The following is a 106,226-nucleotide window of genomic DNA, read 5'->3' as shown; positions in this document are numbered from 1 at the left end:
CCCTCACAGAGCGGCTGTACAGAGTGAGGTTGGGGAGGGCAGAGCCCCCAGTCCCACCAGCCATGCTTCCCTCCTCTTGCCGGGTGCCTGCTGCTTTGCCGTGGCCAATTGCCTTCACCCCAGCTCCGATAAACGCTTAAAAGCTCAAATCACACCACTCCGGGCTATGAAAAGGAAAAGGGACCCGATAGCCGCTAATAGCCGAGCAGGCCCTGCGGCAAAAGCGTGCAGTGTAGGGAAAGTGGTTTGCATTGATCAGCGGCTCCCAGCCCAGCCGCTCCCCTCCCGCTGCCCGGCTGCTCCAGCCCCGGCGCTGCGGAAAACGGGATCAAACCCCACGGGAATCTCCAGAAAGGCAGAGCCCAGTAAGGGCAGGAGCAGGAAGGTTGGTGGGGTTGGTGTGAGATCCCACCGAATGGCCATGCTTCTGCTCCACACTGTCCTGTCCTGGCACAGTCACCAGGGCAATGCATCCCTGGGTGACAAACAGCAATGCCAGGGCCACACAGACTGGAGCGATGCTGAGCCCTGGGAAATGAGTGGCCTGGACAGCCTGGAAGGAAGCTGTGGTGGGTGCTGGGTGTGCAGGGCACCACCAGTGAAATCCCACCTGTGAAGGGTAGAAGCAGCTTGTAGGAGACCACAGGAACCCTCAGCTGTAGGATGAGGTGCAAGGCAGGAGGTTCATCACTACAACACTGACTGGAGAAGAACTTCAGTGCCTTTCCTGAGCGCATTCCTCCATGCCATGTCCTACAGCCATCTGGGAAAGGTTGAGGGTAGCCAATTTCCATGGGAGCGTTGCAGCTCCCTGGCAGCCTCCCAGTCAGCACTGAAGCACTTGGAGGTCAGCAGCAAAGAAAGGACATCAGTTTGAGAGATGGGGTCTTTGTTCCAGTCAGAAAAACTCTTGGGAGTCAGCAAAAGCAGATCAGAGCAAGTTCCCATGCCCACCTAGGGGTGGAGAGGGTTTGTATTTGTGCAGGAAGCCCACTGCACTGAGCCCCTTCCTGCAAATGGCTGCCACACACCAGAAGCAGGCTCAGGGAAGGGGATGGGATCTGGAAGGGTTTGGCCCTGTGTCCAGCTTCAGCCTGGAAAGGAGATGGTGAAGCAGGGCTGAGCCATGTGTCTGGAGGGTGGACAGGGACCATGGTTGCTGCTTCTACCAGTGAAAGAATTGGGGGGCATCAAATGAGACTTGTGGGGACAAGCTGGAGGATGAAGCTCTGGGTGGTGTGCTAATAACTGCCTGCTGCAGCACGGGGATGGGGCTATGCATGCTTCAGGAGCTAAACATTTCCACAGCTTCCAGAGAAGCTCCTGCAGATTCAGAGTGGGAATGTGCATTCTCTGTGCTTCCTCCAGTGGCACCAGATCTGTTGGGTGGATGATGGGTTAGGAAAATCGGAGCAGCACCATAGATGCTTGGCCTGCATCCTGATAATCGAGTTTTGGCTGTTATTTGAGATGTGAGCTGGATGGACAACTGAGGTGCTGTGGCTCAGCTGCCCTAGTGGCTGTGTGCCCTTTCTGCATCCCTTTCCCTGGAGACCAGGCTGGCATTTTTTAAATACTGGAGCACCAGGGACTGCAGATCTCTTTCGTGGGCATCTCTCTCTTCTTCCTTCCCTTTGTCTCCCCTTCTCTTTCTCCTCCCCTCGCCTCCCTCCATCGGAGCGTGCCCCTCTCCCCTCGGCGGTCCCGGGGAGGAGAGCGGGAATGCTGCAATTCCCAGGCACAGGTGCGCGGTGCTGCCCCCAGGCACGGCCCCCGCCGCCGCAGCTGACAGCCCACTGGAAATAATGCGTTGTGGCAGAGAGAGACTCAGCAGACCACGAAGATCTGCTGGTGCGGGAACTGCTCAGCAACCAGGAGCCACAACGCCTGTCTGCCGGCTCCGCGGGACCTGAGCCGGCTCTGGGGATGCCGGAGCCCGCCTGCCTCACACGCAGGGCATTTCCCCATCTCTACATTCTTCCTTTTTGCTCTTTCCCCTTCTCCTCCCTTGCTGCTCCTCTCCGCAGCGTTAAGGATGTGGAAGCAGCCGAGCTGCCTGTCCCTTCATGGGACATCTCTCTGCCATCCTCTGCACCACCGGGCACCGGAGGGGAACAAGCGGCTCTCGCAGCAACCTTGGAGGAGGAGGATCAGGTGTGCAGGAATGGAACAACCAGTTCCAGTCTTCCAGCAAAGATTTAATCTGCCTCTGGCACATAAACAGCAAATGTTTGTTCAACTGACCTGCAAACAGGCGACGTGCATCGCAGCGGGGCCGAGGCGCCCGGCTCCCCGCTCCGCCACTCTTGGTTTCTCACCCTCTGGCAGGGTGACAAGGGGCAGGGCACCAGGGACAGGCAGGTCCAGGATGCTCAGGGCACTCCAGGCTCAGTGGCTGGAGCCAGGGAGTGATGCTCGGAGGGGCCCATCCTGCCCAGCTGCTGCTACATCCCCTCTGCTCCCGCGGGCAGCGCAGCGTGTGTGCAGCTCTCACAGCTCACAGGCGTGACGCACACACGGCGTGGCTGAGGGTTGAAGGACAGGCGTGTCCCCGCGGGCACTGGGGAGTGCTGAGGTGAACCTGCAGGCAGGAGGCCCCAAGCTCTGCCCGCACATCCCACTGTGATGGGAGAAACCAGCCTGGGCTGCTGCAGGTCAGGGCTGCACTCCCAGGGCTCCCCTTGCATCCCAGGGGATGTGGGTTCATTACAAGGGGACGTTTTTGCCTATTTTCTGCCTGAGCAGGTCTTAGTGGCAGGGTCAAGCACCAGCTCAGCCCATATCGTGGGCATGCAGGAGTTGTCCCCCAGCCCTGCCTGCAACTCAGCCTGCTCCTGGGAAAGTCATTGTGTGGCTCATTCCTTGTCCCCATGGCAGGTGGGATATACTCCCTTGTTTGATGTCAAACCTCAGAAAGAAATTGGAAAGGGTTCTATGCAGGTAATTCTATCACACAAACATGCTCCCAGGGGAAGGGGATGCCCCTAGGTGCCCCTGGTGAGGAGAGTGGGTACCAGAACATGGGAGCATCCTTCAGCCCAGCACAGCCACTGCCCAGGCATGGGGCTGGTGGGGCTGTCCCCCCAGGACTGTCCCCCCCAGGGCCACTGGTACTGCAGGCTGCAGCCAGAGCATCCCTGTGTACCTGGAGCAAGATGATTAGGGAAAAAAGCACAGGGTCGTGGGGCTGCAGGGCAAGAGGCCAGCCCCAAGGTGTGGGCTCACCAAGGGGAGCAGCAGCAATTCCATCCAGCCATGGGAGGTGAGCGCTACCATGGGGCCATGTGGCAATCCATCCTCTGGTGTGGTGCTGCTGCAGGACTCCTTCCCTGCCCCTTGGGATCCCACTCTGATCCCAGCCCCTTGGCCCTGCTGTGCTGATCCCCCTGCCCTGGGAGCTGCAATAGTCCCCCCAGCCCCAGACTGTGTGCAGAAGGATGTGGGTTATGGCTAGGCACACTCCAGGCTGCTGGGGAGCAGGGCCTGTTGTAGGGGCTGTCAGGTTCTTGAGCCACTGCCGGGGCCTGGCCCCAGGCAACTCCCAGTCCCAGCTGCCGAGAGTTCCAGAGACACATGCTATTTCCCTTCCCATCCTCCAAATCTTGTCTCCTTCTTCCCAGAAGCCAGGGAGCAGATTTTTTCCCCAAATGGCTCCAGCTGCCACATTGGTGCCAATCTGGAGCTGCTTCTGACCTTTTCCTTTCTGGGTGCTGCATTCCCACACCAGCCTGGCTGCAGGGTCTCTGGGGCAGAGCTCTATCCTGGGACCTGGTACGTGGGGGGAGGGTTTGGCCCCTGAGAAATGAGCCCCACACACACAGAAGGAGCCCTTAAATTTGCTGCTCTCACCAGGAGAAGCTGGCAAGTCCCTTCCAGAGCAAAACAGTGTCTGGAGGGGTGACACAGGCATTTGCATCAGTGTTGGGTGTCCCTTGACTGCTTGGCCATCTGTGAAGGAGCCCAGTTTCCTGACTAGTGCCTCTGCAGTCTGACTCCTCTGTGAGATGAGGAGTGGGGGAGCTGTGCCTCCTGCCCATCTCAGAGCTGGTATCGGCCAGGTTGTGGGACAGGCATGACACTGCTGTCCCCAGGGAGGTTGTGGTGGGAAGCACAGAGGGGGCAGCCCAGTGTCAGTGCCCTGTGAGGGATATTGGCTGGGCATTTTGATCTTGGCACCACCTGAAAGTGGGGGAGGTGTAGTTTAGCCTGGGCTGGTTTTCCAGGCCAGATTATCCCTGTTCTGTCACAGGACAGTGTCAGTCCCATGGGGCCAGGGAGGCTGCACTGCTTTTCCAGCAGTAACACCAGTTTTCAGACAGGCAGTCTGCAGCCTCTCCCATCCAGTCCATCAATCCCACTGCCCTCTTTGCTCCTGGATCACACATTCACATGCAGGGCTGCAGGTATCAAATTTAGCCCAGCTCTGCAGCAGTTTTGGTGCCAGAGCTTTGGAACACCTTGGTAGGCTCTGGCACTGCTGTACCCCAGGAGATGGCAAAGCCAAATGAGTCCATGACCAGCACGGTATTGGGGCTGTGACTCTTCTCTTTTATCCCCTGCCCTCAGCAGGGAAATGGTCCCTGAGCTGGGCCGGGACTGCCCCAGAGAGGCTCTGGCTGGCCAGGCAGGTCACCTGGGCACCTCAATGTCAGTTTGAGGTGGTTTAGCTCCAACGCCTTTAATAGTGTTTGTTTTCCTTTTCCTCTGGGGTGGTTTCAGAGAAGAGGGTTGATAATGGGATCAGTATATACAGGCATACCTGCAGGGTTTGGGCAAAAATTCCATCAAAAATTCCATCCAGCCTGGATTTAAATCTCAAACCTGGGAGCTCCATACTGAGGCTCCCCTGTCTGGGGCCAGGAGGTGCCCACAGAGCAGAGCCATCTCCCCGGGACCTGCAGGCACAGCTCACCACCTCCATGCTGTCCCTCTTCCAGGGCACATTGTGCTTCCCAGAGAGGCGTGGGAAGATTCACCTGCCGTGCCCCTCCATTCCCACCAGGAGCCATCTCCAGGCAGCCTCCACCATGTCCAAGGACGACGGGGGCTGCAAGCTGACCTCGGTCTACAAGCACAAGGAGAGGAAGCCGAAGAAGCCTCACTACATCCCGAGGCCGTGGGGCAAACCCTACAATTACAAATGCTTCCAGTGTCCCTTCACCTGCATGGAGAAGTCCCACCTGTACAACCACATGAAGTACAGCCTGTGCAAGAACTCCCTGTCCCTCCTCATCGAGTCTGACTGGCCCTACAAAAAGGGCAACCTGCTGCACCCGGAGCTGCGGCTGCTGCACACGGAGAGCTCCCGGCTGCGGGGCCGGCGGGACGAGCAGGACACCTGTGACCCCACGGCCACCCCCGGAGCCTCCGCCCGCGCCAGGCAGGTCCCCGGCAGGGATGGCCACGAGGAGAAGCCGATGGCTGGGGTGGAGATCCTGCCTGCTGAAGGGGCTGCTGAGGAAGGGGGCCAGTTCCAGGAGGAGGAGGAAGATGTTGCTGGCCTGCTGAGGGAGATGGATGCGGGGGAGAAGAAAGAGCGAAATGAAGAGCCAGGTTGCCAAGGTGACCCAGCTGAAGCAGAAGTGAACACTTTGGTCTTCGGCTTCAAGAACAAGAGGGACAACAAGCCTTGCAAGGAGGTGGAGCCCGATTTCATCATCACAGATGTCTTCTCTCTCAAGAACCATGTCATGAAGAGCAGGGAAATGGCCTCCCCTGACCTAGATGCAAAGCCAAAGCATTGCAAAGTGCCAAAGAAATGCCTGGCCAGTGGTGGGATCTTGATGGAGCAGTGGAAACTGGTGGCAAATGGGCAAAGGAGGAACACACCTGAGGTCTCCCCACCTTGTACCGACAGCAACATTATCCCGTGCTACCCCCCTCCAGCCTACAGTGACTACCACGAACCTCAGGGCCTGAACCTCTCACTGCTGGGTATTAACTACCCTTTGAACCCCAGTCTCTTCTCCTACCTGAGCCCCACCATGGCCAACAGCACGACAACACACCCTCACTTGGCTCAGCTGCCCTTCCTGGCCTCCACAGCCCAGCTGATGCACCCCCATGCCTCTCACTTCCAGCCTCTGCAGAGCCCCGAGCGCTCAGCCTTCCTGCCCCGCTTCTACTACCCCCTGCTCTTCGAGCACACCTTCGGCTCCGCGGAGAGCAAGATGTCCTCCAGCAAGCCAGACCCCCAGCAGCTGGTGGGCTCAGTGATGCCCACACCACCCCAATCCAAACCTTCCAGTGAACCAAACAAACCCGGGCTGCTGAAAGTTCCCGTGCTGAAGACAAGTTTTCCTTGGGCCAAAGGTGTCCGGGAGGAGCCAGGCTCTGAGCTCAGCCACACTGCCATGGTGGGGCAGGAAGAAGAAGAGAAATGGCTGTCCCAGGAGAAGGAGGGCAACCCAGCTTTGGGCCTCAGCAACCTACGCAAGAAGTCAGCCACTGACATCTACCAAACCGTGGTGGGGATGAAGGATGGGGCTTTCACTCACAGCAGTGTCAGGAAGACAGAGTTGCCAGTGATGACCTGTCTGGAGACCAGCAGCCCTCCAAGAAACCCGCTGAAGAGGAAGTTCCCTGCCAATGGGCTGGATTTGATAGGACCCGAAAGGATGATGCCTGCGAAGCTCAGCTACCAGAGCAGGTAAGGTGCCTGAGATCTCTCTGCCTCCTCCTCACTTCAGGTTGTCACTGTTTATCTCCATATCCTCTTGTTTCTCTGTTCCCCCCTCTAATCCATGGGATGAGTCCCAGGGAGCTGAGCGCTCTTCAGGCTGGTGGTCCACACCAGTGCCCACCCAAGCAGAGCTCCCTGCCCTCCAGGGCCTCAAAGCCCCCAAGTGCAGCCAAGCACCTGAGCTGTGTCACACTTGCTGTCCCTTGCCTTCCCCTGATCTATATGGAGCCAGAGGTGATGTGGTGTCTGTGTGGGGAGGACCTGTGCTCCCCAGGCACCAGGAAAGCACCTCTTGTGTCCCCAAATATCCCAGGTTTGCTGGGGCAATCATTGTCTATTTTTAAACATACACATTTGCATTCCTTTGATTCACCCTCTGGTTTCAAAGCCCAGAAGGAGGGTCACGTTCCCAAACATTTCCTTTTACCTGGGGCTAGAAATGTGCACAGCTCCTTTAAACAGAATTTCAGTTCCTCCCCTGGTTGTGCAAGTCCAGCTGTGGCTCCAAGAAAAATGTCACAGTAAACCCACAGTTCTGACACCCAGAGGAGCTTTCTGTGGAGAAGATCTCTGGTTTTCTATCTTCACGTGCCCTTTCCATGCCCTCAGGCTAGCTGGACAAATTCCCTGCAATTGGGCCTTCAGGACTGTGGGACAGTCATTTCCATCGACATTCTCCAGTGCACCAAGAAGAGGGGGAATCCAGGCTGGGCTAGCTGAGGTGGGATCAGCACCACCTCCCCAGGCTGGCCTCTCCCTTTGTCAGTGCCATGAAATATGAAATTGTGTGTGTCAGGATCCACCTTCCTCTGGGAGAGCAGCACCAGGAGCAGGTCCAGCCAGGCTCTGCCTGCTCAGACCAAAGCCCTTCCTGGAAGGGTCCCACACTGGCAGCAGCCAGTGGAGGAAACCTGGCTAATCTGGTTATGCTGGCCCTGGCCATAAGCACGAGGATTTTCCTGTCTTTTCCCCTACTGATTGTATCCACTTCTTCTCTGCAGTGGTCCAAGGGCCAACCCTGGCCACATCCCCAAGGCCCTGGACCACTGGTACTCAGATGTCTTCACAGGCCAGCCTGAGGAACCAGAGAGGGGCAATGACACTGAAGTCCTTCCCTCTGTGGGTGCTGCCCTGGACCATGGCCTCTGCAAGCAGAGCCAACCCCAAGAGACTTCTGCCATGACAGGCCCTGAGGCCACAACCGTGCTTATTGGGGACCTGTCCAAAACCTTGGAGGAGTACCAAGAGGTGGAGAAGAAACTGTCTGATCTGGCAAAGGAGGACACCCCTGGGCAAAAAGAGCTGAGGGACCAGCTGGTCAAAATCCGAAGAGAGCTCTACCACATCCACCAGGCACTGGAGAAAGCCACTAAACCCCACGAGGGACCGCTGGACCTGTCGGTGAAGAGATCCTCTGAAGGTCTGGAGAAGGTCCAGCAGGCCAAGAAGGAGCCCTGCAACCTGAGCCTGGGAAGCGAGAAGCTTCACGGCAAAGACCAAGGGCCCCTCAGCAAATGTCCGGCCCCCGGGGAGGCTGGAGATGGGGAGGGGCTGCCCAACTGCCTCCTGGAGGCCGAGAACAAAACCATCGACCTGCTGATCAAGATGAGCCGCTCCGAGAGCCTGCGGGCGGCCTCCTCTGAGGCTCCTTTGGGCGCCGTGATCAAGGCCGAGGTGCTGCCCCTCACGGTGCCCCTGGAGCTGCGCCACGTCATGGAGCCCTACTACAGCCGGCCCACCAAGTGCGAGGCAGACTCCAGCGTCCTGCTCTGCTCTGATGGCCGCTCCAGCAGCACGCAGGGCCCGCAGCTCCCGGCCGGCGCCGAGGACGGGCCCCTGGGCTGCCGGGCCATGCAGCGCTCCCTGTCCTGCGGCCTCCCCGCCGACACCGACGCCGTGTGTGTCCACAGCCCTCTGCATGCTGACCCCTAAGCTCACCTCGCTCCAAAGCTCCTGGATCTCACTGACCACCTCATGCTTCACCTTCCCAGTGTCCCACCTCTCCACTCCTCCTCTTCGTCGTGGATGAAAGCTCCACCATTGCCTGGCTGGGACCACGTAGTGTGGGGTTCCAGCGGCTCCCCCGGCTGAATCCGCCATGTGTAAAAACCCAGTCCCTGTGCTCCCCAATGTGTCACGGACAGTGCTTCTGGGCTCTGCATGCTCCCAGCCTCAGCACCCCAGTCCTGGAACTCCCTCAGAAAGGGGCAGGCACCGAGAGAAAACTGCTAAAAACACCAAGAGAAAACTGCCAAAAGCACCAAGCTTTCATCAAAAGGCTCACCCAGCCCATCAGGGACACTCAGGGACATTTGCCACCCAGTTTCCACAATCTGTAAACAGGTGAGGGACTACAGAGGGCCAAGCCTTGGTTCAGGTTGTGCTCAAACAGATCATGGCTGTCACCTTGTACAGAGCAAAGACACAGTGGCTTTCTCTCACGGAGGCTGGAGGATCGCAGCCAGGAACCAGATGGCCGGCTGGATTGCCCCAGAGGCCAAGAGTTTTCTGCACTGTGGAGAACAAGTACATCCTGCCAGTCACAATGACAAGTGTGACACAGGAGCCACCAGCTCCACACCTGGCTCCTGAGTTCTCTTGCCCAGGCCATTTGCCAATGCTGGGCTGTGGGGACTTGTTCCTTTACACTGACCATCCAGTGTCCTGGTCCTCCTTTTGCCTTCACACAGAAAGGACTTTCCCTCCCTCTCTCCCCATGCAGACGTGATGCATGTTCCTGCCCAAGGCCCCAGTCCTGCAGAGCTCAGCTCCCAGGAGCTCCTGCCCACTAGTCCTAATCCCTCAAACAGAATGAGGGTGAGAAGGATGCTGCTGTGAACCACAGAGCTCAAGGAGCACAAACCCCCAAAACAACTGTGAAGGGACAAACTTGGCCTGCTCCAAGCTGGAACAATGCTGAGCAACCACCCTGAGACAGAGCACTGGAGATCCAACCATCCAGGCTGCTTGTGGGATCAGCACTGGCCTTCCCAAAACATTCTCCCTGTGTTCACTGGGAGCTTCTGACTCTGTTGGGCAGACTGAGACTCACTGCAGGGCAGTCACATGTCCCTGTCCCCACCACCCTTGTAAGATACATCTGGTCTGGCTCAGGATGCCCTCATGTTTGGGCCAGGAACTCTTGGAGTCCCTCCCTGTAGTGCTCTCGTGGAGAAGCAATTCCTCTCCCATCCACACTTTGTGTTCAGGACATGGTGGGGTGTTCTGTTAGCACCCAGGTCCTCCCCCAGCTTGGTGGCTTGTTCCTTGAAATGGGAAATGCTGGGATGGGGGCCAGGAAGGCAGGACAAAGAAGACAGTGGCAAAGCCACAAATAAAGGACATACACAGCACATCCCAGGAGCTTTGCACACTCTGAGCCCAAAGAGTGTGGGCCATTGCAGTGGCTGAAGAAGGCAAGGCCCCGTGTGGGACCTGGGATTCCCAGGTGCTTTGATGGACCCTGACAATAGGAAGAGTTGGCCCTTCTCACCTGATTGCTCTCTGGACAAAGCTTCCACATCATCAAAGGAGTTTATTTCTCACTGCAAGAATTTCCTTAGGGCACAGGGCCCTTGTGGGGTTATTGGTCTCTTCTCTCTGGAGGAAAGCGTGGGGTGGGGGAAAGGGGGATATTCAGAGAGATGCTCTGCTCTGCAGCGTAGCCCTTTTGAGCCATCTTCAGATCTTCCTGATGGGCCATGTCCTGCTGCTTCCCAGCATGGCCTTGGTCCCACAAGAGAAGGTGAGAAGACCCCACCAGAACTGATCCCAGAACCTGGGTGGAAGTTCCTCAATCCCAGAGCCCAGGGAGGTGGCATTGCCAGCCTTTCTGGGTGTGGATTGTGCTGTCATCTCTGGATGCCAGATCACCATCAGCACAGCAGACCCTCCACATCAAGCACCTTGCTCACATTACCCTCCACCAACAGCCTCCCAGTCTCTCTCCAGCCTCTTCTGCCATCCTGAGCCCCTCTGTCACCCCATGCCCTGCTGTCACCTCCTCTCCCCAGCCCCCTCACTACCCTGGCAGCCCACACCCCCCCTGCCAGCACCTCCCTGTTCCCTTATCTCAGGGCTCCCTATTCTCCCTCCTCACCATCTCTTCTTCCATGCCTGGACCTTCACCCCAGTCACTGCAGGAAGCCCACAGGCACAGCCAGGAAGTTGGAATCCCATTTTCCCATGACATCCTTCCCTGCCTTTACCTCCTCTGAGGAGCAACAACTCATGTAGGTCTCTCTGCCTACCTGGAAACCACATCTCCTCCCAGTTCCAAGCATCATCCCATATTTTTTAGCAGATCCCCATCTGAACATGGGCACCTTGGAGATCCAGGACACCAGAGGGGGAGCTGAGCTCTGGGACCATCAGCCCTGAGCTTCAGCAGGAGATCCACGTCCAGATCACCAGGCCATGCTGCCTTTCACCCATTTCTAGCTGAGATGTTACCTGCACACTGTCACCTCTCTGTCCCCAGACCCTGACTCCATCCTGCTGCCAGAGCTGGGATGCTGCCTCGCTCTGTGGGGCCCATGATGTGAGCTGAGCACCTCCCATGAGCAGAGCAGCCCTCCCTGTGTCACTCCATGTGTCCCTCACCTCTGCAGAAAGCTGGGGGGGCAAGTGGAAGCTGGGGGCCAATCACACACTATTTATTGTTCACAGTTTTACGAATGTACAAAACAAAAACCAAACCATTAAAGGGAAAACCTCTGAGTGGAAGTTGCTGCTGGCTGCTCTGTTCTTTCCTGGGAGTTCTGCCTGCTCTGGCTGGATGCTGCAGCAGTCTCATGCCACAGTTCCTATCACAGAGGCTCTGTTTTTGAGGTGCCAGGTGAGCCACCAGCAGGATGTGGCCAGATGTTGACACTGGCTGAGTGTGGTCTGTGTTTATGTGGGTGGGCTTTGACTTTTTCATTCTGCTGGATCAATACCAGGATCCCCCTGGCTTGTCCTGTGCTGGGGACAGGGGCTGCCCACTGTGTCTGACAGCAGAAGTCAGGCTGAGATATGTCCTTACAGAAGCCATAAGTGTCCTATTTCATAGAATCCCAGAATTGCAGAATGGTTTGAGTCAGAAGGAACCTCAAACCTCATCTCTTTCCACCCTCTGCCATTAACAGGGACACCTTCCACTATCCCAGATTGCTCCAAGCTCTGTTCAACCTGGCCTTGGACACTTCCTGGGATGGCACAATCCGTGCCCAGCTTCTCTGGGCAACCTGTACCAGAGCTTCACCACCCTCACAGGGAAGAATTTCTTTGTAATCAGTAATCTAAACCTGCTGTCTTTCAGTTTGAAGTCATTCCCCATATCCTACCAACCCACTTCTTGCTCCTGCAGAAGTCTGTACACACACATGGCCTTTTCTTTCCATCTCCTTCACAATCCACCGTGGCTGGACTTTGGGACCACAACACCAGACTCTGAGTTCTGGTGCAGGGAAGAGCAGAGAGAGGGTGCCTGGTCATACCCCATGTCCCCAGTTCCACCCTGACCATCAGCCTTTGCATCTCGTCCCCAGGGGAGCTGGTAGCACCCCCACAGAGGGGATGCCTCCCCTCTCTGCCCTGCCAAGGCTGTCCAAGGCAGTCCCCTCCCCAGGGACTTTTGCCTGCAGGCCACCAGGGAGGTGGCTGAGCTGGTGGCACCATTCCAGTTGAAAAAATGAAAGCATTTACCCTTACATTTAAATAATGGATGGGAGTTGAACTACAGGTGTGGCTTATCCAGGCTGCAATCTGCACCCCCAGGGCCCTCAGCCCACTGCAGCACAGGAGCCATTACACGGCTATTTGGTCACCCTAGAGGCATCTGATAGCAGCCATTACCCACCCTTTACAGCAGACCCACGATAGCCATCGTTCCTGGCCATGCTTGGCCACACTCCCCCTGCTTACATGTCCCCCCATTTTCCTGCCACCCAAGCCCACTCCCAATCAACAGATGGAGGACCCAGCCAAATCTCTCCCCTGCATGATGAGGCAGCCCCCCTGCTCCTTGGCCTGGGGGATATGGGGTCACAGCAGGTCCCTGGCAAGCTCAGGGCCCAGCAGCTCCTGGTCAATGGAGCTGCACAACTTTTATGGGTTTCTAACCCCAGGTGGGTACAGCTGCTCCTGCTCAAGAATTCCTTCTCCTCCAGCTTCAAGAGCAATGGAGCTCAGGGATTGGGAGGGAGGGAAGTTTCCTAATAAACAAACCCTGAGGGAAGGCTTATCTCAGGCAAGGCAGTGGAAGGAACCAGATTCCAAGTTCCTTGTAAAAGAGGAGGTTGTTATGCTCCCCATCCCATTGGCACAAGGACATGGCCCCGGGGAAGCTGGGAGTGGAGGACACAGAGGGTGGCTTTGCTGCATCCCCAGCCAGTTTTCCAGCCACACTGGTGTGACTGTGGACTGTGGCTGGATGCCCTGCCAGGGTCAAGAGGAAGGGGAGAGAGTACAGGGGAAAACCAGACACCCTGGGACACAGGGATGGGACCAGAGCACCTGGGGAAGGGTGGCAGGACATCATGTCAGGCTGCTCAGTGTGAGCAGAACAGCCCTGCACATGAGGTGGGAACATGCCAGAGACCCTTGAAAATGCTGTGTCCCCAGATTTCCCCGAGATGTCTCCAGGTGGGAACATGCCAGAGACCCCTGAAAATGCTGTGTCCCCAGATTTCCCCAGCTTGGTGGTAAAGGGACCGTGACAAAATCTGGGGGTGGATCCCATGCTGGAAGAGGACATTTGCTGCAGAGATACAGTCAGCAGGAGTCCCAGGACTCATCCACCTGCATGGAGGATGGATGGGGCTGTGCTGGGCATCAACTCTTCCCACTGCACTCCAGCCTGGCAGGGAAACCATGGTCCAAGGGATGGAACTGCAAACTCCCTTGGGTTTGCCCACAGTAAAAGATGTGGTAGACCCAATGGCATCTCTAGAGCTGGATGCTGCCAAGCATCAGCAGGGTGCTGGGTGTGACACCAAGAAATGGGGACACGTTTGTTGCTGGGGGAGTTCATCCCTTGCACACAGCGACGTGCAGCTGGGTGGGGGGGATCCAAGTGATCTGGGACCACACAAATCCAGAGCCGGGGCTGAGATGAGCAGGAGGGTGAGTGCTGAGGTGCCCCACCCCGCTGTGCCAGGGCCCCACCTGCAGCAGCCTGGGGAGCTGGGCACTCACTCAGAACTGTGGGCTACGAGGTGGAACCAGCTGGGGACAAGAAGTGGTTCCTACCCAGCACAACCAGTTTTCTCTTACCCCAACGTGGGCAGGCCGGAGCTCGGAGCAGTGGAAAGTTACCAAACGTGGGCTCAAGAAGGGCCAAGGTCGGCCAGGAGATTCCTGAGCAGACATGTGAAGCTGCAAAGCCAACCTGGAGCAGAATTGCTCCATCTCAGGCAGGAGGGAGGCAATGACCTGGCCTTGCACTGGTGACAGGGCAACTTTAACTGTGAGACAAGGGCAGGGAAAGCTCCCAGGCTGAGATGACTCTGGGGCTGGGGAGACAAATCAGGAATTGACCCCAAAGGGGTCTCATCACTCCCGAGGGCCTGTCCCAACCCACCTTGCACTTCCCACCAAGGGAAAGGCTGGGAAGGTTTCCTTTCTGCCAAATGACTGCATGCTGGGGTGGAGGTAGTTTCCCTATCAACTTAAGTAAGGACTGGTGTTGTTCTTGGGAGCTCCAAGTGTTCTGGAAGGTACTAACAGTGCCAGGAGAACACCATTCCCTTTGTCTCCTCATCACACATCTTCCCAGCATTGTTCCTCCTTGGAAGCTTTAGCACAGCAGGAGCAAGCAGGGGAGGCTGTGACTCCCCTCGAGGCACAAATGTTGCCCCCAGGGCTGGTAGCACACCAGGGAAGCAGCACAGATGTGCTGAGACCTGGCAAGGCTGATCTGCCAGGGCAATGCAGATCAGAGGGACAGCCCAGCCTGGGCGTCCTCCTGCTCTCACCCAGACTGCAGCTCCTGGGGAAGAACAGCAAGTCCTCCTGATCCTCCTGGGAGCTTCTCTGTGGGAGGAAGAGGAGCAGAGGCAGCCAGAAGCATCACTCCACACGTTGCCTGTGGCTTATCTTGGATCCTGTGCTCCCAGCTGATTGTGGAAGCAGCACTACTGTTCCTCACCACTCTCCCCACCATAACCACTGTGGTGGCACCTGTGCCTCGAGCCACCTCGCTGTGCCCTGGTGACTGTCCCCTGGCTCTGACAGGAACACTGCTGCACTGATGCTGTATTTTGGGACCCACATGAACTCTTCAACCTCCATCAGCCACAAACACTGAAGTGCAGAGCAGTTCCTGAGACTGCAGCTCCAGATCTGCTCCGGCAGCAGCCGTGTTCTCCATCCCCCCACAGTGTGTAACCAGTGTGGAGGAGTAGCTATCCCACCTCCTCAGCTTTACATGAGGAAAAACAGTACAAAAGGCTACAAAATTTCCCTGCTTGGTTTTCCCATCTGCTATTGCAATTGGAGGTTTCCTTTCCCTGCTCTAGATGCCTCGGAATGGATCGTTTCCCTGGGTATTTGCCCAGGGCAGAACCTTTCCAGCTTTGGAGCTGGATCAAAGGCCCATGGAGGGAAGCAGTGAGGGTTTAAGCACTTAAAAGAGCTGGGGTGGGTGAGAGCAGTGCTCGGGCTCTCACCAGGGCCGATGCTTCCAAAGGCAGCCCAGCTGAGCAGAGAGGTTTCCCTCAGGCTTTGCAGGCTAAGGCAGGGTGAGATCCTGGCTGCTGCTGCTGCTGTTTGATCAGCTCCTGCCTTCTTGCCCTCTTCCCTGCCTGGAAGGGGCCATGCCCACTGGGACTGGGCAGCACAGGAGATGCCAAGAGGTGCCAGGGCACGGTGGCTGAGTGCTCCCCACTGCTGCCTGGGGTGCAAGAGAAGATGCTGAGGGTTGAATGGTCGAGAGAGAAGGAGCAAACTTCCTGCAAGGCAGAAGCTTCCTGAAGCCCCAGGAGCACCTGCACAGCTGGGTACAGTGTCTGGGCAGCTCTGGCTCCCCCACCCCAGGCAGCAGCTGCTGCAAAACCAAAACACACACATCATTTTCCCAGATCCAAGGCTCAGGGAGTAAAAGCACTCAGCCACTGTTATTTCCTCTCTGATTTTAGGTACAGAGTACCCAAGGATGTTTACAATTTGTGGTTTGGGTGGGAAGTGAGAACAGAAAGTGGAGGTGCAGGAGCTTCTTTGCCCACCTGCAGCCAATGACAAGCCTGTGGCACACCAGCAGTGCCAGCCTGGACCCTTCCTCTCCAGAGGAGGAGTTGGAGCAATCCCTCGTGGAAGACCAATTGGCTCAGTATCATCCATGAGGGAATGTTTCCAGCACATCACTTTGCTCCAGTAATAGCCATGCCCCTGGGATTCTACAGAGCTCCTGGACAGGCTGAGCATGGAGCTGTGTTTGCAGAAAGCTTTTGTTCATTTCCCACATCCTGCACAGCCTTGGGCTGCTGGTCCCTGCCAGGACAGGAAGATGTTTCTCTTTCCTCCCACCTGCTTCCAGATCAGGTGGATAGGCCAGGATGGGGTGGAGGGAGACAGCCTGATAGGACCATTACCCAGCTCCCATGGCCGTGGGGACAGCCTTGTGCTCTGGCTGGGTGGAGAAGGGGGTGGTGGCAATGGAGAGGCTGCCACCAGCCCAGGGATTCATCCACAGGGCTGCTCCTGGCATGAAAGGGGCTTTGTGGCAGTGCACCACTGTGCTTCACAGCTTCTGGCCCTTCCCAGCAGTCTTAACAGGGAGCTTGATGTCCCAAAGAGGATTAACTCCCTAATCCTCTTGTGAGCCTTGTGAGCAAGAGAGGCTGCAGAGGAGGAGGGAGCAAGGGAGAAGCTGAGGTGTCAGCTGAGCCCTTATCAGACTCTGAAGAATCTTTTCCATTGGTTAGCTAACCAGCAGCAGGGATTCTGGGGTGTCCATGCTGGCCAGAGGACAGGGCCAGGTCAGTTTTAGGGAGGGACCAGAGTAGTTACAGCTTTCCTTTCTGGAGGGATTTCTGTGATGCTTGAAGAGGAGCTGAATTCTTGCTCTCACCTCCACAGAACCAAGTTGAGGAAGCCCCCGCCCAGTCTCAGTCTGTGTGGGGGATCAGATTCCAAGAGCTGTGTCCCCCAGTGTCCCCAAGTCCCTGCATGTCCCCAACTGGACACTGCAAGCATTCCATGAACAGTGTGGGGGTGCAGCCAGGACAGAGGCTCTGCTCAGGCTGGGATCGTGTTTTCTGTGTGCAGATGTGCAGGGGGTGCTCCAGCTTCCCACGGAAACCTCTCGCACAGTCCTGGGATCCGACTTTCCCCTGCACACACACGGACACACACAGGGTGCACTCCAGCTCTTGGATGATCAGTGCCAGTCACTCCCGGTTGTTCGGACAGACGGGGCCGCCTGGTGTCCGCACAGAGCAATGGCCAGCAGTGACAGCAATGACAGCAATGACCAGCAATGACAGCAATGCCCAGCAATGGCCAGCAATGACAGCAATGACCAACAATGACAGCAATGGCAGCAATGGCAGCAATGACAACAATGACAGCAATGACAGCAATGGCCAGCAATGACAACAATGACAGCAATGGCCAGCAATGATCAGCAATGACCAGCAATGACAGCAATGACAGCAATGGTCAAAAATGACAGCAATGACCAGCAGTGACCAGCAATGACAGCAATGACCAGCAATGACAGCAATGGCAGCAATGGCAGCAATGACAACAATGACAGCAATGACAGCAATGGCCAGCAATGACAACAATGACAGCAATGGTCAGCAATGACCAGCAATGACCAGCAATGGCCAGCAATGACCAGCAATGACAGCAATGACAGCAATGACCAGCAATGGCCAGCAATGGCCAGCAATGACCAGCAATGGCCAGCCTGTGTCCAGCCCAACACCCACCCCTTGCCACCCCGCTCCGTCCCCTCATCGTCCCTGCAGTCCCAGCAAACTCCCCCAGCCCTTGGCTGCTGACAGGGGTGTGGAGCAGGCTGGGGACTGCTGGGGTCCTCAGGGACTGCTGGGATCCGTGGGGCCAGAGTGCTCTGATGTCCAGCAGGGACCAGAGCCACAGGAAGGCTTTGCAGCCCCACATGTGACACTGGACTGACACTGAGGATTTTCAGTGTCACACTCTCCCCAGTCACAGACCTGTGCTCTAGGGGGGAAATATTCTCAGTGGATGGGTTTGGGTTGTTTTCCCACAAGTCTGTGACTTGGTAGCAATGACCTTGACTCCAGCTGTGGGATCTTCCGCTGACTCCCTTGTAGCGTGTCAGGCAGGCACCATGCCTGTCTCCCTGGGCACAGGGACTGGCAGACACTGAGGGCTTGTGTGTTCCTGGTGGACACACAACCAAGAGCTGCTGCCCCTGCATCGGAGGAGGAAGAGCCACAAGGGTGAATTTTGCCACTTATACCTGCAAGGAATGTGCTCCAGGAAAGCCTGAACTGAACATGACCTCTCTTTCCCTCAGTCCATCTCTGGCAGCAGCAGGCTGACCATGCCTGTGTCCTTGACCCTGCAGTCCCAGAGCTGGCGTGGGTATGGGCTGTGCCAGGGCTCTGCCATGACACAGGCCTCTCCTGGGGTCTGGGGTGCCTTCTGAACAGGTTGTGACAGAGCCACGGTCCTGGAAAGGTGAACGGGAGCCCCAGGGCCAGGCTGTGTTTGTTTATCCTGGTGATGGAGCACACAACAGCAAAACAAAAGGTCAGACCCTGTTGCCCTGGGAGATGGTTTTTGAAGCTGCCTCCCGTCCTGCTGGGACTTGGATGGAGCGGCCCCAGCACTTGTCTTGTCAAGTTATTTTTGTAATTTTGGCTGGTAAAAGGTCTGAGGCAGGCAGTGTGAGGTTCAGGGATACATTGATCCAGGGCCAGAAGGGCCCTAAATACCTGCTGAGAAGAGCACCCAGCCCTGGGACTGGGGAGGCAGATCCCCATCCCACAGCTCCTGCAGCCAGAAGGACCCAACCTGCTCCCTTAGTCCTAAGCAAGGCACATGCAGCCCCTCCAAGCATCCCAAACGTGGCTGAGTCTGACCAAAACTTCACTCACATTTGGCCCATCTGAATAGTGAACAGACACAAACTTCTTCACAACTTTGCCAGGTTTAAGGTGGTTTGTGAGCTCCAGGTTTGAGCTCACTGTGGGCAAAGGTGGGGAGGGCACTCTCAGGAAGCACTGTCAGGAATCACTGCTAGGAAGGGAGAGCAGGTTCTGAGCAGCCCCTTGCAGACTGTTCCTTGCTAACTCTGCTTTTACTCCTGACCCTCTTTGTTGGGGCAGAACTAATAAATGCCACCATCAACTCCAAGCATGCTTTTGTGCAGTTGTGGGGAGCCTGGGTTGAGCAGAGTGGAGATGGAAAGGGAGGCTGTTTCAACAGTCCTGGCTGATCTGCCTCTTCTAGAATTGCTTCTCCAACACTCACCAGTCTCCTTTTTGTAAGTGGGGAGACTGAGACACACAGCTGCCCTGTGCCCAGGCTGGGGCACACGGGGAGGCAGGGGTGAAGCTGTGAGCAGCCCTGATTCACCCTGTGAGCTTCCCTGTCCCACCCCAGCAGCTACCAAGGGAGAGGAGCAGCAAATCAGCCCTTTTGCCTCTACATAAAAGCCCCAAATCCCCCAGGCAGCTGAGTGCCTCCCTCTGGCACCAGCAGGGAGGTGGGACACAGACTGCTCCTGGGAGAAAGGCACCTTGTGTCTGGGCAGGAGACCAGCAGGGAGTGCAAACCACGTGGAACAGCCCTTGTCTTGCTGCTTCTGGTTGTCAGCACAAGGAGTTCCTGTGTTTACCCAGACTTCAGGGCAATCAGCTGTTACTAACAACACAACACCCCTTGGTCCCACTGCCCCGAGCCCAGTGAGGAGCAGGACAGAGCCGGAGGGAGGCCAGCGCTGCCGGGGAGGACAGGCAGCCCCAGGACAGCAGGATTGAGGTACAGGATCTGTGCTGCTGAGCTGCTATCCACAGGTGGCTGGCCTGAGCTGTGTGGGGGACAGTGTCAGAGCCCTCCTCTTGGGTTTGGACCCCAGGCAGTTCAAGCTAGGCTCAGGATACATCATCAAGGGTCTGATGGCACCTTTGGGTGCCCAGTGCCCAGCAGGTGGGATGGATGCTCCTGATGAGGGGTGTGTGGCAGCTGGCACATCGCCTCCCTGGCAGTGACTCAGTTTCCCCATCTGTAAAATCCAGCTTCTTGGACTAAGAACTCTGTCCAGCTCTGAATGAGGACCCTGACAAGCAGTCCTAGGAAAGGAGGGCTTGTTTCCACCAAGCAGATCTCTGCTGCTGGAGACACAAGGCATAACCACCTTGGGGAAGAAAAAGCTGTTCCCAGGCCCAAAACTAGCAGAAATTGGATTTCCATCTGTATTTTCTCATTCCCACCATTTCATATTTGCATTTGGTACTCTGTGATTATGCAGGGATGGCTTTTAGATAGTTGCAGTACTTGCACATGAGAGGGACCATTTGGCATCGTGTGCCTTAGCTTTCTTCAGCTGTGGTCTGGGGAAATGTCACTTTTGTGAGCAGCATAAGGCACATGATCCAGGCAATCCTGGGACATGGGGCAATAAAAGTAGAGTGATGGCTTGCAAACAACTCAAAACAGTCAAGTGTGCCCATTATAATTTTAATTATAATAACATTTAAAGCAAAATAAAGCTATGCCGCTCCAGGAGCTTTAATGAGGTCATACTTCTCTTAACATTTCACTTGCCAGCTCCTGGCTGTGTGTTGTAAGCCATGCTCCAGCCAGGCCTGGGGAGAACATAGCAAAGCTGGGCTCCCATCACTGCCTAGTTTTAAAACTGAGGGAGAGAGTGCAAAAGGAAAATTTGGGTTCTTATGGTGGCTCTCTTGTCTGAAAAAAATGGTGAAGATTGAATGTATGTTTCAAGCAGAATCTCCCCTTCCTGACAAGTTGTTGGCTACCTCAGAAATAACTGGATCAGCAGGTGCTAATCTCTGCTCCCTGAGACAGGGACAGGACCCAAAGGAGCAGCTGGAGCTGTGCCAGGGCAGGTTTAGGTTGGATATCAGGGAAAGGTTCTTCCCCCAGAGGGTGCCGGCACTGCCCAGGCTCCCCAGGGAATGGGCACAGCCCCGGGGCTGCCAGAGCTCCAGGAGTGCTTGGACAGCGCTGCCAGGGATGCCCAGGGTGGGATTGTTGGGGTGTCTGTGCAGGGTCAGGGGTTTGACTCCATTATTCTTGTGGGCCCCTTCCAGCTCAGGATATTCTGTGATTCTGTTAAACTACTTGGATGGGATGGGGCTGCCCTGAGCAAAGATATGCACTGGCCATGTTTGAGATCTGACATGTGGGAGTCAAGGAATAGTCACCCTGAGTGACTCAAGTGTTACCACGGATTGAGCTAGGTTTGGAGAGGTGAGGCTCACAGAAAATAGGGGTAACAAGTGTTTAAGACCTGAGAGAAGTCACTGTCTCAGGAACTGGGAAGTCTGAGGTCCCATTCAATAAGTTCACACACAGGGCTCACCTTTACACATGAATCTTCAGGCCACATCTGACACCAGTTTGAGCTGTTGGAGCTGTTGGACTTTTTTGGCTGTTCCTCCAGCTGCAGGTCCAGTTTGCTAACCTTTCAATTTCTATGCCATGGTCCTTGTTTGTCTTTATTCCATAATTAGCTGGCAATAAAGTGACGTGGTCTCTGTGGTATGAATGAATCCAGACTAGCACCAACACTTTGACCCTGGGTAGATAGCAAGCACCATAGCACAGCCCCAGAAATGGCAGCAGGCAGGGACAGTCATGGTCCTAACTGCTTCCCCCAAACAGGGACAAAAGATTTGTCATGGACTACACGCTGGAGACCAGCCAGCTAAAGCAGAAGCTTCTGAAAACCATCTACAGCCTCCAGCTGAAGTCATTTACCACACTGCAATCAGCCAGCCCACTGCTGCACAGCCAGCGTGGCATGGGCATGGTGACGCAGCACCAGGTCCACCAGCTGGCAGATAAGGCCAAAAGCCTGTGTGGAGATCTGGACAACATCAAGAACCTCCTCCACTACTGCCAGGATGACTTGGTCCGGAAGATCCCCAACCCCACCGGCAGCCGCTACGGGGGTGTCAGTGGGATCCATTGCTCCCTGGATGGCTCCATCTACGTGACAGCTGAGAGTGCTCCCTGGGTCCATGTGCTCAGCAGCACAGGCCACACACTGCAGTCCCTGCCCTGCCAGCAAACGGGCAAGGGAGGCAGCATTTTCTTGCCCGAAGATGTGACTGTGACCAGGATGGGAATGGTGGCTGTAGCTGACATGGTGAATGAAGCCATCTGGGTCTTCAACCCTCACACCAGCCTCTCCAAGGGGGAATGGATAAAGATCAGGAAGGTTGGTTCCCCCAGGGGTATTGGAGTAGACTCCATGGGCAAAATCCTGGTAGCAGACTATGCACAAGGCCAAGTGCACAGCTTTGCTCTGGACCATGCCTTCAGGACACTCAATGCCCACGCTGTCCCGAATCTGCAGGGACCTCGCTACGTCAGCCCGGTGCCCAGTGGAGGCTTTGTGGTGAGCGAGGAGTGTGGAGACGTCAAGGTGTTCATGAGCAGCTGTAAGCTCCTCTGCTCCCTCAGCAGCAAATATGGACACCAGTTTGGCAACCCTGCTGGGGTCTGCGTGGACATGGACGGCAGCATCCTGGTGGCAGACGAGCAGCGCCGTACAGTCCACCTGTTCCCAGAGCATGGAGCTCCCGTCTGCCTGGTGTCCACAGGGCTGCGGAGGCCCACTGGCATGGCTTGCTCCTCCTCTGGGCACCTCTTTGTGGCAGACACAGGGGAGAACTGTGTCAAAGTCTTTAAGTACTGTGTGAGGCCCCCGTACAGACCCACCAAGGCTGGGGCATCACGTGCTGACCCCAACCAAACACACAGGTGGAGAGGAGGGCTGGTTCCCCTGCAGCCCCGCTGAGCTGTGCATCTGTTGGTGCGCTGAGAGCTCCACTGCTCTCACAGGTTCATGGAATCATGGAATGGATTGGGTTGGGAGAGACTGTAAAGACCATTTCATGACACTATCCCTGGTTGCTTCGAGCCCTGTCCAACCTGGTCTTGGACATTTCCAGGGATGCAACATTGCCCCAGACCTGACTGCCTGATGGCCCTCAGCTTCTCCAGGACTAGACCAGCTCTGGATCCACCAGAGTATGTAAAGGATGACCCAGCTACTCAGCATTGGCCTTGCATTGGTGCCTTGGCAAACTTGTTATCACCACACCCTTGATTTCTAGTGTGTTTTCCAAAGCTGATATAAATATTTCTCCTCTCTCCATGTGATTTTGATGTGCTATGGTCCCATCTTCCTGATGCCAGAGCTTGACCAGAGGGATAAGGCCATGCTAGAAGTCCATGATGTATCACAGAATCATGGAATCACACAATGGTTTGGATTGGGCCCTTAAAAATCACCTAGATCTACACCCTACCATAACTAGAGACACCTTCCACTAGATCAGGTTGCCTCAAGCCCTGTCCAGCCTGGCATGATTGAGCCAACTGGTCTGTCCTAACTCATTCCCAGGCTGTTAGAGAGGGTTTTGCAATCAGAGAACAGCACACTGGGTCTGCAGCAGACTTCAGGAAAAGGGTAGGATGAAGGTAACTCCTTCTGTGCTGCATTCCTGACCTCTACAGGGAAGCAACAACCACTACACAGAGTATGTTTCATATGGAATCGTGGAACTCCTCACACTGGCCCACATCCTGGGGTGGGAGTTGCCCTGTTGTCCTCTGGAGAGGAGGGCTCAGAGCCAGGATAAAGGCAGAGTCTGCTGTCTTTATCGCAGGGGCCAGGGGAAGGCGGGCAGGGTGTGCCGGCACAGGGACAGGCGTTTTCCTCTCCCCGCTCCAGCCCTCGGTGCAGGCACGGAACTTAATGACTCCATGGTCTCTGCTGATGTCCCAGACCCAAGTCACCACCTTTCATCCCAAATGATCCCTGGAGAAGGCCTTGTTCCCTCCTGGCCCTGGAACAGGCTCTGAACACAGCAGACACCCCGTGGGGCTCTCCAGGACCCCTCTCCCTGCAGAGTGAGGCAAGCAGGGCTGCATGGTCTGCAGGAACGGCGAGATCAGCCTGGTCAGTCCCAGGAGGCTGTGTTCCCTCCCAGAAGAACTAGTCTCCCCCATCTTATTTCCAAATCTGTGGCATCCAACAACTAAAATAAAACCCCAAACCTTTAATGTAGCCCACCCCCACTTCTGCACCTGCTCTCTCTTTCCATGTGGGACCTGCTCATGCTGCCCAGCATCTTCCCAAGCTCACCGGCCCCAGCCCACTGTTGGATCACAGGACAGAGCTCTTGGGCACCTGTGGGCACCCGCGGGTCTCCGCTGGGCCAGGGCCACTGAGATGGTCAGGATGGGGGTCAAGAGGGTCCCAGCAGCACAGCCGAGTCCCTCGCCACTGGGATGGGGACAACGGCGTTCCCTGAGGAAAGGTGAGCCCTTGGTCTTTGGGGATGAGGGACAATGGGGTCCCACATGGAAACGTGCCTGGCCTGTGGGATGAGCGACAGCAGGGTCCTGTGGGAACAGCGGAGCCCCTCGATTTTGAGAACAGAGGACAGCGATGTCCTGTGAGGACAGGTGAGCCCCCGGCCTGTGGGGATGGAGCCAGGAGTGTCCCGTGAGCACAGCCGAGCCCCTGGCCCCGCTCCAGGCGGGCGGTGGCCGGGCAGGCGGGGGCACTGCCGCTCCTTATCTCGCGGCTCAGGCGGCCCCGCCGCTCTCGGGGCCCGCGGGAAGGCGCCGGGACGAGCCCGGGGAGCGGCGCTGCCGGGAGCGGGGCCGGCGGGGCCCGGCAGGCCGGGAGCGGGGAGCGGGGAGCCGGGGCACGGCGGAACGCGGGCGGCGGGTGGCGGCGCCGGCCGGGCCCGTCCCGCTGCACGGCCCGGCGGCAGCGGCGTCTCCGAGCAACCGCGGGCGGAAGCGGCGGAGCGGAGCGGGCGGTAGGAGCGGGGCGGGCCGGGCCGGGCCGGGCGCGGGGCCTGCGCGGGCACCGGGGAGCCCCCGCCGGGCTCCTCGCAACACTGAGGGGCTGGAGCGTGTCTAGGGGAGGGAACAGAGCTGGGGAGGGGCTGGAGCACTAGGAGCGGCTTAGGGAGCTGGGAAGGGGCTCAGCCTGGAGAAAAGGAGGCTCAGGGGGGACCTTGTGGCTCTGCACAGCTCCTGACAGGAGGGGACAGCCGGGGGACTCGGGCTCTGCTCCCAGGGAGCAGGGACAGGACAAGGGGAAATGGCCTCAAGTTGTGCCAGGAGAGGTTTAATTTGTGTATAGATAGGATAGATGGGGAAATTTCTTCACGCAAAGCATGCTGAGGCACTGTCACAGGCTGCCCAGGGCAGTGGTGGAATGCCAGCCCTGGAAGTGCTCAAAAAGCCGTGTGCATGTGACTCTTGAGGGCATGGTGTGGTGGTGGTGGTGCTGGCGGAATGGCTGGATTTGGTGGTCTTAGAGGGCTTTTCCAAGCTTTATAATTCCATGGTTCTATGATTCTTTAGATCCTGGCCCTAACCCCCCTGCAAGGATCGTGGGATGCTCAGGTGTGTGTCTGCCATGGCATCAGTCCCCCTTGGCACCCTGTGGCCACAGGACAGCCTCTGGGGTGGCACTGTGGCCACATCCCACCGTTCACCTTTGCTTTTCTAACCAAAGTTCTGGAATTAATCAGCCCTGGGGTCCTGTATTCATTTGTTGCATTAACGCATTTTAGGTGGTGTTTATTTTGTTTGTTTTGGTGACCTGAGATGCATTGGTGCTCTCAGGGAAAGGTGGATGTTTTCAGCAGAAATAGGTGTATCTCAAAGATCTTAGGCACTTGATGAACAGGGACTGCATGAGCATTGGTAAGATTTTTCTGTTAAAATTAGCAGCAGTGAAGCAGTTGACTGTGATGACATTTGATATTTCAGTCTGTTGAAATGAATGAGGTGGATGAATGACAAGTCGTGGATTTGGGAATATGAGAACATTAACATAACAATAGTTGATCAGCCAGGTTTTCAACTATCAAGATATTTTGTACAGCCTGAAAATCATATCAGAATCTTCTCTGCCATGTTTCAAGCAGCCAAAGGGCAGATCATTTGACCTGAGCTATAGCCAGAGGAGTTGCGTGCATAAAACTATGTTAATTTTAAAAGTTGGAGAAGATGTAAGAGGAGGAATTCACAAACTAGAGAAGATAAGGATGGCAAGTGTTTCTGCTCCATGAGAAGCTTTCCCAGAGGATTGTGGCTATCTTTAAAAACAATCTCAGTGAAAAATAAGTGTGTATATGAAGAGTCAGTTGACAATTCCTCTCTGAAGTGTCCAGTGGATTTAAGGACAGCCGTGCGTAGACACTGAGAGTCTCTTGTAGCGATATTCACAACAACTCTCCCTCTTTCAATAGGAAAAACATCATGGGGCTGTCTTTGATATTTTTTCTTGGCCTGAATATTCCCTTTTACTGCAAAATTGCAAAGCATATCCCAAGACTTCCCTCTCCTGAGGGATTTTGTTGGCAGTGTGGTGCTGGAAGCACAGTGTTTGCAGGTCCTGAATGCACCCAGCACTGGCTTTTCCTGCTCCAGAGATGCTCCAACCCCCAGCAAGATCTGGAGGCCACAGAGGGACTTCATTTCTCCCTCTTTGACCCGAGGATAACCTCAGAGACCTGGAGTCTGTGAGGAAGCAGGATCTCAGAAGAATCATAGATCATAGAATGGTTTGACATGGAGAGGACCTTACAGACCATCTTGTTCCACCCTTACCATGGGCAGGGACACCTCCCACTGTCCCAGGTTGCTCCAAGCCCCGTCCAGCCTGGCCTTGGGCACTGCCAGGGATGGGGAGTCCACAACTCCCCTGATTATCCCACTGTAAGTGATTAACCCCAGAGGTTAATCACTGCCTATAACTGCTCCTCCATCCCTCCGTGCTGTAGGAAATTCCAGGTGCTGGGCTTTACTGGCTCAGCTCTCCTCTCTGAAAGGAGAGGAAAAAGCCACCAGGCCCTTCCCGCTGTGCATCCTCTGTCCCTGCTGTAAATCCCCTCTGTGTTCCCTTTCCAACTGACTGGTCCCTGCAGAGGAGCAGCCTCAGGGGCCTGTGGAGTTCCACATCCCTCACCCAGCTCTGAAGGACAGGAAAGGACAGCGGGGCCGGATGCTGCTGTTCTGCGCCAGCGCCCTCCTTACTGCAATTACAGTCCTGTTAGAAACCTCCACCTTATTTAAAGAGACACTGTCAACTGCCTCAAAGCTCCTTTCTGCAAAAGGCTCCCAAGGCCACTGAGATGTGTTCTTAATGAGGAGGAGAAAAGCACTAAAGATAAACAGCTCTGATAAAGTAGAGGTGCTTCTCATTTTTTAGGTTGTTGAATCTAATGAATTAAAACTACTTCAATTAATCACTGTAGCCCCTTCTGCCAAAGTTATCGTCTCAGTTTCCAGATGAGAGGAGTGAGGCAAGAGGAGCTGAGTGATGGGATCAAGGTTGCTCTGTGAGTTTGCTGCAGAGGGCTGGGTTGTAAGGTGGTAAAGGAGACTGAACCAGTGTTTGATTGTTGGTAGCAGCAGGAAATACTCCCCAGAGGCACCATGGTGAGCTGTGATGTAGTCCCTTCTCTAGGAGGTGCTCCAGCACATGCAATATGGGATCCAAGGTCTAAGGCTGGGTGAATGCCAGGTCTTGGCTGGTCTGATGGGCTGTGCTTATCTGTGTACCACCATGAAAGGCATTTCCAGGGCTGGAAGAAGGGCTTTACTAAAAAACTCCAGGCTCACCTTCTCTCACTTCAAAGACTGCAGATCATCAGGAACCCCCTGAACGTGTGTATGGCTGTTGGCTGTCACTGATGGATTATTCATGTGGTTGGGCTTAGTGTTTTCAAACATGCCTAGTTCTCTTTGGTGGCTTTGGCCAGCTCAGATTTTCCTTGCATTTACTCACCATCCTCAGGTTGAATTTTTGTGTTTATTGGCAGGTGTACATCCCTGCAGGGTCACTGCCATGGTACTGAAGGTGTTCTTTCCATCGTGCTGCTCCTCAGCAGACAGCGGCATTTTGATCGGCCGCTGGATCGCCGAGCAGAACTCTGCTGTCATCCTTGCTGTGGTGCACTTCCCCTTCATCCCTGTGCAGGTGAAGCAGTACCTTGGGGAAGTCCAGCGTGTGACTAAAGTCAGCGTTTCTGTGCTTGGCTCATGGAGCAATAGCAAACAGGAGAAAGAGGAGAGTCTCAGTGAGTTCTTGGAAGACCTTGGGACCATATTCTGCCATGAGCCATGGATCCAGATAAGCAAAGAGGGAGACAGCAAATTCTGGAGCTGTTCTATCCTTCAGAAGCACTCTAAGAACCCCCAGGAGGAGGAAATCATCTTGGTGTACTATGACCAGCGCAAGGTCATGCTTTCCCGTCTGCACCCCCCTTTGGACACAGCTGGCCAGGGGGCAGAGGATGCCTCAAAGCTCTCAGCCATCTTTGACACAGTGGCCAGGAGCCAGGTGCTGTTCATGACAGACAGGTACGACGAGGGGCCCATCAAGCTGACCCACTGGCAGTCGGATGGGGTGGAGGCCAGCATCATCGTGGAGCTGCTGAAGCAGGCCTCTGTGCCTGCCTGCATGCTGCTGACACTCCTGCTCTCTCTGCTCTCTGGGATCTGCAGGAGCAGGTAGGTGATGTGGCATCACCCAGCTTGTTCTGCCTGGAAATGTAATTCTTGGTTAGGCATTGCAGGACTACTGCTCAACCCCAGTCAGAAATGCGATACAAGATTGTTCTGTTGGAAACAGGCTGCTGCAGGAGGTCCTGTTGGAGCTCCACTCCAACAGGAAAACGCAAGGCCAGAGGCTCCCTCAGAGCTCTTCATGGAGCTGGGAGGTTTTCTGGGGAGGCATGAATGTCCTCCCCATTTGCAGCAGGGATAGTTCAGCCCTGCTTCAGTTTCATGACAGCTGAAACAGTGCACTTCCAGCTATTCTGTGGCTGACAGAATGACGTGAGGCTGTCCTTAGTCTCCATAGCTGGGGAGTCCCTTCTCCCTGTTTGCTGTGACTCCCTCTGCAGCTGTGAAACATCAGCAAATACTGTTTCTAAATCCAAATACTGTTTCTAAATCCATCCTCTCTCCAAGAGACTGTGGTGCTGCAACCTTGGCACTTTACAGAAGTTTAGAGGGATTGCTGCTCAGCCTGAATCCTTGGTGAAATCCTGTTCTCACAACTGTGAGCTTGAATAGGATGCTCCAAATGTAATACGTGACAAGTGCTTGAACTGAAAGTGCTTGGACTGAAAGCTGATTCTGAGCAGATTTGCAGGGAAGAAACTTAAAATCATGGAATCATTTGCCTTGGAAAGGCCCTCTAAGATCATCAAGTCCAATTAAGCCAGCACTGCCAAGGCCACCACTAACCCATGTTTCCAAGTGCCACATGTTTTTTAAATATTTGCAGGGATAGTGATTCCACCACTGCAGCTGCCTGGTGAGGTTGTGGCAGAGAGGAGAGTGGAGTTCTGGTTCTAAGCTGCAAGAAGACACTGTAATTGATGAAATTTTGATAACAGCTACTACTATATTCATGGATAAATCTTTTTAAGTACAGCCTAAAGGAATGGAGGTATTTAACAGGTTTCCAATTGTGTGATACAGTTGTAAAAGAATTACAGTGAAACTCTTCCCATGCAAAAATTTTCTGAGCAGTTGGGTTACACAAAAGAAAACTGTCCAGTTTTGGATTATTGGAAGAGATTGAGATTCAAACCTGATATCACCAAGGACCCCTGTGTCCTGGGACTGCTCTGTAAATACTGTGTGTTACGGGTTCTTAATGGTGATTAAGTCACAACTTTGTGGTTGGGCAGAAGATTTGGAGTCAACTCCAAAGGTCCTTTTTCTGCCTGTGTGCCATCACCACAGACAGGATGATTCTTTTCAGGTCTCACTTGGTCCCACCTCAACTGGTGCCAGGATTCAGGCCAGGCTTGGGGTCAGGTTAAGCTCAAGCCTTGCTGGCATCCAGTCTCAGTCTGCAATTGAAACATAAGTTGGGAGCTCAAGCTCAGTGGCAGGTTGGGCCCAGATAGCTGCTACCCAGCTTCTCAGGAATTCTGACTTAGCTTTTCCTAGGGCCAAGATGGATGTTTTGAGGTAGAGCAGCAGCCAGCTGTACCTGGCAGCAGGCAGAATGCAAGGCTTGGTGTGCACAAACCAACCCTGAGCCTGTCCTCAACCTTGGGAGGCAGAGCTTTCTCTCTCCTTTGTTTTATTCACCCCCAGTATCAACTTTATATTTACTTATCTCCTATGTGTTTTAAAACATCAGCCTTGGAGAACAGAGATTAGTACCTGGCTTTATAATAAGTCTCCTGCTTGACCTTCTAAGTCATTTGAAGGAATTTGGTTCCATTTTGTACCACATGCTGTGTGGTACAACCTCCTTCATGCCAACATACTCGAGGCAGGGAGAGTTCAAGATGTCACATGCAGGTATCCTTCCAGTCCCCTCCTCCCCATGCTGGGACAAGACATCCCATAAAATAAGATTTACTGGGTTTTTTTTCTCCTTCAGGTCACAGGACTTTTTTCTGTCTGGTTTTTTTTTTGTGATGTTAAGGGATAGTCAGCTTTGAAAGGCTAAAGCAAGAGATCAGCAATGTCCTCTCAGGCTGAGGAGCTTTGGGGATTTTTGGCTATGCCCCTGTTGGGTATTTGCAGGGCAGCAGTGTTGGAAATCTCAGGGAGTGAGTCACTGCCATCCCTCCAAGCTCACCCCGTGTTCCCAAGTCCTGCACATCCTGAGTTAAGGCATTTCTGCAGCACCACCGTGTGCTGAGGGGTGGCCATTGCGATTCTGCTTCCGAGGAACTTGGGGGCAGCATTCCCATTATCCCTGAAGGTCTCTGTTCTTGGGGACGTTAGGATGTTTTAGTCTTGAGGCAGTAAATTCCATGTGCTCGTTTTTAATAAAGTCTGTTTATAAACACCTCCAATTCCTCATGCAAAGGGAGGCACTGCTCCTGCAGTTTCTAGCAAGGAGCAAGAAAACACACAGGGGGTCTGGTTAATGGAGCTTAATATTTGCATGTGATCCAGATTCGGAAAGATTGCTTTTCATCTGATATCTGAAAATTCCCCTCTCACCCTTGGGAAAAAAATGAATTGGAAAATCAAGGCTTACTCATGGAGGCTGTGTTAATTTATTGCAAAAATTCCATATATTTGGAAATACCCCAAAGATCTCCTGCTGCTTAGATAATGCAATGACACAACATGACTAGATTTTTGTTGGGTTTTTTTATCTGGTTGGTTTTCCATTGAGGTCCTGAAAATGGTTCTATATAGTGTGTTGTAAACAAGTGGGAGTATTTCTGGCAATGCACAGTCAATGTGCAAAGGGGTAGGAGACCACGCAAGGAATATTTGTTTGCTCTCTTCCTCAGTCCTCACAGAGAGGAGGGTTCCCATAGCACATCTTACAGCTGCTCTATTGAGTTTTTTGCAGTATGTTTGTATTTTTATTTCAATAATGTGTGTGTATGTGAAACTGTGTGAGTGGAATAGGGATTGTGCTTGTGGTGGTGAGTGAAAAGAGAGTCAGTTGTAGCACAGACAGGGACATCCCTGGGATGTGTTTTTGGGCCCATTGAGGAGCTGAACCACTGCAGGCTGCACAATGTTTTGGTGCTCTGAGGTTGCTTTGGAAGTCATTCCCATTTGTGCAAGGCATTCCTCAGGCAGACAACAGCAGCCTGTCCTTTCTCTCCATCCTTCTGGGGGTGTCAGACTGGGGGTGAGCCAGGGGCTGGCTGCCTCCAGCTTGAGGAGCAGCCATGGATGGTGAGAGACACCCACTGCTGGGAGAGGGTGGGGCTCTCACCCCGCGAGTGTGTGGTGTAGCACAGGCCCCAGAGCTGCTGCTTTCTGCCTGAGCTGACACGGTCTGGCAGCTGGTGTTTGACCCATAATTCTTCACCTTCAGCCATCTGTACATAATCCCACAGGTAGAGCGTTCCTCCTTCCCCTTCTTTACATTTCAAGTGCAATTCTCTGCTCTAGTCAAGTTTTGCCACACCAGAGTTTGTAACCACTGAGCTGGGGCATAATTGGAAGGGAAAACTCATCTGCTCTGGTGTCTTGGTGAATCTGTGAGGCCAGGTGTGTGTGATCCGTGGCCAGAGCAGTCACCCCCTCTCCCTCCCCTGCACTGCTCTTTTCTCCACCGCCCCAGCTCCCTCCTCCTGACAAGTCAGCTGAGGAACAGTGCATTCATTTGTCTCCAAGGTGGGAGGCTGTAGCAGAGCTGAGTAACTTGGAGACCTCAAATTAAGAATGATTCACAGTACACTGCGTGTGCTTCAAACCCAATGTGTCTGAAATTTGAATGGGGAGGGAGGAGGAAGAGGGGGACTTCAACACTCTGGTCCTTCAGCTGACAAATGATGCACAAAGTAGGGTTCAAAGGGCTCAGGAGGGTGTGGGGAGGAAAGGGACAGCAGCCCCAGGGGACTGAGCAGGGTTTGGAGGAGCTGTACCTTTGTGATTGGTGTGAATTGTATAAATAGCAGTGGGCAGCCCAGTGTGCCCATCCTGGCCTGTTGTGGAGGCATCTGCTGCTGGGCATGGGCTGGCAGGCTCTGGGTGAAATCCATGCAAGGCACGCACACTTTGCAGGGACATCCATCTCCAGGCCCTGCTCAGGAATGGTCCAGGCAGCTGTGCCATTTCCAGAGTGAAGCAGGATACCAGGAATAATGGTATTGTGGGAAATGAATGTAACCTGAAAAACTGTGCCAGAGCAGCACAGGAGAGTAGATAAAGTGACTAAAAGTGACCATGGATTCCTGGACCTTTAACAAAAACCAGTAAAACACTGTGAAATAGTGCAACAACTGCACTGGCTGGTGTACTCCTGTGTACAGAAGTGATCCAAATTATGGCCACATCAGAATTTATCCCCCAAACCAAACCTGGTGCCATGTGTTGCTGGGGTTTCTGTGACCAGCCTGCTCCCAGTGCTGTGTCACTTCAGCCTGCACAAATCACCAACTATCCTTGCTTTATAGGTTGTGTGGTAATAAAAGTAACTCCCCAAAATAATTGAGCATCATTTTGTACTTTTCTTCTGAGTCATAAGAAAAGAACCTTGTGACTGTTTCCTCCCCTACAGGCCTAATGTGGATGTTAACTTTGAAACCTAATTAAATGCTAAAAGTTGGTTATCTACATAATGCTGGTCACTGCAAGGCAGTGGAGAGAGGGTAGAAGACCCCAAAAAAAGAATTTGGAAGTAATAAAGAAAAAAAAATGAGCGGGATCAAGTGGAAGAAAAAAGAAAAGCAGGGGGGAAGGGACATAAACTGCATGGAGGGCACAGCTGTTTGTTATACCAGGCTCACACCACATAGAGAGTTGTGATCACCTCTCCTCTGGAGCCAGGCTGGGAGAGCTGGAGGGGTTCACCTGGAGAGCTGAAGGCTCTGGGGGGACCTTAGAGTCACTTCCAGTGCCTAAAGGGGCTCCAGGAGATGTGAGGGAGGGAGAGGGACTGGGGACTGAAGAGGGAGAGGTACTGGGAGGGAGAGAGGACAAGGGATGGAGGGACAGCACAAGGGGGAATGGCTCCCCACTGCCAGAGGGCAGGGCTGGATGGGATATTGGGAATGAGGATTTGTTCCCTGTGAGGGTGGGCAGGCCCTGGCACAGGGTGCCCAGAGCAGCTGGGGCTGCCCCTGGATCCCTGGCAGTGCCCAAGGCCAGGCTGGGCAGGGCTGGGAGCAGCCTGGGACAGTGGGAGGTGTCCTGGACATGGCAGGGGGTGGGATGGGATGAGCTTTAAGGTCCCTTCCAACCCAACCCATTCCAGGATCAGTGATGAGTAACACTGGGGTTTGTGCATCAGTTACACCATGTTGAATTGTTGCACTGAACACAACTTGACTCTGCTCTCCTGGAGACTGGAGCACTGTGCAAGCCCAGTGATGTATCCAAAGCAGAGGCTGGGATCAGGATTGCCTTGTGGCTTCCTAGGAAGAGTGAGACATGGTTTGACAGAGTGCAAATGAGAGCTTGGGTTGTCTGCCTGTCTTGGTCTGGGAAGGCTGCCTTAATTCTTTTAACCTTTCAGAGAGTCATTAACATCTAATCACCAGCTCTGGTTGCCCAACCTTAACTTCACACTGAGTGTTTTTGCATGGATGTTGGATGCTGGCCTGCCTGCACCAGGGCAAAGGCAAGAGGAGACATTCCCATGTGTTTTGCAGGGTGCTGAAGTTTTGGCCTTTGTCTTTCTTGTGGAGCAAACTCTCAACCTGTGAGCAGCTGGGACACCGCCTGCAGCACCTCCAGGTCATCAGCAGCAACAAGAAGGCTCAAAACCAAAATCAGCTGATGAGGTATGGAGTACATGTAAAGTTAGATGTGTCTTGGCTCTATCCCTATCTCCTGTGGGGAACCCAAACCATGTATCCCATGCCTGGACAGTACTAGGCCCTCACTGCACCCTATCATGTTCCTCTATTCCCTGCTAGTTTGCATATCTTTACTCTACACTCTATTCATATGCATATATATTTATATTTTTATGTGTTAATCATGTCTTTTGCCAGATACCTGCCTTTTTCCCTAGCTCAGGAAAGGCAGCTGGGATATTGCACCCCAAAAGCTTGTGCTGCACCCATGTGTGAGTGCTTTGCTGTCTACTCCCACAGGCTCATTGCTTTCACATGTGCTGCTGTCAACCACAGCCGTCCATCAGTGTTCAGTGGCATTTTCCATAAGAGCAGAAAGGTTTAAATGCTCCCCTCTTTCACCCACTCTTTTGGGAAAGCTTCTTGTGCAGAAACTGCAGACCAGAGACTCCACTTACACTGTTAGAACAGTAACAAAGTGTAAGGGAAAAAGCAAACATGCAGCACAGTGAGAGGAGCAGAGCAGAGATCTGAGACAGATATTGGATGCCCTACAGCTCTTCCACAGCCAGTCTTGTTCTGTGTGATTCTCTGATCCTGCAGTAATAGACTCCCAGGGAACACTTAAAATAGATTAACAGATTTGAAGGCCAAAAGTAACTGTGATTGTTCTGTCTGATTCCTGAGTAACTCACGTCATGGAATTCCATTCAGAAACTCTAGTGAGGAAGGGGCAGCCCAGCAGCCTTTCTGGGTTTGTGCATGAGCCCAAACCCGCTATTTATTGCCTTGTCTGGGAAAGCCATCTGATCTCAGTGTGGATGTGCCAAGTGCTGCTGCCCTTGGTACAGGTAATTGGTAAATCCCCCCTGAGTGTGTATATACCTTTCTGTCTAACATTCCTCTTTGTAGCTTCAATCCCATCTTTGCTCCCTACTAAGAAAGGTTTTGTGGTGTGGCAGGCTGTGAATGGCTCTGAGTTTAGAATCATGGAATCACAGAATATCCTGAGTGGGAAGGGACCCTCAGGGATCATCCAGCCCCTGGCCCTGCACAGACACCCCAACAATCCCACCATGTGCATCCCTGTCCAAGCTCTCCTGGAGCTCTGGCAGCCTCGGGGCTGTGCCCATTCCCTGGGGAGCCTGGGCAGTGCCAGCACCCTCTGGGGGAAGAACCTTTTCCTGATCTCCAACCTAAACCTGCCCTGGCACAGCTCCAGCTGTTCCTTTGGGTCCTGTCACAGTTTGGAGCTGCTACTCAGGAGAGAGCTGTAAACAGCTGGGAGATCTCACCCCAGTCTTCCCTTCTCCAGGCTGAACAAACCTCTCCTGTGCTTGGCTACAGGAGCGCCAATGAAAGTGAAAAGATTCCAAAATTGTTCCTCTTCAGTGAGTTGTTCTTGTGTCCCTGGGACATTAAAGGTGCTACATAAGCAAAGCCAACAACTGTCATTGAAACATTAAACACTGTCCTTCCTTTAACTCTGTTTCTCTCTGCCCTGCCTGCAGGAAAGCCAACATCTTTGTGTCTCTGCTGATTGATGTGGCCCTGGGGATACTGCTGATGTCGTGGCTGTACAGGAAGAACCGCATTGGTCACCTTGCTGACACCCTCATCCCTGTGGCTGACGTAAGTCTGGCCAAATCTGATCCCCTTTCACCTGCTCTGGGTTGGTTGGTAAGGAGGCAATGCCTCTCACACAAGCTTTCAGAGAGACCTGTCTGAAGTCATGCAAATTAGGTCTCCTCAAGAACAGTGAAATCTTCAAATCAGGCCTGTTGGGGCTGCTCGAAAGAAACTCAGCTCTGCTTTGCATGTGCTGTGAATAGTAATTAGATGTTTATGGGAGGGCTCCTCAAACTTCTAAAGGAACAATTATGGCTTGGAAAGAGCTCTGCAGCTGCAGGTTGGGTGGTTATGGAGCCATAGTCTTTTATTTTATTTTATTTTTTTCTGGAGTCGACAGAAAGTGTCCTCAGGTTGTTGCTATATGGGGTGTTTGGGGTGAAAAAAAAGCTGTAACCTGGGTTGAGTCTGATAAACTGCTGGAAAGTCAAATATGATAAGTAGTGCAGCTGTGCTTGTGGAAGGAGTTTCATGGGGAAGTCCAAAGGCTTTGCTGGTCAGGGTACAAACACCTGAAATCCTGCCTAAGAGCTCTGGGATATGGCCAGACTAGGAAAACCTGCTGTGTGCTGTGATTTTCTTCAACGTAACTCCTCTTGCCCACTGAAATCCCCCAACATCAGCAGAAATTCACAGATAGCTGGTGTGACCCACACTGTCCTGCTCTTCTGGTGGTTCACTTTGGATGCAGAGCTCCAGTATATCTGTTTAGGAACATATAATGTACTTCAGAGGCTGGAGACCAGACCACTAATCTGAGGTCAGCTCTCTTTTAAGAGCTTCTGTGTCTTGGGATTACATGTGCAGCCAATTTTGAGCCCTGCCATGCAGCTGCACAGCCTAATCCTTTCTCTGCCCACTTTTCTTTCATTTGTACATGACTCTTTCCATTGGGTTCTTACTAGCAGCTGGAAAATGTCTTCTCTCTGCTCTTTCTCCAGCTTCTTGGTTGAGAAGAATTTGATTTTGATCAGAAAATTCCAGCAGTGGTTTATTTTTCCTACTTATGCTGCATTTCCTGGGAAGACCTCACATTTCCTTTGACGACAATCTTTTTGGTCCATGTTGAGCTCCTTAATTATTGCAAGGTCTCTGATCATTCTTGTACTTGCTGGACTTGCAGAAAGCATGCATGGATTGTGCAGCATAGCTGTGGATCATGACTATTGCTGGTTTTCTTATCTTTCATAGTCAGACTTTCAAGGACAGCATGTGTGCTGTAGGCAGTACTCAGTAGTGGTGGTGGGTAGGGAGAAGCACATTTGTTGCAGGGCACTTGGTCTTGTGTTTGAGCTGTACACTGCAAATATTCTTCTAAGCCTTATTCTTACATCTTTTCCCTTACAGTTATTTCAGCTGGAGAAGTTTAAGTTCTCTAGAGCTTTTCCTTTGGGATTACTGGAAGCGCCCAGCTCTCAGAAATCTGATTTCTTAACAAGTCTGCAGGGAAGTGGCTTTGGCTGCATTCCTGGTTGCACAGGCGGCTCTGGGAGGGATTCCATCTGCCCAGTGTCTTTGCCAGATGGACACTCTCCGTGCCCAAGGTGTGTCCAACCCCAGCACCTGTCCTGGACAGGCTTTCTTGTGAGAGTTGCTTGTTTGTTCCTCTTTCAGTAATTTAGCTCATCTGTCACTCAACTTTTGCCTGATAGTGACAGCTGTCTTCAGCAAGTCTCCTCCTCCGTGTGTGGACTCTGGCACCAGGCTATCACCAGGAGCTGTTTGCTTTCATTCCTGGAAGTGCTGACTCCTCCATGGCTGGGGGGGCTGATAGCCAGCCAGTGCCTTTCTTCCCTGTTTTTCCTGGCTTATCAGTTCAGGCCATTCACAACTCTCCTTTTTTCCAGCCTTAGTTTCTTCTTTCAGGCATATGAGATTGTGGACATAAAATCGTTTGGAGTCTTTTTACTCCCTTTGCTGGGCATTGATTTATATACATTATATGCAGGCCTTAAAAAATGCAGATCTGAGTGATCCCAAAATATACCAATGACTTCAGCATGTGGTGTGCAAGCCAGCACCACTTCTTTTCCAGTATGACAGCAAAATCTTCCCTCAGCCATTCAGCAGTGGGTTTCCTCTCTGCTGCTGAGTGTCCATCTGGTCTGCATTATTCCCATCACTGGGCTTTCTCAAGTGCTTGTGTGTTGCCAAGTTCAGTAACTCAGCATTCCCTGTGTGCAGAGAGCCCCTGTTCCTTCCCTAACACCCTTCTGCTGTGAGCTGTGCCCAGATATGCTGATAGCATTGACCCTACACTTCTGTTTCTGTTGGTAAATACAACATTGGGTATCTCATTTGCCCAGAGGGTGCTGGCACTGCCCAGGCTCCCCAGGGAATGGGCACAGCCCCGGGGCTGCCAGAGCTCCAGGAGAGCTTGGACAGCGCTGCCAGGGATGGACAGGGTGGGATTGTTGGGGTGTCTGTGCAGGACCAGGAGCTGAATCCCTGATAGGTCCCTTCACACTCAGGATATTCTGTGTTGCTGTTATAATAAGATTGTTATGCATAATAAGGCTATATACATAACTATGTATATATAACTATATATATATAACTATACATAACTATAAGATTGTCTATATAAGTCTATATACATAACCTCACTTTAACCTTATTGATTTTAATATTGACAGAGTACCCTTATATAACACATAACCATACTGGTTTGATTGATTGATTTTAACATTGACAAAATCCCAGCTGTGTGGGCTCTGGGTACAGTGCTTGGGTTTTTTCCAGCCAACATTTCTCTGGAAGGAAGCAGTGCAGGTGGGTGATTTTGAGTCTCAGCACTGCCAGGGTCACAAGCTCAGCCTGCTGCCAGGAGTTCAAGCTGTGTTCCCTGGCCATCCCTTGTTATCCTCTGATAAAATGGATCTCAAATCAGCACTTGGGTGGCAATTGTTGATGCTGCACAAGACATCTCTGAGTGCAGCTCCCACTTTTCCAGCGTGGTGAGCTGTACTGTGCTGGCTGTAATAACAAGCTGCTTTTGTCACTCAGTGAGGCAGATGTGATTCAGAGACACCCAGGGAGTAACTGGCAAGGAGCTGTTAGGAAAGACTGATTTTTGAAGCAGGCTTTCAAATCCAAAAATGGAAAACTTGAATAATCTTCTCTCTGTAGGTGCCCTCACAACTCCTACCTTCCTCCTACTCTTGATCCCACCAGGCTTCCCAATAGTTGTCCTTGCTTTTGCCTTCCACAAGACAGCCTTCTTTCAGAAATACCTGACTCAAAGATTTGCACTGGTTTTAAACAGAACTGCTCATAAACCATCTCCTTTTTTTTTCCTCTTTATCTCTTTTATCCTTGCTGATGTCTCTTTTTCCTAAGTTGCAATCTGTTTGAAACAGTTACATATTTATCATAGATTGTGCCTGCAGAAGCTTTTCTGGGGCTTGGAGATAATTGGATGTATGCTCCTAGTCAGTCTTGTTCCACTGATCCATAAACAAAGCCAGCAGAGAGAGTGCTTCCTGAAAAATATTTTTAGATGTTAATTTATAAAATAGTGTGTCTTAGAGCCCTAACCACCTGCCACAGACACAGGGCAGGTGTGTCTGACAGGGACAGCTTTGCCTCTGCATGCTCTGACTTGCACCAGATGGAACCTTTAAAGCTGGAAGAGATCTTTAGGGTCACCAAGTCCAACCATCAGCCCAGCACCCCTATGTTCACCCTAACCCCTGGCCACAAGGGCCCCCAGGGATGGGGACTCCACCACTGCCCCAGGCAGCTCTGTCACTGCCTGACCACCCTTTCAGTGAAGAAATTGTCTCAATATCCAATGTAAACCTCTCCTGGCACAACTTAAAGCCATTTCCCCTTGTTCTGTTCCCTGGGAGCAGAGCCCGACCCCCCGGCTGTCCCCTCTGTCAGGAACAGATCCAGAAGGTCCCTCCTGAGCCTCCTTTTCTCCAGGCTGAGCCCCTTCCCAGGTCCCTCAGCCCCTCCTGGTGCTCCTGACCCTTCCCCAGCTCTGTTCCCTGGAGCATCACAGTGCCCTGTGTGTCCTTCTCCAGCCATGTCACATCAGCATTTACCTCTGCACATGGAAACTAGGAAGAAGAGCATGACAGGAAAGAGAATATTTCCACAGTGAGCTCATCCAACCCTGGTTAGCACCAGTCTCTCTCCAGTTTGGTCATATCCCAGTACCCTGTTATGAAACACTTCCAAACCACTGTATCTGATTTATTAATATGCCCACATTCAGTATTCATGACTGCAGGGGGAGAATCGGACTCACCGTCACCTTTCCTCATTCTGCTTGCTATTGATCAGTCCTAAAATATCTGTCTGGAAAACAACCTGCAAGGTTATGCTCCAGGACTCTTGTTTTGCCCAGCTCAATACCAGCAATGTAGGGCACCTTCCCAGGGCTACGTGCCCCTGCCAGGCTTTAGCAGCACCTCTGGGACTGGCAGCCTCCAGAAATACTCCCTGCTAAAACTCAGCCTTGCTGAAGGACTGCTTTCAAGCATTTAAATATTTCATTAAAATCCCCAAATGCTTTTTCTAAGTTACCAATCCAACACTTTAAATATTAAAACCAGTCTATTTATAAAGCAGCAAACGCTTCTCAGCCACAGAGGTGAGCTCCATGGGATCCAATCAGTCCTGACTTGCAGTGAGACAGATGGAAAAGGAAGGGAATAGAAAGGAAAGCCTTTTGGAGAAGTTGAAAATGAAGCCATTAATTTTGCTACTGCATTAAAAGTAAATGTTTACAAACTCATTTTGCCAGCATCTATTGGTTAATAAAGAAAATGGAACCATTCCTTGGAAATATTTTTTTCCACAGGGAAGTTATACACGTGAATGATAAGGAAAGTAGGCTACAGTGCATCACTTTAGGGAGTGTGGCTTGGTGGTTCTGCACGTGGGCAGTTCTCAGTGCCCTTCACTGTGTGGGCTGTTAGTGGGATTTTTGGAGAAAGGGGGCTTTTCCTCACAATCTCTGTCCATGTGGGACAGTGTAAGGGGTCACTTCTTCCAGATATTTTCCCCACCTGTTTGCTGAAGGTTGTCAGCTCCCTCAGCTCACAGCTTGGTAACTGGTGCTCAGCAATGGTTTCAGCTCAGGGGAGCAGGGCAGGTGTGAAGTTGTTCTGAGGAGAAAAATCACCCAACTGCAAGGGGAGTGTGGAGTAGTGGAGTGGAGAGATAAAACCAATAAATAACACCAGCCTGGGCTGAAATCACCAGAAAAAGTGAATAACAGCCCTCAGTGAAGAGTCTGGAGCACACATTTGAGGTAGGGAAGAACAGGCCCAGAGCTGGGGTTTGGTTTTTTCTGCAGCAGTGATGTGACAGCACATGGACCTGGAGCAGGTCCAGGGAAGGGAACAAAGCTGGGAAGGGATTGGAGCACCAGGAGAGGCTGGGAAGGGGCTCAGCCTTGAGAAAAGGAGGCTCAGGGGGGATCTTCTGGCTCTGCACAGCTCCTGACATGAGAGGGCAGCCAGGGAACAAGGGACATGAGGAAACAGCTTCAAGGTGCATCAGGGAAGGTTTAAGTTGGATATTGGGAGAATTCCTTCATGAAGAGGGTGGTCAGGCACTGTCACAGGCTGCCCAGGATGTGGTGGAGTCACTGGAAGTGTTCAAAAGCCATGTGGGTGTGGCACTTGGGGATGTGAATTAGTGCTGCACCTGGCAGTTCATAGGACTTGATGTTAGGGGGTTTTTCCAACCACAATGATTTTCTGATTCAGTGATGTGGGGAGCACCTCCATTCATGTTTTCCCTCAGTGATTCCAAGGCTGCTTTGTTGCTGGGCTGCCATGAGTACCCATGAAGCCTGCAGACAATGGTAGGCAAGATCAGGGATATTGTCTAGGACACCACCAAGTATCAAGAGAGTGTGTGCATGAAACGCATTTATGTAATTGTGTTTTCTACCCTGCTCTAAACAAACATAGATTGTTTATAAAAATTAACTCTCTTTTGCCCGTTAGTGTACTGCCACCTTCCCCCCTTTTAAAATCATAACAGAGCCTGCTCCAAACTCAGCTCTGACTTTTCACCTGACTGTCCCCAGAAGTGGATTTGTGCACCAGCATTTGTCATCCATGTCCAGAACCCTCATTACCCCAAGAAATCCCACTGTGCAAGCGTTCCAGAGGTGGCCAGAGGTGACACAGTTCCATGGTCCCAGCACAGAGACCACTGAAGCAATTGAGGTTCCTCTCAGCTTTGTGTTTGATTCAGTAAGGAGTTAATAAAAGTGCATTTTTGATTTAGGTAGCTGTCTGTAAAGCAGCTGTTTGGATTTTTTCACATTGGTTTGAAGGTAGTGGTGGAATACTTGAGGGGGCAGCAGTTAGAGTGCACTGGCCCTGTTCAGTGTGATTGCAGTCTGTTCTCTCCATGGCCTGGCTTGCTTGTGCTTGCAGCACGTGGCTGAAGAGCTGCAGGACCTGCTCCAGTGGCTGATGGGAGCCCCAGCTGGACTGAAAATGAACCGAGCCTTGGATCAAGTCTTGGGCCGCTTCTTCCTTTATCACATCCATCTGTGGATCAGTAAGTGAAATTGTTGAACTTTCCAGCCTCCCTTTTCATCTCTTGCCTCTGAGTGTTTAATGTTTGCCTAGAGGTGAGTAATGAATCAAAATGCACTTCTGCAAGTACAGACTTGTCTGGGAGTCTTCCTGCTGTGGGAACTGAAGCCAAAGTTGGATTCCCACACAAGGAATTCATGCATATTAAATAAAGTGCTGGTATTGATGCTCTGCAAGAAGTGTGGATGCTGCTGGGGCTTAGTTCCTTGGTGTCACTGGTGGTGAGTGTCCAGGGGAAGGCACTGCTGTGAGGGTTTTGTGCTCTTTGCCATGTGAGAGGCAGCTCTTGGGATAGGATGAGAAATGTGCAAGCCTGCAAATGCCAGCCCTGTGCTATCTCAAACTTCAGCTTAGTGCAATTTTATTATTTCAGTTTCTTCCTTGAAAAAAACCACTCTTGTTATCCTTGATGGAGGAGTACAGGCATGATGGACATGAACTCCACAGTTATTTTACTGATTTGCTTTGCTCACCAGTCAAGTATGGTCTTGTTTCTGTGACTTTGCTTCACTTTGGTGATGAGACTGTTTGTCCATACTGCTTTATTTTACAAAAGCCATATGAGGTGGCTTTTGTGGGAAGAGCAGAAAAACAGGAAGGGTTGCAGTAAAGGTTGATGTGTGCAGTTAAAAATGTACTTAAGAACCTGGACACAAATGTAGGAAATCAAATGTTACATCCCAGATTGGGTAGGGATTGAAACAACCTGGTCTGGTGCAAGGTGTGCCTGCCCATGGCAGGGGGGTGACACTAAATTATCTTTAAGATAATTGCAACCCAAACCATGCCATGCTAATTCCATGAAATCCCATGTGGAGAAAGGTGACTGCTGTGTTCAAGCTGTGCACTCTCCTCCCCATCCTCCCAGTGGGCAGAAACTTGGGCAGGAGAGTTTTTGTTGGCCCTCCTAAAGAGAAGATGGCATCTAAAGGAGTTTTCCAGCTGCCCTTCCGTGGTGTCATGGCTCTGATTTCTGGAGCAGCGTTCTAGGGCGAGGGGAATCAGCCTTCTGAGAGGGCCAGGAGGGAGATGACCCAGTCAAACACTGACTCTGTGCCATGTCCACCAGGCTACATCCACCTGCTGTCCCCATTCATTGAGATGATCCTGTGGTACGTGGGGCTGTCGGCCTGCCTGGGGCTGACCGTGGCTCTCTGCATCCTGTCCGACATCATCGCGCTCCTCACCTTCCACATCTACTGCTTCTACGTCTACGGGGCCAGGTGAGTCCCCTCCCTCTCTGGGCTGTGTTTGGAAAGCCCTCAGGCTGTGTGGAGCATTCAGTCCTGGTGTAGTTCTCCTGAATTCACTTTTTAACCCACAGTAATTTCTTGCAGTCTTTTTTAAGCCTGTAGAAGTGATGGACACAGCAGTGCAAGCAAGCCATGTTTCATTTCTCCTCCATTTAGATATTTATCTGTTGTGGTAGTGACCTGGAAAAATGAAACTGCATGACAGGCAGAGGACAAGAAAGCAGCTCGCCCCATCCCTTTGAGCCAGCTCATAGTGCTCTCCTCCATTGCACCCTGCTAGAGATTTGGAGGGGAACTGGAGAGGAGGAGGAGGAGAGGGGAACCCCTGCAGTTTAGGAGAACCCCCAGAATCCCTGTCTGCCCTGCTTCAGAGGTCCTTGCCTGCACTGTGGGGCACAGGTGGCAGGTTTGGGGTTACAGGGGGTCTGTGACACTATCCTGGTGTCACTGTCTGGAGGGTCCTGTGGCCTGAGAGCTGGGCAGAGACTCTGAATGAGCAGGGGGAGTGCAAGGGGCTTTGGGGCACATCTAGGGCTTCCTGTGCAAGAGGTGCCCATCACTGTGCTCTGTTCCTGCTCTCCTCTTACTTGTGCTGCACCAAGGAGTCCCACAGGCCACAGGAGATGGGATAGAAGAGATAAAGGACTTTTTGCCTTATTAACTACAGAATGGCCATTTTCCCTCCTCAGACTTTACATAGGAAACAAGGACAAGAAATATTAAATCTTTAGATATGGGTGGTTTAGGGAATGGTTGGAAATATTGAGACCTGATTTATGAACCAGGTCTGTTGTGAGCATAGGTCATACACCCAGAATCAGTAATGTCAGGAGTAGGAGGTCTCTTCCCAACACCTCTAATCACTGGAATTTCTGTGTGGGTCAGGGAGGAATGGCCTTGCTCATCCTGGTTGTCCAGAGTGGTAGTAGGAAGCAGGAAAAGAAGCATTTTGTCAGCTGATTGCTCTTCCCTGGAGTTGCAGGGAGCCAGCCTACCTGTCTTGTGTTTGTCAGAAGTACAGAGTGTACAGCTGTGTGCTGTCCCTATGGAGAGTCAGGAAGAGTCAGCAGTCACCCACAGCCAGCACAGCCCCTTCAATTCCTGCAGCTGGCAGGAGGAAGGATTTGCTGGTTCAGGTGCTGGTGATGCCTGAGATCCCCTGTGGAGCAAACACAGAGTGAAACGAGGGCAGGCAGAGGGCAGGTGGGGCAGGTGCCTCTGCAGCAGCACCCGCTGGGTGTCATGTCAGGGGTGCAGGGAGAGCCTGGCCTTAGTCAGAGCCATGGGCAGGTGTGTGCCAGAGCCTGGAGGAGCTGTCCTGGGCTCCCTCCTGCCTGGGGATTAGTGCACCAAGCTGTGCCTGCCCATCTGGAGGCACCCTGCCAATTCCTTGAAGCAGTTGGTGTTCCTCAAACCAGATTCTTCTCTTGGATGAGACTCCTTACCTCTGCTTTCACATTGCTGCTATGGAATCTGAGCAGCCTCCACACCTTAGCTAGCCTGGTTTGCCAGTCTGGCTTTTGCAGCTCAGGCTTTCTCAGACTCTGTTCTGCCCCACACATTGTCTGTGTACCCTTTATGTCCCTGTGTGTTGGCACTGCTGCCCACGGCACTTTGTGCCTCCTCTCCATCCCAAGGGCTCTTTCTTCCTTGCTGTTATTCCATAAAGAGGTGTCTGTTTCCCACCCTTTGTCACCCCAAGTGTCCCTCACTGTTGTCATTTTCTGCAAAGGAAGTAGCTCCAAGTCTCATAGCACCAAATTCTGAAAGCCCAAGGAAGGGATGCAGGAGGGGCCACCAGGCATTTCACTGGTCTCTTCCCACTCTTAAGGATTTTTAGAGCTGTGAGCTACTGGGGAAGCTTCAGGGGCTCCACTCCTTTCCCTTGTATCTCTGCTACAGAGGCACAATTGCATTGCATTGACTCAGGTGTGGGGGTAACACCTTGGCCAGCCCTGTCTGGAAGGGTCTGAAGGCAGGGGAAGGGACAGATCTGAACTGGGGAGACACAGGTGACCTTGGGGAAATAGACCTGCTGGTTCTTCTCATAGAATCATGGAATGGTTTGGGTGGGAAGGAGCCTTAAAGCTCATCTTCTGCTGTGGCAGGGACACCTTCCACTACCCCAGGTTGCTCCAAGTCCCATCCATCCTGGTCTTGGCCACTTCTGGGGGTCCAGGGGCAGCCACAGCTTCTGTGGGCACCCTGTGCCAGGGCCTCAGCACCCTTTTGCTGCAGGGAAAGTGTTGCCATGAGGCTGGTGGTTGCTGCAGCTCCATGGCCTGGACATTGGGCCCTGCAGTGGCCCAGAGCTGGCTGCAGCAGCCCCGTGCCAGGGAGCAGCCCAGACAGGCTTGAGGGTTTATCTGCAGCATTCCCAGAGTATTCCTTCTGCCCCCCCTGGCTCTGCAGGTGGGTGAGTGGGCGTGGGGCTGTGCTGGTGACAGCTGGGTGCTGCTGGAGCTGGGAGCTGCCAGCTGTGCTGCAGAGTCTTCTCTTTGCTCAGGCTCTACTGCCTGAAGATCTACGGCCTGTCCTCTCTGTGGCGCCTGTTCCGGGGCAAGAAGTGGAACGTGCTGCGGCAGCGGGTGGATTCCTGCTCCTACGACCTGGACCAGGTAGTGCCACAGCCCTGGGGACACCCCAGGGCACTGCCCTCGGTGATGCCCTCCCTCCTGCTCTGACTGATACTGGGACACAGACACAGGAGCCTTTGTGGTGCCCAGAACAAGGACATATCCCAGCGCTCTGAGCCCACGGCTCTTCTGCTGCCTTACAGCACTCCTTGACTGCCTGCAGCACCCCTTCATTGCCATGGACTCCTTCCCTGCCCTCCAACACCACCTTCCTAAAACCTTCAGATTTTTATGGATTCCCACACCCTTCCCTATACCACTTCCATTCCCTGCACCCCTCCCCTTCCCTGCAGTGCCTCTTCCCTGCCCTGTACTCCTTCCTTGCACCCCTTCCCTACCCTGCACTCTATCCCTGCTCTCCAGCATCCCATCCCATCCCACCCCATCCCATCCCATCCCATCCCATCCCATCCCATCCCGTCCCGTCCTGTCCCGTCCCGTCCCATTCCATCCCATCCCATCCCATCCCATCCCACCCATCCCATCCATCCCATCCCATCCCATCCCACCCCACCCCATCCCATCCCATCGCATCCCGTCCCACCCGATCCCACCCCATCCCACCCAATCCCACCCAATCCCACCCCATCCCATCCCATCCCATCCATCCCATCCCATCCCACCCCATCCCACCCAATCCCACCCCATCCCATCCCATCCCATCCCATCCCACCCCATCCCACCCCATCCCATCCCCACCCTGCAGGCCGAGCTGTGCTGGGCGCTGCCGATGCCGGAGCTCTGAGCCTGGTGTGGCAGTGGGGGAGGGCTGAGGCAGTGGGAGATGTGGTGCCCAGCAGTGTTGCCACAGTAACAGCCGTGGCAGCGTTTCTATTAAAAGGCCCCGTTTCATTCACGTTGTGCTGGAGCCTGGCCCACACACTCTGGCTCAGGCAGAGGCAGTTCTTTGTGAAGTGCTGTAAGCTCTTTTTAATTTCTGAAATGCCATGCAAAAGTCCAACAGAGCCTGAACTGCTGCAGGCCAGCAGCTGCAAACATCACTGAAATAATACAATAATATTTGGAAACTTGCGGGGTCAGCTCCTCTTTCTATTACAACAGATAACCTTGAGCTTCTTGCACCACAGCTGAGAGCTGGTTTTCTGTTTCTTTGGTGATTAAAAGCCTCCGTGCCAGGTTTGCATCATCTCCTCCCTGAGTACTTTGAGGAGAATTGGTTTGGCACTTGAGGCTTCATCCTGCTGCTCTGGAGACCAGAGGGAATTGTGTTGCTGGCCGGGTAGGAAGAGACATTCAAAGCAGACCTAAAAGACTCTTGGAGGTTTAAACAACTGCAGTGGAGTGATAGGAGAAAGGGGAAACAACTGCTGTGAGGAGAATGGATTGGGTTGTGATTTATTCCTGGTTACATCCCTAAAGCTGTGATGCTGATCCACCTCTGTGCTGTGGCTGCTGGGTTGTTTTCTTTCATGACATCCCGCAGCCGTGGTCCCTTTTTGCAGAGGTTGCAGTGCCCTGTGCTCCTGTGGCCTCTCTGATCTGGAAGTGGTGACTGGAAATAGAAGAGTCAGGTTCCTGTTTGGTACAAATCTGAATTCTCCCACTTGGAATTATTTAGACCTACGCCAACCTACGCTGGCCCAGAATAAAAATAACTTTTTCTGTGGGCAGTGGAGCTAATGACACCTCCTTCCTTAGGGATTTTTCTCCTGCATCCTCTAAATATTGCTCCCTGACTCCAGCTTCTCTCCCACCTTCCCAGTGAGCAAGAAACAGAATTCCTGTGGCTGGAAGCTCAGCCAGTTGCTGCTGGGAATGTTTATCACAAATAATTCTGTCAGGTTTGCACCAGGTGCCTGCACTGCTAAAAGAAGGAGGAACAAAAGTACTTCTCAGTTCTTTCCAGAATTCCCAAACAAATTACCACTTCTTTGTTATTTTCCACATTTCTCTGATAAAATCTGGTCAGTGGCTCTAAAACTTTTGGGGACAGAGAGTGGAAAAAATGCAAGATCACTTAAGTCTAGTTTCCTAAGGAAGCTGGCCTGAAATGGGAAATCTTGAATGTTGTCTGTAAAGGAAAAGTGCTGTCAGGATCCAACTTTTATCTTTCCAAATGTACTCCCATAATAAGAAGTGTTGAAGAAGGCCCAGTGAGAGGAGAAATACTGAAAATATTCAAGGTAACAGCATTATTCACATAGGCAAGATAAAAACACATTAAGGAGTCCTGCAAACTTCTATTGCTTCAGAGTCTCCTATTTTTTATTTGTAATGTATTTTATTTTACCATTGCTCTGCTCATGATTGTGTTTCCTTTTTCCCTAGTTATTTATTGGCACTTTGCTGTTCACAATCCTGCTGTTCCTTCTGCCTACGACTGCACTGTATTATTTGGTGTTTACCCTGGTAAGATTTAACCCTTGAAACAAGTCAAACACTCTCTTCTAAGGTAGTAAAAAATGGTTTCCTAGACATTTATGGTCATCCATAAAGAAAATAAAAATATGGTTGTCTTAGGAAGGATTCTCTCACATCAGCTCATGTTTGTATTTTTCCAAAGGAAATTCCCAGCAAATCCTGTCTGCAAGACAAACTGTTCTCTTTACTTTCTCTCAGAAGTTGATGTTTCTGTCCACATCTGTGGTGATGGCCTCTCTAGTCTGATCCAGAACTTTTTTTTCCAGGGAATTAACTTGCTGTATTAAATGTTTTCAGCCAAGCTTTCCTCAGAGGTTTGAAACTTCTTTATTTTTTTCCTTCCCCCAACATGACCAGTCCTCTCCACAGTCTGCCCAGAGCCAAATTTTCCACAGACAGTGGCCATCACATGCTTTCAGCATCTTTTTTGAGCCCTCTCTTTTCAGATGAGCTTGGCAGCAGAAAATAACTGCATTGTGACAAAAGGAGGTGCTTTATGCAGGGACAGAAAACACAGAGCAGGAAGCTCATTTCTGCCTTGCTTAAGCTCTACGTGGGGTTTCTCCAGGCTGAAATAAGCAGTTGCAGCTCACTGTTGGAGAGAGGAAAATTTACATTCACTGGTACACAGTGATGGAATTGACTCAAAGTGGGAGAATTTGGGCTTCCTTTCCAGCTGTGGCTGTTGAAAGTGGAATAGTTCTCATGTCCTTGGTGGTCACAGCTTCTCCAGCTGTAGGAGCTTCGTTCCAGTTACCCCTTAAACCCAGACTGGTGAGGACCCTCACACAGGGTCTGGATGCTCAGCACTTCCAGACACCACACCCACTTTGGGAGGCCTTAGCTTAGCACACAGCAGTGTTAGATCCAAGCTCAGCTCAGGAATTTACAAGTGTTTAATCTCCTGTTTCCTGAGATGTTCTGTCAAACTGGTTTTTGCAGCTCCGCTTGCTGGTGGTGATTGTGCAGGGCCTCATACACTTGCTGGTGGACCTGATTGACTCCCTGCCTCTTTATTCCCTCATCCTTCGCCTCTGCAGATCCTACAGGCTCGCAGGTGAGTCCCTCAGCTCTGCCCCTGCAGCACTTCAAGCGTTTTGCATTATGTGCTTGATTTTGGTGCACTGGGTCACTCCTGGATTGAGGATGCAGTGGGGGTAGGGAAGAACCAAACGCTTGAGTTGTGCAGATGTCCCTGCTGTGAACCAGTTCCTGCAAGGAGCAGGATGAGGGTGTCAATGGAAAGAAATCTGAACCTGAAGCAGAATCTGGAGCACCTTTAGAAAGTCCTTGGCCACTAAAAATTGCATCCAAACAAGCACCATATAAACAAGGTCATCTTTTATTGCAGTTCCAGACTACCAGGGCAGGTAAAACTTTTGTGAGTCAAACATGGCATGGAGCTGTGCCAGGGCAGGTTTAGGTTGGATATCAGGAAAGGCTCTTTCCCCAGAGGGTGCTGGCACTGCCCAGGCTCCCCAGGGAATGGGCACAGCCCCGGGGCTGCCAGAGCTCCAGGAGAGCTTGGCCAGCGCTGCCAGGGATGCCCAGGGTGGGATTGTTGGGGGGTCTGTGCAGGGCCAGGGGCTGGGCTGGATGATCCTTGTCCCTTCCAAATCAGGATATTCCATGGTTCTGTAAAACAAGCTCATAACTTTGGGTGTTTGGCCTCTGAAACAAGCCAGATCACAAAAATACTTGGAATATCAGCTGTTCCAAAGGGTTGGATCTGCAGTGGTTGCAAATCAATGGAGCTCTTTCAGTTCTATGCTGACTTTGACTGGCTGAAGCCCTGATGTTTGGATGAATTTCAAAGCTCTGGGCAGAGTTCAGATAATCATTCCCTTTTTGAGACTAATCTGTCACCATTTTGAAACCAGTCATTGTTTTTTCACTTTGGATAACCATAAACCAGGGCTGGCACCAGAGTAAGGACTCATTTTGGAATGCCTTTGACTGTCCACAGCTATGGTTGATCTAGTTACAGTCAAGCACATCTAAATTATTATCTCCCATCCTTTTAAAGAGCATGCAGCAGGAATTTAGCATAGAAGAAAGAGCTTGATCATCAGTAAACCAAGGCCAGTCATCAAAGGCAGAGGAAGCTCGAGGCAACCTCAGCAGCTTTGTCTGCTGGAGCACTGCCAGGCTCAGCCTTGGGAAGGTAGAGCTGAGCTCTGTTACCAACTCTGGTGCTTTTCCATGGGAGCCTTCAGCAGGTTCCTGTGAATTTCCTGGCAGAAGCCTCTTAAACCCTTCAGGGCTGTCTTTGGGGAACAGGAGATGCTGCTGAAGAAACCTGACCCAGTAATGGGCAGGATGAAGGGCAGGAGGAAATCCTGGTGCCACTGAGAGGTTTCACACCGTGAATTCCTTTAGGTTATGTAAGGCCACAGGTTACTTCTCCTCATTCCTGTTCAGCCAGGTCTCTGCTGCTGGAAGCAAGCCTCCACCTGAGCAGGGATTGACTTCTCAGCTGTGTTCCTTAACTGGCACTGCTGCCTGTGAGAGGAAGAGGCATCTCTGAGCAGTTCTGCAGCCTGTGTCCCTGCCCCAGCACAAAACTGTGGCATGGCAACAGGAACAGATGGAGTAGTTGAATCCAACTGAAAGGACTTGAGAGAGTACACATCACATGGTGTGCTCACTGCTGAGGTGCTGCCTCCCTTGTCAGACTCAGAACTTGGAGAAGACATCCTTTGGCAGGTGTTAGGGCAGCTGATTTTACAGGCACCATCAAGATGGTTCTACCAACATGAATGGATAGTTTTTGCTGGTGGAAAGGGGGTTGAGTTCATTGTGGCATGTGGCCTCCAAGTTCTTTGATTCAGTGTCTGAACTGACAAAATACTTCACTGATGAAGGCCAGGCCAGGGGTAGGTGAATGATCCATCCACACACAGAAACTAAATGCATTCTTTTCTTTCTGTGCATCCAAAGTGAAATATTTATGACTTCCAAAAGCCTTTCTTATCTAGATCACAGATGATGTCCTCTGTGCACCCAGTGCCAGCTCAAGGGGTGCCAGCTTGGTTGGGATGTGGATTCACAGCATGAAGAAAGGAACAGCAGGGGTTTCAGGGCTCTCAGAGTGCCCACACACAGGTTACCAGCATTGTTTGATTGTGAACAGGCCAGCTTGTTTTTCCTGTACTTCCCTTTCCCAACACTGGAATTGTTGGGACAGGTTTTGTCACAGTCCTGTAGGACCTGCCACAATTGCTGGAGTACAAACCCTCACTTGAGTGTGCTGCCATGTGAAACAAAGCAAATGAATCCATGTCCTGAGCTCTCCTGTGCCATTGCTGAGGCCTTTGTACAGGAAAAGCAGAGCCCTGAGCTCTGGAGCTGGCTGGAAGTCAGGGAATAGTTCAGGTTCTTCTGTGCTGGAGTGATCTGCAGGAGCCTGAGCCTTCCCCTTTTCCTGTGAGGAGGGAACTGCTCAGAGTCCTGAGCTCTGCAGTCACCTGCAGGTCATTCTAAAATGAATTTATAACCTTTTTGTGCTCGTGTTTTCTTACAAGTTTAAGACTCTTAAGCAATTAAATTATCTAATTAAGAAAGCGTTGGCTTGTATCTTGAGAAGGGAGCTGTGTGGCCAGGACCTAGAGAAGCAGCATTTGCTGGGATAATGGATTACTGTTCTGGGGTCAGACTCCAGAGTGCCTAAGCACATATCTGAACCTTCAGTGCCTGCTTGTTTCTGTCTCTCTCTGACAAAGTTTGCCAGAAAAGTAGTTCCTGGAATGGCTTAGACACTTCCTCATAGCCAAAGCTCTGTGAATCACATTGAGCACTTTGGTCATGTAGCACATTTGCTTGTTGAGGCCCAGGGTACTCAAACATCTATTTCAAGCCACTGGGGAAACCCCTCTATCAATATAATCCAGCAAAATGCAGATAAATCCCTCCTGTCCTGGACAGAAAAAGTTTTATGATTTGGGGAGAGAGTTTAAACCAGAGCTGTGTGCTAGAGAAAAGCATTCTATCCCAGGAGTGAACTGTATGATTTTAATTAATTCAAAGCTTTAGGAAAAAGAGAAAACATTTTGGTTTTTCAGTGTTCAAGAGTCATAGAGATACTGCAGCAATGGCACTTACACTTACAGTGGTGAGCAGTTATTCTGTTTGTGCTCCTGTCAGTGTTTGATCTGTGCCTTAGTCTTGGCTCATCTTTTTACCTGCAGGAAAGAATAACAGAGCATGCTTGGCTGGAACAGGTTTGCAGAGATGGATTGGTGATTTTATTTCTGTGAAGTTATTTGACATCTCTGTAAGAAAAATGCCTCTCTGGTCCAAGCTGTTACCTTTGAAACATTGTATTAAATCTGTGTGTGCGCTGTGTCACCCTTGGAATCCAAAACCTTTCCTATTTATCTTTACAGTATCGGCAATGAGGCAAATCCAAGAGAAAATAGGAAAGTGGCAGGTTGGATGGGGTTAGCCTCTTAAAAACATGTGGGTGCTGGGATTAATGGGCAGGGATTGCTTTGAAATGTTTCAGTGCCTCCAGGTCAGCCACTTCCCTCCCTCAGCCTGAACCAGGGACAGATTTGCACTGTCCACATGAGCACAAATTAAAGGTGGGCTCTCTACCTGCTGCTAACATGGAGTTCCCATTCTGATGGAGGTTTGGGGAAAGTGGAAGGTTTTTCCAGTCCCTCTGTCATCCTCAGGTCTGGCTGGCTCATTTCTAGGCTTTGTGCTTGCCCTAGGACTGAGTTTTCAAGCTGGAGGTGGGAGGGGTTACTTTTAATGGAGCTGTGACATTAGGCTTAAAGAATTGTAGAGACATCCATGCTTCCTATTGAAAATGGGGAATGTTCCCAAATCCAGGAAGGTTGAAGACAGTTTCTAGGGAATCATTGCTCAGCCCACAGCACTGGGCAGCAAATTCATGGTCTGTGCTCCAGGCATTGAACCATGGAATACCCTGAGTGGGAAAGGACCACAGGGATCCTTGAGTCCAACTCCTGGCCCTGCACAGGACACCCCAACAATCCCCCCATGGGTTTGCTTTCCTTGTTTTGTGTCTTTGCAGCTGGAGTGAAGTTCAGAGTCCTTGAGCAGCAGGATGGAAAACCTCTGCGTCTCCTGATGCAGGTAAGGGCCCTGTGCCTTCCCCCAGAGTGACCCCAGCCCCTCTGTGCTGCTGCCACTGAAAGGCTCCACTTCAACATTATCAGCTCGAAAATGCTGAAACAAGGGGAATAACCTCGTGTTGCTGTGGCTGGCTGCTGCTTTCCGTGCTTGTGTCCTGTTTGGAGGAAATGTGTGTCCTGGATGGTGTGAAGTGAAATGTAGAAAGAGAGAAGGAGAAACACAGAGCTGTATTACTGCTGGGACTAAGACCTCATGCCATTATCACCTCGTGGCTCTGTGCAGCTTCATGTCATAATTGCTGACACTGGGAGAAGCAAAAGAAGGCAGTTAACCCTCCAGAATGAAGCAGCAGGAAAAGCTCTTCCCCTCCAGTGGTGCTGGAAAGCTTTGGCTGCTCCATGAGGCAGCAGGATGAGAGCCTGGGCAAGATGAGAGAGGAAAGGGCTTCCTGCTTTTCTCCAGGGTTGCCCTGGTGAGGAGTATGGGCACAGCTCACCTGTGCTTTTGTAACCCCCCATTCCATGCTCTGGCATCAAAGATACTAAAGGAAATTATCTTCTGAAAGAAATGAGGTGTTGGCAGCAGGGAAGTTCTCCTTACACTTTCAGGAGTGAAATTTCCATCTCCTGACCCAGCAGGAACACAGCCATGTCCCAGAGAGGCTTTTTTTGCTCTCTGCATCCTAAAGAGGAGAGGCTGCCAGTAGTGTATAACACTTATAAAAGCACTTGGACACTGAGGGAGTGTGTGGGAAGGATTTAACTGCAGCTTCTCAGTCCTTTTGCTTTTTCCATCACTGTCCCACCCAATTTCAGCAAAGGTCAGGCTAGCAGGGAACCAGCAAACCAGCTAGTAGCAATTCCAGAAGGAATCCCTTCTACAGATGTCCTCTAGGGCAAAACCAACATTCTCTAAGCAAGCTGTCTTCCCAGCTCCTGCCTTCAGTGGGATTGTGGTGTCAGAACCAAAACCTGCCATCCTCCATGGCCAGGAGACTGCAGAGAAAGGAAACCAGACAGCAGAGATGAGGCATAGGAGGTGCTGAGCAGAGGCTTTGGCATCTGTGTGTGAGAGATGAGGTGGATGGAGTCTCCAGACAAAAAAGACCACGACTTAAAGAGCAAAGGCAATGAGTCATATGACTGTGATGAATTTTCTTTGGACCACTGCAGGAAGATCCATTTTCTATCTGGAATATAGCACAAGTCATCACCTCAAGAGGTGCAAGTGCTGCTGTAGATGTCTGTCCCAACCTTCTGTTCCAATAGTAATGAGCAGACAGTCAGAAAAGGCAATTTTTTTTCTCTCTTTGTGCTGGTGGAAATGAAAAATGGGCTTGTGTCAGAAATCCTGCTGAATAACCCACTTTATGATAGGCCTTTGTAGAGGGTAGTCTAAAAAACCTATTTTTAAGTGAAATTTTTATTTATTGTACACAGTGATGTGCCTTTCTTGAGAATCTGCAGTGGCTTTGCCCCCTCTCTGTGTGGAAGCCCTTTTGGAGCAGTGCCTGGTGGAATTCATGCTGGATGCATGGACCTACACCCAAAATAATTGCAGCTGTAGGTGATAGTCTGAGCTGTCCTGTGGGGCACTGGGGATGGATTAGAAATCAATAATGCTGGCTTTGAGCATTCCCAACCAGCTCCGGGCTCAGCCAAGGGATTATTTTTGATTTTTCAGATAGTGCCTCTGGAATGCAAAGTGCAGACCCTGGAGGGGGGCAGAGGATGGGGGATGATATTTCCATTTCAAATCCTACTTAATATTCTTCAGGAACTCTTACATAGGTCAGTATTTTCATTAGTGTTTAAAGTCATTTCTTTTGGTGCACAAGAAGGAATATTTCTGGCTTTATGGCTCAACAGAACTGATAGCCCAGGGAGAAAACTGGCTTTAAGCTGAAGGGAGGCAGGTCTGGAGTAGATATTAGGAAAAAATTGTTCCCTGGTAGGGTGGGCAGGCCCTGGCACAGGGTGCCCAGAGCAGCTGTGGCTGCCCCTGGATCCCTGGCAGTGCCCAAGGAGGGGCTTGGAGCCACCTGGGACAGTGGGAGGTGTCCCTGCCATGGCAGGGGTGGCACTGGATGGGCTTTAAGGTTCCTTCCAACCCAAACAGTCTGAGATTCTGAGATTGTAGATCACAATGAGTTTGATCCATTCATGTACCTTCTGCTGAAAGTCTCATCTTCTCCAGCAATTGCTTTGGAAAGGGTTAAACAGCAGAGGAAGGGAGAAGGGAACAGCTTCATTAGGATGGATATTCTAGCAGGGTTTATTATAGCTTTGACCTACAGAACATTCATAAGGGGAACAAATATTGCCTCTTCACTAATAATGAGTTTTGCCTGTTTGCCTGCATTGGTACCAGGAGAGGCAGGGATGTGAATTGCTCTGGGTGTAAGGAACCCTGGCTATTACAGTGGCCAGTGCTGCCCCTGGGTATCACCACTGCACCCAGAGATGCTTCTCAACAAGAAATGTTGTCAGACCTCCCAGCCCACACAGTTCATAGCCAGAGCAGCACACTCTGTGTCTCTCCCTTGTGGAGCAGCAGTTCCTGTCCTCCTCCCCCAGCATGTTTGCACTTCAGACACTCTGCTTTGCCTACAGCTGAGGAAATGGGCAGAAATTGCTACTTGGGTTTTACTTGTTACTTGGGCAGAAATTGTTACTTGGGTTTTACAGCTGTTAGTGCTAGGGACAGGTTTCTTTGGCCTTTTTTTCCCCCCCGCTGTTTATTCTATTTTATAATTTTCCCTGCAAGCAGCTGCCCTGACCTTTTGTCTAAACTTCCTAGAGATGCTTCTGTGTACAGGCATTTCCCCTTCTGCTTGAGCAATCTTGTACTTTGAAACTAATTTGACAAAGATCTCCAGGGTTAGTTCTAAGGAACTCTTAGCTCAACCCTGCTTTCCAAGGGCTCCATCTCTGTAGGCACTGGGGCTTCATCCCTCACCACTCTATGAGCTCCAAGCAGCTGAAGCAAGCTGGTGGCACAGGCAAACTCCCAGAAACCCAGATGCTTTTTAGTGGACAAAAAAAATACTCAGCTTTGACCAAGTAGTGACTCTGTGCATGGGTTTGCTGTCTCTCTTTCCTTTTGTGGCTGGATCCTTTCCCAGAGCTGTTGGTTGGTTCCAGCAGAGCTGAACCCTTCTGCTAGAGAGGGATGTCCTTCCATTTCTCTCCACTGACCAAGCTCTGTAAGTCCCCACCCTGGGCATCTCTCATGGTCTATGCTCTAAGCCCCACCACTTCTGTGCCATCTGTTTTGGTCCTTTGGTGGCTGTGCATCCTTTTCATGCCACACTGGATCCATTCTGTGGATTTCAGCTGCCTCCCTACCCTGAGTGCTTCACTGGGATGAGCATTTCCAAGGTCTGACATGCTTCTGTCACCCCTTGCACAGTAAATGTGTCTGTTCACATCCCTGTCTTCAAAAGGTCAGTGCAGCAAGTGGGGGCCATGGGCACAGACTTGGGGTGGTGGTTGAAGTCAAATTAAAAAAGATTAACTCAGCCAAGGAGACTTAATTGAAAATGGTAATGAGGAGCTCTGTGGTGTGATCCTGTTGTGCTGACACTTGGTTCCACTGGGTGGTTTCAGTGATACCAGGTTTGACTTCACACACAGCTGTGGGCTGAGGGCTCATAACAGGTACAGCCAAATTCCAGAGGAGTTCCTGGAGTCCCAGTGCATCCCAGTGCAGTACTAGATGTAGATTTAAATTAGATATTAGGAAACATTTCTTCATGGGAAGGGTGGTGAGACAATGGCACAGCTGCCCAGGGCAGTGGTGGAATCACCATCCCTGAGATGTTCACAAGCAGTGTGGATGTGGCATTTGGGGACATGGGCTAGTGGTGGCTTTGGCAGTGCTGGCTTAAGGGTTGGACTCAATGATCTTAAAGGTCTTTTCCAAACTACAAAATGCCATGACTCTGTGATTCTGCTGCTGTCTGCTGTCTCTCCAGCTGCTGTCCCCTCCACTGGTGTGTAACACACTCCACTCTCATTCCTCTCATGCTGGCTCTTGTCTGCCCCTCTGCTTGGGAATGATTCTAATATCACCCCTTGCCAAGCTCAATTTGTTAATGTGGGGGATGTTGGAGAAGGATAAACAGCCTCAGCAAGGCAGGGAGGGGTTCTGTGCTGTGTGAGGAGCAGCCCTGATGCTCCCCTTGCTGCTGTCCCTCTTTCTCCACACAGATCAACCCCCTCTCCTATGGAGGTGTGGTCCAGACCTACAGACTGCCCACCTACAGCTGCTATCCCAGGGACTCCTGGGCATCTCTCTGCAAGAAACTCTTCCTTGGAGAGCTCATCTACCCCTGGAAACACAAAGGAGACAAGCAGAACTAAAGACAGTAGAAGAACTTGGGAACTTGACCTGAAATCTTAACAACTCCTAATGCTTTGGGACCAAAGGCTGCTCAGAGCCAGCAAATGCTCCATCCCTTTAAGCAGATTTTGGTAACATAGGAAGGGCTGAATTTTTAAAGGCAAGTATTTTTAAACATTATTTTTCAACTTTCTCCTCCCCTGCACTGTGTTTGTATATTATGCTAATGATTATTTTGGAAGCAAAAGGTGAAACCCATCAGTGCCTCATGAAACCAGCACTCGGTGTCATGGAGGGAGCAGCTCCCAAATGGTCTGGGGATGAATTTCTCCTTCCATGTCAGCTCACAGAGCCATAGCAAATCAGCCCCTCAGGTGGTTTGGAGCCACAATGCTGTGATGCCTTCAGCCAGAGCATGTTTTGGACATTTTATGCTTCAGACCTCAAGCCAGCTGATCAAAACTATGTGGAGAATCAGCTCGTGGAGTCCTACACTGAAAACTGAACAGCTGGGTGTCTGAGCTCATGGGATATTTATTAACTTCTTTTGAGGAGGGCCTGCATTCACCCTCACTGCAGCACCAGAGGTGTTGGAGAGTGAGGCTGGAGGCCCAGAAGCACCGACTGTTTTATCATGATTCTGTGATTTCTCTTGAGAGAGTGCTTTGGATACATTTCCAAAGCACAGGAGTGCTTGGCTTTCCATGTTCTGGTCTCATTTTGATGTGTCTCCTATTCTCTCTCTTGGAAAGGGTGCCTGTGCCCTGGGGGATGTCCCACTGGGCATCAGTGGTTGTGTCAAATTTAAATACAGTCCTTACCCAAAATACACTTCCTGCAGCTCTGCTCATTCCTCTGCCCCAGCTCAGACAAGGCCTTTGAGGTTTCTTAGGGCCATGTGAGGGAGGCAGGACTACTTGGGCACTACATGGTGCCCTGTCACCCTGAGCCAGGGCAAATCCCTGGGAAAGCCAGTGTGGCAAAGCCCCCTCACCATCTGCCATTACAGGCTCTGTTGGGACATCCCTGCCTGCAGAAACTGCAGAGAACAAGCTGTTCTGGGCTTAAAACTCCTGTGCAGCATCTTCTTGTCCTGGAATGATCACTACCTGAGGAATTCTCTGCACTCCAGGTGTGAATAACTGCAGACTGTGATGCATTCAGGGGATGAATGGTGTAAATAACATTTTCACTCCAGCTGAAGTCAGAGTCATGAGCCCCATCCTCACCTGGCACTGAGCGGAGCAGGTTTACACCTCACCTCCCTCTCATCTTTCCTGTGGAGCTCCTAAATGATATCCTCTGGTTCCTCCCACGCCTGCACAGTTCAGTTTGCTGACTGCTGTGAGAAACTTTGTTATTTTTGGTCTTGTGAAAGTAATGTTTCTAATATCCTGGCTTTTAAAATCTGCCTGTGGGACCAGACAGTTCATGCTGGTCCTAATCAAGGTACAAATCCTTAGGTACAAATGCCATGATAGCCCCAGTGACAGCCCAGAGCCACAAAAATCAGCAGCTGTGACCTTCCTACTGGGACCCTGCCAGATGTATCAGATGTTCCAGTGCTGGGTTTGTTTACTGAAGGCTGATACTGACTCTGGCGTGGGGAAATACCAAACCAAGAACATGAGCTCTGGGTCTCAGCTCATCTCCCACATGACAGGAGGCCACAGGGCTTCCCAGCTGGATTGCGAGCTTTGGGTGCAGGATAAACACATTCAGAGCAGTCCAAGCCCCATGTGGGCAGCTGATCTGCCTTCCTGGATGAGAACAGTGCCCACCACCTTTGTCTCTAGCTCGCCATTCTGCATTAGGGGTTGCTGCAAGAGTCTGTCACCTTTGGCTCCAGCCCTTATCCATGCCTGGGCCTCAAACCAGGAAAGCTCAAACTCCCCATTTACCATCTCAGCAAGCTAAATATGAGGAGTGTTCCTGCACTGATGAGTGCTGCAGGTGACAGAACACTCCCCTGCAAACCAAGGCAAAGCTCCTCCACAAACCTGAAACCCTGAGTCTTCTGCAAGGGAGAACCTTGAGCAGCCCAGCTGGGCAGTGGCAGCTCCTTGTGCTTGCAGTTCTCCTGTGGCACCCGGAGTGGTGCCTGAGCTGCCTCTCTGCTCCTTGCACTGGCTGTTCTCCTTGCCTGCAGTGGTATCTGAGCATCTCAGTTGCTCCTGCTGGATGTTTGCCACGTCTCTCCTCTTCCTTTCCAGTCCCTGCTGGAAGAGTCTTCCCCCACCCTTTCCGACTGTGTGCAGGGACATTACAGCAGTGCAGCAGACATCCTGCTCAGGAGCACCTGACCTTATGTCATCTCTCTAATTAGAGTCAGGATCAGCCTCATCTTCCACAGCAGCACAGACTGGCCCAGTGCTGGCATTTCCTCAGGGAAGAGGCTGCTGGTAAGGCCCTGGCTCTGATTTGTCCTCAGATCCATGTTATCCAGAGCAGCTCTTGGATGAGAAGTAGTTAAAAATTCCAGTTCTCCCATTCCTACCACGCACCCCTTATAGCAGGCAGCAAACAGGCTTTGCCAGCCATCAGTCAAAGACTCTAATCTTACAGACTTCTTTTAATACTGCATTTCCTTATTATTATTTCTCCCACCTTTTGGTTCCCAGTGCTGCCACAAACCCCCTCTTTACATAGGCAGGGGGTTTGTGAAGGAAAATGTGATTCACTGTGTGAAAAACTCTATCCTAGAGAGAAATTCTGCCTTGGAGAAATACTTTCTTCCCCTAACCAGGACGGCGTATGATGATGCTGAAAGGAAACCTCAGTAATTACTGCACTGAAAGCTCTGGTTATGGGTTTGGGAGTCTTCCCTGATGCTGCAACTGGACTGTGCCCTGTTCAGGCCCACACAAAGACTCTTGCACAAATACACAACCCATATATTGACTTCCAGTAGTGTAAGGAAAATCTACCTTTCACCCTGCAGAGAATGAGCTGCTTTCCTTCTGCCCTGTGCTGCCTCTTCCTGCTGCTCCAACACCATCTTCTTGCTTAACTCTATCCCTCAATGATTTAGCCTTTGTGCTCAGACCTGCTGGTCACACCATCCCAGGGAGCTGCTGGAGGTTGTGATCATCTGCTCCAGCCCCTGCTCATGCAGGGCCACCCAGGACTGTGTCCAGATGGCTTTGGGCTATCTCCAAGGATGGCAGCTCCAACAACCTGTGCCAGTGCCTGATGACCCCCTCAGTGAAAGGTGTGGCTGGTGACCCCCACAGTGAAAGGTGTGACTGGTGACCCCCTCAGTGAAAGGTGTGGCTGGTGACCCCCTCAGTGAAAGGTGTGGCTGGTGACCCCCACAGTGAAAGGTGTGCCTGGTGACCCCCTCAGTGAAAGGCTGTTCCCTCTCCCAGCAGGGTTTGAGGTGTTTCAGTTCATGACTCTCATCCTGGTGTTGTGCAGAGCTCGGTGACACCGTGACTCAGATTGCCTCAGGAATGTGAGCATTGGCAGTGCTGTGCCATCTCTGCTCCTGTTCCCCCTCTTCAGGCATTGCTAGCAGCCCCTTTGCCTTTTGGGGGATAAAGCCTTGGTTAGGGGGTGCCTGTGCATTGACTCAGATCCCTTTCCTGCTCCTTGGTCCTTTTTTGGGATTGGGAGCAGAGAGCCCTTTCTGCTGCCACACTCCTGCCTGTGCTGAGCTCACAGGGGGAGCAGCACCCCCAAACCTGGCAGTGTCCAGGTCTGCAGGGTCAGGGAGCAGCCCAGAGTGTGGAGCCCTGGGCTGTGCAGGGGGAGTGTGCTGTGCACACACAGGGGATGGCTCTGGGTCTCAGCTCATCTCCCACACGACAGGAGGCCACAGGGCTTCCCAGCTGGATTGCGAGCTTTGGGTGCAGGATAAACACATTCAGAGCAGTCCAAGCCCCATGTGGGCAGCTGATCTGCCTTCCTGGATGAGAACAGTGCCCACCACCTTTGTCTCTAGCTCGCCATTCTGCATTAGGGGTTGCTGCAAGAGTCTGTCACCTTTGGCTCCAGCCCTTATCCACGCCTGAGCCTCAAAGCAGGAAAGCTCAAACTCCCCATTTACCATCTCAGCAAGCTAAATAAGAGGAGTGTTCCTGCACTGATGAGTGCTGCAGGTGACAGAACACTCCCCTGCATCCCAGGGCAGGTACTGGGGAGCAGTGGAGGTGTCTGGGGGAAGCTGCAGAACCCAGGCCCAGCTCGGGGCAGGGACAGGCTGCAGCTCCTCTGCCATCCACTGTTATTGAACATCTGGCACTGGGGAAGTTCGTGAGAACTTCACAGTTCTTGTAATCAATCCCCCTCACAGTGTTTTCTGGTTTTGAGTAAAGTATTATAAAAGAGCACTGACTCATTGAGAGTTTCATTAGAAGTGTGTGAGTGTTTGTGATGAGGTTTGGCAGGGAAGTTCAAAGCCACTGTGCATTTTCCTTCCCTCACGTGAGGCACCAGGCGTTCAGCAGGAGCAGAGTGCTCCCACAGCAGTGACACAGGGCTTGTTCTAAATGTCACCACCAGCCCCAGCTGAAGGTGACTTCCTTCCTCCTGCAGCCCTGATGTGAAACACAGCCTGGTGATGTGAAACACACACAGTCCTGTGCACCAGTCCAGGAACGAGCCCTGCCTGGCTTCAGGCTCATCAGAGCTCCAGTTGTGCAGGCAGGAGTGGTGGCACAGCAGGACAGTGCCAGTGCCAGCTGCAGCAGGGCTGAGGAATGCTGCACATTCCAGTGCTTGTGTGCAAGTTTAGGGATGGAGAGCTTTGTTATACTGATAGGTTTTATTGGTTAATTCAACCTTTTAATCAGAATTTAAATGGATTTTGATAACTCCAGAATAAAGATGTTGGGAGGAACACCCAGCCCTTAACTCTAGCTTGCCTTGCTGCAGAGCACAGTGTGCTGTGAGCAGCACAGGGACAGGCAGGGCAGCTGCTGCAGCCTCAGCTGATCCAGGCTGTTCATGCCCATCCCAGGGCCTGGCTGGGCAGCTCCCACACCTCTGCTCTCACACACTGGGGTATTTCAGCATTTGTCCACCTATAATTGTTCTGCCAAGGCCAAACCACAAAGCTTGTGCAAGGAGGATCCAATGATGCCACCTCAGGCCTGGGAGATGGTTGAAGTGATGCTCCCCCAGCTCTGGGTGTTCTGTGATTCAGAGGGGGATCCTTGGTGTCCCATGGGCCTGCCCTGCCCATGGGGTGTGCTCAGTGTGAGGGGCAGGACAGGGGACAATCCTCTGCACAATCTGAGCAGCAGCCCAAGCTGGGCCTGGGAGTGGTGGATCCTTCTGGCCACTCCTTCCCTCCTCACACCAGAGCACTCACTCCCTTGAATTCCACCCCTTTCTCCTTTTCCCTCTCCCAGCTGAATGCATGGCTGTGACAAACTCCCCACATTGCAGCAAACCCCTGCCAGGAGCCTCTGCCAGGATTTTCCCTCTCCCTCTGCCTCCCACCTCTTGCCACAATTCCCACCTGGCTGGGCTCTGTTTGGTTCCCACCATCCCACCAAGACAGGAGAAATCCCTGGAAGGAGTGAGGGTTTGGCTGCCCTGTGGAGCAGCAGGACTGAGACCCAGAGGCTGAGAAAAGAGAGATAAAATAGAGGAGATTGCTGCTCATCCTCTCCTGTCCATTTGCACTGCTTTGGATCCATTGGGCTGTTGGACAGAAATGAGGCTTTTCTCTCCTCCTGGAGAAAAAAAACATCCCCATGTCCCCCTCTCCCCTTGCCCTGCTCTGCCCACCAGGCTGTGCCCTGGATGGGTGTTTCTGCACAGGCTTCACCTTGCAAGCCCCTTTACCCTGGCAATGCAGTGGCAGGGATGGCAGTGGCTGCAGGAGGACATCAGAAATCTATCTGCTCTTTGGAGTGGCTTTAGCTGTTCCTTCGGTGTGCTTCAGCTGCTCCTTGGGTGTGCTTTGGCTGCTCCTTGGGGTGGCTTTAGCTGCTCTTTGGGGTTTCTTTGGCTGCTCCTTGGGGTGGCTTTAGCTGCTCTTTGGGGTTTCTTTGGCTGCTCTTTGGGGTGGCTTTAGCTGCTCCTTTCCCCTGTCCCTGCTCTCACTGTGCTTGGCAGCAGCCGTGGCAGCTGGTAGAGGGCACAGAGGGGGGCTGGGTTTGGGCCCTGCCAGTGGAGAAGCCAAACTGAGCAGCTGAGGGTGAGGATCCCCTTGGCCCACAGGACACAAACCCCTCACCAGAACAGGCCCCAAAGGGAGCCAGGGCTCTAGGGCAGCACAGGAGCCCTCAGGCTGTGGGAGAGGAGACGGAGCCAGACAGAGACCCCCAAAGAGGGGACAGCCCCCCCTCCCTGTAAGAGGGAACAGCTCTGGAGAGAGCCCAGGGAGGCCACAGAGATGCTCCAAGGGCTGGAGCCAGGCTGGCAGAGCTGGGGGTGCTCACCTGGAGAGGAGAAGCTCCAGGGACACCTCAGAGCCCCTGGCAGGGCCTGAAGGGGCTCCAGGAGAGCTGCAGAGGGACTGGGGACAAGGGATGGAGGGACAGGACACAGGGAATGGCTCCCACTGCCAGAGGGCAGGGATGGATGGGATATTGGGAATTGTTCCCTGTGAGGGTGGGCAGGCCCTGGCACAGGGTGCCCAGAGCAGCTGTGGCTGCCCCTGCATCCCTGGCAGTGCCCAAGGCCAGGCTGGGCAGGGCTTGGAGTGACCTGGGACAGTGGGAGGTGTCCCTGCCATGGCAGGGGTGGCACTGGGTGGTCTCTGAGGTCCCTCCAACACAAACCATTCTGTGGTTCTATAAAAACATCCCCCTCGAATCCATCTCCTCTCCCTCTCCATCCATGAGTGACCCCCTGGCATGAGCAGCCTGCAGAGCTCCCCCAGGAGCTGCAGGATCCTCACAGGCTCAGGGCACGTGGGTCATGGGCATGGCATTCCCTGGGAGCAGCAGGCTGGGAACAGGGATGGTGAAATGCCCAGCTCTGGATGCTCTGTTCAGCACAGGGATTTGTCAGCAGTGATGGCAGGGACGGGTTCCTCCACACCTTCCATCGGGAATCCCCTGGGATTGGGTTTGGGAGTGGTTCCTCAGCCCAGTGCCAAGGGATTCCAGGGGAGAACATCCAGGTACAGCCGGGTACAGCACCCACAGCCCCATTCCCTGGGGACACGCTGCATGTCCCCATGGCTGCCCCTGCCCCACCGACAATGGGGTGCACACACCTCCCACCCCAAACCCCGCTGCCTGCCATAACATGGATGATCACCCACCTGGATGCCCCAAACTGTGGGTGCCCCTCTTTCTGCATGCCCACCCCATATCTGGAGGAGGACACCTGTATGCCCTCCCTCCCACGTACCCACCCACCTGGACATCTCTCACTCCTGGATGTCCCAAATCCTGGGCGCCGCCTCTTCTTGGATGTCCCACACATCTGGATGTGCCCGCATCTATGTGCCCCTCCCATTTGGATGCTCAGCTCACATGTGGATGCCTCCCCAACCTAGATGACACCTGGGTGCCCCGCACACACTCGGATGTTCCCTAATCCCGCTCCCCCAGTCCCCCTCCCCAATCCCAGTTCCCCAATCCCGGTTCCCAGTCCCGCTCCCCCAATCCCAGTTCCCCCAATCCCTCTCCCCCAATCCCGCTCTCCCAATCCCGGTTCCCTCCGTCCCGTTTCCCCAATCCCGGTTCCCCCCCAATCCCGGTTCCCCAGTCCCGGTTTCCCCCCAATCCCGGTTCCCCCAATTCCGCTTCCCCCAATCCCACTTCCCCAATCCCGGTTCCCCCAGTCCTAGTTCCCCCAGTCCCGGTTTCCCCCCAATCCCGGTTCCCCCAGTCCCGGTTTCCCCCCAATCCCGGTTTCCCCCCAATCCCGGTTCCCCCAGTCCCGGTTTCCCCCCAGTCCCGGTTTCCCCCAGTCCCGGTTTCCCCCCAATCCCGGTTTCCCCCCAATCCCGGTTCCCCAGTCCCGCTCCCCCAGTCCCTCCCGCGTCGAGCACTACCCCGCCCGACTCGCTATCCCATCACGCTCCGCTTCCCGCAAGGCACGCCGGGAGCTGTAGTCCTCAGCCGCCCAGCCGTCCGCTGGCCCTGCCCCTTGAGCTCTCAGGGGCGCGTCGGGGCGGGGCGCTTCTGATTGACGTGTGTCTGAGCCTATGGTGGCGGCGAACATTTGTGGGAGGCGGGGCAATTTCTGATTGACGTACGGTTTAGCCTATGGGAGCGGCGAGAGCGGGGCCGAGGCGCCGCCTGGGCTCGGGCGGACACGGCGGCTCCGTGAGGCGGGGGCGGCCCTGCCCGGCTGAGGTGGGTGGCGGGACCGGAGCTCGGGCTGACCTGGCGCGGTGCTGCGGCCCGGCGGGGCGGAGCGGAGCGGGCTCGGGGCCCGGTGGGGCGGCGGCGCTTTGTGCGAGTGGGAGGGCGGAGCGGAGCCGTGTCAGCGGCGGGGGCGCTGCGGGGCCGGGCCGGGCCGGGCCCTTCCTCCGCCTTCTCCTCCTCCTCCTCCTCCGCCGCAGGTCCCAGCGCGGCCCCGGCGGAAGATGCGCGGCCGGCGGTGAGCGGCGGCGGGGCAGAGGCCGCAGCCCGAGGCTGGCGGGCGGAGGATGCGGGCCGGGCCGCCCCGCCGATGAGAGGCAGGATGGGCACCCAGGGCAGCCCGGTGAAGAGCTACGATTACCTGCTCAAGTTCCTGCTGGTGGGGGACAGCGACGTGGGCAAGGGGGAGATCCTGGAGAGCCTGCAGGACGGCGCCTCCGAGTCCCCCTACGCCTACAGCAACGGTAAGGGGGACTGGGGGGCACCGGGCCGCGGGACCTCATCGCTGTCACACCCCTGCCGCTGTCACCTCCCCCGCCATTGCTGTCACCGCATCCCGCGGGGACCCCGAGGGCCGTCACCCCAGCGCCGAGCTGGCGGCCAGGGAGGGGTTGTTTTGCTTTTTCCTTTGTTTTTTTTTTTCATTAACTGGGAGCGCAGCGCGTGGCAGGCAGCTCAGAGGCCTCCTCAGCGCCTTGAAATGCCCCAAATCTGGAGGAGAATGCGGGCAGAGGGGCTGGTGTCTGATGTAATCCCTGGATGCGCAGCCGGACCCTTCCCGAGCGGTCCCAGGGCTGCCCTCCCTGCTTCTCCCCGGCTCCCACAAGGACCGAGCCGTTCCCAGAGGAAGCCGGGGCTGTAACAAAAGAACTGGAGCCTGATTCCCAGCCCGGAGCCGCTCTGCCTCGGTGGCTGTACCGGGAGCGGCCGCGTTGGCTGATCCACCTCCTGCCAGCGTCGAGGTTCCTAATGGAGCCCATGACAGACCATTAACTACGCTATCACAAGACCGTAATTAAGAGCCAAGGAGCAGCGCTGTGCATTTCCTGCAGTTACGGTGTAGCGCGGCCTGGCGGGGTGCGGGTCCTGCTGTGGGTGTCAATCTGTCATCCTTCCCCTCCTCCGTGCACAATAACATCCCCAAGGGCTCGGACCCTGTATCATCGCTGCAGCCCAGGGCAGGAGCAGGTAGTACCGAGTTTTGCCTGTACAGGAACCCGAGGGAATCGGGAGCTCCTTGGTGCTCAGCGCTGGCCAAATTTGGAGCGTGCAGAGTGGTGTGGCTCCGACCACACTCGGTCCTCCTCAGCTCCCCAGGAGCTGATGCAAATGCACACCTGCTCCACGGAGATTTACGGGGAGGTGGTGACTCAGAAGTGGAGCTGCCTGTGAAATGGGAGCAGCTCTTCAGGAAGGAGAAGGCTTTGCTATCGTTCATCTCCTCGGGTGTCTGGCTGGGCTGGTGTGGTTTGCCTTTGAGGAGGTGCTGGGCACTTCAGAGCTTCCCTGAAGAGAGTTTGTGTTTCTGGAGAACCTGCCTCACCCGGGAGCTGTGGAACTGCTCCGTGGGGTTGGTGTTTACTATGTAGAGTGTAACGGGGTGGCTCTTTTAAGTGAAGTGTTGCAGCTGGAATTGTCTTCTGATTGAAGTGGGTTTGAAGCAGACAGGGTAGGAATAAGGAGTGAGTTAAGTGGGGTCTTTGGTTTGCACCCAAAGAACGGGGATTTTGGCTATGGCTGTAGACCTTTTGTCTCAGAACCCACTGTTTTGTAGCAACTAAATGCCAGCATCTTTTTGTTGGAAAAAGAAATCTCAGTGAATAGTATCAGAACCTTCCCTTGTCCTCTGTGGGCAATTGAGCCCATTCCTAATTAGAGAATTAGGTCACACACTGTTGTTTCACAGTAATATATGCTCTGACAGGCTCTGCTTCTGTTGATTCTGGGAGGCGACGCACCTTTAGGATAATCAGCTGGAGTGGCTTTGATATCCAAGTGAATTTGATCCTGCTGATGCTGCTGACAGCCTTGGCAGTGGAACTCCCTGTGCCTCTGGCACAGCTGGGACGTGCTGACAGGGCATGCTGCTCCCTTCCCTGACAGACACCATCCCCTGGGCTCTTGGGTTTTGGGAACAGCTCGAGCCTGGCGTCCTCTTTGGCACGTCCCTAATGCCATCCCAAAACAGCAGTGCCAGAGTGTTATGTGGAGGTTGTCTTTGTAAATCTGCTTGTAAGCACGTTGTCCTTGTCCTCATCCCCTCCCAGATCCCACATCCCAATTTTAAAATGAGTGTTGTGTCATCTCCCACTGTTTTGGTCAGTGCAGAAAGTACAACTGGTGTGTGCTTTGAGCTGCTCTTGTGGTGGGGATGTCTCATGTGGAGCTCAGGTCCCTGACCTTGGCAGGATGGGAGAGAGAGCATTTGCCTTCTCTGTCTGGTTGGGGTCTGCTGCTTTTGCTCTTGTGGAAACAGTTGTGAGCAGCCAGGTTTTGTGATGCAGCATGGAATGGATTGTCCTTTCCAGCTCGGGAAGGCACACCCTCAGAAGTGAAGCTCTGTAAATGTAGCTCTGTGTTTTGGCTGCTCTGTATTTTAGCTGCTCTTACCCAGCCTATTAGAAAATGGATCCAGGGATTCCTCTCTGCTCCGTGGGCACTGAGTATTGGATCAGCACACAGCTGAGTGATGAAAAGCCCTTTCTCTGTTGGATTTTAGGTGCTGTAAGCAGCCTCTGCCTGCCTGTGTCCAGTATCTGAGAGCCTGGGGTGCAGTGGGAGCTGTGTCTGTCACACAGCACCATAGGGGCTTCTGTCCATCCTTTTTCAGGATCCCTGAACAGCAATGTCACTTCTCAGCACAGCCTTGGAGCTTGGCACCTCAGTCTAAATCAGGCACATCTTGTATTGGCCCCTGCAGTTCCTGTGGTGCATAGCAAGGCCTCAGCAATGTCCTTTCTTTAGATTGCTGGCAAAATAAAGCTCCTCTGTGGGAGCAGAGGTGGTTGTTACTCCTGGTGCAGGAGATGTGAGCACCATTGCTGCACCAAGCTGTGAGGCCAGTGAGTATGGAACTTCTAGTGACAAAAAGGTGGCATTTTGAGGAGGAAACTGACGTCCAGGTGTCACTTGTGTGTTCCTTACTAGGGTCATGCTGAGCTATGGAGAGTGTATCAGTCTCCAGGAGCATCACCAAGCATGCTCCCTGCATATTGTAACTGGTTTGGACTTAGCTTTTGCCTTTTCTTGGCCATCCACAGAAGATCCTGAATTAAGCCTCTCTTCCAAACTATTGTTTGGACAGGGAGAACATTAATGCTCTTCTGGGCTTGCAACGTTGTCCTTCTTCCCAGCTTTCACCCTCCCTTTCCCAAATGTGTAGTTGTGGAGGCAGGATGCTGTTCTGAGAGGTTCTGCTGCTCTGGACAGCTGGAGGATCTCACCTGGGAACCTGAAATCCTGCATTTTCCCTGAATGCCCTCTGTGCTGTCAGCGCTGGCTCCTTCTCCCCAGGTGCAGGAAGGGGCTGCTCTGTGCTGTGAGCCACAGGGTTACACCAGACTAAACTGCTTTACTTGAGGGTGAGTGCCCTGCACAGCTCACACAGCTGTCCTCATCCATCCCCAAGCCCTGAAGCAGGACAGAAATGTGCTGGTCCTGGGGTGGTTTGGGCCATGGATGTGGTGGAGCTGCAGGTGAAGCAGGGACAGTGTGCATGCCATGGAGGCTGCTCCTCACCTGAGGGACCCGTGGTGGCTTTGTCACCACCGTGTCACACATCCACTCTCGAGTAGCTGGTTATTCATGTGCTGGAATGAGCTCACCCAGCAGGTTTGTTGGCTTGCAGGAGCAGCCAGCCCTGAGCTGAGCCCTGGTGAGTCAGGGCAGCTCTCAGTGCCCGGCAGGAGAGGGCTGGGGCTGCCCTGGGAGACCGGGCTGGTGCCCCAGAACAGGGCCAGGGCTGGGCTCACCACACACTGAGGGTGATGTGCCCCTCCTCACATGATGGAGGGCTTTTTCTGCCGCTGCCTTCCCCCTCACCTGCTGCTGTTCCCACAGGAAAGCAGAAATGTGTGTTAGGGAGAGAGTAGAGCGTGTTTTGGAGCAGATGGCTTTGACTGGAAAGGGGGTGGATTTTTATTTTTATTTTCCCTGTCCTCAGCTTGTATTAAGAAAGTGATGAGGATGCAGCCAATGTCCTCACTCTGATCTTGCAGTGAGCACACAAAAGCTGAAATGAGAGCCCTGCCCTGCACAGAGTTGGTGCTGACACCAGCCCTAGTGCAGGAGTCCCAGTACCTCCTTTCAACCTTGTCCCTTGGCTGGGCTTTAGTACCTTTATTCAGGCACCATCCTTTGGTGCTCTCTATCCTACTGCTATCCAGACCCAGGCAATGTCAGGGAAGAGGCACCTGAGGTGCTGCTGACAGATTTTATGGTTCGGGTGGAAACTGGATCTTTCCCAAGAACTCTTCCCCAACAGTAGAGGTGCAGGAATTCAGCTCCTGGGCAGCAACAAGCCCACCAGGGCTTGGGTTCCCTGCCAGGAGCAAGGGCTGGGGCAGTGCAGCTTCCTGCCCTTTTCCTGGCCAGGAGGAACGGGAGAGGCAGCTGAAGACACTGCCCAGCCCTTGGAGGTGGTCGGTCCCTTCCAGCCGCCACTGTTTGCCTGGGGGCTGCTGTTAATTACCAGGTTGTTTATTTGAGTGATCCACAGCTTTGGATGTCTTCTCCCTCTGGTTGTTTTTGTGCAACTGTCTGAATCTGGAGATCTCTAAGATGTTTCTTTCAAGTCTTCCTTTACAGCAGCTCCTCTCCTGATCTGTCCTGTGACCCCTCAGGCACCAGCGTGCAGCCAGAACCTCCCCTGGTAGTTCCATGCCGAGCAGGAGATAACCTGTCCTACAGCAGCCTGCCCAGGCAGAGGGTGAAGAGACACTTTGTGTGATCCTCCCTGCTGCCATGGAGGGCATGTGAAGGGATGTTTCCCAGTGCTTCTGCTCCTTGCCTGCTGGGTTTCCAAGACTGACCATGGAGATGGTTCTTGCTTCTGATCTGCAGCCTCTGTGGTGCTGCCGTGTTTGGCTGCAGGTCCTGCTACACTGGCTTGCTTTTCACAGCCTTAAAAAGTGTGCAGCTGAGCAGCTCTGCTCTAAACTTGAACTTGTGTAAGCACAGGACATCTCTTCATACTGGCTGACCCTCCTGAGCAGACAGGAATTGCTGGCTGACCCCGTGTGCAGTGAAACCTCAGCCAGGGCCAGCACTGATGTAGTGGCACCTGCTGGGCATAGGCATGAGAGCTGCAGGTGCTGAGCCTGGGTTTCTGACAGCAGCTGAGTGCTCATCCTGGTGCTGCTGCGCTGTCAGGGCTCTCTGGCATCAGCAGGGAGGGAAGCCTTGGTTCTGGTGCTGCTTTGCAGCCTCCTCCTCCTCACCTGGCCTGCTCCCACCCGGTGTGTCCTGCTCTGCTGGAGCAGCCCTGTCCCTGGCCGTGGCTGCCCCACTGCTTCAGCTGTTGCACACCCATGGAAACTGCTCTTTGTTTTCTGGCAGGACTGTATTCTTTGGAATAATGCTTGGAATAATGTTTCAGTTTGAGGCTTTAGCTCTCTGGTGCAAGGAGGATTGAGGCAAAGTGTTCCAAGTGCAGCCCAGCCATCACGTTCCTGTAGTGGCTGCACAACTGATGTGCAGGAAATGTTTCAGCTGGACTGTGCTGGTTGTGCTGCTGGAAACCTCTCTGGATGGCTTGCAGAGTGCAGAGTGGTTGTTGCAGCAATTCCTGCTGTCTGCCAGCACTTGCATCAGTGTCCTTCAGGGATGTTCACTTCCCTGTCATCAGAGACGCAGAGCTGATCTCATCTGAGCAGGCAACTCAGAAACAGCTCCAGCATCTCTTGTTTCTCCATTGTTTACTGCATAACCTTTGTGTGAAAAATTAGTTCCAAAGATAAGTGCTGAACCTCCAGCCCTGCTTGTTGTGGGACTGACCAGCTGTGATTTAAACTTAAATTCCAAAACAAAGCCAACAAACAAAAAAATCCCCATCAAGCCAAAACCCAACCCCCAAAGTGAGTGGCAGGTTTGGTGTGTCTCTCTAGTCAGGATTAGATGTGCACAGCAGTGTAGGTTGTTATGTGTGCAGAACCTCTGAGGAGGGTTGTGTTTTTGTGGAGATTTTATAAAGCTGGGGAGGGACCTACTCTGCAAAGTTCTGGGTTGCACTGCAGAGTTCTCACCACCCCTAATCCCTCTATAAAAGCTGTGCTTTTATGGCTGTAAACGTGTTCCAGAGCCCTGAGTGCACAAAGGTGATGGGAGCTGAGCAGTACAAAGCTGAAATGGGTGGAATGTTCTTCTGATAACTGGGATTAAAAGTTTTGCTGTGGTTTTTGTTTGTAAAAAGCAGGCAGGTTTTGCTCTCTCCAGATTCCACACCAAAATTGTCCTCACCTCTCCTGGTGTGGAGGTTTTTGGTTGGTTCAGTATTTAAGCTGCATAGGAAAAAGCTGCACGGAAGTTAGTCTCCTCCTCCTCCTCCTCCTCCTCCAGCTTTTGTTTCCAGCTGTTCCCTGGCATGTTTTCCTCTGCAGCCTCGATCTCTCAGAACAGCAGAGCATCTTTCCATTGCACTTGAGAATAGCTAGGCTCTGAGCTGAGGCTTTGGGCTGTGCTTTTATCACCCTGCTGGTTAAAATCTGGATTTCTCTTCCTTTACCCCTCGCTGTCCCCTGGCACTCCAGAGGAGCATTATGTCATATCAATTCCTGTGTGATTGCAGGCACTGGAGGAGGGAGGAAGCTCCAATGTGAAAACCTTCCGCTTTGTTTTGCTAAAGGCTTTGCTGTAAGGTGAGACTCACCTGAAAGAAAATTACCCTGGGGCACACAGGGTGGTGGCTCAAGGCAAGAAACATCCATCAAAGAGTCTGTTTGCTTCTGCAAAAGTTGTAGTAAAGAGTAAGGTTGCAACATAGCTTGGAGATTGTTTGTTCCTATAGAGCTTCTGTTTGCTAAAAGGATTTTTACATAGCCACAGCTTTTGAGATTTTCTTCCTCTTTTCTGCTTCATCTTTGTTTCATTTCCATTGGTCCATTCTAGATATTGTTAGATCATTTTAAAACTTTGACACCTGTTCTTCTATAAATATAACACCTGAAATTCTTAATGTCCCGCATGTTCTGTGCAGGATTGGGCACTGAATTGGGACAAAAGTCTTTGTGCAATTCAAACATAATATTTGCTGCTTAAACCATCAGTGGTTAAGGAGGAGACAGGCAGAAAGAGCACACTGAAAGGCTGTAATTAAATAGCAGTTTAACAGAAGGTTCTGAGCATCTTTGGGGTAACCTTTTAAATAAAATGCAGAGTTCAAAAAAATCCTTTTTTTTTTTAGGGATTTTAACTTGTTTCCAGCCAGGCTGCTGGGTTCCTGGCACCATTTGGGGCTTTGTTGTACCATTTGCCTCTCTGTGCAGGTGATTGGCCCTGCTCCCTGCTCAGTCCTGGGCACAGAAATTACCCTGCCTTGTTTCCTTTGGTACCAGCTGTAGCAGCACCTGTAACAGGCCTTTTGCCCATGGTTCTGGAGTGGAGGCCAAGTGGGCTGGATACAGAACTAGATGGAAAAAAACCAAACCAAGCAATCAACAAAGAAAGTGCAGCAACCCACTCCTCATCCCATTTTGCCCATCATTTATTTAATCTTAAATCCTCTCTTGTCCCAAGAGTTGTTGTTTTTCCTACATTGTCAAGCTGCCTGAGTAACTCATTGGTAAAATCCATCCAGGAAACTGCAGGCCTGTGCTGTGGCACAGAGATGAAACTCTGCAGGGTAGATCTTACCTGTGCTGCTCACCCTGCCAGCAAATGTGTTTGCTGTGGAACACCTCTGTGGGTGAGACACACTTGTGTTCTTGTAGGACTCATCTGTATTAAAAGGCTGAAATTCACTACTTTCTTCTATTTTTTTTTAAATGTCAAATGCTGGCTTTTCCCTGGTGGCAGCAAAAGTGTTCCAGAGTGGCTGCCAGGGTAGCTGGAGTGAGATCTTTGACCTGTAGGTCAGGAGGGGACCTGGGAGGCTCCAATTTGGGCTTGGAAAACCTGGTTTCAGGCTGGAGAGAGCTGCTGTGAGGCAGCAGAGTTTATACAGGTGTGTGGTGAGGTGCTTGCTGTGCCAACAGGGCCAGTCCATCCTTCAGGGACAAGGAGGGAGAGCTGAGCACACCTGCCATGCACTGTAAGTCAGGCCCCTGGAGATTTGTTGTCATTGGAAAGAGCCCATGGAAAGGTGAAACCAGTGTTAGCAGCCATCCTGGTGCTCCCAACATGCAGCAGCCCTTTCCTGGCTGTGGTTGGTGCAGCCAGACCCAACTTGGGAGCCAGAGAAATTCCTGGGGAGTGGAATCTCTGTGGCTGTTCTGGGAGCTCTGCAAGTGTCTGCTCAACCTGTCTACACCCAGCTTGAGGGCTGCAGCTCTCTCTGGGTGTTTGGGTGAGGAGCATGGCTCTGGAAATGCTGTTTTGTTGCTGGCAAAACCCAGAAATGCCAGTGAGGTGTGGTTGGGTATTACAGCGACTTGAGGTGGTCGCTGGGGTGAGAGAAAGACGAGAATCTTATTTCTTGATTAGAAGGTTGGATTTATTGATATATGATGTATAATACATTATAACTATACTAAATAGAATAAAGAGAGAAGTTGTAGATGCTTGCTAACTTAAGAATAGAAAGAAAGAATTTAAAAACAAGAGAATTCTCTGTTTCTGTGTTCTAGAGAGTTTGCTCTGTGATTGGCTCTTAATGGTACACATGGAATACGAACTAATCACAGGTGCATCTTATTGCATTCTACAGCAGCTGATAACAATTGTTTACATTCTCTTCTGGGGCTTCTGCTTCTCAGAAGATGCCGAATCCCAAAGAAAGGATTTCTGTGAAAAAATGTCTGCGACAGTTGGGGATGCCAGGGATCAGAGGCAGCCCCTGCAGGATCCCTGAGCAGGTGTGTGCACCTGAGGCTGGCACCATGCTCTGCACCCTGCAGGCTGCCCAGGCACAGTGTGGGGCTGCCACGAGGCTCTGATGCTGCAGGGCAGCATTCCCCTGCACAGTATCCACAGAAGGGTAACTGTGGAGAGATAGGATATTCAAAGTATTTTGGACAAACGCTTGGATTTTTTCGAGTGTTGGGGATTTTTTTGTCTCCCAGCATATCTTGATGTTTGTACGGTCATCCAGCAACAATGCAGACTGTTATGGTGCCCTCTGATTTCCCTCACAGGCTGCCTTTGTTTCTGCCTGCAGCTGTGTGGTTTTTATGGAGATCTGAATTGCAAGGCATGAAGAAACTCTTTTGTTTGTTGTCGCTTCTGTGCATAAAATCATTCTTGATTTTCTTCTAAAGCACAAATCCACTTCACATCCCTGGTTCTGGACTGACTTTGGACTGTTTCTGGGATTTCCCGGGTGTCTGCTGAAATTGTTGGAGCTTTAGGAACAGATTTGCTCCTGGCTTCAAATGCCATTTTCTGATGCAATTGTCCCCCTTAAGTGTGCCCAGAACAAAGTTCCTCTGTGTGAGGACCATATAGCTGCTGGAACGGTGCTGGGCTTGCAGCAAACAGTGAGCAAGTGAAATCTGCAAATCCGCCCTTCTTCGAGGTCTCCAAATCAATGTTTTCCTTTTGGCTGGTTACAAAACCAAACAAGCAATTATTTGCCGGAGATCCCCACCTCCAAACCCTCTCAGCTGGAGATGAAGATGCCTGGGAACTGATGTGAGCAGCCTTCCTGTGAAAGGCTTCCAGGCTAAATGGAAATCCCTCTCAGCTGAAATGAAGCGCTGTGAATGGAAGATGGAGTATGTTTTTCAGGAAAAAATCTACAAATTTAGGTAACTACAGATAATTGAAATCCCTCTCAGCTGAAATGAAGCAGCTGTGAATGGAAGATGGAGTATGTTTTTCAGGAGAAAATGTACAAATCTGGGTAACTACAGATAATTGAAGGGCGTTTGTTCTGTCTCAGTTTCAACAGGTGTCTGTACGGGGTGCTTGGCAGCTCGTTGGGTTTCTTGATCCCGTTCCCAAAGCTCAGCTAGGGTGCAGGACAGGATCACAGAGGTAAATCACATATTTGCTGACCTTCAGTCCCAGCTCTGCAGGCACAGCTGGGCTGTTCTGCTGTGATGCTGTTGGGAAACTTCTTTCATCCTGCTCAAAACAGGGTGGTGATACTGTGAAGTAAACTGACACAGACCTGGGATGAATCCACCTATGTTTGGTTGACCCCTGTTGTTGGTGATGATAATTTGTTTCTCTCTTTAAAGAGTAGGTAATTGAATGCATGACTCAAAAGGATGAGCTCATGTGTTGTTTGGAAGGGATTTTTCCCGTGGCTCACATCTCTGAGCTGACTAGTTCAATTGCTGCTGTTAATGTGCTGCTGTACACACTTTTTAAGGTTGGGTGACTTCATCAGTTGCTATTTGAATAGCTTGAATTCTCTTTTTTTCATCTGTTATGTTGATGCCACATTTGCAACATCTGTTATGTTGTGCCTCATACCGAATTTTTTCTGAACAATTTAGTATCACTTACAGATGACAGAGACAGTAACTACTCCTCTAAGCTGGGGTGGAAGATAATGCACTTGTGGTATCTTCTTACAGATGTTTCTGTCTGTTTTTAAAGTGCTTGTGAAACTGGAGGATCCTAAACCTGCCTCTGTGGGTGCATGCATAACCTGGGTGCTGGCCCAGCAGCTCCTTCTGCCTGGGAGTGGGTTTGGTGTTGGATTAGTACACTTGGTTAGACCTGTTTGCTCTGAACATGCTTTCAGCAGCTCCTGGCCACCTGTGGTTTCCATGCCAGTCTGCCTTGTTTGACTAGAAGTGAAGCAACAAGTCCTCCTCTATCAGCTTTTACCCACAACCAACAATTCTGTTAGGTGAATTCTGCCTTTTCACTCATAGGCTGGTGAGGGCTTGTAAAAAAACCCAGAACAACAAAACCATAAAATAAGACATTTTAATCCACAAGGAGCCTTTGGACACTGCTGGGGTATCACTGGCATTTGGGATAAATTAATTTCTGCATTAATGGCCTTGGGCTGGACTTAGCAGAGTGCAGAGGGCTCCAGTTCCAGCACTGGAGAAGGGGCAGCCTCTGCACTGTGTGCAGTACAGATTGGTTTTCCCTTTTTGAATCCAGCAGGAAGGTTGGCACAGGCCCTTTGGAGGGAGAGGGAGGGACCTTTCAGCAGCTCATGTCTTGCATACACACCAGTAAGATGACAGCTAGTCTATGTGACAGAAAACATGCTGGCATGTCCCCAAAGGTGTGCCAGGGGGAGCCTGAGTGACACCCAGCCAGGCTGTGCCAGCCCTGCAAGAGGGCTCAGAGGAGGGGACACCCTCACCAGACCCCTCCTGGGGACCCCTGGCTGGAAGGGACAGAGCTCTCATGCATGGTTTATGTTCTCACAAAAATTCACAATTGCTGTGGTGTTCTTGGCATCCACAGCGTTGACAAAGCTGTTGATAAGGTTTTAAAACCAAATTTACCCATCCCTGCTTGGTCACAGCTCCTGGAGTCCTTGGTGCTGAGAAGCTTCACCAGAGATTCATCCTTGATATTTTCCTTTTGCAAACACACAGTAAAGGATTTGCAGTCCATTGACCCACTCTGAAGTGTTCCTGGGTGCTTATCTACCTTTGTGGCAGTGAGAACATGCCTTAAGCCCAGCTGCACACTGAGTGATTGTGGCTTTGATCCTTCCCTGTGTGGTAAGGAGGGATTGTCACGACACAGGTTACAAATTCCTGGCTGGATACTGTTGGTGTTTTATAATCATGGCATGTGTGAATCTGTCAGCTCCCTGCTCCCAGAGCTCTGTGTCCCTTTCTCTCGAGGCTCCTCTCTGCTGCCACACAGCATGACCAGCCCTTCACAGCTGCTCACTCGAGTTCACTGTGAAATCTCAGCAAGTTAAATATTTGATGTGTATTCTCTATGTTTTCATTCCAGCCCTCTGCTGTCCCCTCTGCCCAGCAGCCACTGGTCAGTGTGGCACTAAACCTACAAACCTTTAGTGAGGCCTTTTGAGCGCCCCAGACCTTGTACAGAGCTGATGACCTGTGAGCAAACAGAGGAGTCCAGGGTGTTTGGGGGGAAATGCAGCTTTTTCAGTTACACATCTGTGGTGTGGTGGCTTCAGCTGCACTAATGACAGTCACAAACCAAAGTCCATCACCAGGCTGGCTGGGTGAGGCTCTGTGGTGACACACTGAGTCTTTCTGTGGCTTCTGGGCCAGCCTTGAGATTTCTCAGTCAAGCAGAGCATTTCTGCAGGGCTGCAAGGGGCCAGGCACAGCTCACCTTTAGCCCTCTTCTGAGTGCTCAGATGCCATCAAGAGTTGCAGAATGCAGCCACTCTGACTTAATTATGTCTGTAGATAAAGGAACAATCCACTGAATTGCAGCATTAGTCAGGTAACAAAAGTCCACTCAGTTTATCTTATTTCTTATTTATATGATGCATTGAGTAAAGGTTTGGCCTTGGCTCATCATCACTGCATACCTCCAGTTTTGCCTGTTGACCTTATGTATCTCTTTGCAAGCAGGTTGGTTATCTTCTTTTGAATTATAAATAAATGAAACCAAATTTAATCTTTAAAAGGAGGAAAAAAGCTGAGGTTGCATCATATAGCACATGTCTGCAAGCTGGGGGAACTGAGTTTTAATGAAGTTAAAATAATGTGCACTGGGGTTTTTTGTGGGTGGACTAACAGCGAGGTGGATTCCAAGCTCCCACAAGCAGAAACATTCATGTAAGAAATGAGGTGGAAAAAGCATCTTTGACCAATCTGACTCACACAAACTGGAAATGACTGCAAGTGACAAGGAGTCTCTCTCAGAAGGAAAGCAAGCTTTAAGTCTTAAAACTATATCAATGTTTCTCTTGAGTACATTAATTTATTTTTACTACTTTTAATTTTTTTTCCTTTGGAAAGAGATTTTTGAGCATCACCTGGAATGTCTTCTGGCTCAGATTTATGAATAAATTATGTTCTTCTTAGACACACTGCAGATACCCACTGGAGATGGTGCTGGCAGCTTTTGGGGAAGGTCTCAGGAAATCCTGCTGCTGGCTTGGTTAATGTGGGCTGAGCCCTTCGTCCCTGGTTGTACCTTTGTGATGTCTGTGTTAGCTGGGCCCTGGATCATTGGAGCATCCTTGGAGGAGGACACTTGATGTGGACCAGTGACCACAGCAGCAGTGTTGGCTCTGGCATTACCCTGGGAGCTGGAATCTCCCTCCCCCAGGGCAGTGGGATCACCTTGGGAAGCTGAAGGAGGAAAGAGGCACTTGCTGCTCTGGGGTTTTGCTCAAACCTGCCTTGTTAAGGGGAGGTGCCCTCCTGGCCTCCACCCAGGTGTTAGGGCAGAGCCACCTGATGACTTACACCTGCAAACTTGTCTCCTCTTCTCTGAAACAAAGACCCACACAAAACCCAGAGGCCACCATGTTTCAGTAGTAAAAATTTACAGAGCTTTGTTCACTTGAGCTGTTTAAAGCGATTTTCCTAAGAGATCAACCTCTTTAAAGGGAGAGCATGAAATGCACATCTCCCTTGTGTTTCTCCCTTTTCCAGTGTGACTTCCAGACCCATGTACCTGCTTGGCTGCTGCCTCCTCCTTTGTGTTTTTGCTGCTCATGCAGGTGCAGAGCAGAAGCTTGGCAGGGTAGACATACACGTGTGTCCCAGCCCTGAATTCCCAGGGGAGAGGGAACAGCCTGATATAAAGGGGTATCAAGTGTTGGGAAAGAGTTACCATTTCTCTTGGAGGGGTTTTACTTTCCCTGTTCACATCAAGTGTCATCTTTTGGGTGAAAGCTTTAAGTCAGCTCAGGTTGGGTGTGGAGTTTTCAGGTGATACTGATGCCAAGTGTGTTGTGCTTGGCATGAGTAATTTGGAAGAGATCAGAGTTTCCTATAACACATCCTGTGGATTCCCATGGGAAAATGACTTGCTTTCTTAGGTTTTCCTTAGAGCAACTGGAAAAGAAAGAAAGGTTTGGGATTCCCCTGAACCTTGCCCAGAAGCATGAAACTCAGCTCCGTGGAGGGGAATTGGGTGTCTGATGTCAGCCTTGGTACAGCAGATCCCTCTGTGCCAGGCTGGCAGGTACAGCCTTGGTACAGCAGATCCCTCTGTGCCAGACTGGCAGGTACAGCCTTGGTACAGCAGATCCCTCTGTGCCAGGCTGGCAGGTACAGGATTGGTACAGCAGATCCTTCTGTGCCAGGCTGGCAGGTACAGGATTGGTACAGCAGATCCCTCTGTGCCAGGTCATCTCTCTGCTGCAGGAATGGGGCTGGGATGGCATCAGCATAACAGGAGTCTAAAGCAGGGCTGGAAAAATAACACAGGAGTCGGCCTGAATGCTAAATCCCAGAGAACAGCCCAGACTTGTTCTCTGAGTCTCATTTGCTTTGTTGCATCATGGTAATATCGGCCCAGAAAGAGATCAGTTGATATAAAGTAGGCTTTAAACAAGAGTGGTTTCTTTTCCCCCAGCGCTGCTGCTGCAGGGCTGGGCAGGGCTGGATCTCTGGGCTGTGTGTGCTGCAGGACAGCCCGTGCTGGGGCCGTGTGTGCTGCAGGAGCAGCCCAATGTGGAGCTGTGTGTGCTGCAGGACAGCCCGTGGTTGGGCTGGTCCCTCTCTGTCAGGGGAGTGGCATCAGAGCCACTCAGTGTCCATCCTGAAATCAGCTGTGCTTGGCTGTGAGCAGAGGTGATGCTCAGGTAGGGGAAGCCCTGTCACCTGTAGAAAAGAAGTTCTGAAAACTTCCCTTGTGTCTGAGCTGCCTGAAATGTAAAGCTGGAGGGGCAGCCCTGGTATGGCCATGGCCATGCACTGCCAGCAGCCTCAGAGCAGAGGTGGCATCTAGTGGCTGCTGTGACCCTCTGTCCCCAGATCCCTGGGACAAGGGGGGAGCCAGGGCTGAGCTTGAGCTGTAGGCTGGGCCTGGGAAAAGGAGCTTGGCTGCTCAGCTTCCCTGTGAGCTGTAAATGGGGGAGTGCCTTGAGCTGCAGCTCAGGACATGGTTGTGGGTTACTGGGACTGAAAGGGGCCAGTACTGGTGTTCAGCACAGTGCAGAGTCCCATGATTTTGAGGGCACCTCCAAACTGATGCAGATTTTTTCTCACCAGGAGAGCCATGGGAGAGCTGTGCTTGTGAACTGCAGCATACTCAGTGCTAACCAGCTAAAATAACAGACCAAAACCAGGGAGTGCCTTTGAGCTGTCCCGATGCGCTGAGTGTTGATGGAAAAGGAAGCTGAAATTTTCTCCAAAACATTGCAGTTGTGCAGAGTTTTGTCTTTCATTAATGAGCTTGTAGGCAGAGTTTGCTCCAAAACCTTTAGTCTCAGTTTGGGTGTTTGTACATTTAAAAGTGCAGCACATTTCTCAGCCCATAACCAGATACCAGCTTGCTTTTAACTGGAGTGTGTGTGACCTCCTTGGGCCAGCATATGTAACACCCAAAGACTGATGTCCCTCTGGATTAAAGTATGTGGTGTAATTTCAGATGAACATGGATTATTTAAAGCATTTCTCTGGTGACCAAGTCATGAGTTTTGAGGACAGGGAGCCCATCTTCCTCTGGGGATGTAGGCTGGGCAGTTAGTGGGCGAGGAGCACAATGACGACATCTGCGGATTTGACATTTCCATTAACAGGTTTCCTTCTCTTCTCAGTTTAGCTGATCCTCTCTCACTTTTAAAAGCTGTAGTCAAGCGATTTGTTTCAGCTCAGCAGTGGCATTTTTGGAAGCATGTGGCCTTGGTGCCCTGAAAACTGTCCCTGTTCCCACCCATGGTGCTTTCACACAGCTGCTCCAGCTGTGCCCTGCTGGCACTGGGGGTGATTGGGACTCACTTCTGACAGGGAGCTCTTGTGCCTAAGGAGGGGCCAGAGTCTGTCGGGATTTTGCATCTGAATCAGAGCAATGGGCTGAATTAGCCTATTCCCTAACAGCCCAGCAGGTCCTGGTTCAGGAGCTGGCAGGGGATGATGTCTGGATGCTCCCTTCTGGTAGCAGAGCAGCCTTACTCCCACTACTCCTCACCATCCCTGGGGATGAGGGAGATTTATGTCTGCCTGGAAATAAATACAGATCATTCATTTGTCTCTGGAGGAAGATAAAATGTAAACTGCCTATTTTCTGTGATGCAGCACTGGAAATAGTTGGAATTTAAGATAATTATCTTTATTGCTTTTTATAGCACCCTATGAAGGCTGAAATCTAATTTGTTTTTCACTAACAGGGAACTCCTGCGGATGACTCAGAAAAATCCATTTGCTTTATTGACAAACTTGTCTGTTTGGTTGTCAGGGCAGTGTTCTCCTTGCAGGAAAAGGGAAATGCAGGTCATAACACATAACACAGTGTGGGGTTTTAATAGACATTCAAAGTTTGATATCTGTTGGCAAGAAGAAAAACTGAAGTTGATGTAATTAGAGTGAAGTGACTCTGCTTTATTAAAAGGTTGTAAATTAGTTGATGCTTCAGTGGGTGTGCAGTAATGGTGCTCTCTGCTTTGTTTATGCAATTTCACTACACTTGAAGCTCATTATCAAGAGCTTGCAGAGAAGCTGCTTTTCCTGGGCACCTGGTGCCCCTCAGCTTTGGGCAGGAGGTGGGAGGTGCAGTTGTGCCTCTTGCCCTGTGCCTGGGGCTCAGGGAATGCTGTGTTCCATGTGGGTTGGGCCTGTTGCTTGCAAGGGCAGTTGTTTCTTTTCCAACTTTTCAGTCTGTCTGTGTGACAGGCTCCCAGCTTTAACAAAATTCTGATGTATCTGAAGGTAGTGGACACCCCTTGTGTGGGTGAGTTGCATGCCAGCACAGCTGGTTGTTGTGGTTTGTGGGGTTTCTGCTGCTCCATTGCTGGGGCTTTGTGAAAAGTGAAAGCAGATATCTGTGCTGCTTCTCAGCCCTTCACAAGGGGGGAGTGTGTCCTGCCTTACCTGCCCCCTGGGATCCACACCCCAGAGCTGCTCAGAGGGAGGGACAGCAATCTTTGGACAGCCTTCCTGTAAGCTCTCCCAAAGTGCCCTGCTGCTGCAGGCAGTGGAGGTTGAGAAATGCTGGGACTGCAGGCTGATGTAGCAGAGATGTATCCAAATTGTTTCTGTCTGTTCACCCCCTAGAAGTCTAATTTATCGCTGCCATGTGGGATTATCCTACAAATCACTGAATCTCAGGGAATTATGGAGTAACTTGGGTTAGAAGGAACCCTGAAGCTCACCTTGTTCCATCCCCTGTGCCATTGTCAAGGACACCTTCCTAGGTTGCTCTAAGCCCCATCCAACTTCTCCTACAGCTCAAGTTCTGAGAGGTTTAAAACCACAATGAAGAAGTCAGAAGCAATGTAGGGGCTGAGTGTGTTTTCATAGAGCTCCACAGAGCTGCCTTTGCCATGGAGCAGAAGTCTGGTCCTGTCAGGTCTCTGTAGCTCCCCTCAAAGAGGCAGCAGAACAAGGACAAAACATCCCTTTAGGAAACATGAAATGAGAGCTCCATGTGGGCAGAGCAAGGTTCGAAGATGTTCTCAGAGTTTGCTCAGCTTTTCATTGCTTTTCTTTCAGGAATTGATTACAAGACCACTACTATCCTGTTGGACGGCAGAAGGGTCAAGCTGGAACTCTGGTGAGTGTTCTGAGCCTCTGTAACCCAAACCCTGGGAGCTCAGGCCAGGTGAGCAGGGACACAGGGCCAGGGGATGCTGTACCAGGCTGTGGAGAGCGTGGACCATCCCTGGGGTGTGGTGGGACTTCCTGGCTGTTCTTCCCTGAAAGTTACTCTGGCAAACAAGATTCCTTGCTGTCAGTCAAGTAGCACAAACACCATGCTGTTCTTTGCTGGAATAGTCTGAATTCAGTCATTGTCTGTCATAACTGACCATTTTCACTGTTACTCTGCACTTGAGACCCCACCTGTAGTTCTCTTGTCCAGAGCTCCTGTCACAAGAAGCACATGGATATGTTAGAACAGGTTCAGAGAAGGCCATGAAGGTGCCCCAAGGGCTGGAGCCCCTCTGCTCTGGAGCCAGGCTGGGAGAGCTGAAGGAGAGGAGAAGGCACCAGGGAGAGCTCAGAGCCCCTGCCAGGGCCTGAAGGGGCTCCAGGAGAGCTGCAGAGGGACTGGGGACAAGGGATGGAGGGACAGGACACAGGGAATGGCTCCCACTGCCAGAGGGCAGGGATGGATGGGATATTGGGAATTGGGAATTGTTCCCTGTGAGGGTGGGCAGGCCCTGGCACAGGGTGCCCAGAGCAGCTGTGGCTGCCCCTGGATCCCTGGCAGTGCCCAAGGCCAGGCTGGGCAGGGCTGGGAGCAGCCTGGGATGGTGGGAGGTGTCCCTGCCATGGCAGGGTAGAGCTGGTTGGTGTATAACATTCCTTCCAACCAAACCATTCCATCATTCTATGTTCCTGTACTGCTCTCAGTCACTGAGGGACTGGTATTGTTTTGGAAGCAATACTGGATTTTCCTGATATCCAAGGATGAGAAACAGAAACAAGAGAAGGAAAGTAGAAAAATAAAACAGGTGAAACCCTTGGTCCCTCAGCAGCTGGATATTCCTCAATGCCTTGAGTAGAAAATTCAAACAAGCAGTGAGGAGGCATCACCGCGTCAGGGTGGGGTGAGCCCCTGGGGAGCAGGACTGACTGGAGTGCCCAGAGCCTGGGACACAGATGGAGAGCCCTGCCTGGGAGGGGTAACCCCTGCCTTATCTGTCAGCACCTGAGGGACAGCTGGAGCCCTTCTGGCTGAGCTTTGTCTGACTTGCTGAGGAGCTGACACAGCAGTCTGAGGAGATGAAAGAGGAAGGGAAGGACAGGATAGGTTGTCTGTCCCTACCCTGGTTTTCACCCAGATCTGGGAATTAGGGAATGACACAGTCCTAAAACATGGAGTTAAATATCCCCTTAGAAATGCTTGGGTCAAGTAACAGGGATATTAGTAACATGTGTGAATTGTTAAATAGGAATGAACTCCATGTTCTAAGCCTCAGTGACTGACTCTGGCAGTGTGTAGTTTGGTGGTTTAATTACAGCCCTGCTCTTTGAAGCTGAATGTCCTCATTTTTCTTACAAAAAAGAACAGAAGCAGCTAATTTATCTCTTCTAGCCTCGATGTTTTTATGTGTCACTTGCATTCTTGCCTCTCTTGTAAGATACCTATTTTAACATTTCAGCCCCAGGTGTGTAGTAACTTAGTGTTTCCCTTTTGAAACCATCTTTTTATAATGTAATTCTTGAGCTGGAGAGCAGCACAGAAACTGAAAAGCTGATAACACTGATTGATGATGCCTTAGAGTAATCTTTTACCATTACTTACCCAGTATTTGATTGTTGAGGGAGAAGGACGTGTAATCACAGGCTGTTAGATTGATGTCCAGGATCCTATAAAGCTTTACTTCTGAAAAAATGACTGTCCTGCACATGAGGTCAGTATGTTTTTCCTAGAGCTGCAAATCTGGGGCTGAGGGATTCCTCAGCCTTCTCAGTGGTCATTAAAGTGTCTTTTAGCCTGGCCCAGGGAATAGATTTGAGAAACACCATAATGTGTCTCTGATTAGCCTGACACTTTTCAGTATATCCTGGTTAAATCAGAGTGCTGGACTCTGGTGTCTTATTCCAGAAGGGCACTGTGAGGTGCTGGCAGTGTTGTCACACTTATTTGCACCTTGTCCAGACAAGACAAGTTACAGTGACTGAAAGGCCCCTTATTGTCACAGTGGTCTAGAAACATTGTACCCCACTCCTGATCCTCAGCTTTCTATAGGGTATATAGACCAGGTCTGTCAGGGATCTGGGTATAAAGAGAATTCCAAGAGAATTCCCTTTATTTTGGTTAAAATGTAGTGGAAAAACAGGTGAAGCCTAGTGCAAGGCAGTTTCTCCTCCTGTGAGTGTTCATATTTAGGTTGGCTGTTCTCCATGGCTGGGAGACCTCTGCAGACTCACTCTGACTTTGAACTCCTGAGGACTGAAGAGAACCAGGCAGAAAATCCTTTGCCCAAGGCAGTAAAATGACTTATACCCTCACACATCATCCAGTAGTGCTGCAGCCAAGGTTTGGGCTTGTGTCTTCTCCATGGGAAGCACAATGACAGTGACAACCTGTACCCAAAGGTGGAGATGTATCCACCAGTTCTTCCCCAGAAGAACCCACCATGCAGAGGACTTTGGGTACCCTGCCTGTCCTAAAGATCTGACAAGATCAACCCTGATTTTTATTTATTTCTTTATGGCCAGTAGGAGATGTGCAGTATGGGAGTCAGTTCTCCACCTCTCATAGCTGTAACTTTTCTGTGTTTTAGGGACACCTCAGGGCAAGGAAGATTTTGCACTATTTTCAGATCCTACTCCAGGGGAGCCCAGGTAAGTGCTGCTCTCAGGGCTTTGATGGGACACATGTGCTTGAACTTTGGGATGTGTAAGTCTTTCCTGCCTTAATAAAGAGCTCTGAAGAGGAATGCACTGATCACCAAAAGGATCTCTGTAGATGACAAGAGACACTCAGTGTTGTCATGTTGCCTGGGATTCTGTTCTTATGAAGTGGTGGGAGAGAAGGGAGTGAATGGCAGACTTTGCTAAACTCCTACAGAAAAGGTCTGTGCAGACAATATTCACTCTTAATTTCCAGAGGAGGGCTGAGAGGTCGTCAGGGAGGATGAGGCAATTCTCACTCCTGATCTGCCTCAGCTTTAATGTGGGAGCTCCTACTTTCTGAGGTTTTTAAAATTTGTTTAAAATATGGCATTGGCTTTCCCAGTGGAGTTCTTCCAGTCTGTGTTGCTTTCGAGTCAGTTCCAAAAATAGGGGTGGCTCCTACTTGTGTGTTTGAGGCAGACTTGAAACTAGAGCAGCTCAACTGGAACGTAAAGTATGTGTGTTTCTCAAAACATGAGGCAGAGTGTTACATTTTGAGTTTCTCCTTTGGGCCCTGCTCCAGAATAACATCAAGATCCTCACCAGCACAAAAATCTTGTGGTCCTCTGGAAAATTGCATTTAATAAATTGCTGTTTAATAGTGCTTTCTGACAGTTCTGCTGTTGTCCTTTTAGTAGCATGGCAGGGTCCCTCCAGGATAAAGTTTACCTAAGTTAAATGAATTCCTTTATTTTCCTTATTGTTTTCAAGTTGTAAAGCTTTGGAGAAAATTCCTCTTTTGTTAGGCACTAGGAGTCAGAAGCTGTCTGTCAGCCTCCTAAGCAGGCCAGTATCCTGGGAGATTCCCAGCCTTTGGGAAACACTGTACTTCTACTCAAGCTCTTACCACTTTTGGCTTTTTGCTCCTTGTATCTGTAGATCTTTGCTTTGCTAACTGGCAGAATCTGTGTTGTTCTCTTTCTCTGACTTCCTGCAAATTCACTTGTGCTGCAGACACAGGAGCACCTCACCTGGAGTGTGCTGTTGAGCTCTCCCCATGTCCTGTTTATTCATGTTAGTGCACATCTCTGGTGGTCTGGACGCTTTGAGGCAGCTCCTTTGAAGCAGAGGCCAATTTCCTGGTGCTCCTGGTGGAGTTCTGCGGTGGGAGAGTGCAGGATCTCCTGTTCACATGTTCAGTCCTGTGTCTGAGTTTCTTTCAGCATCTACATTTCATTTTCTTTCAGCCTTTACTACTTTTCAGAAAAATCTGTAACCCCCATCACATAATCACTGTTTGCTTTGGAAGGGACCTTAAGGCTCATCTCATTCCAACCCTCTCCCATCTGCAGGGACACCCTCCACTAGACCAGTGTGCTCCAAACCCCATCCAGCCTGGCCTTGAGCCCTTCCAGGGATCAGGAATCCACAACCTGCTCATGGAACCTGTGGGCTTGAGGCCATGTTGCTTCCCTCACCAGTTAGAGGTGAACAGAACTGGTCAGTGTGGTTTTCTGGTGACCACAGAACTTAGCTTTAGTCAGGCTCTTTCTAAGACCTTGCTGTGTCAGATCAAACAGGGAATGGAAAGCAGCAGCTGCTGTGTCCAGGAATGTCACCTGGGAGCTTTTAGCCCTGTGTGCAGCCACTGCACTGTGGTCACTCCCCTTGGTGTGACCTGGAGCTCCTCAGAGCAAGTGTCTGCAGAGACACTGCACCCTCAGAGCCTGAGCCCACACACCAGACCTTGCACCTGCTGCTGCCACAGGGCAAACTGGGGCACAGGGCAGAGCTGAAATGGGCAGTGATGAGAACACTCCAGTTGGATGGGGAGGGACACACGTCTGTCTGGAACCTGCCTGGAGCTGTGAGGCACTGGCACAGCACCTCCCTGTGATTCCTGCAGCCTGTTCTCCCCGGACACTGCGCTTGGGTGCCACGAGGTGTCATGTACCTGGCTGCCCACAGGCTTGAAAGGGATTCATTTTCTCTTCCTTCCTCAAAGTGAAGCTCTTGACCTTCTTCAGCTGTATTTATCAGTATTGCTGCAGGAACTCTCACCTGAACATCAGCAAGGTTTGCCTCATCCTTGCCTCATCTCACTCCCAAGGAGTGAGTCTGAGAGACAGTGAACCTCATCAGCCCGGCAGGGGGACCTCTAGTGGGAGTGCTTTATAGAACCATGGAATCACTAAGGCTGAAAAAGCCCTCTGAGATCATCGAGGCAAACCGGGAACCCAGCACTGCCAAGGCCCAGCTAAACCACGTCTCTCAGCACCACATTCTGCGTGGATTTTTTAACATTTCCAGGGATGTTGATTCCACCAGTGCACTGAACAGCCTGTGCTAATGCCTGACCACACTTTTAATGAAGAAATTACCCCAAAATGCAATCTAAACTTCCCCTAGCACAACTTGAGGTTGCTTCTTCTCACCCTGTCACTTGTTACCTGGGAGAAGAGACCAATCCCCACCTGACTCCCACCTGCTTTCAGGAAGCTGTAGACAGCAATTCACTGCTGAATGCTGGGGAATGGAGCTCCCTTGCACAGCAAGGTGTAGCTCACACCTTTGCCTCAAGACTGCCCTCTGCTTGTGCAACAAATGCCTTTTCCAAAGTGCTGTTGTGATGCCTTAATCCTGGTCTGCCCAAGCAGTCAATGCTTAAAAGCAGCAAACCAGCCCTAAGGAGCCTAGGATGAGGAGAGGTAATTCCTAAGGGAAGTCTCTCCAGGCCATCTGGAAGTGCCCAGGAGATGAGCACAGAGAAAATGCCTCTTGAAAATGACTGGAGTCCTTGTACAGTCTTCTCCAGGTGGCTTGGAGTAAAACTCAGATTGTTTTCAGCCACAAGTGGTTGGCTCCCATGTGATGTTCCAGTGCTGTTCCTGTATTAACAGAAATACAGATGCCATGTCTCTTAAATAACTCACCACAACTTTCAGTGGATGAAGAAAATATCCAAATTTATACTTTGAATGGTTAACCAAAGCAAGAGGACTGTTTGTTTTGAATAACAAATGCCTATGTGACTGCAAGGATGGACTTCCAACACCTCCAGTTATTTTCAGTATGCAGAAGCTGACTTCTTCTGGCATGGCCTTAGCATAACTACAGCATAACCTATGTGGTCTTGGCAGAGAAACACAGAAATGCTTCTGAGTTCTGTGATTTAGAATTATGGAGTGGTTTGGGTTGGAAGGGACCTTAAAGCCCATCCCATCCCACCCCTGCCATGGCAGGGACACCTCCCACTGTCCCAGGCTGCTCCCAGCCCTGCCCAGCCTGGCCTTGGGTACTGCCAGGGATGCAGGGGCAGCCACAGCTGCTCTGGGCACCCTGTGCCAGGGCCTGCCCACCCTCACAGGGAACAATTCCTCATTCCCAATATCCCATCCATCCCTGCCCTCTGGCAGTGGGAGCCATTCCCTGTGTCCTGTCCCTCCATCCCTTGTCCCCAGTCCCTCTCCAGCTCTCCTGGAGCCCCTTCAGGCCCTGCCAGGGGCTCTGAGGTGTCCCTGGAGCTTCTCCTCTCCAGGTGAGCACCCCCAGCTCTGCCAGCCTGGCTCAGAGCAGAGGGGCTCCAGCCCTTGGGGCACCTCCATGGGCTCCTCTGGACTGTTACAAGATGCCCACATCCCTCTCATGCTGGAGGCCCCAGGGCTGGGTGCAGTACTCCAGGTGTGATCTCCAGGATACATTCAGGGCTGTTTGCTTTCCTTTCTACTGCCTTGGAATCATCAGACTTGAAGACTTCTCCTGTAGGAAGGCTGATGCAAATCCCCTTGGAGGCAAGAGAAACAGCTTATTGAAACTACAGCACAACGGCTCAGGAAGAACAAATCCAGCAGAGGAAAGAGGTGCCAGCATGGGAAAAGCTCTGTTTGAATTCAGTGTGATATTTGTACAGGAACAGATTGGTGTAAACTGGCCTTGAGCACCTTCATGCTGACAATTAGTGGAAGGTTCTCACTGAGTAGAGGACTAAAGAGCTCAAGGGGAGCTTGAAGAATGAGGTTCCAGAGAGGACTTGTACAGGTTGGCTGTGAGAGCAGGAGGCTGGCTCAGCAACCTGGCAGCCCTTACCCAGGTCTGAATAGCCAGTGCTTGAGAGAATACTTGGTATGAAAAATACTTCCAAGCCAGGGAAGCATGCCTGACTTTCCCACACACTCTGTATTGTTTCTCAAGTGTAGTGATAAAAAAAACCTGAATTTTCTGAAGTAGACCCTGGAGAGGTTGCAACATGGAAAAACAGTCTCCAGACAGCAAGCAGACCTTCTTGGGAGTTCTTTTTTCCCTCGTGGCACAGCCTGGTGCAGTGCTCAGGCTGAACTTCTGGCTGCTCCCTCCCCAGGGAAAGGACTCCAATACCTTGATGCCTTCCCCAGTTTCACCTCCACCCCACTGGCCTGGCTCCTGAGCCATGTGACTTTCACATTCAGCAGGAGCTCCTTCCTCCTGAAATTGTCTGCAGTGAAACATCCTTGCTGCCCCTGATGAGCTGGCTCTGAGCAAGAACCAGCCCCTTCTTCAGCATGACTGCCTCAGGGTTTGCTGTGAGGATCACAGGGCTCTTGCCTTCCTCCCTGCCCTGCTTTAGCAGATCTTTCTTGTCAGGGACAGAGCTCTTGGGCTCCAGGTGGAGGCTTGTACAGCAAGATGTAGCTCACACCTTTGCCTCATTGTGCCTGGGAGCCCTCTCCTTTTCTCTTCCTTCCCTAGGTGTTGAGTTTCCACTTCATCCCCTTCTCTGTTGGGTTCTGATGGGCCAGCAGGTCCTGAGCACATCACTTCAGGGTCTCCTTCTGGGGCAAAAGAGGAGCATTTGTGTCTGGGATAGCAGAGCACTGGCCTCCAGGCACAGCTGGGGCAGGGGGAGTGCAGCCAGTCATGGTGACTGCAGGGCCAGGGAGGAGGCAGAGAGGGAAACCAAGCAGTGCTGTGCCCTGCAGAGCCAGCTTGGGCAGGGGAACTTGCTGTGCTGCACAAGGATTTTATGTTAATTGTCACAGCATGGGGTACAGTGAAAAGTATGTTTAAGCACACCTTTAGTGTGCTTAAAAGTGCTGCAGAAACCTTTTTTGCTCTTGGACTCCTGTTTTTTTTCTGCTTGGCTTCCAGGTCTCAGTCATTGCAGCAGAGCTGGCTGGCTGATCTCAGCTGTTTGAGTGACTGTTCTGGCTGCTGTGAGCAAATGCAAACTATTCCAAGAGTGATCACAGAGGGGAGAAAGAGCTGTGGTGGTGCTTCCTGATCCAGCCAGGAAGAAGCAGTGTCAGGATCATTCCTGATGTCCTCATATGCCAGTGATTTAAACTGTTTCTGAAAGTGTGGCTTGCCAAACCCTTCCCAGACAGTGTGATAAAATGTTCCCATCTTGCAGCAAAGCTGCAGCCCTAAAGAAATGATGAATATTGTTGAGTTCAGCTTAGGCAGGTGGTTTGAGGAGCTGCTGTTTATCCTGTTCAGGGCTTCTTAGTATGCAGGAAGGTGGTGGATTTTTGGCAGCTCAGCAGACTCAGGTGTAGATTGAGCCCTCCCTTATGGCTCTTTTGGTTACTGCAAATACCTCACCTGCCTTGGGTCATTCAGACAGGATTGCCCAGCTGCTGGAGGAGCCTGCCCTGCCTGCAGAATACTTATCAAGAGCTCAGTGATAAATACCCCCAATGCTGGAAAGAGGTTTGGCAGCAGGGTGTCCATGAGCCAGTGTCTGATGTGCCAGCTGGAAAGCCACGATAAATGGAGATGTGAAAGAGCAGGCAGGAGACAGAGTGTTCTGGTTCCTGTCAGCACTGGACCTTCTGGTTAAGGTTTATTTCATACTGTGGGACAGAAAATTCACTCTGAGGGGCTCTTCAGCCTTCTTCAGCAGCAGCTTTTTTCCATCAGTGGAGAATATCAGCAAATGACACTTTCCTGGCCACCCTGTCCCCTGCCTGCCTTGGGCTGAGGTCCTTGGCAGTTGTGCAAGTGTTCCTAGCAGCTTCTTGTGTGCTGGAAGCCCCTAAAGCCATCTGAGAAGCCTTTTTGGACAAGCCTGCTTTGCATTGAGAGTGTGCAAGCTGATTTTCTCTTACCTTTAAAAGCTTTTTGCTTATAAACCTGGTCCAAACCTGCTGCAAGCAGGCAGAGATGATATTTCCCCACCATCACCTCAGTTACATGGACAGATCTTTGTGTAAGCTCCTGCTGGAAGCAAATTTGGGGTTTGGCAGAGTAAATGTCCACATGTGCTGCTGGATACAATAACTGGTGCTCTGTCTGTATTCCTTGTTCACTATGGGAGGCACTCATGTGGAAATTTCTGTCGCTGGCTGCTGAGGGTTGTGCCAATCCCAGTAGTGTGGAACAAAACCAGAGTGGCAATGAACTCTGAAAATCCAACTGTGAAAAGACCCCACATGGATCTGGGGATGAGTCCAGTCAGCTTCTGCCTACACAGAAGCTGTAGGCAGACTGAGGAGGAAAAGAAGGAAGGCTTTTGGAGGCTTGTGAGGGCTCCAGGTCTCCTTGGTCTGAGAAGCTGAGCGTGGAGCTTTTCACTCCATACTGTGGGAACCTGGGGCACATAATGGTACAAAAGGGCTTTGTGAAACTAAAAATTGAAAGCTGTGGAGATAATAGGGTGTTGACAACCATCTAAGCACTTAGAGAACAAATTAGGCTGCAAATGGGAAACTGTTCATTTGTTGAGTTGAGGAAATTAAAATTCTATGCATGTTATTCCAAAGGAGACTTTAAAAAAGCCTGACAGATCTTACTTGGAACTGTCTGCAGAGCTGGAGCCAGCCCCCTCCCTGTGCAGGGCTGAGTGCTGTTCTCTCTGGGGCAGCAATGGCAGTGACAGTGCATTTGGGATGCATGCTCTGGAAATGTGGTGTGTGCAGCATGCCAGTGCTCCTTGGGAGCTGTGTGAGGTTCTCTGAAGCACCAGGAGCTGGCCAGGGGTTGAGCAGCCTTCTTGCTGCCCCTGCTGAGCTGCAGCACAGCTGGGCTCCATACCCAGCTGGGCAGGATGGGGATGGAGCAAGGCAAGGGCAACTTGGCCTTTGAGAAGCTTTCCTGGACAGTCTGCACTCCAAATGTGGGTGCTGGAGCCATGGAGGCTCTAAATGTGGATATTGGAGCCATGGTGTGGCTTGGAGGCTCAACTGGCAGACAAAGGGTCACATTTTGCATTTAAAAATCATGGTCTTGACCTTCTACCCTGCTGAGAAATTAGGGGTGTGTTTTTGCTCAAGTTTTATCCTTATTCCTATTCAAAGAAGATCCAGGCAGAAGCTGCCAGCAAGTTTAAAAACTCTCCTCCTCAGGCATATTCCTGGCAGAAATAATCGTTACAAACTAGGTCTTGGGTCTGTTTTTCTTGGCTGAAGGAACTTGTCAATCCAGAAATGAAGCAAGTAGACTTTATTTATCTTGCTGGCCATTTGTGTTGGAAGGGGCTCATCAAACCCTTTGCTTTGTTATTTCCTGGCTGTCATTAATTCTCACACACAGCCGTGGAAGCTGGAAATCAAAACAAATAGAGGAAAAATTAAAAGAAAGCTCAGAGTCTTTTTTTTAATATGCAATTAAAATGTGATGTATCCTGCTAGTAGGTATTTCCAGATTGGGTCCTTGAGAAGCAGTATCTTTGGTTTTGTGGCATTTTTTAATTACAGAAAATCATTACTTCCTTCTTATTTTTCCTCTCTAAATCTTGGAGAAACTGATCCTTTTGTCCTCCAAAACAAAAACAACCTCCATTTCTTTTGATTATGAAGCTTTTGGACTGTCCTAGAAATGAGACTACAAAAAATTACAGGTAGGAGCTCCAGACTTTCCTTGAAGGAAACTGAAGATGTTTCCCCCACCCCACAGATATTTCTGCCATTATGTAAACTCACTTCAGGTCCTACAGAACAGCCTCAAAGCCAGACTTTCAATGGCTTGCTCTTTGTGTTGGACTGTCAAACACGGAGCCAGCCCATCTGGCTTGCCTTCTGTGCCCTCTGCCCTTCTATTTTTGTGCATTTGAGCCTTTCTGTGGGGGTACAATTGCAGATGTGGAGATGCTGGAGGGCCAGTGAGGACAGAAAAAACAAACCCCACCTGGAGAGAGACTGCCTGGGCTGGAAGCAGTGGGCAGGGAGGCTGGGGGTGCAGCTCAAGAATCAGAATTATTCTGCAAGGAAGCATCTGAATTGTTATAAAATTATCAAATTGTTCAGGCTTTGAGAGCTGCTTATTTCAGAGGAGCTGAGGGAAAGGCAGACAAGGTCGAGGCACACCCAGAGCGTTCCGGGAACGGCTGCTGTTCCATGAGGGGGGAGCAGTGCTAGTGCCAGCTCCAGATGTGACTTTATTGTGAGAATTCAGGTGCCTTTGTGGCCCAGATGCCAGTTTATCATTCCTGTGTGCTTCACATTTCATGTTAATGGGGTTTTTTTTGGTAAATTTGAAGTATATCATACACAGATCTTCTGCACAGGCTGCTCTCAGTTCAGCACAGGGGCTGGCAGCAGCAGGGACTGTACAGGGGGGTTTGGGAGGACTGGGTAGCTTGTGCTTCCCATCTGTGTAGCACACCTTTCATTTCAGTGGGCAAAGGTACAGGAGGGTGCTCCAGGTCCCTGACTCGTCCCAGGGCTGATTCTGGGAGTGTCTCAGCTCTCTCCTTCCCTCTGCTCAATGCACAGAGAGGACTGGGCTGAAAGCTGACACCTTCCTTTGCCAATTTAAGATCTCTGCCTATGCTGGGGCTTTGCTATAGGGGATGGCTGTTCCTGGAGGATGCCCCTGATTCAGGGAAGGCTGATTCTGCAGAGCCTGGTGCTCAATGGTCTGGTTTGGTTTGCCCTTAGCCTTGCTGCTGCTGGGTTCCTTTTCATCCAGCACTTCCTTCCCTCCTCTCTCAGCACAGCATCATCTCCTCCTCCCTAGTTCCCATTCCAGCCTTCTTGTACTGTGATTCTGCCAAGTCAGCTCTGAGTGCCTGTTGTCACTTGGAATGTCCTTTATTGCAAAGAAGAGTGACAAGAAGTCAGAAAAATAATGGGAGGGTTGCAGAAAGGCTCTGCTGAGGACAATTCTATAAATGCTGTCTGTGCCCAACTGGTGCCAAGCAGCAGCTCCTGACTTGTGTGCCTGCGGGGCCAGGCACAGCCTACTTTCCTTGTGTCTGTCCTCAGAAATACTCAGATTCAAGAGAAGCTCATTTGCTGGGAGATGCTGTGGACCTGAGTGATGGCCAACAGTCAGGCCATGCTCCTGGGTCCTGCCAGCCCAGCTTGGGGTGAGATGGAGACTCCTCAGAGCTGTCCCTTGTCTCTCCTGCCTTGAGTCGTGCCTGTGCTGCTGCCAGCACCACGTGCTGCACCTCAGGAGGTGACTGGGAAGCAAGTCATGGATGAGATGTTCGGGGACAGTGGATGTCAAGGTGAGGATGCTGTAGGTACCTCTGGCCTGCTCTCTGCCAGCGTGGCAGCGACAATAGAAACACCTTCAGTGAAGTCTGGATGGATCCCAGTCCTGAGAGCTCAGTCTGTGGAGATACTGTGGTGCTTATCAGCATTATTCATCTTCCTCCTTGTCAGCAAAGGGCTCACAGTGACACAGGTTCTGGTGAAGAGGGATGTGCTTGAAAATTCCTTCCTGTCCTGCTGCCACCTCCCCACTGACTGCAGCTGTCAGTAAGGGGATAGAAAAAAAGGTGTATTTCTGCCTCAGCAAGTTTGTATCAGAATTGTGATAGGACAAGGGTGTGTTTTGCTCCTCCAGATACAGCCACCAAGGCAGTTCCTCCTCCTCTGTAGAGACTGCAGCTTTGGAAATTATTTGGCAGATACCAGAGCCAAAACAGGAGTAAAACGTTCCCTAATGACCTGGGACTGCATTAGCACAGCCCTGTTGTCTCAATTTTTGCACTGTCAGCACACAAATGGTGTGGCTGGAGCAATGTTCTGTCCCTTTGCTTCTTGGTTTCTGCATGTGAGGGTCTGTCAGGGGTGTCCTGCCCTGCTATGGAACTTCCTGATTGCTTCTGATTGTCTTCCACCAGGGAATTCTCTTGGTGTATGACATCACTAATCGCTGGTCCTTTGATGGGATAGACCGATGGATAAAGGAAATAGATGAGGTGAGTGAATGGAGGAACCCATGCAATGATCCACAGCAGAGACATGGGGAGGGATCACCCAAGGTGTTACCTGACATGGGGACAGCTCTGCTGTGGAGGGGACACGATGGCAGTGCAGTCATAAGTGGAGCAAAGCAATAAATGTCTGCCCTCCATCTCTTTGTAAATCTGGAGTAGTAGGAGATGGCTCAGGAATGGTCAAGAAAAGACAGGAAAGTTCCCTCAGAAATGAATAGACTGGGAAAGTTCCCTCAGAAATGGGAGGTGACAAATGAGTTGTCCCCACCACAGAGAGGTGCTGCTGGCCAGTCCCTCAGCCACAGAGCAGCTTCTGTTTGTTTTCCCCTCACTGCTATTGCAGCTAAGCAAAATGCTGGGTGTAGCCCTATTGGAATATGAATCCCAATATTACCAGGTAGATTGTGCCTGGGCCAGTCTGACCCTTGCTGCTGAGCCAAAGGCGGCAGCTGTGGTGTTTCACCTCAGAGACACCTTTGGCTTGCTGGAGATTGCAGCTGGGCACTGAACAAGTCCAGACTTGTTAGGAACTCAGTTTACCTCAGGAGGAAGGCTTCAGGCGATGGTGAAGAGGAAAAGGAGATGGATTCTGCTGGAGGGTTTAAATCCAGAGGTTTATTCCATGGTTACAGAGGTCTGAACGTGAGCAACTGCTCCAACAGAATCCTGATCGCATGGTCTGATTCACCTTTTAAGCTCCGGGATAGGGGGAGGGGAGGTACAGGTGAGCACCAACCAGGTGAGAGGGGCAGGGTCTCAAGGGACAGAGGGACACCCAGACAGGCCAATGACCCCCAGGCCTGAGGGGCATCCTTTGAACTTGACCAACCACACGACACCTTGCTGGAATGTTAAGCCTGATTGACAGGACTCACTCAGCAAGGGGGAAGGGAGAGGGGTATAGGCACACCTGGGAAGGGACCTGGAAGTCTAAAAGAGGCTATTACAACACACTGCAACATAGCCCTGATTTCCTCACCCCTTTCCTTGCTGCAGCACGCCCCAGGTGTGCCCCGGATCCTGGTGGGGAACAGGCTGCACCTGGCCTTCAAGCGGCAGGTGCCCACGGAGCAGGCGCGCGCCTACGCCGAGAAGAACTGCATGACCTTCTTCGAGGTGAGCCCCCTGTGCAACTTCAACGTCATCGAGTCCTTCACCGAGCTGTCCCGCATCGTCCTCATGCGCCACGGCATGGAGAAGATCTGGAGACCCAACCGAGGTCAGTGGGCAGGGGGGGGCTGGGGGGGCCCTGGGGCTGCCTGGGTGGGAGCTGTGGGAGCTGCACCCTCCACACGTGGGGGAATCCCTCAGGCCAGACAAGCTGAAGCTGAGCCAGGAGCTGCCTGTGCTGGTGTAGGGATGGGCAGCTCCAGAGGGCAGCTCAGCATGTCTGGGAGCTGCAGTGCTCTGGGGCATCCTCTGCCTTTTCACTTACTCTGGGTGAGGCTGAGGGCAAATAAGCTCCCACATTGAAAGTACTTCAGCCAAACATTTGTGTGGGATAAATCCAAGTGTAAGCACCTCACTCCTTTCCCTTGCCTGAGCCTGTCTTTGTTTTGGAGGGAAGCAGTGTGCCCAAGGAGCTGAAAGGGACTAAATCTCATCCCTGCTGTCAGCATGCAGCAGTGGGCTGGGTTATTCCATATATCCAGGCATATGTGCCACAAGGAGGGAAACCACAAGCAGATTCCATGTTATGTCTCAGCCTGTTGAGTTTGAAGCGGAATAATCTCACTTCCCGCATTATTCCTGGCTGGAGGTAGCAGTGTGTCCCACTGCAGTCTGAGCAGCAGCAGATCTGTGTTTGTGGGGTGTCCTGCTCTCATATGGACCTTCAGCCCCTGCTCAGCAGGATGAGAAAATCCTCTTTGCCAGCTCCAGTCACCAGATTTTCTGCCTGGGCTCCCGTCCCCAGCCTGGCTGCTGTGCCATGGTCTGCAGGTCACAGGGATGGTGGGCAGGGATGGGCTGAATGCACAGACCTTTCCTGCATCTTTTCCAGAGGATTTGAGACTGCAGACTGCCTGCTTTGGAATGGAAAGGGCAAAAGGAAACGGCCTCAAACTGTGCCAGAGGAGATTTAGATTAGACATTAAGGGAAATTTCCTCACAAAAAGGGTGGTCAGGCACTTAAACTTAAACAGGCTGCCCAGGGCAGCCTCGGAGTCACCATCCCTGGAGGTGTTCAAAAAATGATGGGATGTGGCACTTTGGGGACACGGGTTAGTGGAGGCATTGGCAGTGCCGGGGGAATGGTTGGACTCGATGGTCTCAGAAGGCCTTTCTAACCGAAATGGTTCTGTGATTCCATGAACGGGGCTCCCTAGCAGGGAGTGGGGATCGGCCTGCTCGGGAATGGCAGCGTGGCTTTGGCAGGCGGGAGGATAACGAGTGCCCTCGTGTGGCCCCTGGCTGGGAATTCCCCGGCAGGGAGAGGGACTTCCCAAGGCAGGCAGGCAGGCTCACAGGGTGCAGGCTGAGCTGGGAGGATGCTGGGGAACTGGGACGGGCAGAGTGATGTTCTGAGTGCTCTGGCTTGCTGGGGTCTCTGCGCCTGGGGGTTCTGCAGATCCCAGCTGACACTGTCCTGTTTCAGGACTTGCTGACCCTATTGCCTCTTTGCCAGGCATGCCCTGGTTGCCAGAGGATGGGTTGAGAAGCCAAGTGTCTCTCAGGAATGTGAGCCAGGCACTGCCAGCCCCGGGTGCTGAGCAGAGCAGGGCTGGCAGTGCCTAACCCTGTGTTCACACCAAAGCTGGTGTCTGGCAAAGCACCAACCTCCAACAGCAAAGCTCACTTTGATTTCCCAAGCTTTTGTCCTAAACACCCTGCTCCCTACTCCCAGCTCCTGTGCAATCATTACTGACATATCTCCCTGAGGAGCTGGAGCTGTGCAGTGTAAGGAATGGTTGTGGGGAAGGGCAGCCCAGGAGATCTCCTTGCCCTTGACCGTGTGGTCCTTTGTCCCCGCAGTGTTCAGCTTACAGGACCTGTGCTGCCGAGCCATCGTGTCCTGCACCCCGGTGCACCTCATTGATAAGCTGCCCTTGCCCGTCACCATCAAGAGCCACCTGAAATCCTTCTCCATGGCCAACGGCATGAACGCCGTGATGATGCACGGCCGCTCCTATTCCCTGGCCAGCAGCGGGGGCGGCAGCAGCAGCAAAGGGAACAGCTTGAAGAGATCCAAATCCATCCGGCCGCCCCAGAGCCCCCCACAGAACTGCTCGCGCAACAACTGCAAGATCTCTTAGCAGGATGGGCACCCCGAGCTTCTGTCGGCTCCGCGCCCGCCCGCCCGTGTACAGCTGTTTGCACACCGAACCCTTCTCCGCTGGATCCTTGCAGATGGGCCACGGTTGCTTTTCCAATGGCACGCACGAGCGTTAGGAATGTGCTCGCGTTTTGGCTTGGCATAGGAAGAAGCATGGTGCCGGCTGGATCCCGCAGCGCTGGCGGGGAGAGGATCTGCCAAGTGACCCTCCAAGAATGCTTTGGGCTTTGCCTCTTGGCCTGGGGTGGAAAATTCAGCAGCTGCCGGGTTAGGGAGGGGGGAAGGGGAAAAAAAGCTCATCCAGTCTCAATGGAGCAATGGATTTAATGGAAGATTGAGAGGCTTAAGGGAGTAGGCAAGGAGAGTCTGTGCTGCAACTTTAACTCTTGGCCTCCTGAACAGTTTGCTGGTGCAATAGTGGTCATTGGATGTAGACAAAAAGAAGCAGGGACGGGGCACTAATGACAGTTTTCACCAGGACGTTAACCTGCTGTTGCCAAAAAAAACAGAAAACAAGGCAAGAGTTGGCCAATTGGAAAGGGGAAGGCAGCGCTCCATTTGCTGCCTTCACTTATTTATGTAAATATTATACATATATATAAATATCACTTGTTTTTTAAGGGTTTTTTTAAGAAGCAGTCAGGGAAAATTTTATGCAGCCATGTAAATACAAGCACTGGATTGACTTTCCCAGTGTCAGCAAAGGGGACAAGTGGAGGATTTTCCAATGAAAACACATAAATGCTTTAAGAGACTTTCCCTCACCTCTGGGCTCGTGCTGGTGCTTTTAAATACTAAATGTGCAGAAGGAAAGGATGATTGGCATGGAACATGCCCCAAGCTGCTCTGTTCCTACCATTCACTAGAACCTGTGAGTGCTGAAGGCAGGGTGGGATGGCAGTGCTTGGAGAAGCAGAGCAGCGAGGCCAGGGTCCTGGGCGGTTGGAGTGCTGTGGCAGGCAGGAGGAAGAGGCAGCTCTGGGGTCAGACTGAGGCCTTGCTCACTTTGTGCTTTCTCATCGGGGATTTGGGAGCAGGGGGTGGAAGCATTGTGCCTAAAGCAGGGGAAAAATGCTGAATTTTGTCCCTTATTGTTTCAAAGTCTCATCCATCGCTTCTAGTGCCCTCTATCCATGACAGCTCCTGGATCCTGGCTGCTTCCAGCTTTGCTTTCCCAAAGATGCTGCCTGAGCTCGTGCTGCTGCGGCTCCTCCTGGATGAAAGTGGGAAAGGACAGAAGTGGCTTTTCCCACTGGAGCATGAAGGAGCAGGGACTGGGAAGGTGGAAGGTTGGGATGAGGAAATGGCCATCTCCAGGTCCCTCAGTGGTAAAATCACCTGGCTCTTGCAGCAGTCCCAGGAGACTGGGAGAGCAAACTGCTTTGCTCCATGGCATGGCTCCTGGATCTTGGAGGGGCAGTAGCTTGGGATGGATCTTCTGTCGAGCAAGTGCACCTGCCTCTCTGGCTTTGTTCCACAGCTGACCTGTGCTGGAAATTCACCTGCAAACTGAGAAATAGCACCCAGCCCTTATCCCAAAAGCTAAGGGAGCCTGGCAGTGGGGCTGGGCTATGGTGGCAGGTTCTCATAGGTGGCCAGGGTGTGTAGACTGTGAGTAGGGTGGTAGTAAGTGAAGTATACAGTGCTGCCACCTCCTCCTGGGATCAGCTTGCTCTGCTCCCCCTTTCCAGGCAGCCTGGGGCACTGTGTGGGCAGGATGAAGCCGCTGCAGCTCCAGCGTGGCTGACAGACCCGCTGTGTCCAGGCAGCAGGGACAGGAGGGACAGCAGGGACAGCAGGGACACGTCCCCCTGTGGAGACACCGCTTCCCTCCCTCCCAAGCCGACCTGGGGAGTGCCAGAGGATTCCCCCTCCCCTCCCTGCAGAGCCCAGCACGGGCAGGTCTCTTGGCTCAGCTCTCTCGTGCTTTATCACCCAGCTCAAGTGAGCGAGGACAGAATTAAACCCCAGGCAGGTGGAGGGGGAGAGGAATCCTTTGAAGGGGTGCTTTGGCTCGAGAGCAAAGCCGCAGCCGGGCCGTCCCGGTGGCACGAAGGCCGGGGGATTTGGAGAACCTGTCTGGATGGCTGGCACCTGTTTCCCATCACTTAACAGGCAGCAGAAGACAATCGCTGGCTCAGCAGCACAGGGATATACGGCCAACAGGTGACCGGCACCGCCAAGGGCGGCTCCTCCGGGATCACCCCCGGCCTGGCCGGTGTGCGGGACACAGAGGGAGAAAGGGATCCTTCCTGGAATCACCAAGCTGCTGCATGGCTCAAAACTCGCTGTACCTCTGCTTTGGTTTGGCTGTGCCACGTGTGCCACCTCCCCACGCTGTTTCCCTGTGGTTGGTTTAGGTTTTGTCACCCTGTGAAGTCTCGCAGATCCTGTCTGGAGTGGGGATGGAAGATTTCCCTGGAGTGATTGCCCAGCAACAAACTTTTTTTATTTTTTAATTTAAAAGGAAAAGATTCTTGCATCTGATGTCAACACTAGTCTGTAGCTGCTCTCCAACACTTGTACCATTCCTGAGTTGGGTTTTTTTGGACTATCCTTTTATTTTTTTATTCCTTTGTACAGTCAGTGTTGTTTAACTGATTCTACATGGTTTTGTTTTGTATAAATTAAAGTCTTTTTGTTTGTTTTGAACTACCAGTTGAAAAGAGGAGAAGTATCCGTTTTTGTGTGGGCTGGAAAGAGGCTGAAGGGAAAAAGGTGGTGGTTTTGCCCATGCATGGGGATTTGGGGCTGTTTGTGTTACAGGTGTATATTCCTATTTCCAGGTCATCCACAAAATAACTTGATAATAACATTTTCTGGGGAGCCAAAATTCCTGTTCTGTAGGTGCAGAAGATAAATCTGTTCTTGATTCTCACAGAACCACTGATTTGGGGTAGTGGAGCCCTAAGGAAACACAAACTCATCTCCAACAGGGCTGGTCCCGTAGGTGGCTGGAGGAAGCCACGGTCTCCAGCAGTTTGCCAGGAGTTGTGCCCAGTCCCTGCTCCACGGGGCAGGACAAGTACAGTCAAACCCTAAATCCCTTCTCTGGGTGTGGGTGATCCTGAGGGAGCAGCGAGCGCTGTGGCAGCCCAGACTGGAGCAAGCTGGAAGCCATCCTGGGACAAATGGGACTGAAAGGGAGAGGATGCTGCAGGGAGCTCGGAGCACCAGTGTCACACCAGAGTGGCCTTTGGAGGCACCAGGAGCCCCAGAGAAAGGGGATTTGATCCTGGGGTGGAGGGAGACTTCTTGTCTGATCCCCTTCTCCCAGCCCACCTCCCCTTGACCTCCCTTTTCCCCTGCCTTCTCACTTCCCCAGGATCAGATTTTCCACTTCGTACCAGACTGGCCACGCTTGTTTTAACAGCTTAAGTAGTAATTGCTGGGGCTGGGAGGGGGCAGGGGGAAATGAGATCGTGTCTGCAGCCTGGAAAACCCTGGAGCTAAGGTGAAAGCCTGGTCAGGGAAGAGTCACACAGCCCTTTTTTTTCCTCTTTTTCTTCAGGGGGTTCTGGAAGTGTCTGTTCCCTCTCCCAGGGCCCAAACAAAGGCTGTGTGTGGTTTCAGGTGGGGTCGGGACAGCCGGAGCCCATTAGGGCGGAGCAGCGGGGGCTGCGGGGCCACAGCTGTGCCTGGGAAGAGCCGGGCAGGAAAACACTGCACAGCCTGAGCCGGGTGGGAACGCTGGGGGAGCTTCAAGGCTCTCTGCTCCTCGGAGAAAGGAGGGAGCAGGTTGCTCTGGGATGATTCAGGGTTTTGGTCACTGAGTGTGTTTCTCTGCACTCACCTTTCTGATGAGAGGTTTCTTGGGTTGATCCCACTGTCCCACATAGCCTGGGAAGAGGTGGTGACCTTCATACAACTGCAAGATGCTTGAAAATGAGGGTGCAGCTGCCCACGGGTGTATTGGAGGGGCAGGAGCCTGCTGGGTTCTGGGAGAAGGGACAGGTAGCACGGCACCCTTCCCTCCAGGACACAGTGCTGGGCCAATTCCTTGTCTTGGAGGGAGAAGATAAACCATAAAATCCTCATCTGTGTCTGGGATCTTTGAAAGTGACCCAAAAAAATCCCTGTTCTAGGGTGCAATTGGTGCCTGGACACATGGAGGTGAACAGCTGGGAACTGTTGAGGTGGTGGAATTTCTGTGGGCTTGGTCAGGGTGGGAAGAGTTGCTTTGTCGTTCACCTTCAGCTGAAGAAGCATTAAAAGAGGCTGGGTCAGGGTCCCAAGGTGTGGGTGAGGATTTCCAGTTGTTGGGAGCTGCTTTTCCAGCCATGCAGCAGCTGCCATTCCTCCATCCAGCCTTGCACCACTGAGGTGAAGGTTCCTGGCTTGTCCTTGCAGCTTCTGATCTTGGGAGCACAGGCATGAGGCACCTTGGGCTCCGGTGTGACACATGCCAGCCTCTGGCACTGCTCCTCTGGCTCTGGAAAGGAGCAGTGGGGCAAGAACCAACCCAGAGCCTGGCACTGGCATCATGCTGTGACCACACAGAGCTCAGACATGGCTATGGGCAGAAGTTAGGCTCCAGGTCTTGTTTCCCTTTCCCTCCTACACCAGTTCCCCTGGAAGGACTCTGGGACACCTCAAAGTGGCCCTGTGCCTCTGGGACCAGGGTGCTGTGCATCTGCCACGTTGCTTCCCAGCTGGAGTCTGTGGGTTTGTGGATCAGGGAGTGTCTGGGGCCAGCTGGGTCAGGCTGGGCCTTTCAGGCTGCCAGGGCATGCAGGGTACAGGCCCTGGCAGCTCCTGGCTGGGCTGGCCTGATGCAATTCCCTGTTTGCAGAACATCAGCCTCCCCTGAGTGTCCCAGGGCAGGGTAAGCCTCCCTCAGCACCTGCAGCTGGATGGACCCTTGGGAGCCACCATTGGCTGTGGAATGGGATTCAGGGCACGGCCATGGACACGCTGTGTCCATGCATGGCCATGGCCAGCTGGTGACAGACCTGGCTGTGCTTTGGGGTTTGGGTCCCAGAGAGCCCCAGGATCACCATGGGCAGCCCAGAGGCAGCAGCAGTGCTGTGTGCTGGTGGCACGGGTGGCACGGTGGTCACAGCACTGTCAGTGCTGCTGGCTGGAGGTCACCGTGCCAGAGCATTGTGGTGCACCCTGCTCACACCAGCGTGGGGGTGCTGAGGGTCCCCCGAATCACCGGGTCTGGGGCAAAAAGGCTTCCCCAAGGAGCCACAGACTGGGGGAGCACCAAACCATTCCATGTGAAAGCAGCTCTGGAGTGGGGCTGGGTTGGGTCACCCCCACCACAAAACAAAACCCCAACAAAAAAAGGAAAGGGCTCCCATCGTTTTTTTTGTCCTCTCCACCACGTGCTCCCCAAGAGGGGAGAACGGAGGTGCTGAGCTGCTCCCGGGGCAAAACGCCCTCGGGTTTGCTGTTTCACAGGGGCTGCAAACCCCCCTCAGGGCTGAGGCTCTCACCAGAGCCGGAAGAGTTAATGCTCCCAAAATGCCATTAAATGTTCCTGCTGCAGGTCAGTCTCCATCGGGGATTAGGGGGATCTGGCGTGGGAGCCGGGGCCGGCTCCTGCCAGCTCTGGGCTGGTGCGGGACGTGCTGGTTGAGCCCCAGCACAACGTGCCGGGGTCTGGTGCGGCTCAGGAAACATCCTGGCTGTAAATCACCGGGGAGGGAGCTGGGGGAGCCCCTCCAGGGGCGCTGGGTGGGCACCCACCCCGCCAGGCCAGACACGGTCCTGTGCCCGCAGCACGGCACGGGTGGGATGCGGGCTGGGAAGCCGGGATGGATCCGTGCCGCTGTCCCGCTCCCGGCACCCTCGGCTGCGGGGCCGGTGGTGCCCGAGATGCGGTGCGGGGTGAGGGACGCCCGGGCCAGCCGGGTCCCGCCGTGGGCTCCGCGTCCCTCCCGCCGGCCGCCCCGTCCGAGGGGACCGCAGGCTCCGGCTGTTTTCTCATCCTGCAGGAATTCGGCTCCGTGGGCCGGGCGGGTTTCTGTGTGCGCCCCCCCGCCCCCCCTTTCACTCTCCCTCTTTGGAGACTTTCTGCA

The 106,226-nt window shown here is 52.0% G+C and overlaps 2 protein-coding genes and 1 long non-coding RNA gene across 4 annotated transcripts; all 3 read left to right on the top strand.

Annotated features, from left to right (window-relative positions):
- The first annotated feature begins 24,616 nt into the window (after positions 1-24,616).
- On the top strand, positions 24,617-59,667 carry PIGQ (phosphatidylinositol glycan anchor biosynthesis class Q). 2 transcript variants are annotated; one of them, XM_054270974.1, is made up of 11 exons: positions 24,617-24,687; positions 27,709-28,399; positions 33,988-34,119; positions 35,646-35,766; positions 42,168-42,294; positions 43,402-43,555; positions 46,092-46,203; positions 48,511-48,591; positions 49,546-49,660; positions 53,645-53,706; positions 57,918-59,667. In XM_054270974.1, exons 2-11 carry the CDS (start codon positions 27,735-27,737, stop codon positions 58,068-58,070), a joined length of 1,722 nt encoding a protein of 573 aa, XP_054126949.1. In that variant the 5' UTR covers positions 24,617-24,687; positions 27,709-27,734; the 3' UTR covers positions 58,071-59,667. The 2 variants fall into 2 exon arrangements, with proteins under 2 accessions (XP_054126949.1, XP_054126948.1); XM_054270973.1 differs by lacking the exon at positions 24,617-24,687 and adding an exon at positions 25,514-25,585.
- Positions 59,668-61,171: 1,504 nt separating this feature from the next.
- On the top strand, positions 61,172-62,379 carry LOC128933884 (uncharacterized). The gene is made up of 2 exons (XR_008482808.1): positions 61,172-61,261; positions 61,374-62,379. It is a non-coding gene; the product is annotated as an uncharacterized LOC128933884 (long non-coding RNA).
- Positions 62,380-66,508: 4,129 nt separating this feature from the next.
- On the top strand, positions 66,509-100,483 carry RAB40C (RAB40C, member RAS oncogene family). Its single transcript, XM_054270864.1, has 6 exons — positions 66,509-66,787; positions 83,990-84,050; positions 86,731-86,791; positions 96,831-96,908; positions 97,923-98,145; positions 99,900-100,483. The coding sequence occupies exons 1-6, from the start codon at positions 66,634-66,636 to the stop codon at positions 100,178-100,180; spliced, it is 858 nt and encodes a 285-aa protein (XP_054126839.1). The 5' UTR covers positions 66,509-66,633; the 3' UTR covers positions 100,181-100,483.
- Positions 100,484-106,226: the final 5,743 nt, after the last annotated feature.

The sequence above is a fragment of the Melozone crissalis genome, unplaced genomic scaffold, assembly GCF_028551555.1.
Source record: "Melozone crissalis strain CALT ecotype California unplaced genomic scaffold, PUWL_Pcris_2 ptg000012l_1, whole genome shotgun sequence".
Lineage (NCBI taxonomy): Eukaryota > Metazoa > Chordata > Aves > Passeriformes > Passerellidae > Melozone > Melozone crissalis.
Note: the sequence above shows the minus strand (reverse complement) of the source record. Positions and strands in the feature narration are given on the sequence as shown.

What these genes read in the sequence shown, in the direction of transcription:
- PIGQ (XM_054270973.1), top strand. Translation starts at nt 25,561, where the DNA reads ATGAACAGGGACTGCATGAGCATTG. An exon ending in AACCAAAATCAGCTGATGAG is followed by an intron (nt 34,120 to 35,645) that starts GTATGGAGTACA and finishes CCCTGCCTGCAG; the next exon opens with GAAAGCCAACATCTTTGTGT. An exon ending in TCACATCCATCTGTGGATCA is followed by an intron (nt 42,295 to 43,401) that starts GTAAGTGAAATT and finishes CATGTCCACCAG; the next exon opens with GCTACATCCACCTGCTGTCC.
- RAB40C (XM_054270864.1), top strand. Translation starts at nt 66,634, where the DNA reads ATGAGAGGCAGGATGGGCACCCAGGGCAGCCCGGTGAAGAGCTACGAT. An exon ending in CCCCTACGCCTACAGCAACG is followed by an intron (nt 66,788 to 83,989) that starts GTAAGGGGGACT and finishes CTTTTCTTTCAG; the next exon opens with GAATTGATTACAAGACCACT. An exon ending in GGATAAAGGAAATAGATGAG is followed by an intron (nt 96,909 to 97,922) that starts GTGAGTGAATGG and finishes TCCTTGCTGCAG; the next exon opens with CACGCCCCAGGTGTGCCCCG.